This window comes from Erpetoichthys calabaricus, chromosome 16 (assembly GCF_900747795.2).
Source record: "Erpetoichthys calabaricus chromosome 16, fErpCal1.3, whole genome shotgun sequence".
NCBI lineage: Eukaryota > Metazoa > Chordata > Cladistia > Polypteriformes > Polypteridae > Erpetoichthys > Erpetoichthys calabaricus.
The window spans coordinates 68,847,685-68,991,863 of record NC_041409.2 but is presented as its reverse complement, the minus strand read 5'-3'; the positions used below and the strand labels follow the sequence as shown (position 1 = coordinate 68,991,863).

The 144,179-nt window shown below is 39.2% G+C and overlaps 1 protein-coding gene across 1 annotated transcript; it reads right to left on the bottom strand.

Moving 5' to 3' along the window:
* Positions 1 to 26,733: 26,733 nt before the first annotated feature.
* Positions 26,734 to 116,855, bottom strand: tmem260 (transmembrane protein 260). The gene is given in 21 exon segments (XM_051919746.1): positions 26,734 to 27,606; positions 28,005 to 28,095; positions 28,186 to 28,242; positions 29,166 to 29,342; positions 29,825 to 29,885; positions 29,888 to 29,965; positions 34,071 to 34,218; positions 34,220 to 34,241; positions 47,602 to 47,681; positions 47,683 to 47,775; positions 48,984 to 48,987; positions 49,030 to 49,063; positions 49,066 to 49,139; positions 56,483 to 56,569; positions 58,199 to 58,240; positions 59,253 to 59,443; positions 61,449 to 61,562; positions 61,785 to 61,962; positions 93,935 to 94,086; positions 96,473 to 96,504; positions 116,656 to 116,855. Coding segments are annotated over 21 exon segments (2,097 nt in total). The 5' UTR covers positions 116,771 to 116,855; the 3' UTR covers positions 26,734 to 27,339.
* Positions 116,856 to 144,179: the final 27,324 nt, after the last annotated feature.

The window sequence follows — 144,179 nt, the reverse complement described above, 5'->3', positions numbered from 1 at the left end:
AGGATAAAAGAAAGGAAGACATGACAGAAAAATCAGAGACGGTAATAATGAAGAAGAGGAAAAACAGAGGGTGCAGAAATAAACATTGAAGAGCACTCTGTATCTGATTCTCAAGTCCAATGGCAAGGGCTGGGGAGAGTGACTTCATGTTAAAGAATATGACCCCCTGTGTCACCGTTCAGCGCATTTCTCTAAGTTAAGGTGGCTTCTTCAGGTCTGGCCAAGGAGCTTACCTGCCTTTTAGGGCCGCTGCTGCTGCTGCTGCTGCTCTTCACAGTCTCCGTCTGGGAGCCTGCAGTGCCCCCTGGTGGCTTGTCTCTGAAATGAACTCCATGAAGTAACTGATTAAAGAAAAGCCAAACTAAATAGTTGGGAATCAGAGAAATACACCAATCCTAGGATATTATAAAACATATTAGCTTATATAATTTTAAAAAACAGGCATCTGGTGCTTTAATTTAAATTCTTTCTCATTAAACAGCACAATTAACAAAGTGCTGTTCATGTTTCCACTGACAACCAGCAGAGTTGTTTTAAACAGACGCAGCAAACATCGATCATTGAGCCTCTGAAGAAAGGAGGATTGCTTAAGCTTTGCTTTCTTTCTGCTAATTTGCATTTGTGTTACTTTAACCGTTCTTTAAGAATCACATAGCGCCGATGACGCTCAATGGTAGCAGAAAAGGCCGATGCAATGAGCCCCCTGGGCTGTTTTCAAGTATCATTTGCAAGTCATTTTGTGTGCCATTGTTTCACTGTTTTTATGCGCTGGAATCCCACAATGCACTTGCTATGGGCCAAGAAACACATTTGCATAACAAGCGGCTGAACTGGTATTGTCATCGAGGGAACAGGTAATCAGGAGAGCCTGAGCGATGTAAATGTGATCAGCGTAAGCCGCAAGGCTCAGCAGAGGCAGTTCTGGCCGGCGCCAATGAAACTGCAAACGCAAAAAACAGAAATGTGGCCCAAGTCCTGCTTGACACCATGCTGGCTCAGGCGGCTGCCCCCTCAACATCTTGTTTCCCGCTTTTCCTTCTTTTCTGTTTGGGTTTTCTTTTTTTTGGTATCATGCCATTTTCTGGACCAGATTTTTTTTTCTGTGTTTGCTTAGTTTGTATTTACTGTGATTTTTGGGTGACGAGTTCTATCCTAGCAGCCTCGGGCATTAGGCAGGAATTATGGATGAGATGGCAGCCATTTGCAGGGCACACTTACGAACACTAGGCCAATTTACAGCCCCTGGTTCATCTATAAAGCATGTCTTTGGGTCAGAATAGAAAAGGAAATGTATTAACGGGTCCAAAGTCCTGGCTCTGAATCTGGACCTGCTCACTCTTTGTGCCCCAGGTGAATTGGCAACTCCAAATTGACCTCAGGATGGATTGGCACCCTCTCAAAGACTGGCTACCTTCTTGTGCCCAGTGCTATTGACATTAAATAGTCAGGTTAGAAAATAGATGGATGCATACAAAGAGAGAAATAGTTGGGGGGCAGAGCCCACTGCCACTGGCATAGGCATGGGCTTCTGCTGGCCTTCAAATGGATAAATGAGTTAGAAAATGGATGGATGGATAGATGGGCAGGTTTAATTGGTTGGTTTGTCTCAGGCACTTTAAGTGCCAAAACAGACAAAAGCCCAATTTAAGGAAGGCCCGTAGTTGTGACCTACAAAAGTGATTGTGAGCAGGTGGCCACCACTAGAGGGCACTGTCACCGTTATCTGTCAGTGCCTTAGCTGTGACTTGCCAGAAGCACCTGTTGTGGAGAACTGTGGACCTGCCATGAAGTCACTCTTGGTCTCTGACTCAACTCAACAAGTGAGGGCAGCCATTGGTGACCCACTTACAACACAAAGCAGCCTGTCTGCATCTTTAAAGAAGGGCTGGAGCGCCAAGGTGCCATGAAAGCAGAACTCAAAGATTAAATGGTTCAACAGAGAATCTCCTGACCTCTCAAGGACTGCGGGAGAGGTTTTGAATTTAGCAGTGAAATGATAGTTTTAGACGGAAGGGATGCTATCAGGGAATTTTAGTGAAAAAAGATCAAGCCTGTGAATGCAAGACCCCATGGAGTACTCAGGATTTTCTTTCTTTTATTTGGGGTTACTTTCCACATGGTGGTAGTCTACAATTCCTCACAAATCTGGAGTTTGAAAGGATGGCTGTACTGAGTGATTATCATTCCACCATTTTTCATCAATAATCTTATAAATGACTCTGGATGGGACACACAGGTGATAAGGACCATGGGCCTCTGCACACAGTCACTCACCCAATCACAGATAGGCGATTCAAAAGCAGGTGGACAAAAACCAATAGATCCATCCTGGGAAGATTTACGGAATTATCAGGAATGTGTTGCATCAGTTGGATTGAGTGCATCTGTTTTCACCTTTGACTGTGTCTTATGTGTATCAAAAATGAGCCATTGCCCTAAAAACATGTGGCCAAGTGAAGATTCTGTGGTCAAAAACAGACCAGTGAGGAGAAAAGCAGCAGATAGACGCTGATGAGAGTCAGACAACTGATGACAAAGTATAAGAGCAGAAGCATAAAGGAATAGAGCAATGGACAAATGGTCATCCCCTGTCAAGAAGAAACCGCTCACCTGTTCAAATGCCACTTCTGTCAGGAAAACAAAAAGACAACACGGCACCCATCGGCTAACACAGGGTGAGACAAAATTATGTTAACATTTGAATGGTGGAAACAATTTATTTACAAAACATACTTCATATGTGCAAGATGATTTACAGGAATGTCTCAACCTGTCTGCCATCGAGCAACAGTACCATTTAAAGCCCGGACACACATTTAGCTGGGAATAGATGATACCACAGTCTGTAGTCTGTCCTTCAGGTCATTGATATCACAAACTTTCCTGTTATACACGCGCTCCTTCACCATACCCCATAACCAGAAATCACAGGTTGTCAAATCAGGGGAGTGTGGAGGCCATGACAATGGTCCACCACGACCTATCCATCGACCTGGAAAGGTGTGGTCGAGATAAAAATAATCCATTAGTGTTCACATAATTTTTACTCACCCTGTATATAAAGAGTGGAGCATTGAGAAGGCATCAGCCAGCGTGATGGATCCAAAACCAGCCTGCCTGTTTATGGGACGACCAGGAAATGGCAAAACCCCACAGGAGCCCATGGACTCACCCTGCCAGCTGTCCACAACTCGGGCTGGTGGTGTCGGTCTAATGGTGTAGTGTTTGTGACCAGCAGTGGAAGAATGACCCATGAGATGAACATCACTGCCAGTTTGGTGCATCCCTTCATAAAAACTGGGTGTTTACCTGTTGATTTTTAAAAGGACAATCATTCATGTCTAAAGTCTGGTAAAGAATAGCGAAGGTTCTAGGAACATGACAGCGACTTCAGCTGAAAGCAGCTACTTCCGTAGCCACCAGGTCTCTGTCCATTTTGAGCATCTGTTGTGTGAGATGAAACAAACTGAGCTCCAGCATAAGGCCTTCTGCAAATCCTGTGGGAAAGAAAAGCCTCAACATGGAGGTGCTGCACTTAGGACACCTTGTTGAGTCCAACTGGGCCTGAGTGTTTCAAATTTAAGGACCATCTTGTTATTAGATAAGCATACCTCAAAAAACAGGAACTTACTGAGAGATAGATAATCCTGAGCAGCAGCACAGGAAAGCTGGAGTCTATCCCAGCATGCATAGGGCAAAAGGCAGGAACAAACCTGTGCAGAACACCAGGGCGAGCACACACATATCTCAGTCCACCTAACCTGCTTAATTTGGGGATGTGGGAGGAATCCCGAGCACCAGGAGATAACGTGCTGGCCATGGGGAGAATGTGACAACTTCACACTGGGAACACCTGGGACTTGAACCTGGGCCTCCTTGTTGCAAGGCAGCAGCACTGAACCACCATGACACCCTTTTTAGAATACCCATATCATAAATGCTAGCAATAACTCATAAATAACTAACTCTAAAAGTGATGAAATATACATTTTGTCACACAACTCAATTATTTACATGGAGAGATGGAACAGAAGGAAAGAAAAAGATAAACTCGAGGATGATTCAAATCTGGAAAGAAATCAAACTTCCCATGTTCCTTGTTACATTTGGATGCCAGTATTATACCAGCACCCTTGCACCTTCACAACTTACCTGAACAGACTTGTCTGTGGATTGGTGGTCTGCCCAGGACGACTTTGGGCCGTGGCTTAAGAATGGTGGGCCTCAGATGTTTTCTGTAAATTTGCACTTTTGAGTGGGTGTGGCCCCCTAGTGGCTACAATAGTGGACTGCAGATTTCAAAGCTTCCAGCCTCAGACCTCAGTGTTGACCCATTGTGTGACACCAGCTGAGCCACTTCTCCTGCTAGTGGGATGGAAACACTGAAGGAACTGCCTTGTGATTGGAATGTTGTTTTTCTAGCAAATGAAATGTTAATATTTGATTTTTTTTACTAATTGACTGTTTTGTGTTGAGTGACCACTTTGCGTATAAAAGTGTTATTTCTATTATTTAATTCTGGAGCTGGAGAGGACTTTCCATCACTTGTTCACATGCGGAGTTTGGAATTCCTTTACCTTGCCCTTTGGTATTGAAGTCTCCTTTCAGCTGTTCCAGTCCATTGATTTTGCTGGTTGGTAGGTGGGCTCTCCTTGGCATCCGGTGATGTCTGAAGCCCTAGATCCCACCTGGCTTATCATCTGCCATGGATTCTTAGCATCTTCTGAAGGTGCCGCATCAACACATAAGAATGTCAGCTATTTCTGAAGCCACTTAAGCCAGTACAGAATGGAGGCCCATCCACAAGGCAGGAAACATCCCTGGATAGGATGCCAGTCCATCAAAGAGCAAACCCATCCACAGCCATGGAAGGTCACTAGAGTGAGTAACAGCATATCTTTGGTATGTTGTAGGAAATGCGGAGTGCACACGGAAAACCCAGAAAGAGAGAACATGCAAACCGAGTCTCCTGGGGAGCTGACCTCTGTGCCACCATACTGTCCACGTACATGAATAAACTGAATTAGCTGATGTTCAAATCCAAAGTAAGTTTTCAATCACAAGCATATTATACTTCTTTCTATATTTCCACATATTAGGGACACAAAGTGACTAGTGACTGAATGAGTCAGAGTGACCTAGAAGTCATGAAGGCAACAACAGAATATAATGTGATGAGGCTTCAGCAATGGAGCAGAAGACAACTGACGGGGGGTAGAGTTAAGGTCTGAACATTACGATTGATGGAGGCCTAGAGAGTCAGGACCACAGAGACAGTAAATCAACGGTACAGAGTCGAGCCCTGGACTTGTGACAAAGTGGGCATAACCACCGCAGCGGCCACCAAGGCTGGACAAGTACTCCTTTGGAAATGTTTGCCCAGGTCTAAGTAGTTCCTGGAATCTGACAAAAACAAAATGCTGTGTGATTAGATTGTATTCCACTTTTGGCTTCACATTAGAGACAACGGCCTAAAGCCTTGCATTCCGTCAGATATGAAACATACAGTAAGCCCCCACATCCTACCTGTCATGGTCACCACACCCGCTAAAAGGTCAGTGTATCCCTTTGAAGCCAGACTGCAGTCACAAGGCAAAAGTGGACCATGGACAGAGCGGCCCCCTGTTCACATCTCTTTTGTTGCTGAGCTACGGTTGCCAGATTAGAAAATTAGAAATACGGGACACTCTTAAAATCTCTCTCTATATTACTATATATATAAATTTAGGGATCCTACTCACAATAACTTTATCAGCAAACCCTTTTCACATGAAAAATATTGCACAATTTTCTCAGCATTGTGATTACTTGCATCTGTAGATCTGCCATAAAAAGAAGAGTTATTTATATGTTTAACAATCTCTGCAATAGTGTATGGAGACACAACATTTTTTATTATTGCAGCACATTGAGTCCTAGCACTTGAACATTTGCTTGCAATTTCAGAATCAGGATATACTGTTAGTAGTAGTATGTTCGTACAGTCATTTGAACTGAATGACTGATGATGACGGACAGTATGGATGGCCATTGCAACTTCTGCGGCTATTATTTTACTTTCTTCATTTGTGTTTTTCTTGATCAAGAAGTTTGTTATTTTACCAGCTTCTTTTGAAGTAGAGGCAATACAACGCTTGGGCTTTGCTGTTTCTATGTGTCACTTGATATCAGACTTCCTGCCATGTTCAATACTGAAAGTCCAATTACGTACACCATAGTTTGCTTCAAAACAGCTTCTGCCTTGTTTGATAAATGTCCATTCGCTGGAATATTCATCACAAAATTTACACTTACATTTTGGCATCTTGGGATGGATGGATTAGTTAGAAGAAAAAAAAGTGGGCCGTGGCGAGTAGTAACAGCACACTTTGTTGACAGTCACTGTATGTTGCAATGCTGATAGAGAACTGCAGAGCAGCGCGGCTGGAGTGCTAAACGGTAAGAGAAGAGTGTCGCTGTCCTCAGCCAACCACAGCAACTGAACAAGTTACAAACAGGCAGCAAACACGAGTTTCCTCGTTACATTTGGGTTATTTTCATCAAGAGACTCTGAGAAAAGAAAGTATAATTACTTATAAAAATACAACCAAGTACTGTAAAAAGGAAGTAAAAATATATTTTTATTACGAAATTTGAAAATGAACTAAATACGGGACAGTTGGGTGTCCCTGAAAGGTCCGTACGGGAAAGGGAACAGAATGATCAAATATGGGACATGTCCCGTATATAAGGGATGTCTGGCAACCCTATGCTGAGCGCCATGACTTGTGTGTTTGCTACATGGAGGCTGAATGATTTTGAATCATGTGAAGGTGAGACCGTCAGTTCTGCCAGAGAGGCACAGCCACTAGAATACAAATCCAGACGCATACTGCATGGGAGGCCCGCTGAGGGTCACTGGGACGCGCCAGCCACAGACGGTCAGACTGGGAAAAACCTGCCCCATGAAGCCCCTCGCTGAGGAGGATTAGCAGGCAAAAATCGAAGTTTGCCATCATAGTTTAATGCCGTGTCTTCTGCCTATTGTGCGCAGCTTAATTGTGTCAGTTAAAAAGCGAAACAATGATAATGGCAATCAAAATGATGAAAGCTAAAACCCTGTGTTATTCGCTGGGGGTGGGAGGGACAGGATTATCTAGAAGGGGTTAATTCCTTAGAATCTCGGGGGCACAGGGGTGACTGACCCAGGGGCTGGAGGCTTGGTTATCAGCAGCGCACGTCTGGCAGGGTCCTGGAGCTGGCCTCATTGATTTTCCAGCAACTCCTTGATCTGTGCACTTGCACACACACTCAGTGTAAGGAGAACACACCATGTGGCACTTTTATCCTTCTGGAGCTCCCCACTACCAGGAGTGCTCCATGACAAAATTTCCCACAAACATGCAAACTAAAAAGGTGCATTTGGCACTTTGAGGATCGGCAGCACCAAAAGCCTCTTAAAACGATGGAGTAACTAACAAGAACATCGCCATTCCTTGCTCCATTTTAAAGTCGGCTGGAGGTCAGCCACTCCCTGGACAAAGACATCTGAGTTTAAGCTGGTGCAAGCTTCCAGAATTCACCCTAAAGACAGAACAATCCTCACTAGTGCCCAACTTGAAGAGAACTGCCACTCCAATATGCCTGAGTTGTTCAGCCATCCATCATCATTACCTGCATTGTCCAATTAAGTGTCGCCAGGGACTAAAGCCAACCACATCTGGCATGAGGCAGAAACAAGCCATGGACACATAGACCAACCAATTCAGGGCCCAATTCTGGGCACATATGCCAACCAAATCAGAACACATACACCAAAGAAAGCAGGAACCAATCCTGGACCCACACTGGACACATACACCAACTGAACAAAGTGGGAACCAACCCTGAACAAATAAGCCAACCAAACCTGGGGCCCATCATGGGCTCATACACCAACCAAAGCAGGACACAGACATCAACCAAACCCTGAGTCAACCTCTGGACCTGGCAGTAACCAAAACAGGAACCAACCCTGGACACCTCCACCCACACCCACTCAAACAGCCAGTACGGAGTCATTCATTAGCCTGAAACTGGAGTGTTTAGCCACTTTTGTATGCACATTTTTGTCTCATTTGGGGTTTTTATATGTGAAGAGTTCATTTCTGACATTCGTTGTACTTTCATTTCTATTTTAAGTGTGCTGTTGTTTTGTCACTTGGCGCCATATTGACCACACATCATTGTGTCCCTGTGTCACTGTCCTGCTCCACTGACAGACTGAGGAGATCATTCTTCACCCATACTATGTGACTCTTCATTTCCACCTGGGGGGGGGGGGACGGGACATTAACATTATATAATCCCATTGCATCCGGCGCCGCCGTGAGTGGCAGCCTTTTCAGCAGCTCCGTGTATGACTGTATATGTATGTGTACTTTTCTACTTTTATTTTTCTATTTTTATTTATTGATCACTCCTACCACTTTATTTTATGTTGATTTTTTTCTGTGAATTTCCCATTGGGATTAATAAAGTATCTATCTATCTATCTATCTATCTATCTATCTATAAAGTCATTGTCTGTTATACCTGCATTGTTATTATTCTTTAATTTAATATTGTTTTTTGTATCAGTATGCTGCTGCTGGAGTATGTGAATTTCCCCTTGGGATTAATAACGTATCTATCTATCTATCTATCTATCTATCTATCTATCTATCTATCTATGTTGTCACAGGACCTTAATTTGTGACATCACTGGGACTTGTGGTATAAATATTCCAGGTTGGATATTCCTCGGTGGGCACGCGCCACGTTTTGTATTCACAATGATAGTTTGCTTCTTTTCCAAACAGGCCCAGTGTCAGGAATTCTTGTTTTGGTTCCTTGTGCTCATATTATAAATTTGTCCCAGCCCTTTGGTTTTGTTCACCATGATCTCTTTGTCTTCCAAGTTAAGAACTTTGCTTCTCCTAGGCTTGGTTTGCTAATCATCTCCTGTTTTATTTCCATCTCATAATATTTTGGAGGTATCTTATTAATAAAACGGGAATCTTTGGGGTGTAGGTGAAATCAAAGTATCTGCAGGAAAACTCCCAGGCAGACAGTGACCAGTGAGATTCAGAATCATCCAAGATATGCCCACTGTAATGTAGATTTAGGCCTTCCCACCACAATAAAATAAAGTGCTAAGAAAAAGTGTTTGCCCTCTTCCTCTGTTGTTGTACATTTGTGACATGAATGTTGTCTGGTCTGCAACTAAAATTTAAGATTTGAGAAAGAGCACTTGAAGGAATAAATAACACTATCTGTTTTATTTGTACAATTTATTGAAAGGACAAAGATGTCCCACTTCAGCACCGGGCCTTTACTGTTTGTGATATATTTGCGTAAGACGCTCCAGTGGGCTCTCCCATTTCATCACCCACTGTTTCAAGGTTCAAATTTTAAAACAGCTGCTTGTGGACCTTGACGTGACAATTTTCAACTGACACCCTGTGCCCGTATTCATCAAGTGTCTCAGAATTACTCCTAGGAATTACACTAAAAGTCTGGCTAGGATAACAATACGTCCCACCAGAGTATGACATGAGAAGTAGTTCTGAAGCGTCCTCCACCCACTCCCATCAAGGAGACAGGAGTCCATGGTCAAGGATGAATGACGTCACAATTAAATGACACCTCCAGCCACAAATTAATATTCCTGAATGTGTTTGGTCATTTTCTAATAAATTTGAGAAATATTTGGTTGTGGTATAGCCAAATCATTGTTGTTGCAAAGCTGTATTTTCTCGTAGTAATAGTAAGGCTTCACCACAAAGATATAATATTTAAAGTAATAGGAGGATAAGAAGAAGAAGAAAAAGAAGGAAAACATCATAAGAGGGGACGAGTCAGTTGTGGGTTGCGAGTTACTGTTGTATTTAATGATCGTGGATGGATTTTGAAGTGGGTTGTGGTGGGTCACTGAGGGTTGATTAAGCAATCAACATTTCTTTGAAGATCACCCATGATTCTCCAAGTGAGGATCAGTCATCAAGGAGCCCCTCAACGCACCATCAACAAAGAAGTCAACAAGGTATGGGTCTTGAAAATTCTAAAAAGAGCAAGATTGGGTCACAACAATACGTTTAGGGAATCCCTGAGGTAGGATATTGCGCTAAGCTGCACACATTTGTTTCCACTTCACAACAACGTCCAGAATGATTGTGTAATGAGCACCAACATGGAAAGACCAATATCCACACACCGAATGAGAGTTAAGCCCAATAACACACTTTATTTATATGTATGTAATAATAAACAATCCACAGATGTACTTTTAGAAGAATCACCTTTCCATTGTCATGACCATGAGAAATGCCTCGTAAAGTAACCGTAACACTGAAACTAGCCATGGCCATTCCAGTGTTCCTGATCGTCATCCAGACTCACATACTGTGTCACTCTCCAAGGTCTCCCCTTATCTTGTGCGAGGCTCCATTTCTCCAGTACCCCAGGAGTCTCTTCCTGCCTTCTTCCCAGGATTGTAAAGCGCAACACAAATATGTCTGGTGTTCGTAGAATGCAGAGCTCAGCATACCTGTGTGACATTTTGCTGTCAATCACCCATCCAGCCCCGCCTATCTTCAGGGTAGTATGCTGGCTCCTCCAGTACAGTCTGAATCCATAACCACCTGTGTGTTGATACTGGGATACCTCTTGCCATTCACAAATGTGTGCTCATCCTCACACGGGGCAAAAATCTTCTATGTACGCGTCGTCAGTCACGCCAACAACTCCAGGAAAATTAAGGATTTGCATGAATGTAGCGCTGCTTTAACTTGACCTCACATCGTGTATCGATGTTTTTTCATATTAGTTCACACAGTGTAAGGGCATTCAAAGTTTGGTCAGTGTGGTCAAAAAAGTAATGTTATTAACAGTATCTCCACGTAGATGGAGTGAACACGTGACATATGAAATTTGTTATTCTGTAAATATTATTCCATCTGTGTCAAATCGGTATCCTGTAACCAGGCGTTTACAAAACATTTAGTCTTTCCTTGGATGTGAGTGCCGATCTCTCCCTGAATGCCATCTTTTAGCACCTCCTAGCAAGTTAAGACACCTCATGAGATCTCCTAAATTCTGGTGAAGTTAGTAGTAGTTTCCTACAGTAGGAAAACTGATAAAATGCTTTTACTCAAACTCCAAAGTGAAGGACCAAACTTGCATCATTCTGATTTTTAAGCCAGCTTGGACCGTTGCCCTACTCTGAGACGCCTGATAAATATGGGCACTCATTTTGAGAAGGGGCGCCACTCAGGTTCAGTGGCTGGCTCTATTGCTTCACAGCTCTCACCCCCTTAATTTTGCAGAAGTTGAGTGGTTTTTGAGAGGTTTTGCCAGAAAACACCTGGATTTGAAGATGTCCGTTGCAATTGTGGAGTGCACTTTGAAATATTCTGGAATGAAAAACCCTGCTGGAGGGGCTCAGCTAATGCGGGAAACTTTACCAGAGGACCATCATGTGAACTTTGACTGATGAAGCTGGAATCAGCCTGGAACACTGAGACAGCGGACCGTCTGTTCTCATTGTCCAAGTGATGTTGTGGAATGTCTGGAAACAGTGCTGACAATGAAAGGTGATAAGTGAAATAAGGAGTGATCTTCAACTATCTCATCCACTGGTCAACATTCAAGCAGCCATCAGTAACACCGCCCGGGTTAAGCAGTTCATTGGAGATCATCTTAGGTTTTCCCAGGCAAAAATCAGCAGAGGGGAAAGATGCTTGTGAATGACTGCAGGAAAAGAAAGAAAGAAAGAAAGACTAGCCAAGGGGCAAAGAGATGCAAAATACAAACACAAAACAGCAACGATGGGAGACAACGAGAGTAGAGACTCAGAGCTGCTCACTGAAACCGAAAATGAAGGATGTTCTAGAGAACTGTCAAGCAGCGTCTTATATTGATCCTGTCTACATGAAGAAACCCTCCAATCCCCAGGAAAGAGCGGCAGGCCCAGATACCAAAGCTGTCTTTTCAGCCTCGCATCTCTTTCTATCAGAGCGGCACAGAAAGCGGAGGTGTTGCTTTCCTCTGGCGTTTCGGACACTATCTAATTATAAAAAGAGAAAAGGGAAAACAGAAGGGGTATTAACAGGCGCATGGATGAGACCAGCAAAGGCATTTTGTCTCTTTATTCCCATCCTAAGTCCTGGGCTTTGTTCCCAATCCGATTGGCCGATCCAGCCAGGCATGTAAATGAAACACATAAAGGAGTAGAATAAGCCTAGCAAGCCGCCACTCCTCCAGAATTCCTATTCTCTTTTCCCATCCCTGAGCACAACTCCAGCTTCATTTCTGATCATACCCATTGACTGCATCTCTTCAGCTTGCCTGTGCTACTTATCAGACGCGGGAACCGTGGCACACGGCCGTCACGGCAATTCCATGTGTCCAACAGACCAAAACTTGCTTTCCAAGCTCACTGCTGGCATGTAACTGAGCAAACCGCGCTGACGGCTGCCTGCAAGGCAAGGCCTGCTTTCATTTGTTAAACACGTACCCTTCAAATGCAGTTATATGGGGCTCTGGATGGGCTACGGGATAAGATGAGTGGCATCGCAGACTGGATATCAATAGTCCTTGCCCATTTATCAAAATGTTATCATTAACTGGATTAAAAAAGCCTGAAATTACGAGAAATCGTGTCAGATCATTTTGCACCTCTACAAGATGTGAACCGACTGCATTTACCCTGAACATGAAACCACCGACAGGTGAAGTGAATAACTTTGGTTATCTTGATACAATGGCACCTTGTAAGAGGTGCGATAGATCACGCAGCAAGGGAACAGTCAGTTCTTGAAGGGTTTGAAGCAGAAAAAACGAGAAAGCCTAAGGATCTGAGCGACTTTTGACAAGGGACAAAATCTGAAGGGTATACAACTGGGACAGAGCATCTCCAAAATGGGAGGTTTGTGGAGTGTTCCCAGAATGCAACAGTCAGTAGCTACCAAAACCGGCAGTTACTCACTTTACCTGTCGTTGGCTTTAATGTTGGGGCTGACCGGCGTGTACACCGATGAGCCAAAACATTATGAGCACCTGCCTACGATGCTGTTGCTCCTCTATGTGCCATCAAAAGAGCTCCAACCCACTGAGGCATGGACTCCACAAGGGTGTGCTGTGGTATCTGGCACCTGGACATACTGGAAATTAGTAGCAGATCCTCTAACTCCTATAAATTGCCAGGTGGAACTGCCATGAATCAGACTTCTTGATCCCACACATCCCAGAGGTGCACGATGGGGAATTTAGAGGACAGGACAACAATTTGAAACCATCATTCTCCTAAAACTATTCCCAAACAATTTGTACAATATGGCGGCACACAATATCCTACGGACAGCACGGTGGCGCAGTGATGGCGCAGCTGCCTCGCAGTTAGGAGACGTGGGTTCACTTCCCAGGTCCTCCCTGCGTGGAGTTTGCATGTTCTCCACTTGTCTGCGTGGGTTTCCTCCCACAGTCCAAAGACATGCAGGTTAGGTGCATTGGCGATTCTAAATTGTCACTAGTGCGTGTTTGGTGTGTGGGTGTGTGTGCCCTGCGGTGGGTTGGCGCCCTGCCCGGGGTTTGTTCCTATCTTGCATTGCGCCCTGTGTTGGCTGGGATTGGCTGACTGACTGACAATATCCTACTGAAAGGTGCCACTTCCATTTGGGAATATCCTCCATCGGCACAGTGCATCGCACACACACATACGTACCTGGCCATCAACACGACAAGAGAAAATGGAATTCATTGGAACAGATGACCTTCTTTCATTGATCCAAGGTCCAGTTCCAATGCTCATGTGTCTGTTGTAGTGACCTTCGACAGTTGACGGGTTGGGGGGGCCTGGTCACGGCTACTCAGTCCCATACGCTGCAGGGTTCGGCGCTCGCTTTGTGTTCTGATTCATTACTTGTAACTGTCATTAAAAGTTCCTGCAATTTGTGTCACAGTTGGCCTTCTCTAAGCTCATACAAAACAGACAGTCTTCGTTGAGCACTTACATCCATGAGTCCTGGCCACCCTACACTGTCAGCTGTTTGTGTCTTTTGTTTCCGCAGGTACTCACCATGGATGACCATGAGCACATTCCCAGTCATCTGGCATGACGATTCGTCCCTTATGAATGTCACCAGGTCTACACACCTGCCCATACCTCGTCAAGTACGACTACCTGATGTCAGCTTAGCACCTGATACATCCCACTGTTACGAGAGAGTCAATGTCATCAGCTACATATGGGAGCTGTCACAGTGGATTGACTCATCAGTATCTGCAGTATGACCAGACCTAAACTCAGTCATTACCAGCGCCCTGGAGATCAGGCAGTCATAACGGAGAGTCCAATCTTTGTGTAGAACTGGAAGATAAACTAAGGAATTGCAGAATTTAACAAACAGTTTAAAGGAGAAGGGAAGCCTGAACTCTTCAGTTTTAATCACAGGATTATTGGCCACTACAGTACTCCATTAATGTAGACCAGGGGTAGGCAGTGTTGGTCCTGGAGGGCCGCAGTGGCTGCAGGTTTTCAATTAGAACCCAGTTCTTGCCAAAATCAGACCTTATTTAATTTTATGGCTTGTGAGTCTGCAATGTTAGGTTCTTATATCATAGATTTTTTCCTTTCCAAGGATATCATCCAAATGATTTGAAGCCTAACACATATAATTTTCAGTCTGTCACATTTTTTTTTTTTGTGTTTTATTAAACCAAATAGTTCATGATGAATCCACGCAGGTTAGATGGAGAACTGCTGGCTCCTTTGTCTTTTGTGAATTTGCCCTTGGGATTAATAAAGTACCTATCTATCTATCTGCATCTTATCCATATTACTAACCGAGAATGCTAAACCGGATGATGGACGCAGGCACATCCGGCAATGGGCCGTAGCTGCAAAAAGACGTACTGCGCAGGCGCAAAAAGAGTCCGCGAGAGTCGGCTGAGGAGCCGAGAAAGGCGGACAAAAGAGGGCGAGAGAGGCGGATGAGGGGCCGCGAGAGGCGGACAAGACCACAGAAAAAAGGAGTGAGCACAGGAAAAATGGAGAAATGAGGAAACGCAGGCAAAGCACGAAACACATTGCACACGAGACTAGACCCAAAAAAAAAAAAAAAGAGGCTCGCGCACAACAGCAAGGCACCCCCCCCCCACAGGCACCGGACGGGACACACACCAAGAGGGGGATTCAACAAGCCCATGGAACACAAAAAAAAGAACACAAAACCACCCCACAGACCCTACAAGCAAGGGACGGGACACACACAAAGAGGGGGATTCAACAAGACACAGGAACACAAAAAGAAAGAAGACGCTCGCGCGACAACAATCCTCAACCCCCCCCCATCCCCCCCCCCCCCCGCCCCCCCCACACACACACACACACACACACACACACACACACATCCATAAGAAGTGACACCCAAAGCCACATATTCTAAAGTGAACATCAACACCTTCACACTAGACAGCATAGGTGTCAGCATTGGTGGATCTCCTTACAATAAAGCACTATTAACCGTTCAACTGCAGAAAAGGAAACATATTAACAGTGACTGCGATCCTCCTTATTACTTATCCATATTTCACATGCTGAGAAAGAAACAAGTCATGAATACACGGTCACGGGTACAAAACGAAAAGGAAAGGATAACAGGAACAAACACACGAACACGAAAGAAACAACAAAATAGACGGCTATGCAGCATAGGTGGATCTCATTACAATAAGGCACTATTAACCGTTCAACCGCAGAAAAGGCTCCATATTAACAGTGAGTGCAATACTCCTTATTACTTATCCATATTTCTAAAAGAAAAAATGACTCGACTCCAAAAACGCAAAGCTCAACTAAAGCTTCTAACTAACGATGTACCTAAAAGTAAAAACTTTATGAACTGCATTAGATCCTACAATAGTTCATTTAATATGCACAAATCTACATCCTAGATCCACATGACGCAAACTATCAATCAAAGTGCTGCATCGCAACAGGCACGGATTCAAAACGAAACACCTCCCGTCTCAGACATACGTTAATGGCAGCAAAGGCTACAACGGGCTTCTCACACAGCACAGGCAAATCGATTACAGCTCCAAAACAACACGTCCCAAATACTACACATGCAACAACGCGCCTCTCAAACGGCACAAGCAAAACATACACCAGGAAAATTCATTCGGATTAATGAATGTCATTTGCAATCATTGTCATTCAGTTCACTTCCCTGAAGAAACAACTGGCAATACAAGTACAGTAATACATTTACACGTTGTTGTCAAAAGGGTCAAATTAGACTGCCTTCTTTACATTCATATACTGAATATCTACAGAAGCTTATAACTGACGATGTACCTGAAAGTGAAATCTTTATCAACTACATTAGATCCTACAAATCGGAATCCACTATGAACATTAACGGTGGCACTGCACGTGACATCCGTCTTGAAAAAATGTTGTTTATTGATGAATGTTCAATGGCATGAACAAACGTTTATGAATAATAATATTCGATTTGGATGAAAGGTACTTTTATGAGGAGGAGATTTTAGACAGTGATTAGCTATTCTTCCAGATGCCATGCACTCAGCTATTGTTCAGTGCACCTTAAAATACGCAGACAATTGCATTGCTTTCAAAAGATACAGTTAGTAAAAAAGATACGATGTCCAGAACCAGATCATAACAATTGCTTATTACAACTGAGAGATGGTACACTCACCAATACAGATGGACTTCAGCCACATATTATTACAATTCCTCAAGCCTTTATCTGCGACGACTTAGTTACAGAGAGATTTGGAACAGCAATCTCATTAGACCAAATGCCCCTTTCAACACAACGCACTGTATTATGTCCAAAAAATATTAATGTGGAAAACATAAATACCCAAGTCATTCCATTACTTCCTGGAGAGACACAACTCTTTCTAAGCTCTGACAAACTTGACTCTGATCACAACAATAACCATCTTAAATGACCTTACAAGTTCTGAGCTGGAATTACCTTTTACACTTAAACGGCGTGTACAAAGAAATTTTCAAATAAACCTTTACACTGTGCCACACACTTTATTGTTTGCTTTCTATTTGCATCATCTACACCGTCGCACTATTCTATATCTCATTCATACATCACGCTCTTTGTCATTCCCAACACCAGGGGTTGGCGAGCGAAGCGAGCAGGGGGCGGAGCCCCCTAGTTGCTAATAAGGAGCCATTAAAACAGTGAGTGCAGCTCTAAGACTGAAACAAGCAATTAAAGCTGGGGAACCTTAGCAAGAGAGATGACTAAAATGTCACTTGAGCAATAAGTGCTTCATCAGCAATTAACGGACTTCTTATTAAGAAATTGCGCTGGAATGAAAATCTGAAGCCACCGTGGCCCTCCAGGACTGAGCTGCCCACCCTGATCTAAACCTTCTTCAGTTAGAACAACACCTGGAAAGTGTCACCAGCAAGTAGCCGTCAGGTGGCCCTTCACTTCACGCTCTCACACAAGAGAGGCTGGCTGTGAACCCGGGGAGTCCCGAGGTATTATTTAGCTTCTCTACTGAAGAGCTCCATCAGCTTTCTGTCTCCATGCAGGGTCCCTTCCTTCCTCATCCTCCGCTGTTCTCCCTGCTCCAGTTTCACACAGCACGACCGGAGTTTGGGACCCTCGGGTTACACCGCAGCCTTGCTGTAGCGCTCTGCTGAAGGAGGTGTCTTGTTGCACAGTACACTTGGAGTTACTGAGTACTATCACTAGGGAGCACACTAGTCAAATGCTGAGGGGGCTGACTTAGGGAGCAGCAGACTGCAAGTCCCCTTTTGACTGCCACACGAGCGTCCATTTGAGTGTCCTGCCACCCTCGTGTATCCAGTCACTGTAGACCAGCTAAATGTAGACTTGTGCTTGGTGTGTGGGTGTGCGCTTTGTTCCCAATCCGATTGGCCGATCCAGCCAGGCATGTAAATGAAACACATAAAGGAATAGAACAAGCCTAGCAAGCCGCCACTCCTCCAGAAGACTACAACATAGTAAAGCAGTCTTACTTTTAAAGTAAATTAGGTACCACTTATCATGAACAAATCCGTTATTAATGACATAGTTTACTAAACAAGACCAAGCATTTATATTTTTGTTCATTCATTTTCTGGCTTATTCAGTTCAGGGTCATGAGGAGCTGGTGTCCACCATGGCAGACCGCAACTGTGGATGGAACAACAGGCCATCCCAGGGCTACGTGGCCTGCAAGTCTCTGGAGCTGTGAGCTGCTGTGCCACCAGGCCTCATTAAAAACAAAAGAAAGAATAAAGTCATGTCTCATTAAAATAAAAACATTACTTTGAACAAACACTAATAAGGAATATAAAAGTGAAATACACCTGAAGGCTTGTGATTTACATTTGCATTGTATTGCATTTAACTCTGGGGAGACTGCACTGTACCTCCGTTTGTAACTGCAATGGGACGTCCTTGTTTTTTTTTTGGTATAAAAAGTAGAAACGTATGAATGATGAAATACGACTGTGGCCAGACTGAAGATGAACTCGACATATGCTTAAGTAGATTGGGTTTAATTATAGGAATGATTGAATTTGTTTAAGCAGTAATTTAGTCCTTTCAGGAAACCCTGATAAGCGAGCACATGCCAAGTGAGGTTTCCATCTTTTGACAGACGGACGTTTTTCCGAAAAGCCAACAGGGTGGCCGGGATCACCTTCAGCCCAAAGATTGGCCTTGTAAGGCGCCTACAGCAACAAAGTCGGGAAGCCTAACAAAATCAGCCCCAAGGAGATGGCTGGGACACAAACCTGATTCAACTCCTGAATGATGTGAAGACCACCAGTTAAACAAGTGCACAACGAGGAGCAAACCCTGGCTCAGTCCTGGAGAGCAAGAGGCACCACACGCCGCTGCGTTTGGCCAAACCGAAAGGCAGTAGAAACTGAGAATATTCAAACAAAAACAAGATTGTTCTGGGGGGAAAAAAAAAGCGTGTGTGGGACAGATCAAGTGCACGAGATATCTACAGATCTTAATCCTCTGCTGGAATTGAAGCTGTTGACAGAAGAAACAAACTGGACCCTGCTGAATTTGCTAGCGTGGGCCTCTGCACATGGATATGCGTGCACACACACCTGGCACAAACAGAAACTGCTTTTAAACAGTGAATGGCGCTCCTGTACCAGCTGAAAGCAGAGTGCCACCGGGGTCTTAGGAGTCCCACGGGTAGAGGTCAGCTTACCCCTTGTTTAATTAGAGGGTGCAGACATAGCTCAGGCCTGACCATCTTTCAGAAAGTGAAAAGCATGGACATCATTTATGAAGGAATTGGATCTGTGTTGGGGGGGCTGGAGACCCAAATGTACATCAGTTAATCTTTAAGGTGGAGGGCGCAAGACTTCACTTCACCGGATACCCTACTGCCACCAAGTAGACATTTCAGCCATACCTTGTAATTATTTAACTTAACAAATGAAGATAATACAAGGAGCATGAAGTAAAACACCCAGGTGCCACCAGAGTGCGCTGTGGTCACAAACTCCGCCTGCAGAAATATATTGGAATAGAATGAGAGGTTATTAATAAACAATCACCACCATCATGGGCTGGCCATGTTTAAGAGAAGCGAGCTAAGGGAGGAGGTTGGGAAAGTTCAGAGGATGGCCATGCAGGCCATTTAGAAAGGGCAGAGAAGGGCGTGTGTGCGTGTGTGTGAGCACTTTCATACTGTTAATGCTCTCATGTCTGTAAGAATTTAAAAATACGCCTTGAGGAAATAGGCCTTTAATATTTTTTCATATCATATACTGTGGTCACTAGAGGGTGCCAGAGAGCCCCAAACCCCAGGCACAACCACAAATCCCATTTAAAAAGCCAGTTTATTTTTACACCTACCTTCCACAAAGGTTCCAGCAGTGCAATAAACACAATTCTCTTCACATTCTCTCTTTCTTTTTCTCCTCCTCTTCACCTCCCAGGTGAGCTTTGTCCACTTCCACCCGACTCTGAGCTTCTTTTATCTCAGACCCACGGGTACTTCCCATGCTAGGGTATAGCCCGGTGGAAGTACTTCTGGGTCAAATGGAAGTCCCATAAAGTAGGGATGAGGAATCCCTGTAGCACCCCCTGGTGACCCCCACTGAGTCTAACCAGGCTGTTCAAGAGGACTACAATAATATCCAGTGAGCCTTGTGGGTATCTGCCCAGGAAGTTGCCTCCTATTGTGTCAGGGGAGCCCATAGTCTGGCCAGGTTCTCTCCTCATCTTTTCACTATACTGTCTAAGTTGGAACCAGGAACAAAATCCAGCCGGGATGCCAGTGCACCCACTGTCACATTGGCTTCTTCTGCCGGTCTTCTGGGTGAGACAGGATGATCTTCACCCTGTTTCTTGCAGCAGCATAGGGCTGGCCTCCCATCCAATTAAGGAACCACGCTTCATACCAGCCAGAATGCTCACCCATGTGTGTCGTCCATCACTATGTATTTATTACACACATAAAGCAGCTTTTACCTTAAGAAGGACCTGAAGCCCGATTACATGGTGGAGGTAGCCTGTACCTCCAAATCTTCAGTAATGTATGACCTGCATTTGCAAAGAAGACAGTTATTTGGGCTTTGCAATGTGCTTCTCTGTCAGCAGATGTCGCCTCAGTTCTTTTCTTGTCAACAATACTGTGTGCTTGTGTCGCTGTTCTTTTTATTTGAGCCACAGCGTACAGCTGTGAGAAGGAACCAAAGCCCAATTACATGGCCCCGGTAGCCCACACCTCTAATTTGTGAGTTCTGTTATTCGTATCACACAATTAGCTCTCAATTAAGACCAAGATCAAGACTCAGTAATTTGCAAGGTTTTGTATGACAGACAGAAAACTCCTTAGCATTTTATATATATTGATATATACATATACAGTATTGTATATAGTGTACAGTGGATTCATAAAGTGTTCACTTTCTGCCCAACATATTTTGTTGTAGATTTAACTTTAAATTAATAGATTTGCCATTTTTGCTCATCAATCTACACCCAATGACCCCATGATGACAAAGTGGAAATATGTTTTCATAAATGTTTGCAAATTTATTCAAAAAGTGAAATTTCTCATTCATATACTTAAGTATTTAAGTCTTATGCTGAGGAACTGCAAATTGTGGTCAGGTGCATCCCATTGGCTTTAATTCTCCTTGAGATGTGTCACACATCGTTTAGAACGGTACACATCCACGTATACAAGGCACCCTGAAACCATCGAAGGGTTAAGGACTACTTCACTCAAGAGCCCTCGGTTCAGTCTCCCGCACACGGCTGTGATTTTGGTTGATGTATGCCTCCATGTAATTAATGTTGCAAAGACAACCGTTGAGAGTAATGACTCCTTGTTTTCATGCTCATCCAAAGAGCCATGGTTGGATTGGTCACAGGAAAGCCATTATTTGCCACCCTTGGTCAGAATAAGCCGGTGGAGCTCAGATTTCTGCCAGTCATTTGGTTTAGCCTAATATATTTCAAAGGAGGACTTCTTACAAGGGGTAGTACTCTAATAATGGCCCATTTGACCACAATGCCACTGGCTGCATTTCTCATTTTCACTTCTTGTTGCCTTCTTCTTATCCTGAGGTTGTCTTTTTATCACGGGATCCCTCTGTGTTGCAACAAATATAAATGGAATGAGGGGCATAAAACAGCAGAAAGCAAAAACAGGTAGGATCAAAACCCCTAAAATAATTATAGACGCAGAAGTTGCATTTCACATTGTATCAGTTGTGTGAAAGCCACAAAATGAAAATGATGTGATGCTATGGAAGCAAAGGTCTCACAGGGCTCACACCAGAATCATTAACCCCCGTATCAAAAAATAAACACAGCAGCTAGTAGAAGGATCTCTTCCTGCAACAGGAACCTTGAAAATCTTTACTAAGCAACTCACCATTGAATAAGCTGCTGTCAACAAATTATTTTTATCTGTTTAAGTCACGTCACATTTAAGTATTTAGCCTAAGGTTATCTTTGCACTACAGTTAAAAGTAATAACATTTCAATTATTGGCTCATATTAAATTTTTTGTTTGCCTGTCCAAGTTAATTTTTGTAAGCAACCCAAGCCTGAAATGAATATGTAAAGACAGTTATCCTGAATGTGTGCAGAAAATGAATAAACACAAATGTGTCAGGCAGACGCAACCTAATAGATCACCATGAAGGGTAACAACATGGCTGGTGCACTAATTACTAAAATTGTTTTCAGCAGATCTTATCTATGAATGATAGGAGACAGATCAAAAATGAAAGTTCGAAGCTGTTGCGGTGAATATAGTTATCACTGCCACCTCTGTTCACAGAAAACAGTATACATGAGAGAAAGCAGGAATGGTGGAAGCAAAACTGGCAAGGTCTGATGAAAAACAGGGGCTTGGCACTTTCAGAATGGAGGATATTCAAGGGCTTATGTCTTTGTCTGTCTGAAAGACTTGCTTGGAAGAATATGCGCTCGAGGTGCGCCACCACCATCGAAAAGTGACCAAATTCTCAGACAATACAAAACCAAGCATTCTAACACAAATCATACCCAAACATCGTCTATGGGTACAATCTTTAGCAGCACATATAAAAGCGGTCTAAATCCAATCTGAAACGCTATGATTCATTCGTTTTTTTGCTGAGCACATTTCTCTAAATGAAGACAGTAGAACCGAGTCACTTTTAGCTGCAGTATAAAGGTTGCCTAATAAAGTACAAAAGTAACAGGATACTAGAAATACAAACCTGAAAAAGTGGCAATTGTCTGGAATTAAATAAAGGTAGAATGCATCAGGTTTACAGCCATAGGCCATCAAGGTTTAGATACATTTAGAAACAGAAAAATAAATACAAGAGTAAAATATTCAATGAGATGAGCACAACTAAATTTACTTCTTCACCATACTCTACTCACATGCTGTAAATATCACTATAACAAGAGCCTCCTTGTAGATAACATGCAGATGATGAGAAGCTGTAGGTGTATTGCAGAGTGCAAGCCAGTTTTACGATAACGTGACACAGACAGGATGGGATGTATCCTTGTACTTCCTTTTTGGTGTTCCCTGGATGACTGAGACCGTTTTCTTTAAATATTTTGTAGAAAAAGTGCAAGTTTAGTGGCTGGCCTGTGTTTTCATCTGGGTTGGTGCCCTTCAATGTGTACTGAGAAAAACGCATGTCTCCATTCTGACTCACAATGTTGTTTGATATAATAGTTATGGCAGACATTTATGCTAACTAGAATGTGAATTGACTTTTTTTGTGAGTCTTATGAATGCAAAGGACCTTTAGCACAAGCCATACATGTTATCACATAAAATGAATAACAGTATTCAAATTTACATGCACATCTTGCCTGTAAGAATAATCAGCACTTTTTGGAGTTCTAACTACAAGTATAGTCCCAGTACATTTTTTCTGTTTCACATGTAGAGCACAGTAACGTGTAGGAGGATTCACACCGACAGGAGCCTTATCCTGAAGGGCATTGCCAATGTGAATGCATTACTTCCCTGAAGACTTCACCCGAGGATACTGACAAGGAATTTTTGTTTAGACTGAACTGATGAACGGTCACTACTTCTGGTCCTACACAAACTACAACATGATTTTGAACATGATATGTGTCTTTTGTTTTCTATTTTTACCTCCACCAAAGTACAGTAACTGTACATTAGGTTCACTTTTGTAATATTCCTGTTGAATTGTAATTATTTATATCTTTATGAACTTTTAAAGACCTCTTTTGTCAAGTGCATTATGCACATTTTGAAGAACTGCATTCAGTGATACACCAGCCAGAAATGCAGCCGTTTGTAGGTTGGGCACTGCTGATGCATCTGCTTAATTTACGTTTGATTTAAAAAAAAAAAAAGGCATCGGTCAGCACTACTTTATTTTTCTTTCTTTAATGTTCTACATATAATAACGCTTGTAGGTTGACACAATTGTTATTACTGCTGACTTGTGGATTCAGCATTTGGGGTGAAAACTGGCCCCATGTGAATTTGGGTGGGGAATGTGTGAATGGGTCCTGCAATTGACTGGCACTCAGGCTGGATCCCAGGGAACCCTGAACTAGATTAAGCAAGTTTGGAAATATTACAATTGTGACCCTACATTAATAAACAAAAATGTTCAGTAAATCTGATGGCCTGCTTCAACATTGACTGTCAAAATCAGAGACCAATTCCAGTTCATAATTCCATTACCAATTATACTTGAAAAACAACCACAACAGCCTTCAATCAGGTAACAGTACGTATAGCACATCCACTTCGTTCTACTCCACTACGATGATGACAAGTTTTGTTTGTTTATCTGAGTCAGTTACAGTCACTCTTGCTATTGATAAGATTCAGGCAGGGAACATGGGGTTCTGGTTTCATCACCGCTGAGCTGTTATAGTACACTTCCTTCACTGATCATGACAACATGTGTACCTCCCAGAGTGGAGATTGCCTGGCACATGGCACTGATCCGAGATGTCTCTCTCTCTTTCTCTCTCTCTCTCTAAAAGGGTCTGTCTCTTCAATTTTATTATTCTTTTAATTCCTAGTAGAAGGGATTAGAGGGGAGTCAAAAACATCAAATCCATTAGTTTGAAATGTTTAAAAGGACGAGGAGCGAGATAGAGGCGACACTGAGAGCTGTTTAAGTGCAAACACGAAGCGAGTCATTTCCAGCCTGTACCAGCTTAACTCCCAGCCTGCTAATCTCCCCATTTCTGCCGAAATAAGGCACCCTGGAGTGCCGATTTCTGGGAAATTAAGCACTTTTTTGGCGCTATGTAAAGATCCAAATTCTGAGGTTTAGAGGATACTAGTGGGATGCCTGCTATGTGGACACACAACGGCTGACCTTGTCAAGAATGGATATCCAGGGCTCTCCGATAGTGATAACAGGAAGGAAAGACAGTAAAACAAATTGAGCCAAGAGACAAAAACAGAACATAAACTAGTACCAGTACCTTTAAAAGCCATAAATAATGCACCTTATGTTAAATAATCCATTCTCTGTTTCTTTAGGGTTTGCTCACTAGCATCTGCAATTTCAGCAACAGAGGTAACTAAAGAATATGAGATGGCTGAGAAGGGATTTTGATCTATTGGTCTTGGTCTATAAGGACTGATCACTTAAAGCTATAGAACTAAAATGACTGAAAATAACTAATACAGTGAACCCTCGTTTATCACGGTTAATCCGTTCCAGACTCTACCGCGATAAATGAATTTTTGCGAAGTAGGATTCTTTATTTATAAATCGAGTATTTTCGCAGTTAGAGTTTAGAAAACCTGTTTACGACCTTCTAAATACGTTTTTTAACATTATTAGAGCCCTCTGGACATGAAATAACACCCTTTAGTCACCATTACACTCATATTACCCAATATATAAGAGAAAATAAGACATATTAGATGTTACAAATATCATATTATTATTATTGTACTGTACATTTAATTACACACACACACACACAGTTCTTACACACAACCACTAACCTATGAAGGCACGAGCTCAGTAGGAGTGTCTTCAGGTTGTAAGCTGGAGCGCTGATCGCACCCTCAGAGGACACAGACGCCCCTGGGAAAACCCCTGAAACAGCTGACAGTCTACCTTCACATTGCTCCTTACCCTTCTTACTTGCGATATAACGCGCGATAAACCTCTCACGCGGTACTCCACTTACTTAAAAGTATTGTGCAGCGCCTCTCAGCTTTGGAATTGGTTGTTTTGTTTTTCTCTCTCTCTCTCAGACATTCTCTGCTCCTGGCGGAACTGTCATCTCTGACTTGTCATGGAGCACGTTTAAACTTTTGAAAAGAGACAAATGTTTGTTTGCAGTGCTTTGAATAACGTTCTTTTTTTTCTACAACCTCCTGTGTCTCTGTGCAAATCTGTGACCCAAGCGTGACAAGGTGGTGCAGTATCTTCAGCAGGTGCGTCGTTGTCTTCTTCCGCTGAAGGAGTGCTAGGAGTAGGCAGTGGGTGTCTGGGTGCGCGGCTGAAGAACATCTTGATAGGCAGTTGCTGGTGCTGTCTTTTCATATGCGTGAGGAGACTTTTGTAGGGTATTGCCATCTTTGATCATATCCAAGAGTTTCACCTTCTCCTGGATGGTAAGCATCTTCCTCCGGTGCTTAGTTTCATTGTCAGAAGGCTTAGAAAAAGCAGCACGTTTAGGAGCCATCGTGGGGCTTAGATAAAAGTTCTCAGAAAGCGCACGCGTAGTGACATAAGCATGTATGAGAAAAAAATCGCGATAGAGTGAAGCCGTGAAAGTCGAAGCGTGATATAGCGAGGGATCACTGTATATGAAAATCAGTATATAGCAATGTGTCAGTTTAAATTGTTAAAGGTTTAACAAATGGGATCAAGTTTGAATTTTACATACCACCAACACACATGTTGAGGGTGCTGTCTGTAAGTATATATACTTAAATATACAAAAATTAATACATTAAATATACAAAAATTAATACATCCACAAAAATAGATGTGATCAGGCATGGGTGTCATGATATTTTATACCTCTTCATTCTGAGACACCCTGCCATAAAAAGATAGGCAGTAGAAAAACAATGTAGCTCTACAAATAAGACTAGCCAAGGGTTTCATTATGGTGGTGACCATTTAAAAGAACAAAGAGACATGTTTACATACGTCTTGTGAACAAAACTTGCAATGACTATTAAAATGGAGCAGTTCTTCACTGGAGATTTGTTTTAATCAATTTATGATGAAAGATGCCTGAACAAAACACTTCCCATCATTCCAACTGATGATAAAACAATTATTAGCAATATAAACAGATGTTTTCTAGAAAATGAACTAAACATAAATGCCCCTTTGCCCTTTTTCTCTTAAAAGTTTCTTTGGATGCAAATATTAAGGCATATCCATGAAATTAGCACCTTCATTCCTAGAAATGAAATTAGCACCTTCAAAGAAATGGAGAAATACTGGACCAGGATGTCTATGTTTCCACTACATTCTGAGACAGAAAATCGGCATCCAATAAATGAAGAACTTTTATACACTTTTCCATTTTGTAAAGGTAAAAAAAAAGTCACAGCAAAAAATTAATGTCATAAGCTGTTGTAGCGCAACTCCCTCATAAAGTGAATCAATTGTTCAGATGACACCAGAATTAGAACCAAAGATGGTGGTCATTTTTAAAGTTTCACTAAAGCATAAGTCTTCCTGAAAAGCAGCAAGCAAACATGTTTAGCCCTGTTTGTTTTACCATAATTTTTAAAGTCTTCACCATGATAAAGAGTTCCTGTGCTAAATCATTAGAAACATTTGGAGCAAACATGGAACATCTATAAGGATTCTCTGTCCTTCTTTAGCTCATGAAGGCGTTCTCGCTCCTTCTTCAGATGATGGATAGCCTCAATTATAGCAGACCTCTGAGGATCCTCAGGCTCCCCTTTCAAATAAAGCCTAAAGTGGTGTATGCTTTCAGAAAGCAGATTCTCTGGGTCATGTGTCTTTGAACCTGTTCGTAAAAGTCTCTCACAAGCCAATGCCAGGTTCTTGTGCCAGTTTACTGGATGGTTCTTGAACATGCTTACAATTTCATGGTACAGCTATAAAAGACAGAGCAAAAAGTACATAATCTTCAACATCACATTGACTTCATGAATACCTCGTACCTATAAGAATGAACTATACACCTACAAGCTAGGAGGCATGGCTTTATTTTTCTTAGTATTAAAAATTTACAGGCTATATTTCAGCAAAGAATGTATTAAATAGAAAGAAACTACAAGTGAAACATGGAGCTCATGACTCCCAGTTTGTTGTTATGTCATTGTGGAAACACAACGGCTCTCAGTTTCTGGGATGAGTGAAACTTCAGTATCATATCTCTTAAGTAAGCACTATACTATCAACCTGTTTCAGCAAAATATTTTTTTTTATAGTTCTGGTTTTGTTTTTTTTTTCTTTTTTATTTGTTCCAATTTTAAAAGGAGGCTTCACTCACCATGTACGATAGTTCATAAAGCTGCTCCAGACTTTTGCCTTGCTTATTTTGTTTCTCAGCTAGGTCGAACAGGAAGAACGGCATTTTTATTCTGAAACAGTATAGCATACAGTTCAATAAATAGCTCAAAGTAATCAAAAAGTAAACACTTTAACAACTGAAACTTCAAGAGGGAGCTCACCTAGACTGCCACATCTCAGTGTTGACAACTTCTTCCCAGGATCCTGGTGGAAAAGTGCTACAGAGAAAAATGAGGTTTTACAATAAGAATCAGATCAAAGTCAGACTCCTAGAAAACCAAAAACATATATATACATTCATACATACATACACACATACATACATACATTATATATATATATATATGTATGTATATATAGATGTTTTATGTGTTTTACTACTGTGAAAAGAACATATTAGAAGGTATAATTTTGAGGATATACTGGTTGCCCAACCATGAGTTTTCAGAATCAAACTTTGTCTTTTTCCTGCAAACAATTTCATTTTGATAGGGTCACTTCATATTATAAGTACAAAAAATACTACTAGTTAAAATGAGAGTTAAAAAGAGTACTCCATAGGATTCTGGGGCTCAATTTCCTGAAAGACAGAAGGATTTTAGCAGTCTAGGGCCTCAGAGCAAAATCATTAATGCTCCGAACTGAGAATAACCAGTCAAACTAGATGGTTTAGTCATCTACTAAGAAGGTACCCTGGGCATATCCAATAAGTGGTGTACCAGATACTGCTTTCACTGAACAGCCCTGAGTAACTCTGCAAAAATGTTTTCTCTTTCACTCCAAGAATTAAGTCTGGAAATCTCTTAGAAGGAAATAAAAGGCCATTCCTCAGGATGTGGAAGTCGACTTTTCCAGAAACGAATGAGATGTTTGGGTAGAGAGTGGGAAAAGGAAAAGTATGTAATGATAAGAAGCCTTGTAAGTAAGCATCAGTTGGATTCCTATTTTCTGATTATATCATTTTAGCCTAAATATTGTTCTGACTCCAAATAGATATTTCACGATAGTGATCCAAAATGTGTTCTGCAGAACATGTCTTATTTTTTTGGTAAGCAGTCTTAATGTAAAATATTGTGACTGATTATCCTGTATAGTAATAAACAGAATACTTTATATAAAATGTATCATTTGTACTACACACCTGTTGTGAGGTGTGGTCCAGTTGTAGAGGTGACGAGTAAGCTGGGCCCACTTCCCTGGATCAAACTGAGCTGTGGAAGGTATGATTCTGTCACACACACCCCAGGGCACCAGCATGAAGTCTTTCTGCCAGGTCTGGTCCTCATCTGGCAGGCCAATGCAGATGAATATCCCTCTCCTAAAAAGTAAAACATACACAAATTGCCATTATCCAACGCTTGAAATAAAACACGTCTTTAATAATATAGAAACTATTAAAAAGTACAACTTGCTAAAACATCATAAAAACTGTCTATTTCTGTATAACACCACCAGAAAAAATAGTTGGACAAATATATTTGTGAGCACTCTGATAAGACCATTGATACGTTGTTCATTACAAGGTATTCTTGAGTTTTAAGAACTTGCATTTCTCTTGAAAACAATATTCTCCAGTATTTATAGCAGTTAAAAAAGGTTAAAGACCCGCAAAACTGCAACATTAACCCACTACTGTACCACCACACCCAATTTTTTAAAGTATTTAATTTTATCATGCACATATAATTCAGCTAATTGTAATGACAAGACACATCAGGTTAAATGGCGAGAGCTAATTACAGACATTACTAAAATCTTTAGGTCAATTAAATGGATAATGGGTAAATTGAAAATACTCACTGGATATTGGAGGAGAAGAAATTATGCAAGTTAAATGTTCTTTTTTGCTCAGTGGAAACCAAATCCATCTGCTTCCAGGAAAATGAACATCAGAAAGGTGTGGACCAAGCTTTGGAACATACCAGTCATAAGTCATCAGCTAAAACAACACAACCACAACATTGGTAAATCAAGCAGGGAAAATGGAAATCAAGATTTAAGTGCTCAAAGCAAAATAAACTACTCTACAGTGTACACATTAAAAAATACCCAAGAAATCGAAACCTTGAACTAGCAAAATGACATCAATAAAAAGTACATTAGAAAAGAAAAAAAAAAACTCAGACATCCTTAGAATGAAAGGTGGAAATTCTTAGAAGTCTGATTAGGTTATAAAAACAAGCAAACTATTTTGGGAATGCACCAATCTACTATTAAGACAAAGTCCTAAAGCTAAAAATGTTCCAATGTTTCTAGCAAACTGAAAATTTTGCAGTAAGCTGCCACTGCCAAAAATTATATAAATAATGAAAAAAACAACCATTTCCAACACGCATTTTGTAAGTCATACCATGAAAACTATGCACACATGACGGTGTTCTGGTTGCTAGGCAGATTACCACTGCACTCCTCTATACAATTAGCCTTTGAAATAAGCAATTAACAAGCAGTGAAATGATTCTTGCACTGGTGCTCTACCTTTCATGTTTTGATTTCTTTCTAGTCATTTAGTGCCTGGGCAGTGGTGACTAAAAATCAAAAATGAAATTTTTAAAAATAATGACAACACAGTATGTGTAGACATCATATATAAATAACAAAAATAAATTGATGAAATTAATTAATTTGTTAGTGCTTTTGTACAACCATACTTTAAAGTTAATGCTCACTGCCTACTTGAGGTGTTTTATAAGTCCACATAAACTCAATTTTATACAATAAACTATTTAAATATATCTATTGTCTTGTGCACTGTATGATTACAACTGCCCTGATAAACCAATCAAGCTATTTATTTATTACTGTGCAGACCCTCAAACCAAGAGATCTATTTAGCTGAAGAGCATGAATGTCTTTTGGACAACAAGAGAAAATAGAAATTCCTGCACATAAGCTTCACACCCAACAAAACTTATACTTTATTTTCCAAACCAGCCATATCCTTTATAGGATTGTGGATATACAAGCAGCAACAGGGTGAACCCACAGCAAAAAAAATAATATCCAATTTAATATATACTTTCCGTAAAGATTGTCAACAATTTTTCTTTTACTTTATATTGACTTGTTTTAGGCATTTAAATTACATTGTAACTGTGCTGAGACAGCTGCTCACAAATTTTGATTGTACAATTTTAAGTCGTAGGTGGCATACACAAGACCTCAGATTTAGAGAATGTTGCATGTTACTTGTTTTTTTTTTTTTTTTTTTTTAAACAGAATCCTGCTACAACTTTATTTCACTGTCTAATCTTGACATTTCCTCTACAACACCCACTAAACCATTGAGGATGAATTTGTTATACATGATGTGTGTTTGTAACAAGAAAGAAAAAAGACATTGTGACTTATTATTACAGCGTTTTATTAAACTGGCACATCTGCTTACTTCGCTTCCACTTTTCAACATGCAGTACAATTAGATGTCATGCCCGTTGGGTTCACAATATGCTACCACCAAGCATTAGTTTCATTAAAATAAGTTTGCAAAGCTGCTCACCTACAAAGAATTAATATCTTTTGAATATGCAGCTGCATTTAGCTCTGTTACTTAGTTTTGTGCATCATCTTAGCTACAATTTAAAAATACTATCCCTGATAAAAGTAAGCTACTTGTGCAATATGCCTCAGCAATGTCATATTTGATTTCTAATCTACATAAGCAACAAAATACTTTTTCAATGTGACAATTTGAAGTTGCAAGTTCACATTTCCCATTAAATATAAAAGTGTACCAGTATGCTATAATATGTAAAATGTGTTGTGTTATAATGCAACAGAATGGCTGTAATTTATTAGTTAATTTGTTCAGCTATCTATAAGGGTTATATTTAAATTCTTATGTCATTTTTATTTATTCAGAGAATCTTTTTTTTAATTGAAAACTCCTTTTTGCATTTATGAGTATTTATTATTAGTATATTTACTTGTTTATTATTAATATTTTTGAGAAATAACTGCTAAAGATCAATTTTCTGTGTTTCTTTAAGTACCTGGATTAGCAATCATTATAACCCTTAAGCAATTGATTTAAACATATGTCTGAATTACCCACAAAAATGTTTTGTAAGCACCAAAATATAATGGCAATTTGACCAAAACAGTGATATTTTATACAAATAATATTTAAAAAATGCAATGTATGAAAAATGAAGTTTACATATTATCAAACAGCATTGTATGCGTGTACATATACATCAAATTTCATGGTTTTTTTTTTAAATAACAAACAAAATCTAGTAAATTACGTGAGATAATCTGTTCATCGCAGACTAGAAAACCTCGATGCTAGTGTTACAAAATAACAAACATGACCAACCAATAAAGTGTAACTTAATAAATTAAGATAATTTGAATGTCATATCATCTCAATCGAAATGTGTTCTGTTAAAAACATATTGAAGACATCCCACAATTTACCAAATTACTCTTTTTGGGGCGCTTCGTTTCCTCATTTGAAGAACTGAACTCCCATGGCTCTCCTGTATTTTATACCATGTGTTGACAACTACCATGTGCAGAAGAAGTAGGTGAAAATATTTCTGAAACCCTTGCTCGATACAAAATGAATGCATTTAAAAGTTTACAATAAAAAACACCAATTGAGTTCTGAAGAGGCATTTTAAGCAGCACAGAAAAATGAAAGATGTGGAAGTGAGGATTAAAGATAGCTAAACATCAGCAAAGCTGAGCAAAGCACAGAGACATCAGTGAGCAACATATGCCTTTATCAAATCTATGCAAGATCTTTTTCTCCGGTAGTAAAGTATTCCTTTAATGTATGAAAAGTATGTCCGTTTTTTCCTTTCTAACGGTTCTACTGATCTTATAGTTCAAGGTATAACTTTATTAATGAAAGGAAAATATATTTGGCAAAATCTTAATTTCATATAACCCCTACATTTTCCACAAACATAAAAAAGATATGGTTATATTGTTTTATTTATTATGTCTTGCAATTACGTTGCATGAACTTTTGAATTTTAAATGTGTCTAATAAGAATACAGTGAAATGAATTTCATAGATGAGAACTGATTTAGTTTGTTCCTAGACCTTTATCGTCTTTGTTTTTAATTTTCATACAACAGTTAAGTGTTAATGAAAGACTTTCTTACAGAGCACATAATAAAACTAATTAAACTAAATGATAATATTTCAACTTACTTTGTCAAACCTATTTTTTCTTTACATGCCTTAGAAATATTTTAATGCAATACACTGGTAAACATTCTTTTCCAAAAAAAAAACACATTTTTACATATACAGGAATGTGAGGAAGGGGAAATGTATGGACGCTATAGTAAAGTGTACATGTAGTTGGGCAATACTTCAGAAGTATTTACAGTTGTACACTTTTGGTTTTAACAGGTCCCCATACACCTTAACATTTGCATCTTAAGTAAAAAGTTTACTAACAGAGTAATGTTAATTCCTGATTTAAATGATTAGGCTTTGAAATATTTAACCATCTGTGACTAAACTGACTAATACTGGGGTTTTGTAAAAAAAAAAAAAAAAAAAAAAAAAATGGTAATTTTTTTTTTTAACCAAACAGGACCAGTGACATGGAGAATGCAATGGGATAAATTAGAACTCTCGCCACTTGGTATAGCTGGTACAATGCAGAGGGCGTCTGGCATGGTTATGGAGGGGAGTATGTCTGGGATAGAAGAGTACATTGTTAAGCCTGACTGAGGTGCTGTGGGCCTACCTCAAAAAGAAAAAACACAGAGGAGGGAAGGTGCCAATTTGATAACCCCCGAGAAATACACACGTTAGCACTGTGGGGATTACTAGGGGGAAAAGTAATTCATTTGGAAATGCATTAAGGGAGACCTATGATGTCTGGTGTGTGTTCCTTGGGCAAGGGTACAAGTGATTATAGCATAGAGAGCTTGGTTTTTATGCATAACTCCCTGACCGTATGCATGAAGGAATCAACACCTTGTGTAATATAAAATGTTTCCAAATCTAGTTAATCAGTAGTCAACTGTTCCATTCTTCCAATTAATTAAATGCAAATGTGGGAAATTGTGCCCTCACCCTCCTGATCCACAAGAGCGAGGTCCGGTCTTACGCCCTCACAGTAGTGCAGGTAACGCATCGAGTTACCCGGTAAGTCTCCACGGGTAAGGATGATGGAACCATTTGGAATGGAGGCTAGAATATTTCGTGCAAAGCTGTCCACTATGAAAATTATCACTCTGGTCACAAAGCCTAAAAGAGAGAAGATGAGGCATATAAAGGCTTGTCTTCTCTTCTCACTTCAGCCAGGCTTTGCTTTTAAAACCGCACATCACCATCAAACAATACTGCATGATCTGTAAAGAGGTTTAACACTTCGGTCTCCATGTTCTTACAATTTTCTAGCAAGGACCATACTCATGCATCATCTGCAACTGCAGGCTTTATCTTCCATACAAAAATCACAATATGAAAGTTTTTTATTTAACAAATGGTGTATTCTGTCATCCACTTGAAAATAAAAACCACCAGTGAAACTAAGCCTTGTCACCATGCAATGATGTGAAAAATGAATGAACAAGCATTTTTTTTAATAGCACTATTTTATTATTACATTTTAAGTTATAGCAAGGTATTGAGTGTGTTTCACTGCATTCTTACTGTACAGTGCATTACCATTTCCCTAATTTGAATACATACCATTACAAATGCAAGCTGTGGTTAATGTGCATTTTAACCACCCAATAACAGAATTAAAAGTGTTTGGAGATGCAATATAGATTAGAAGAGGAGAGTTGCTTGTTGCACATTTTTTCCTTTTACATGATAATCCATTAATTTTCTAAATCACCTTCATTAAGTACAAGGGAGCTGTAAAACTAAATTACGCAGTGACATAAAATGTAATTATTTCCTTAGTTTAAGCAAAATTGCAATGATTTTGTTATAAAGAGCCATACATGTATTTGTGCTTCCTAAACATTTCCATAGACTCCTGACATTTCTATTCCACAAAAATTTACTGTAATTGGCCTTATAATCCTGTTGTAAAAGGAAGATGCTTCATTTCTGGCTAGTTACCTGTACAATCACATTTCTTGCTTTTTGCAAAGGCTTGCAAAAAAAACTGCAGCCTCATTTTGATGACCTTGTAGGTTGTGGTCTATGATTAGATTATGAATTTCATGAAGGGAAGCCATAAGCTTTCATATGTAACATTCTTGACACTGGCCTGTTAAATGAGGGGCATATACTTTTGTTGGTCCTACAAAAGGCCATTTTCTCACCATTGTAATAATAACTGTAACAATTACATACATACACATGTTTAATTCCTATTATAGCAAAATATTGAAGTAACAAAATTTTCAGAATAATAAACGTCCAGACAAACGTTCATAGAACATCATGTTAAATGAATCTCGTATTAACAAAATGTAAATCTCAGTATAATAAACATTTTTTCAGCTAAAAATGGCCATAAAAGATAATAATGTGATGAAGAGAGAGCTAGTCTGTTTGGTTGCAAAATTTCGAAGTCTTGGGCAGTCTAGGGCATGGGGCTTGACAAGCATGTAGGCACAACATCATACACATAGACAGTTTCTGAATCAGTGTTCCATCATGCATCCTTATCAGTAGTTGAGATGTGTGCAGATACAGTACTGGTTGAGCTTCACATTGCTTCTCAAGAGTTTTTTTTGAGATAAACAAAAACAGTGAGAAACAGCATCAGTTTAGCACTGAAATAAAAATTAATAATCCTGGAAAATAAAGAAAAATTACATTGCGAAAGCTTTTGGGAAATCGCGCTTTCATCTTCCATTTAACAACTCGTTTTCATTCTATATTTTCATACCTGTATTTTTATTAAAAACAAAAAAAAAGTTGCATCTAACGTCTCATTTTCATTCTGTGGTTCATACCTGTATTTCTATAAAAAAATACATCTAACGTTTCATTCTTATTCTATTCATCCATCCATCCATTTCCACACACCCGCTGAATCCGAACACAGAGTCACGGGGGTCCTGCTGGAGCCAATCCCAGCCAACACAGGGCACAAGGCAGGGAACCAATCCCGGGCAGGGTGCCAACCCACCGCAGTTCTTATTCTATATTCATACCTATATTTCTATTTAAAAAAAAATTGCACCTAACATCTTGTTTTTATTATGCATTCATACCTATATTTCTTTTTAAAAATAAATGATATCTAATGTCTCGTTTTGATTCTATGTTCATACCTGTATTTCTAATTAAAAAAGTTACATCTAACATCTCATTTTCAAATGAAATATGTTTTTGAAGATTAAGAAGGTGCTGTTTTTTTATATAGATAAGTCAAGCTTGGTTCACAGAGCTGCACAACATGCAGGGAAGGTAAGTCCAGGGTTTTCAAGGGAAATTCATGTATTTTATTACTGTATAGAGAAGACTGTACAGTCTTAAGACTTCATTCTAGAACACAAGCTGTTAGGAGGTTGTGGAATGGGCAAATCATCCTGCTTTAGCTCCCATCTTCAGATTAGAAGAAACTACTGTAGCTGATGTTATATACTATTTGAAATTGGAAAAAATCTAATTCCTCACTTAGAGGATCTGTTCAAACTTTTTTAAAACCTGCAGAGGAGCCTAATCAATAAACATTTTAGAATAAGTATTTAGTATTGGGGGAAAAGACTCCTTTCTCTCTTTACTACTCTTAACAGTTTTGCTCTGGTTGTTGGCCTTCCTCTCTTTCTTATGGGTGGGGTTGATTTGATTTCAGTTTTGTTAGGTTTGACTTGATTGTAGAATGTTATATGCCTTTATAAATTCAATTTAAAAAAAACCCACACCCCACCAGCTCGGAATCACCACTTTGGCAGACGTGGTCTGGAGAAGACAGATCAGAAGAGTATGAGGAAGAGCAGGTCAAACCCCAGTGTTAAATGTTAAACGTTGTGCTACAAGTATATTACATTGTAACCCTGATCCTGAGAGGACAGCCAATTGCTTTACCATTGGTTTACTGTTTACCAGACTTAGCAGAGCAGCTATGGAGCTGGTCCTTGCACCACTGCCATTGAAACACAGGTGAATGCCAGCAGCCCTGATCACAATAATACAGTATATGAATTTTCTCCATATTCATTATAATGAAATTTCCATTATGACAAAATATTTTTATGGTCCCATGATTTTTGTTATAACGGGATGCCATATACACACACACCAAGCACACTTGGAGCACTTCTGGGTGAACTATAAAAGGAGCCAGTGACCACCACTCAGCGGCCAGAGTTGGGTGGAGGAGGACAAGGTTGCCTGGGAGGAGTGGTGGTGCCAGAGAGGTGTGCTAGTACTTGTGTTTGTACTTGGGCTTGTACTTGTGTGCTTAGTACTTGGGACTCGTGTTGTGTCTGTGGGTATCGAGGAAGGCGTGGCCCACAGATGAAGAAAAATAAACAGTTTATTTATTTTACACGTGCCTCCCTTGTCCAATCTGTGTCGGGTTTGGGCTCTATATAGCGTCGTTCTTACATAAAGACATATATACATACATACAATATACTGTATATATACATATACACACATACACACAGAGTATATGTATTTTTTTAATTAGGTTTTTTTTTAAAGAAAACAACATTGGTTAAAATCATGCTGTAAAAAAGAAAAATCAAAAAAAAAATCAGAAAATTAAAAAAAAAACAGCAACAAAAAAGACAAAACCTGACAATTTAAACTGAGCAGAATATGAGGACTTCTACTACTCCCTAAATTTGTGAGTTATACTTTATGGTAAATGATTTTATCTCCAACTACATAATTTCTATTATTACGTTGTAAACTACCTGCTTGTGCATTTGTTGAACTAAAATCTTATTAGCTTTCTCTCTACCTTCATAATAATGCCATGATTTCAAAATGAGTTGTTCACTTTCTTTTATTATCAAGAGAATAAATTCTGATGGTAGAGCCCATCATTTCCTATAAGTGCCTCATTTGGAGATCTCACTTATTAACTTTGACACCTTTTTGGTCTCCAATTTATTTTTTATTGGAGAGACATGAAATAATCTGTCCTCTTAAAATGCCTTCAAACTTTCCCAAAATATTATGCGGAAACCTCTGAAGATGTGTGAGTCTCAATTTAAATCTTAGGCCATTATAATTTTGTTTTTGCTGACATTAGAAACTGATGTGAAAATATTTTGGAGACAATTTCTTATCATTCAAATTAAGTGCATAGATATTTATCAAAATACTTTAGATTTGAATAAATTACCCATCACCATTACACAGTAAACTTCAGGATCAGATACTATGTCTGATGCTATAAATGAGATATGACCTTATGTATTAAGAATACCACACTCTAATAATAAGAACAAAACAAAAAAAAAAAAAAAAAAAAAGTCTTTACCATGCTCAAGACACTTCTAACTTACTAACTAAGGATGACAAAAAAAAGACATACAATAAGAAATATTGTTCGGAATTGTTTAATTCTATTTAGTTTAAAATATGACTGCTTTTGTATTGAATCTAAGTACAAAAGAAAAACTAAAATACAATGCATGAGGTTAGTTTTGATTACTGGATTTGCATACACCAGAAACCTGCTTTCTTCCTTTTACCAGTGTTCTTCTTGCATATGCCAAAAAATTACTTAATTTGAAAGAACCAGGGCAAACTCATTTGGTAGAATAAAAAAATATACAGTAGTGAGTAACAGAGAGATAAATTTGAAATTACTACAGTATACTTCAGGCCTGTTTCATTTATTTAATTATACAGTACATAAAAACACTCTAGAGGCAGATAACAATGTCCTCAATAAGGTATGCCGTATTTATGTGAAATACCCTAAAAAGAGAAAATGTGGCTCATTAGTTGTGATTTGAAAGCTGGAGCATCAGAGATGACAGAGTTCCACAGAAAGTGCTTTTAAAACAAAAAAGTAAACAAGTATTTTGGACAGAGAGGAGAAGATCAGAAGCAAAAAATGTCAATTGTCACGAAAGATTAAAAGCCACAGCAAGGTATTCTTAGGGGCCAGCTCTCCCCAACCTTTTCTTGCCATACACGTCTAGAAACCATTTGATTTATGCTTTCAGCTCCTACAAAAGTAGTATCACATTTGAAGACAAAGAAGTTCTAATCTTTTGAACCACAAACTGAACCATATACTGTAACTGTGCATAAAGAAATAGAAAAAAAAAGCTTTTAAATCAGTGCATAAAACAAAAAAATATGCATTTAAATATTTATAAATGTAAATGTATAATTTATAATCTAATCTTGTAAAAGTGTTTCCCCGTGAAAGCTTTGATATCGAATGATGATACAGGGTTAGAGTATCTTGCGAAGCAGCCATCAAGCACCATGCAAAAATGACACAGATCAAAGGATTTGGGGGATTGGAGACCATCGTGAAGCAACAGGTTCCGGCGCGCCACTAAGAAATGAAACACAGTCGATGAGCCCTGTTCCCTGATAACACCTGCACTTCAGTTCAAAAACAGATGAGTCACAAAGTTAAACTTGCTGCACTACTGCCATGACCACTTACAGAAGAGATGGGCTGAGTTTAAGCAGCAAGTGCATCCATTTAGTCCCACCAAGGTAAAAATGTCAATCAAACCTTAAAATCAGTAATGATTCATGATCAGGGTTAGCACAGAAATCAATACTAGACCTCACCCTTCTCTATAGATCATTGCAAGGTCCAAAATTCCTATAGCTTGACAGAAAGGAACCCACGAGAATGAACATGTCTGCAGCCCATTCACAGGTGACAATTGCACAGCAATGCCCGAGTCTTTTCATATAAAAGAACAGGAGCACTAACTAATAAACTGACATAGAAATGATGGCACACTGAAAGACACTGATTATACCATGATAAAGTCAGAAAACGCACCTCACTCAGTTTTGATGAATCACGATGCAGCTTTTCTCCCCTGAAATGCCACTTCGCACCGCAGGTTGGGAACCCCAGTCTTTAGGCATTTTAGCAGAGTCTTGAGAAAGATAAAAATTCACGTAAGGGTGGAGTTACATGCTTCCTACTTTTATAAATAATGTTATTTAATTTTATTTAGAATTAATACTGAACTTTAGGGCTTTTTATCATGAAAAGTCTATTTGTGGGGTTTTGAATCATTATTTATTTATCTGAGCAAAGTTAAACTTTTTCTGTTAACATCTAATTGTTTTAAGCAACACACAGGGACTTGACACATGATCGCTGTCCTGTGTTTCAATGACGTTAGCAGAGCTCTCACTACAAATATGTCCACACCACCATGTAAGCTTCAACCCCTGGTGGATAAAATACCTCTAAAACAATGTTCTAGCATAGTTAGTTCGATTTCCAGTTAGTCACTTTCAGTTTTCGGATAGTCCTTGTGTTTGTCTTGCTATTTCTTATGATCAGAACAGTTTTGACATGTGTGTGTTTCCATTTGCTATTTGTGCATAATAAACATTAAAAATATTAGACAGGTTTATCCTTCAAGGTTTAAAGTCACAGAATTCCAAAGTTACAGTAGATGAAACCACTGGTCAACAAAAGAAAATGCATTAAGCTGGCAACAAACTGTAAACTTTCTGCACTATACAGAAAAAAGGAAAATTCTTATGGTTTGATTTTCAGTATTTCTAAAGGTAAAAGTAATATTAAACACAAGTAATGTAAAGACTCCTAAAAGTAATGTTAGATAGACACCTCAGTTTTTTCCAAAAAAAAAGAGTACTAAGTGCACTCTGCCTTTACACAAAATATACAAATGTAACATTTTTTCAGTAGAAATATTGTCCACAAGCAGCCAGCAATGTGCCAGTGCACTCTCCTTCTGGTCCGGCTTACTGTTATGGGCTAGTTAAACGGTATCACAAGGCTCCTGGCCTACCATCAAGGGATCTCTGCAAGGGATTAAGTTGTTAGTATGATTCAATCCCCCACTGGGCAGCCTCTGTTTAATCTGAATTGCAGCAGGGAGTCCACTCTCTTCGCACTGTAGAGATGAAGGCTTGTCATAAACATCTTTAGAGCTGAAGACAGATTCTTGTTATCATGGCTTGTCAGCATATAGTGATAGTTGCTGCCACCTCAAACAAACATAGTTCACAGCAGTAAAGAGCTCTTCAAAACATCAATGGAAAGAGAGATACATTCAGCAGTTTATCACAGTAAGCAGCTACCACAGGTTGTATTTGGAGATCTACTGCAGCTAAACAATGACATAGTTTGTCTGTTTGACCAGGATGCATTACTGCAATAAACTAAAAAACACACCTCAAATCAGTCCTATTTCAGGATCTTCCTGTTACTGGCCCCATCTGATAGCCAAAAATGCCACTTACTCGAGTAATTTGCAAGAACTGTTTGCTACGGAGACTGGATTTAGTAGTTTCCTGATTTGCTCAGTTACACTAAAGATATACTTCAGCACTGGATAAAAACTGGAATATGAGAGGGACATAATAGTATGGATGTAAAACAGAAATTATTATTTTCCAAATAATTTTTTTTTTTAGCATTTCCACCATCATACTTATTCTGTTTACTTAGTTACTTATAGTAGTTACTTAAATTTACATAGTCCATTAAATTATGAAAGGCATGTAAGCTTTATTTTTTTGCTCCTGATTCTACCTAATCTGAAATTGTCATCCAAACTGTACTTCACAGAATAAAATCAACTGGCTAATAAAGTTTTCTCCACTAGATGACTGCAATCCAAGGAAATATCATCGTATCAGTAATCTGGCTGTCAATTTAGTCCCACTTTAAACCTCCCTGTGCATCCCTAAGCAAGTTGCTTAATTGCCAATGCTCCAACTCTTACAGAAGATCACAACATACCATAGTTGTGTGTACTTATAAAGCACATTAGGATGACTTTAAAACAAGAAGACGATATATAAAATGAAGATTTTTGTTGCAGACTACAAAATATATTTAAAGCATCACTGAACACAAGCAATTCATTAGGAACTACATTTTATTCATGTCTAACCATACAGAAAGAAACAGAACCATGCCAATCCAAGTAGATAAAAGAATATTTGTATTTATTGTGTGAGGTATTACTATTTACATAAGAAATGTACTTATTATAAATTAAAATTAATAATTATACATTATTTCTAATAACAATATAAATACTGTCAAACCCATTTAATTAAATTCATAGTCACAGGGTGTTAGGGCTTATTTCATCAGCATCAGTCATAAAACAGAAACCAACCCTAAAGGTGGTGCCAGTCTGCCACATTGCCCTCTCATAATACACATATACATTTCTACTGGGTTTAATTTATAATCAGCAATTAATGTAATATATACATCTTTGGAATAGTGGAAAAAATCAAACATAGATATGGTACATGAACACTCGAAACTCCACATAGATAGCCAACCAAGCATAGAATCTGAAACCCAGAACTTCGAACCAGTGGTAACCACTGTACTATTACCTTTTTAATAATGATAAAATTAAAACAAGTTTTACTTTGAGTCCCTCAAAATGGCCATCATACTAAAGGAATAAACTCCTAATGTAGATTGCTTTCTCAGTTTTCAGTATTTATAGCATACGCAAGTTAGATGGATAAAATCACAAACATCCTGGCCATTCACAGTCCTGCTGCTAAGATACTATTGTATGTCTCACCAGTCCAACTGCTAAGATACTATTGTATGTCACAACAATGTGCTAAAAAATATTCAGTCCAAATGTCTCTTCAAAGAATTAAAGCTATCAAGGGTAATTTAAACATATCATTTAATCTCTAATGTGAACAATTAAAAATTAAATTAAGAATAAGTCACTGAAGCACATACGCAGGGTGGATGGAAGAATCCAAACAATTTACCTAAGCAGTTGTATAAAACTAACCCCCAAACCCACCCTTAATTGTTTACAAATTTGACTTTAAGGAACTTAAAATAAAATTTACAAAATACTTGCCATTTTCTCTCCTTTGGTGAGCTTCAGCGAGTATTGAGAACTAACAATAACTGTCTACGTGATATATCCAGAAGTGCTGTCATAAAGCATACAGCAGAGAGAATATCAGATTGAAGTATTCCTCTCCTGTCAGGCAGCTGAGCCGCCGAGAGCGTCCCCACTGTGACGATCTTATTTGACTTTCTAATAGCCGTCAGGCGGGCTGAATATGAAACTGACAGGCCTGGTCAGGTTGCCTACCTGATCAAAGGATGACTCTGATGTTCTTCTAAGTACCTTGTTAGTGTAATCTGTTTGCTCTGATCCACTTACCGTTAGCAATCATGCCAGTAAACAATTTAATTATTCCACAGCTCTGCTTTTATTTAAAAGCTCATGAAAGTGTTAGGTGAATACCTAGAAAAGAATTTTCTAATGTTTTTATTTAAATGCTTTTGATCTAATAATACAGAGCATTTTGTTCGTATTCCAGTACAGGAATAAGAGAAGGCCAAACAAAGTCATTGTAAGGAATATGGCTTACTTCAAGGCACTAGTTAATTATTTTTATTAATAATGTGGTGTCCATACTATTAAAGATTATTTATGGACTTCGGTCAAATTATAGATCTTTACCTCAGAAAAAAACAAAATAACAAAATGAAAAATGTTTAAGTAATCTGGAATTGGAAAAACAGAAACACTTTATACACAGTGCTTAGAATTGGACAGTAATAGCTAAAAATAAAAAATGTAAAGAATAAAATCATTCATTATTATTATCACACAAGCCAAAAGGCTTGCTTAAAGACAGACCATCAAAGAAAAATATTCATTTGCTTGATATCTTCTAGGCCAGCAGTTCTCAAACTGTGGGGCGCGCCCCCCGAAGTACAAAAAAGGGGGCGTGAATGTTGCCATATGTGGCGTAATTTCGCTATTGTAGGGAAATTTTAAACTTGTAGCAGTGTATTGGCAGCAAAAAATATAAGAATAAATTTTATTATGGTTGCAAAAAAAACGTTAGGGGGCGTGATTAAAACTGTTTTGAAAACTCGGGTGGCAAATACTTAAAGGTTGAGAAACGTTATTCTAGGCTATACCTGTGATTCCCAATACACTAAATGATCTTCTCTTCGGTTATCAATTCATTTTGGTTTGTTGATTAATTTTTAATACACAAGCAAATTCACATGAATAGGGTACTCAGAACTCGAGACAAAGTTCTTAATGCTGCTTCCTCGCAATAATGACCTAACACTTTCTTCAAACATTTTATCAATCCATCCATTTTCAAAATCTCCTTTATCCAACAAATGATTCACTGGGAAACTCTGACTATCCTAGAAGCAATTTGCACAAGCAATGAACAAGTCCCTTGACAAAACAATATACTAATTCATCATAGGACACACTTACGCAAACACTTGTATCTACCCAAACTAGACAAGTTCCAAAGTTGTCAGTACAGAGCTGTCAAATTAACAGCAGGCATTCAAACTATGTAAGGTGCCACAGGTAATAATTTATGTGCCACTAAAATCTATAAGCATAATTTTCTTTTTTCATTTTTTATTTCAGAAACAAATCAATTAATTTCCTTGCTGTTTTGTCTGTTAATTACACATGTGATCTGAGAGTCTTAAATGTAACTAAGACAGAAATTTTGAGTAGGTAGTGATTCTCATTAATTATGGTGTCAGAGAGTGGTGACATGTTGCATGTTGATTAGGATATCCGAGTAAGAATTTCACTGTACTCTATTCAGTACACATTACAATAATGACCCTATAAACCTATAATAACAAAACCTAATGAAATGAAAACAACAAGTTAGTACAATAGTATATTCAGACAGAGAAAATCAGAGTTCAGACCTCATACAACTACTTATAAAAAAATAAAATAATAAACTCTTTGCTTTTCAATAAAATAGTGTGTAAATAACCAAAACCAGATCTATATAAATATTCTAGCAACACACAGTGGCGCACACCCAAAAAAACAAGGTATTTTAACAAGATAAAAACTAAGCTGTAGGGAGCAATGAAGGTCAATTAATATTCAAGATGTCACTGTGGTCTATTGTGGTGTATTTAATAAGCTTTACATTCACACTGATAATATGTTCATGAAATATTATTCTTATTTATTTCTACTTATTATTGAGTTGGAGTTCTTGTTTTTAATATTTTGTATATTACAAAGTCTTGTGTTTTGCTTTTACTATTATAGCGATCAAGAAAGTTCTTTGTTTCCAGAGATTTCTAGCAAAAGGGGCAAAACTCCTAGTTAAATAGAGATTGGTTTCCACTAAAATAATACTTTTTTAAAGTTATAAAAAGTATAACATAGTCTGACACTTCAGGACCCAAAAACCACTGAACTAATCAAACCTGAGATTTTTGAACTGCAAACCTCTGTAACTTTCCACCCAGTTACTGCACATACAAATGATAATAGCCAGTGCACTAGGATAGAGAGGTCCAAAGCACTGCAACTGCACCCATCCTGTGGAATCCCAATGGGCTTTTTCCAACCGGAGTCTGATGTGGATTAAGTGCTGAAATGTTTAATACAAGCTAAATATAAAGTTATTTTGTGTCCATGGTTGGATTTTGTTATTTTGATGAGATTGTAGTTTTGAGGGACACAAAATTGGACAGAGAAGTGTGGGGTGGTTTATGTCTCTAGAAAACAGCTGAGGTTGTAAAAAGTTTAGTCAGACTAAATTGTGAGGAGTTTAAGGGAAATGAAAACAAAACAAGATATTTTACCAATAGCATACATATATTTTCTCACAGATGAATACCAATCTTTTTGAAAAAAAGTTAGTATTTATCTCTGATGACTAACTCTGAGACAGAGAATTATCAAAAGAGATACCTGTATTATGAAATCCTTAGAAACTAGAAGCCTGGCACAAAACAACAAACAGAAATATGGACCTTTAGGAAGGCATCTTCCTTTACACCTCATTTCCACTGCTCACCAATCCTAGTTCACAGTATTTACTCCCGAGTAAACTAACTGAAGAAAATTGAGATCTGAGACCAGTCTGTTTTCCAATTACTTTTTTTGGATGTTCTTACTGAAGAGTGCAAGTTGTCAAAATTTATTATTATTATTATTATTAAGATTACAAAGAAAACAAGTATAATTATTTTTTTGGGTTTATTGTATTTTATTTTCTTATTGTTAAGTGGAAACACTGGCTAGGTTTGAATCAGTAGATGTTTTTTCTAAAAATAAATATTATATATATATATATATATATATATTTTATCTCCAGGAGTGCAGGCGGTCCCGTCTGTTGCGTCAACAGGAGGGCCATGGAACCCTTGGAGGGGGTGCCGAACAGGCATGTTCCAGGGGTGCCAGTCGGAGGGGGGAGCGCTGCCAGTGCGCGGTACAAAGGGACGCCAGGGAAGGTGTCCAGGCAGCGGCTCTGCCCCCCATTGTTTCTGTGTGTTGCAGGACCGGACCCGGGACGAGCACTAGGACCTGCTTCGTTGGGAACTGCCCTCATCGGACGGACCGTCTGGCGGGTGTTGGGTGACATGAACGTGTCTGCCTGTCTATGTCCGAGCCAACCTCCATAATATATATAATTATGGCGGACAGCCGGGTCCCATACCCGGCAGGGACGCCCCTTCTGCATCTGTTCCGGGGGAGCAACCAGGGGCAGCTCAATACCTCCCCCGGGACGATTGGTGGCAGCCTCCCTGGCGGACAGTGATTCCCCAAACTGTCCGCATGGCTCCATGGGAGATGGAGTCCTCCACAGCCTGGTTGGGGTTCGGAATGGCCGCTAGGGGGAGCTGCATGAGTCAGCAGCCCAGCTGGATGTATCTTCAGCCCCACCCGGAAGGGCAATTAGGACCAGTTGGTAAAGCACCTGAACACTTCCGGGTGGGATATAAAAAGGGGCCAGCCACCACCACTCAAGGAGCCAGAGTTGGGAGGAAGGAGACGAAGCTTGAGGAGGAGTGGTCGTAAAGGAAGAGAAGAGTGTATTGTTGGTGTGTTGAGTGCTTAAGGGACTGTGTGTTGCCTGTGGGACACGGGGAAGACGTGTGCAAACAGGTGAAAATAAAATAAAAAGTCTTGTGTGTTTATATGTGCCTCTGTGTCGGGTCGGGTTGCCTATATAGCGCCTTTGTTACTTATATATATAGTATATATAATATAATATACTGTATGTTTATTGAGGCACTATTGCCTCATGAAAAGTAAAACGGAAAATTTTGCCCCAAGAAGAAACTATTTCAACAATACAAAAACCTGTTAAAAGAAACTTTATCCAATACGTACTTCAGCAAAAAATCAAACATGAAACATAAATAGGCAAGAAACAAGAAAAGCTGGTCTTCCTTTTGTACGAAATCCAAGTCAGTGAAACATAAAGCAATGGGTCCACCACTGCTGATAGATAGATAGATAGATAGATAGATAGATAGATAGATAGATAGATAGATAGATAGATAGATAGATAGATAGATAGATAGATAGATTGATAGATAGATAGATAGATAGATAGATAGATAGATAGATAGATAGATAGATAGATAGATAGATAATCATCCAAAGTAAAATAAACATTTCTCTAAAATGAAAATGATATTAGTAATTATTAGCCATAAAAGTTGCCTAGCCTCTTACTGTACCTGAAATTGATGTGAGCATGGTGAACAATGAAGCCAAGGGTGAAGATCCAGGCTACACCCTTCCAGGTTCTAATGTTGCCAAAGTGTTTTTTCCAGCTCCTTGCAAACAGAGGCTAAACCCAGCCCAGACAGAACACATAAAACTGCATCACTCTGCACCCAGAACCGTTCCACCTGAAAATACAAACAATTATGTCAGTGCTCAGGATTACTCATTTTAGTACAGAGCCACTGTGAAGGAAAGTAAGAAAAAGATCTGTTTACACAAAAAAAATAAGATCTTGATAAAAACGCTACTAGTTGCACTTGTTTACAACAGAAACATTGATGCCAGACATGTTTTGAATACATCTATTATTGTGATATGTGATCTATCTCAGCAGAAGAAAAATCTCTACTGAATCACACCTTCACAGTGTGCAAGCTTCCGGGGGGAGGATATATATATATTATAATTTGGTATTTGGTACACTGTATTAATCCCTGAGGGGAAACTGTCTTTTCAAATGACCTTCGGAGGTCAAAGTACAGGGTCAGCCATTATACAGCACCCCAGAACAATTTTCAGGCTAGGAGCCTTGCTCAAGGGCCCAACAGAGTAAGATACCTTATACTGTATATAAATCAATCTCCAAAAAGCAACATTTGCTATAAGTTGCTGCTGTACACACAAAGGTCAATGAATATGTAAACATAAAATGTTTATTGAAAATCCACCAAAGTAACTTTCTTTTTAATTAGTTTACTTTGATTTTTCCTTCATTTGCATATATGTCACAGCAGATTACTACAATATAAAGCAGTCTGAATGAATATATGCTTTTTTTAGCTAGTGTTTCCTGCGATGTTGTTACAATTAGGTGATCAACTACAGTCATAAACATGAATGGACAATTTAAAAAATGTCTCTTTAGCTCCAGTGAATGACAGCTTGCTTTTTGTTGTCTGGGGAGTGGGCAGAACCAGCATTCAGACACCACAGAGGGAACAACTTGAGGAACGACCACCAGCTGTGAAAAATACACTGTAACATACACATGTGTACATGCAGCAGTAGGAGCCAAATATAGGGAACAACATTTTTTTAAAATTAGTGCTCAGTTTTGAGGCATCAGACTCTAATCAAATCAATAATCCACGGTATGAGCTCATGTAGGTCCTGGGTATATAATTCAATAAACCATTAATTATTCTGACCAAGAAAGTTCACTGTTGCAACATACTGGAAGAGTAAAGAACTGCAATAAATGGAAAAGATGCATATACTAAGCCATTAAGCTTGTTCAGAATGGATATAAATGAGTTTACAGTGCAAATCCACTTAAGAATAACATTTGATCCAGACCTAACAGAGTTTAAACATGACTAATATTTACTTCTACAACACTCTAAAACTAAACTGGATGTAATATTTCTAATACTCACCACTGCAAGGAAAGGGGTCTGCTTATGTCTAGGTTGCTCTCCAGGCAAAAAACATGGAATACACAATGAACATTGAAGCTAGTATCCATGATACTAAGTAATAGCTGTATTTCCTAGATAAAAATAAAAAAAGAGAATAATCAAACTGTAAAACAGCACAAGCACTAAAGGAGGGCATTAGAGCCATAAATAAATGATTTTGAGATGTAACACTGATTATATTGGGAGGTGATGATGACAAGTACAGGACAGTAAAACTCATTCTGTAAGAATAAAAACACAACACAATTGTACACTAACAGTACATTATTAGTACTACAGGAAGCACATCAAAAGGACAAACAAGTAACAGACTATTAGTACTAAATGGGGCAAATGCATATGTAATGCAATGGAGAAAAATATTTTAGGGGATACTAGGACAGTTTAGATGACAGAGCAACAATACCCTGTGTTTTAAGACACAATCAATATCAGTGCTGGCTAGAGTATGACAGACTTATTAATATTTAATAAGTACAGATCAAAGCACTAAATTACAACTAACTCTATCTAAACAGCAATAACTTGTTATCAGTTCTCATCATATTATAGAATACAGTATATATAATATTCATCCATCCATTTTCTAAACTGTTCATCCACTTGCGAGACAGTGGGGTGACTGTGCCTAACTTGACAGGTTTAGCCACAAGGTAGGAATCAAACCTTGTTGAGGCACCACTCCACTACAAGGTACAGTTATACCCACACCCACTCTGGGTTGATTTGCAACTGCCAATTAACCTAATGTGTGCATCTTTGGGATGTGGAAAGAAAAACTACACAGACTCTAGAAGAATATCTTAAAATAATATTTACTTTTTTTAAAGTAGTGTCATTATAAAAGAACTAAGGTAGGAAATTTTATAAATAATTACTTAAATTAAGATAAAGGAACAAAATTTAAAGTGATAAGGGATCTCCTTGTTTTGACCAATGATCCATCTGGCTTCCCGGATTAGAACCAAAAAAAAAACATTCAGATAAATCATGACTTGAATTAATTGTAGCAAACTGACTCTGAACAATTCATTTATTGAAAATAAAACAAGTGGTCACAGGGGGCACTTCAGGACCAAGGTAAACCCAAAAATTAACATATTTGGTTGGCTAATCTAATAAATTTACTGGGGTGGGTGAGGGTCCCTGTTTAGACATTTTGGACAAGGAAAGGTTGTGGCTATGACAATAACAGTCAATACAGCTGGCATTTTTTCTCCTCATTCAGATATAAACTGATTGATGTCTTTTGACACCAGAATGAAGGAGGCTTCCACTCAGCACCTTACTGGGATCTGTAAGATTTTTAAATTGAATACTCTAGAAATAATAATAATAATAGCAGAGCTATAAAGTAAAAATGGTCTGTCACAAGTTGCACCTATGTATTTCTTATCTCATGCCTGCCTCCAAACAATTGATACCTCATATTATTCACAATCTCCAATCATACAAGCAGTCTCAATCTACAGTTTAAAAGTTAAGAAAATTACTCTAAATGGACAGTGATGTAATCAGCAAACAAATGACTTTAGTCTTGACAATGGAACATAACACCTTCAATAATTGTAGGTTTACTTGTTAATTATTAAAAATCTGTGCAGGACTCAAAACTAAAAAGTTAAATGGGTTAGCGACACATCTTGGGTAATGAACAATGTTTAAGCAGTTACCTACATCTACCTGGGTACCTGCAATTTTGTACGTTTACAATCGCAGCCAGCTCACATCTGCCTGCCGCCAGGTATTATTTAAAATGAGTAAATATTAGTCTTTTCTAAATCATTTGAATAACATTAAAGTTCAAGTAGTGCTGGACAGTGCTACATGAGTAGCACCACTTAACTGTTCTGCAGATGATTATGTGTAGGAAAAAATAAGGACTAACCACAGAGTTTTAAAAAAATCTGATTACTGTATTCAGCCTGACTCGACTGTGGCAATGATGTATGCTTGGGTTATGTCAAAGTGTATTTTAAGGATATCTGCAAAATTGACTTTCAGATTTTACAAAACAAAAAAATTTTACTTTCTTTATATTACATTGTGGTAAGATAGTAAAATGATTTATACCTATTGCTAGTTGGTATATCACAAATGTAATTTTCTTCTACACGTTGTTCATTACATGCACCTACCAAACCTCCAAAATATACTTAGCTTACACAAATGTCCTTGTGTAAAGTGCATACATAAAGAGACAGCACTACTTTTTCTCAAACTAAGTTATCGTTGCTTTATACATGCATTGTCACAAGCATTGCAGGGTCTCAGGGTTTCATACTATTTATGCCTTAGCTTTTCACTTTTTTGTCATTGTCAGCATTAAAATTTCTTTGGATTGCTACTACAGCTCCAGGTTGGAACACACATTAGATGCTTTTACCATGTTTACCTGAACATCTTAGGTTTGTGTCAGTGTGATAAACTGTTCGACAAGTGGCTTTTACTTACTTCTGAAGCCAAACCTTTATGCACTAAAGGGTTACTTGTTATAATCAGTAGACATTCCCAATCAATACTGTAAAGACAAAGCAGTCTGGCCAGTAATGCATGAGGACATTATGCCAAACTGATAAGGCATGCTCTGAGCAGCTTGGAATCATATACTGGTGAAACAGCATTTAATTGCTTTCACAAATATGTTAAGCTGCATTATTCAAGTGTTTGTCTACAACCAATCCAACAAAGGTATTCTGCTCTTTTAGTACTGCACATGCACAACGTTTCTACACATACAATTTTCTTATGTTTTTTTGCTGATGTTTCTTTCCCACCTTCGTTCCACAAACAACTAGCTAATGTACTCTTATCCCAGATCTCTTAAGAGATAGGTAATGCTTCAGAGAACTGAAAATGCACAAGGAAATGTCAAAGGAGTTGAATTGTCCAGTTTAAGCAAAAACAGATTAAGGGGTGACATGACAGAAGTATTTAACATTATGAAGTAAGTAAGCACAGTAGACACCAGGGGCCTCATGTATAAACGGTGCGTACGCATAAAAATGTTGCATACTCCCATTTCCAAGCTGAAATCGCGATGTATAAAACCTAAACTTGGCGTAAAACCACGCACATTTTCACACTAGCTAAAACTCTGGCATACGCAAGTTCTCTGCTCGGTTTTGCAAACAGGCAGCACCCAGCGTCAAAGCAGTGCTTTTCTTCCAGTGTGGTTTCCCTTTCTTTTTTCGATGCACATTCCTGACGCAGCTTTATAAATACACTGAAATTAACTGCATATTGTTTATTAGTTTAAGGCATCTGATTGTAATTAACCTGTAACAATATAATGGTACACGGTATGGCCAAACTATTCCACATACCATAGCTGCTTTAGCTTTGTTACACTCACTGAACCTTCTTCTTCTTCTTTCAGCTGCTCCCGTTAGGGGTTGCCACAGCGGATCATCTTTTTCCATATTACAGTAATCCCTCGCTATATCGCACTTCGCCTTTCGCGGCTTCACTCCATCGCGGATTTTATATGTAAGCATATTTAAATATATATCGCGGATTTTTTGCTGGTTCGCGGATTTCTGCGGACAATGGGTCTTTTAATTTCTGGTACATGCTTCCTCAGTTGGTTTGCCCAGTTAATTTCATACAAGGGACGCTATTGGCAGATGGCTGAGAAGCTACCCAACTTACTTTTCTCCTCTCTCTTGCGCTGACTTTCTCTGATCCTGACGTAGGGGGATTGAGCAGGGGGCTGTTTGCACACCTAGACGATACGGACGCTCGTCTAAAAATGCTGAAAGATTATCTTCACGTTGCTACCCTTCTGTGCAGCTGCTTCCTGAACGCGACATGCTGCACGGTGCTTCGCATACTTAAAAGCTCGAAGGGCACGTATTGATTTTTGATTGAAAAAACAAACTCTGTCTCTCTCTATCTCTCTCTCTTTCTCTGCTCCTGACGGAGGGGTGTGTGAGCTGCCACCTTCAACAGCTTTGTGCCGCGGTACTTCGCATACTTAAAAGCCAAACAGCCCTATTGATTTTGTTTGCTTTTCTCTATCTCTCTGACAGTCACTGCTCCTGACACGCACTCCTTTGAAGAGGAAGATATGTTTGCATTCTTTTAATTGTGAGACGGAACTGTCATCTCTGTCTTGTCATGGAGCACAGTTTAAACTTTTGAAAAGAGACAAATGTTTGTTTGCAGTGTTTGAATAACGTTCCTGTCTCTCTACAACCTCCTGTGTTTCTGCGCAAATCTGTGACCCAAGCATGACAATATAAAAATAACCATATAAACATATGGTTTCTACTTCGCGGATTTTCTTATTTCGCGGGTGGATCTGGAACGCAACCCCCGGCGATGGAGGAGGGATTACTGTACTCTCACTGCACCACTCGGAGTATTTATATCACTGTATCTGAGTGTGGAATCACAGCTCTAGTGCAGCTGATCAGAAACAGAATTATCGGTATACAGCATCAAACACACACTGCCTCAGCCATGCTGCCTATTTGAACTGCTCGCATACGGCAAATGCTTCAGACCCTTTTCCTGTACGGACCTCGCGGTTCAGTAACAGCTTCATCCCAAGAAATATAAACGCACTCAATCAGTACATTAAGTGCTCCTTGTAGAACTGTTTGTACTTATAAACACAATTCCTCACTGTAAACTTCTGATACAGTTATAATATTGCACAACCTGAGCCACTTTATAAAGCACGTATTTACATATGATAATGATATCTTTTTTAAGATGAAATGCAGCAAAATGTGTTTATTATATTATACAGATAAAACTTTAACTTCATTTAAATAACCTATAGTGTTATTAATTAAACATGTGAGGACACATTGTCGCAGCACTACCAAGGAGCTGGTGCACCGTTCACGGATTGTTCCTGCCTCGTGCTGTATTCTTGATGGGGCTTGCGCGACACTGGAATGATAGATGGATAGAATAATTAAACATGTACTAAGAAGATATTTCAATGTTCCGTAAAAATTTTGAAGAATCCGTGTTCTAAGCATACAGATGGCTTTACATCTATTACAGAGCTGATTGTGTGGCGATTGGGTATTTGGAGAAAGAAAAGGAGGGACAGGAATTGGGGGTTACTATGTTTGAAAGAGATAGTACTGCTGCAATACATTATTTCATCGAAGGTCGAGCACGGCGCAGCCAACATCTTGCGTGAGGCATGAACAATCACTGTGCCACCGTGTTCCCATGTTTTAATAATATGCTTTAACTCCTATCATCATGAAAATGATATCAAGTATACATCTCAGCATTTTAACTATTCAGAGAGCTGTAATATCACGAATGTAATGGATTCTGTGTCCTGTCGGAGGAAGAGAAAGCCTGTTTAAGAAGCATGTAGTGATTCACACAACATAGAGCACATAGAAGAACACATACAAAACAAAGCATTTAACGTGCTACATTAGTTACGATGGTATTTGAGAAACTAGTAAATTAATCGATTTAAAGATGAAGTTTATGATGTTCTACTTTAATGACAAAATAAACTATGTGATTAAAGTGGAAATTTCAAGATTAAAGTTGACATTTTGTGCTTTTTTCCCCACTGTGTGCCTATTTTTTTTCTCTGTACCCTAATAAGCTTTTATATGACACTCAGACAGTGGGCTACGACTCACCTTTTCACGGCGACTTTGATATCTGACAAGTTCTTTTTTATTTCGGGCACTGTGCGACTTTGTGAACTTGAGCTTTCGAGTTTCTCCGACACTCAATGTCACTTAATCAACTTCCTTTTCTTTTTATGCCACTGTTTAAACCAACAAATAGTACGTTTTCCCTTGCCTCCACTTGGTATTCACTGAAATTCTTCTATTCCGCCCTTGCTTTTGCCATTGCCTTTTCACAGAACACTGAGCTTAAGGGCTATTTATATTGATTTGCATATTCAAAGAAGCGTAATTCCGGGAGGAGTTGGGGCAGGACAGCAGGCGCGTGCACGTGCGTTACTTTTCACGCTGACAGGGATTTATGAAGCAGAAGAATGTGGAAGTTGGCGAACACACAGATTTATGCATGTGGATTTTTTTGTGTGTACGAACATTTCCGCTTTTGTCCTTATGCCATGTTTTAGTGTGAATTCTACGCATGGTGTTATGCATGAGGCCCCAGATTTTATTTAAAAATCTGTTCATCAGCAGGAACATAAGGGCAAAGATGTAAGTTGGTTAAGGGTAAATTAAACATAAATATTAGGAACTATTCCTCCACACTGAAGAATTCAGGCATATGGAAAAGTTGCTAAGTTGTGTAGATAAAAGCAACATTCTAGATACCTTTCAATCTCATCTCAAGCATAATATGAAAACATTACAGTAAGTGAACAGGAACAGGCAAATTATGTTGAGCTGGAGTAGGAACAGACAAATATGCTGAGCTGAATGACTATTCCCATAAAAAAGTTCATAAGCATATTCCCATGTACATTTGGTGAATTATTATGTAAAATTACAGCAGAAATATTTTAGGCATAGTTTGAAAAAAAGCAATAATTATATCATGACATAAAGCTTTTATCTACATTATGATAGCTCTCTAACACTCAAACAAAATCTCTTCACATAAACTTGCTTGCACATTTCCAAGCATGCTCTTCCACACAGCATCAGCAGCTTTCTGACACAGCAATATGCCTATGTCTGAAATATACAGCCATCGTCAGCCCCACCCCAAGGCCTTGCTTCAGGCAATCTCACGAGGAGATGAGATGAAAACGCTCCTAAACGGCTGTTAGACCCTTGAAAGGAAGCTGCTTTGATCCAGTCACTATCTGCGCATATTAAGCGTTCTGAATACATTTTTTTCAATAAGCAAGGGCAAGAGCTTTGGTGCCCCTGGAGATCATCCGCTTCAGTGGAGCTGCCTGCCCCCTGGCACTGCCTGCCTTTATCGGCACAGCCTCACAGACTCGCACAGCTTTAATGAATTAGCGGGCACTCTGATCCAAGTTCAAGCTCTCTAGAAAGGTTACAATTCATCAAATGAACACAATACATGAGAAAACTGTAGAGTATTATCTAGTTTGGCTGGGAAGTAACCAGAACTCTGCTGCTACAAAATGGTATGTGATGATTCTTTCTCAAATTTTATACGTTTCTGCAGTATGTTTAAAACTATGTCCCAAAATAGTGTTTATTTAGATGGTTTAAACTTAATGAATGGATTGTACAAGTGTAATATATTGGTTGGGTGTTGTCTATCCCTAGGAGTGCCAATCAGAATCCAAATGGGTAGCCTGACATGGCATTAGGTCTGCAATGAGTAAATACAAATATCTATTATACAGCAGCTCATTGCCTGTCATAACAAGGAAGTTGGACATAGAGAACAGTCAAAGGGCATTTTATGAAAAGTTTCGACAAAGCATATTTTTCCAGCAATTGTCTTACTTGGGTACACAACTTACCTCCTAAAGAAGGTCATAACCAATCCTGTTGCTGCCAGAATTAGAACTGGCAGAGAAAGGTCCTTCACACAGTGATTCCATTGGGCTCTGAAAGACGAGAGGGAAACCAGTAAGTAAAGCAACCAAAAATATGTATCAACCTAAGAATTACTTAAAACCGATTCATTATGTAATACTTATTATTACAGCAAATAAGAAATACATGGTATACCATACCAGACCAAATAGCTAATTTAAAAGGTCAGTAACAAGATGCAGAAGTTTAAACACTTCAGACAAATTACCATGAAACTATTCATCTGCTTTACAAATCAGTACTCCATCCTACCAAATTTAATTTACAAAGACATTTTTTCAGTGAGTCAGAATCCAATATGGTCCATCTACCAATTTACATAAACATTAAGGAGGGTTCAAGACTAACTCCAGATAAACACAGATTCAAAATTCTAATTACAAGTTCTATTGACTTCAATTCTTTAGAATCTACTTGTGTTGCACTGTTATGAGTTGGTATCCTTAAACTACACTCATGTTCCAAATACTGGTACAAGGAGCAAAAAAAAAAAAAAGTTAAATAAAAAATATTGACTAACCATAGAAAGTCACCAATTACAACATTAAAAGAACCAAAACGATGCATGCATATCAAACAAAAGACGAAATTTTCACTCTTTAACATTAAAGGGTACCTTTTCTGGAAGGCATGCGTGCATGCAAAAGCAACCATTAAAACTGAAACATTGTAAATATAGAGAAGAGGCTTCTCTTTCTGGAGCTCTCTCTTCTAGGCTTAACAAATATTTCCTGGAATTAAAAAGTTTTATAAAGAGCTGCTGCAATAAAAAAAACCTAAAATAGAAGCATCTATTGCCAAGCACCCCCCGTCTTAGTAAAAACACCTCAAAGCTTTAGTAAGGAGGAGAGTTGATTTATCAACCTGTGAGGGATTTCTCTCAATGCCTCCGGATATACAGGCTGGAATCACTGTCTGTGCCCACTTAACGCTTACAGCATCCATCTGTCAGCCAATGTACCTGATTCCTTATCTACCTGTCTGCCCGATTACATGCTGGTTCTTCAGTCTGCCATACCCTTCTGCATCTCTCTGGCCCTTTGAGGTTAAGTGAATGCTATTCATGGCAGTATGTGTGGCCCCCTTAGTGAGGCAATCTCAGAATTTCAGATGATGACATGCTGAATTAGGGATCCCGGTTTGCATTTCAACTCACAGTAGCAACACTGCAGTAAAACAGAAGTCACAGACATGTATTTGTTGTTGGCCTGGAGAAGCTGATCCAAGTAAAAAAAAACTTGAAGCTCTACTGCACCATACTGCTCAAACAAATGTAATTAAATGGAAATCTTTTTTGAGAACAAACTTAGTTACAAAATAGTATGAGTTGGTAACATAAACCCTGTCTTACATTAATAAATTTACTTCTTGGTTCTATAATACTTCCAGGTCATATATATTTCTGAAATTTTATACAATGATTAAAAACTGTCTGTTAAAACTACATTCACCTTTGCTTCTTGCTATGTCCAATTCTAATGCTCCACAAGCAGCTTGTATTTATCAGTACCTGCAATCATTTAAGAAGGTACTCTATTTGCGTTTTAACTCCTGAAATAAACCCATTAAACCCAGTGTGATATAAATGTGATCTTGAACACAGAGCATACTTGACCACAAAGGCAACAATGAAAACTCACAGAATCATTTTCATCATCTGTCCTTCTGTGTCTGTTTTTTGCCTATAAAGACAGAAAAAATATTTAAAAATTATTAAAAATTAAATAAAGTATTATTGTGACAAGACTTACCTAAGAGGTGTGGCTATATCACACAAAGTATTAACTTCTGAATCAACTACAAAGATAAAATCATATATGAACTGAACTCTCATAATCTAATGGTAAAACATACTAAAGCTCTTTGTGAAAATTTGTTACAGTGTATTATTTTCTGCCACACAAAAAATAATTTCAATAAAAATTAAATGGGATATTACAAAATGGGGGCAAAAACTGAAATGAATAAGCCTAAACACCAGTAGAACGATAAATCTAAGGTTAGATTTTACTAAAGGGTAAAAAAATTGCAAAATGCATATATTGCAAATATAGAAAATGGCAAAGATTATAAATTAGCTATTAGAAAAAGATTAAAAAATACATTTGAATTATTACCCTCTAAGCTGAGTGCAGGGCCTAATGCTTTATTGTGTGCCAATCAATACATCCCAAATTGCTCACAGGGGGTGGCTACAGAGTCAGGCATGAATCAATAGCTTCCAAACAACCCTGAGAGAGTAGTGTATCATTGTTAGATCCACCCTATCCAAGTGTGTGATACAGAGCTATACATGAATCAATACCAGCTAAACTGCTGTTAGTCGTCAGAGATTTGGGGTTAGGTGTAAAACTGTGTCAATAAATCATTTTGTTCAAATTAATCTCTTTCATTCATTACATCACTGCCATAAAAGACAAAGCTGTGGGTTTTCTCCACAGAGAAATGATCATTGTGTATTCTTGACCTCTTCAAATTAAAACAATGGCCAAAATAATGCACATACTACACCTAAATGGAAATGGACACTACATGACTAAACAATCCAAAGATTCCATTACTTCCTCTAAAAATTAAAGGAATTAAGACAGCTACAAAAAGCAACCAATGCTGACTTAAAAAAAGAATCTCTGTCCTATAGAAACAGTTCCATCAAGGTGAATCCACTGGTTCTAAATGAAGGAGAGGTGTTACAGCTCTCTTACCAAACTAAATGTTCCATATTCAGACCTCAGTAAATGTGTCATGAATCCAGGAAATGAGGTCTGGTCTCCCCAGCTCCAGCGGGCCCTGTTCATGAATGATGACACTGCCAAGTAAATATATGGGAAAAGTCCAGCTAGGAAACATAACCCAAGCTCAACCATAAGACCAAATGAAAGTTCCTGTGAAAAAAATAGCACAAATACTCTGCATTTAACAAAAAGCACAAGTTTTGGCTTCTATCTTCTATATTTTATGAGGCTAGCTGTATTACAAATTTCAGTTCATTTCAAACCGTTACTTACTATGACATAAACACTGTTATAACTTCATAAGAATTAAACAATTAAGCTGCAAAGATAAGCCATATTAAATATCAGACTCAATAATTACTACTATAAATTACTACTACTTTTTTTAGCAAATAATAATGTACAGTTAGGTCCATAAATATTTGGACAGAGACAACTTTTTTCTAATTTTGGTTCTGTACATTACCACAATGAATTTTTAAATGAAACAACTCAGATGCAGTTGAAGTGCAGACTTTCAGCTTTAATTCAGTGGGGTGAACAAAACGATTGCATAAAAATGTGAGGCAACTAAAGCATTTTTTAACACAATCCCTTCATTTCAGGGGCTCAAAAGTAATTGGACAATTGACTCAAAGGCTATTTCATGGACAGGTGTAGGCAAGCCCATCGTTATGTCATTATCAGTTAAGCAGATAAAAGGCCTGGAATTGATTTGAGGTGTGGTGCTTGCATGTGGAAGATTTTGCTGTGAACAGACAACATGCGGTCAAAGGAGCTCTCCATGCAGGTGAAAGAAGCCGTCCTTAAGCTGCGAAAACAGAAAAAACACATCCGAGAAATTGCTACAATATTACAAGTGACAAAATCTACAGTTTGGTACATCATGAGAAAGAAAGCAAGCACTGGTGAACTCAGCAGCGCAACAAGACCTGGACATCCACGGAAGACAACAGTGGTGGATGATCACAGAATCATTTTCATGGTGAAGAGAAACCCCTTCACAACAGCCAACCAAGTGAACAACACTCTCCAGGGGATAGGCGTATCGATATCCAAGTCTACCATAAAGAGAAGACTGCATGAAAGTTAAAACAGAGGGTGCACTGCAAGGTGCAAGCCATTCATAAGCCTCAAGAATAGAAAGGCTAGATTGGACTTTGCTAAAGAACATCTAAAAAAGCCAGCACAGTTCTGGAAAAATCATTCTTTGCACAGATGAAACCAAGATCAACCTCTACCAGAATGATGGCAAGAAAAAAGTATGGAGAAGGCGTGGAACAGCTCATCATCCAAAGCATACCACAGCATCTGTAAAACACAGTGGAGGCAGTGTGATGGCTTGGGCGTGCATGGCTGCCAGTGGCACTGGGACACTAGTGTTTATTGATGATGTGACACAGGACAGAAGCAGCCGAATTAATTCTGAGGTGTTCAGAGACATACTGTCTGCTCAAATCCAGCTAAATGCAGTCAAATTGATTGGGTGGCGTTTCATGATACAGATGGACAATGACCCAAAACATACAGCCAAAGCAACCCAGGAGTTTATTAAAGCAAAGAAGTGGAAAATCCTTGAATGGCCAAGTCAGTCACCTGATCTTAACCCAATTGAGCATGCATTTCACTTGTTGAAGACTAAACTTCAGACAGAAAGGACCACAAACAAACAGCAACTGAAAGCCACTGCAGTAAAGGCCTGGCAGAGCATTAAAAAGGAGGAAACCTAGCATCTGATGATGTCCATGAGTTCAAGACTTCAGGCTGTCATTGCCAGCAAAGGGTTTTCAACCAAGTATTAGAAATGAACATTTTATTTCCAGTTATTTAATTTGTCCAATTACGTTTGAGCCCCTGAAATGAAGGGATTGTGTTAAAAAAATGCTTTAGTTGCCCCACATTTTTATGCAATCGTTTTGTTCACCCCACTGAATTAAAGCTGAAAGTCTGCACTTCAACTGCATCTGAGTCGTTTCATTTAAAATTCATTGTGGTAATGTACAGAACCAAAATTAGAAAAAAGTTGTCTCTGTCCAAATATTTATGGACCTAACTGTATACTGTTAAAAATTTCCCATTGCATTATCTTACACAGAAACTAACGGCACAAAAAATATCAGAAGGCACAATAATCACAGAAAATGTCAACTCTCACCTTCATCATTAACAGCCTAATTAACACCCAGGGACAAATGACTATCACATAGATGACAATGGTATGTTGATTGCAGAGTGCTAGTCCACAGCAAAATGCACCTAGTCTGCAAAACTGAAAAGGTTAAAAGTACAAACAAGTCTTATTTGAACTGCAAAACTACAGAAAGCAAGGATATTCTAAATGATGAATTCACTCAGTCTAAAACCATTCTAAGAAACAAAATTATTAGCTAATTAAACAGAAAGCCAAGCCACAATGAAAAGATAACTGTAAATCATTATGTCACAGGAATCAAAAATATAAAACAGAGTATGTGTGAACTTGTTTCATTACCTTTGCTCTTTGTTCTTGTGAGTCTGCAGTGTGGAAACAGACAGTAAGAGAGAACAGCAGACCAATGAAGAGGTTGTTCAGAGAGAAAACCTCTGCCACCAAAGACCACTGCCAGACCAGGTGAGACATGGCAAAACTCCCTGCTACTAATATCCCACTTGGAGCAAAGTTTGTAAGCCTGAAACAGATAATATAGGAGGAAAATATTGACAGTTGTCACGTCCATACACCAAAACATTATGACCTTCTGGCACCAGTCTCCACCAGGCTTGAACATCTAATAGCAAATGAGATGATATGAATTTCCCTCAGCCAAAACTATGGCAGTACAAATCAGACAAGCATCAACCAAACAGTAGAATGTGCCAATGCCGGGAGAATATTCTAAAACAAACACAAATGAAATAAATAAAAGACATATTTATTATAATCTTATGAACAAAAACCCCTCAAATGCTAATGCAGTATGCTGTTCATTAACAAGTTAAAAAGAAAAAAGCATCAGTTTGCCAATGTTCTTAATAAAAAAGGAAAACAAATATCAGCTGAAAATGTAGCAGAAGTCTTCTAAAACACATCCATAATTTAAAAATATTTACAGTAGGCTTCATTTTTCAAGAATGAAGGTGATATGAAAAATAAATTATCAGAGAAGTGCATCAGTTAACTCCTCATACACTACAGTTATAGATTTCAACCTCATCCATACAACAGCAAGGCACTCACTTATCTACTATACATAAGCACTAATCTCTTTGTACTTCTTGCAAATGCAGCTTCTCCAAGAAGCAGCTGATGTACACACCCTCAAAGGGCAAGTAAATAATGAAAATTGACTACTCAATTGAGCCTAACTGTGCATGGTCACCATTGATGTCATCAATTATTGTATCAATGGAAGAATTCTTTGTAGCACCCTGGCTACATTTAGCTGCAATACGGCTGCTCTCTTGCGGTATAAGCTTCTATTTTTGCAATTTGTTTGACTCCTACTTATTCTCATTTTCATGTCAGCCTTTGCACCTGCAAAAACTGGATCACCAAAAACTGTTAATATGCTCTTCTGGCCTGCTTTGTAATACATATGTTATGTATGTTGCGCTCTATTTCTATTAAGGTGCAAAATTGATAACATAAAGAATGTGTTCTCAGGTCAGTGCTGATCTTTAAGTAAGTGTCAACTTTACACTAACTTGATATGTCAGTGCTGAAAGTGATAAAAAGCACCTAAAGTGATCAAACTTTACTTTCATTTTTACTCTTTGCTGGCTGCCAGGCCATTCTTCTTACAAAGCATTAAAGGGTTGACTAGGGTGACAAAGAAATGTTTTATATCAATTACAATGAATGTGCACAATATTTAGTTAAAGATGAGGTTGAACAGTCATTCATGAACAGTATATTCATACTTGTAATAAATGATACAACACAGCATGGTGGACTGTACAATCCTTTTATAGGAAAATTAAGTTCACAACCAATTTGTTTGCAGAAAATGTGCATATATGCTCCATAAAAAGGCGAGGTGAAGTAACAGAGAGCAATGTAACTAAAGGAAAACAGTAAACGGTAAAGAAAAACAGTAAATGGGCACAAGTAAGAAAATGAACACCGTAAAAAAAAAAAAAAAAAAACAAATGGAATAAAAAGCGAGTAGAGGCAGTAAGAGATCATTTAACCAAATCCCACTCCCATAAAGAAGACCTCATAAAAATAATATCAGGAACCCATTAGCAGCAGCCATGGGTACAGTCAGAAAAATTTGTGAATTTCCTCTTGGGATTAATAAAGTTTTTATCTATCTAAAATAAAAGTCCAACTCATTCACTGCTCAATCATTCTGTGATTAATTAAATACAGTAACATTCAATTTAATCTTACATAGTGTATGTCAGTTAACAACCTCCGACTGCTGCACAAAATTACAAAGTTGGTACAGTTAAAAAGTAAACCACAAAACAGAATAACTCACTAAAGCACAACACCAAACTCAACTAACAACATAAAAGTCTGCATATCTATATTTTTTGTTTTTTGAATATTTATAAAGCTATAAGGATGTAGTAATCAGCACAGCTGCCTGATAGAGACGGAGTTCTAGATTCAGAATCCTAAGACAAGGAACTACATATATTGGGAATGCATGTTTGACCATGTTTGCATTGGTTATCCTTTGGTTTCCTGTTTTGGCACACCATCCACAGCTGATTTCCATCTTATGCCAAATGTGGCTGGGTAAGAATAACCCTCAACTGGATAAACTAGCCAGCTGGCAGTGGAGAAATAAAAAAACAAAATTCCATCAAACATAAAATGCAGCGAAAATAAACATCTGTAGACTACGGTGATAGGAAAAAGCAGGTCAAAACTCCGTATGACCCTGACCATCTGTTTGCCCACCCTTTCTCTAAGCATTTTATAATATGTTACAGTGCAAGCAAATGTGAATTATTTTGGCAATATATACCAAAGTCTGATACTGGATGTGTCATAGGTGATGACACTTCAATTTCCACATCCTGTTCCAAGTTCAGAAGGAATTAATTAACCAAAATGGCAATGACACCAAGCACCAGAGGCCAAAAAAGAGAAAGACAAAGGGATAGGTCTGAAAGAGTAGGTTTACAGCCAAGCAAAAAGAGTGTATTGATTATCGAACAAACAAAAGAACATCTTCACCAATACTTTATCAAAATAATAGGTCTTTGGCCTTAATCTAAATCCTGAGACCAAATACTCTGTAAAGATCTTTTAGCTAAAGACTCTGCAATGTACAGTAGTCATATTCAGCCTCAGTTTTTTAAGTAGGCCTGCATTTTGTAATTTATGTGTACAGTCTGGAGTGCAGACATTATTAGGTTCTATAAAGTGGGACTAAGTCATTTACAACTTTAAAGTATATGTCAAAAAAGGATTATAAAATCAGATCTAAACTTAATTGGAAAGGACTGCAGTAAATTAGGAATTTTTGTTATATGGTCATACTTTCTAGTTCTAGCTATCTTTGAGTCATGTACTGAGTTAACTGCTAAGTAGTAGAAGTAACTAAGACGTTGCCTTAATTTTGCAATATTCCTAAGCTGGAGAAAGATGGTCTACATAACATGGAAATACGACTGAATAATAGACCACTTTCAAAAATTACATCTAAAAATCTAATGTAGATTCAGTCAAAATAAACTTCAGATCCTTTGAATTGAAAATTTTTAGTATTGTTTTACCCTTTTTCTAATTATGATAAAGTACAAATTTTTTTTTACTTCAAGATATAGGAGTTTTTCATTCATCCACAGTTTCACCTCACAAAGCCATTCAATTAAGACATAACTGAGAAAGTACCACAAGGGTTCTATTGATGAATAAAGCTTATTGTTGTCAACAAATGAATGAAGATGAATATTAGGTTTTATTTTCAGCATTTTATGTAAATATAAATGTTAATACAATGAGGACATATAGTCAGGTGTCTAAAAATAATTCTGAAGGGTATCTTATGAAACAAATTAAATAACATAAAAATATTTGGTAGCATTTTCTGCACTGATCATGCAAGAACAAATCTTGTGTAATATAATGCATCTTTAACCTGTTCAGATAGAAATGATTTATAATTGCAATGATAAAGAATTTAATATTATATGCAACAGCTTTTGACACTGTATAGTTCAACTTTGAAATATGCAGACTTCAGAAATTAGTTGGACAGTCAGATACTGTTCTTAGTTTGATTTATATCATAATTACCAAATCATTAATTAATATAACATGCTGGTAAGTGTGAATCATAGCAAAGACAGGTTTAGGGAGTATCCTTGATGGCTTGGCATCCTAACCATATTTGGATCGATGATACCTTGTAATTCACTAAAACAGGTCCAGACATTGGATGGATGGATGAATTGATGAATGATTGTAAAGTAGGACAAACTTTGACACACAGAAACTAGTTATTGGAAAAGCGAGTCTTAGTTTCTCCACCTAAAAGTGGGTGCTTCTAGACTTTTTAATATAAAAAAGAAGATTATGCTAAAAAATCAAATGCATTCACCTTTTGATCAATGCACCACCTGCACATAACAGAGTTTTGTGCAAATCCTGAATTGGTCACTTTGTGTGTGACATATTAGAAAATATTTATATTGCAGTCAAAAGTGAATACTGTAATAATTAGTACAGCGAAGTACATCATGAAGTGATGGCTGGCAGGGTGCTAGACACTTCCAAGTAGTTTCCAATTTGAGATGGCTCGCTAGGAAGAATCAGTGACACAAATTAGACTTCTACAGGTAAATGTTTCCATCCCTTCCCTAGCACCAAGTGCACAGTTAATCAATACTAATCAGCTATTTTTGGTGGTGAGTGGTGTTGTACAATACAGCAACAATACTGAATGGCAAGGGAAAAAAAGATCTAAATGAGTGATAAAAAGGATCAGGGACATATCAGTTAATTGTGATTAAACACAAATAAAAAAAATGAGAAAGAGATTCTCATTTAAAATAATCTTCCTCAATTTATGAGTTTCATTTAAGTTTCTTTACAGAACTGAAAAAAACTACATGGAATCTGTAGTGCACTAAAAACCAAGGAATAAAAAGCAAGCAAGAGAGCTGCTACTTACATGTGTGTATGTGTGTGTGCATATGAGAAAGTGCAAGTGAGACACGGAGTGTGAGAGAAAGGAAGACGGAGGTAAAAAAGCCCTATACCCAGCATGCTGGCTCTGAAATTTGAGCAGTCCTGACAATTAGAAAAGTCAGTCTGTATGGCCTCTCCGCTCTATTGTGTGAAGTGGCTTAGAGTCTTCATCGGCCTATCAGCTAACTGACAGGCAGGGAGCTGCGCTATTGAAAGCCGCAGATACAAGCTGCAGGCCAAACTGCTGGCAGGTCCCATATGACCTTACAATCCCCTGCTGGTGACAGCTTCAAGCTCCATAGCAAATTAGGCGCTCTCACATTACAATCGCAGAAGACAGATTCCATTAACGGTATCTGAAATTGAGTAGAGAGCAGAGCTGTTATCAGACCTGACTCATAAGCACCGCTATTAATCACACGCATGATACCATTTATACGTTTCAAGCTCTGTGCCTGCCGCTGTGATATTCTACCACAAAAGGCCTGATGAGACTTAGGAAAGGGGAACAATGGAGCTTTCTGGGAAAGCACAGTAAATCAGGAGAGAGAGAGAGAGAGAGAGAGAGAGAGAGAGAGGACTCTCTCTCTCGCTGACTTTGTCATCTTCTACTTCTGCTCATTCAGGAATGCACGGATGGGGGTTGGGAGGGGTTGAGATATGATAAATAGGGTTTCATGGTGGGTACATTTGACTTTTTGTATCTCCTTGTAGGATGGGAGACTGAATCTTAAGCTATCTTGACTAAGAAATCCTATCGGTATCCAACAACTTTCCTGAAGAGTGAGGGGAAAAAAAGACATCTATTAAACCTGAAGTGTCAAGGAATTTGACTGAAGCTGCCAGTGATAATGGAGAGTAGGTCAACAAAATAATATGAACTCCCAAGTACAACCTAAAAGAGCCACACCTCAGTTTACCTGAAATTTTGTCAAATAAAAATAAAAATTTACGGTTAGTACTTTAACTCAAATTTCAATATTTGTCAGTTACAGGTGTATTTGCAAATGAGGGTCTACAATCTTTTGTTAAAAACAAACAAAAAAAGCCTCAATGTTACAATTAATAAATCACAAGGAAAATGTTGTGAAAATGGGTACAGAGGGACAGTGCATGCAGTTCACAGGAATAATAAGATGGAAGATTTAAGCAGCTTTGAGAAAGGAATAGGAGCAATATGATGACATGACTGAATCAGGGTTTTCATGCATGACAATATCGTGTGTGTTAGTAAAACTAGCCACTAAAACATTCTATTCAAGTGTGGTACTGTGTTTAGACATTGATTATTGATTAAAATTGAACAACAGAAGTAGACAAAACTTAATGCTTAAGAGATACACTATTAGACAGTCAACTAAAAGCTGAATATAACATTGATGATGAAAGAAACATATGACAAATTCACAAGTTGGAATGCCTTGTCATGGATTGAGCATGACATCCAACAACCTTACTCACTCTACTCATGTCAGTTATAAATAGTAAAGTGTGTTCTTTATCCTAGTATATCCACAAACACTGAACACTAGAAGACTGCAAAAAAACATTGTCCAGTCTGAAGAATTATGGTTTCTGCTGATTCATTGTAATGGCAGGACCAGGGTATGGGGCAAACTTTATGGATACTTCCTGCACGAGGTGAATAATGCAATTTACTACAGTTATTGTCAGGTAATGGTATCAGAAGTGCTTTTATGTTATATATGGGGACCCCTGATAGGTCTAATGTTAATATTGAGAATTACATTATTTTGCTAAATTGGAAAAATATGCCCTATCATTACAGTGGCTTCAGTTTAATCCAATGGTCATCAGATATCAATCAAATTGAATCTGTAAAGAATGCCATTGGATACTATGCAACAATTAATGTCCAGTACCCCTCTGCCACACTTTCAGCGCATCTGTGAGTCCATGCCCTGCCAAATTCAGGCTGTTCTTAGTGAATATGGGAGGTGCACTGGCTATTAGGTAATTGTAACTCATAAAGTGCCAACTCAGTATGTAACGTCTGTCCGTTACTGAAGCCAATTAACCCAATTCAGGATCACAGAGACTGGAGTCTATCCAAAATGGAACACCAGTTTATCATATTGTACACTTACACATACACACCCACTTCCACTCATAAGGGGACAATTAGGAATTACCAACAAACCAAACATACATGACTTTGGGATGTGGAAGAAATACTAGAGAACCTGGGAAAAAAAACATGGAAGCTGCAAAATGGTAATGTCATGCCTATACTACCATGTTGTTGTTAAGTAATAAATGCTAAGCATAACTGCAACAAAAAAGGCAGTGAGGTATTGTTCTGCTTAGCTGTAAGGATGCTGCTGCCAACTGACAAATTTGTACAAATATACATTACATATATAAAAACAAAATAATAGATATTAAGAAATCAGATTAAGTATTAACTTAAACTGCATGACATATTTCAGTTATAGCTTGTATCAAAGACACTATTTAAACAACTAATGTTGACAAGAAAATACATCCTACGGTTGAGAGTACAGCATGGCTGGTGGAACCATAAATATAATTCACCTGGGTTCTAGTTATTAGATTACTATATTTACTTTAGATAAATGTTAGAGGAGCATATTTTAGAGACAACACCCCCTAGCCTGAGACACTTTGCTATAAAATACATTATGACAGAAAACAAACAGAATAAACTGATGAATTAGCCTTATATTTTTCCTCATCCATCACATTCCCACTTTTTCTTATCATTTGACAATGTGCCACTTATTTTGCTCTTAAGATTGGAGGTCTCATCTAAAACAAATCCAATTAAAATATCAAACCATACTTTAGATACACCAGTAAATATCATCTGAAAACAGTTCCATTACTATTTCCCAACATATATGGTAGCATTCATTAGTTTAACAAAAACAAACTATAATATATTATTTCAAATGTATGGCCAGGCTTTTTCAGTACATTTATACATTCATTATGTATCTTCTTAGATTTTTCACTTTTGGTTCTCCAGTTTTCTACTACTCCTTAAAAAGGTTTGGTTGACTGCTGACTCCAAATTAGCCCTGTATAATTAAGTGTGTGTTGTGCTGGACTGACAACCCATAAAGAGTTAATTCTTACCTTGCACCTGATGCTGCTAAAATAAACAGTTAACCTAATTTGGAATTAGAGGATTCAGAAAATAATATTTTAGCTGAGCCTTGAGAAATGATTTAAAAATTTTCAAGTGGAGAGGTTAAAAAAATTATGCTTTTATTTTTATTTTAATAATAAGGAGAAAAAAAGAGCAAAGATAATTATTCTCTGTTTCTGAAAATGGAATATAAGTATTTGATACTCTGGAGTATTTCAGGAAGAATTTAAAGAGAAGCTTGTAATGTTTTCCATGGAAAACAAATCCAGTATATATGTTTGTTCATTTATACAAAAATACTCCAAAGATTCAACATTGAACATATTTCTTATACAATTTGTATTATTCAGTCTTGGCCATCTGCAGATAAACTTATAAACTTATTAAAGAAAGAGGTCCTTCTATAATGAAAAAACTCAACCACCACAAAATAAGCACATAACAACTAAAACTAAAATTCAGCAAACACCTATGAATGAGGGTGGGACTGCTAATAAAGTCACAACATCTTAGCATGGCTGCATAACAAAAAATACAGTATGTATATGGCAGAAGACAGCATTATATAGTCTGAGGGCTCTGGGCAAAAAAGTGCCCAGGATCAGTGCAGTAATACATCTAGACTTCCTCATCAGCTTAGTGAAGCATTTTGCATCCCACAAACTGGAGTTACTCTGACAGCAGGCAACAGTGCAAACTGGTGCTCTGGCCACCATGGACTAATATACAACGTTAGGAGTTTGGTTCACATTAATGTGTTTGAAAAACTATGCCTGTACAAATGTTGTGTAAGAAGCTTTAATATGTATAGGTGGTGCGATGTAAATTTGTCTAAATTTAGCACAGAATGAAAACAAAAGAGACTGACATTTGGGGAACAATATTATTACCACCCTAATCTCGTGTTTTAACTGCAACACCTGCTGTTTAAACTTCACTTGCATATTGACTTTAACTCATTTACCACTAGAGGTCATACAAGGTGTTTTTTTAGTTTGTGTTATTCTTCCTAACTTCGGATCTAGTTTAGTAAGTTTATTTCTTTCAAAGAGGAGTACAGTATTTTAACTATTACTTAATATTAACACAAGCATTGCCTGTCACAATCTACAATGCATATATTCAAGAACAGTGCCTCAGAAGACAATGTACAGTAACAGCAAAGTAAAGATTTGTAGTTTATATAGTCAATTTCTTGATCTCTGCTAAAACTACTAAACATTGAAGTGATGTTCATGGAAGATTATATCCCTTCCAAAAGATCAGAAACATGGCTAACATTGAGAGGGATAAGATACAGTATATTCCATTCCTAGAGGAGCAGGCTACACTGTATAATTTTGTTATAAGGTCTAATTTCCCTCAGCACAGCCATTACCCATTTAATCAAGACACTCTATACTGTTTGTCATGTAAGAATGAACAGGGAGAAACCTCCACATTTCTTCTACATGAAGACAGGCATGCCTGGATTGCTAGTATCATGAACCCATAGCACTATACAAAGTCAGCATTCACCAACTGTCACAGGTATATAATTGTAATGATCTTTTAGCTATGGAACACTGAAAGTTAAATGTATAGTCTAACAAGTATGTGAAACCTTCCAATTTATGGTCAATGTTTATTAATATTGTCAATCCTATTTTTATAAACCTAAATATATTATTATACTCACACACACATACAGTGTTATCTTTAAGTTTTAATTTGTATATCTATATATACAAATAGAGTACTATGTATCTCTCAGTCTATCTATCTACAGTGTTTCTCAAATATATTACACCTATTTCACATACTAATGAAAGCTTTATCCACTGTTAGATACACATCTGGTAACTGCCAAAACCAAGTATGACATAGGAAGACAGCATTCAACATGTGATCATAGATTTTAACAATTTAACCTTATATGGGCAGTCAAATAACTGATTTGAAGTGTGACAGGGATCAGTATAGATAAAGCACAAAGCTTGACTTTCAAATGCTATTTCTAAAAAGGAACCATATTCTTGAACATTCAGGAGAAAAGAAAATAATTGGAATAGATTTAAATTAATTAAAACTAGCTAGTCTTCAGCCATAACTCGACTCTTAAAAACTGCCCCAAAGTAAAATTGTTTCAAAATACAGGCCACATCTTATAAATTTAGCAGTGTGAATGGACTGATTAAAGAGAAAAATTCCTTAGAACAGCAACCAACATTTCCAAAAGCAGTGAGGACATGTATATACCTATTTGAGGAAGTGCATCTTATATTGTTATCTGCAAAGAAAATGTTCCTTCACTTCATCACAGCAGGACTCCTTAGCTAAGCATAACATCTAAAAATAAAGACTTTATTATAGGCACCAACAAATAACTCTAAAGCAAAACTTTAAAAAACACTCATCAGCACATGAAGATTAAAAGAATAATATTCCTTAAAATTTCCCTTTAGTACGCAGTCAAGACCATCATGAAAAATTGAACCATGCAAACATAAACAATTCACATTTTATATAGTACATTTTTAGTAAACACTACCCAGAGGTGTTTAAACAATTCAGCTTATGTTACAGTTATTTAGATTTATTTTTTTATAATACAAGCAGGTGCATTGAATTGCTCATAGAGTCAGAGGCATTAACTTAATTAGAAGCCTTGTTATATGGAGTAAAATCATTTAGCAAGTATGCCACTTTCAACCTATAATATATATGCCACCAATAATTTCTTAAATTTGTTAGTCTGTCCCTAATAAATGAACGACTGGGCAAGGAGGAAACTGTCCCAAAATAAAACTAAAGTAGGAGGCAGAGCCTTTATCTATATGATACAACAACTCTACAAAAATCTATCAATCAATATTACAGAAGTCCCATTGTGCACAACATTTCAATTCAGACTGAAGACTTATTATTGTACAAAAACATAGTCTTATTAGACAGTTTAAGATATTTTGCATAGCTTCAATACTACCTTTTGATTAACTGTAGTAATTGGTTTTGATTTGCTTCTCGTTTTAGTATCTGTGGTTGTACTTACAAAGCTTTGGAAAGACTGCATTGTCATACATTAAGGATCATTTTCAGACATCTTCTCTCCAAATGAAAGTCATCATTTGAGTAAGAAATTAAATATTAAGAATGTAGCTGACCTAAAACAGCTGGAATATGGATTTAAAGATAAGCTTTATATATTTTTCCAGTCAAAATTATTTTTTCACAGACATGGTATTTATGCATTTGCCATGCAAAATTGTGTTCTAAAGTTAAGCATTTTCTATAACATTTAAAACATTCATAGATATTCCAGGCATTTTTGTTAAAGGAACCTTTTGGGGCATGAGTTCCATGTAAACAAAAGCTTAAAACAACCCTGTCTTTACTCCAAAAGTGCAAGATACTTACTTTCTGTTCTCAAATTGTAAGTGCAACCCTGTGTGTGCATGCAATGCATATACAATATGTATTTAAAAAAAAAAAACTCCCTTTCCCCAGCTGCTGTATAACAACACAACAACTTCTGGTAGCAGTTTAAGAAGAGATGTTAATATTTTTACACCAGATATATATGTATGTTTTTATCTATACTGGGTGATGTTTATTGGTTTATGTTTTAACATTTATAGTACATTTAGAGTTTATGTTACCCTTTTTTTCATACTGTATTTGTAACTACAGAACAGTATGCTGGGTTTGTATGTTTAAGTGCCCTTAGTAAGAATAAACAATTAAATTACCTAGGCAAGGATTTAGAAAAGAAGCTCCACACTGTATATTACAATGCAGTTAAAAAGTGCTGATATATATGAAAGCACAAGTAATCTATAATGCTTGATTTTCTACCATCTGAACAATATCAAATTAATCAGATAAACAAAAACATAAAATTTAACATAACAAAATGTTTAAATGAAAATGGTGCTAATTCACAGAAAACAACAAGTGTATTTTCACTTGAAAAAACACAGAAAAAAGTGTTATATATTTTTATTTGGTCATCTTAAATGAACATTTGTTTAAAAAGGACTGAATGAAGATACTGTTAATGAATTTATCCTGCCAAGAACATAACTGATTCTTCATTCTGTAGAAATAAAACTGTTCAGATAGATCATGAAGTAAATTACTTTTTCGGCTCTTCAGGGTTGGTTTTATCACTTCTTAAAGCAATTCAACCACAGATTTCGAATGGCTTTATGATTTCTCTAATGATGGCAAAGAAAACATCAGTGCCATTGAGACAAAAATGGAGTATTTTAATTTATTTCAACATGAAAAATCATGATGACCCAATACTGAGCTCTCATCCTTCCCACTGAATTAAAATGTGCTATGGAAAAAAGAAACAATTTCATTAAAAAGTGAATAATTAAAACAAAGCACTTCATCATTTTAGCTTAGGCTGAAAGCACGCGAAGCTGGATTAGGATTTGTGGCACATTAGAGAATCATGCAATATTGATTCCACACACTGTTTTCTAGCTTTTGATTATTGATTTACTCTTGTGACAACATTTCTTCAGTGAGATTTTCATTTGCTCTATTGATTTTTTGCAACCCTACTAGTGCCAGTATGCAGGGATATTTGACACAACCAATATCTATATCACAACTGGGTCAATAATAAGCAGACAGGCAAAACAAAGTGCAAAATTAAACTTTTTTGATGTAAATTGTTTCCACCCAGACCCCCCCCCCACCCCCCCACCCCCCCCCCACACAGAATTCAAGCACCTGCTAAGTATTTAACATGTCATGAACGAGTCGCTACTTAAAGAAACTCGGACTGTTAAGCTCTAATCTGACTGGAAAGACAGATGGATCTAGAAGAAAAGAGTTTATCTGTAGGACACTATGCTGGCACTGCAACAAAAAAACTTTTTACATTTAAACAGCATACTCCTGTATTCAGTATGTTTTACAGAGTGTAACTGGAAAGCAGTACTGCACGGCGAGACACTCATCAAGAACAAGACAGAGCCAGAAAGACTCCCTGGAGCAATAGAATGAATATTACAACAATTTTGCGGCTCATCTGTGAGGTAATGTAGTTAAGATGTTTTTGGGCAGCGTTTAATTAAAAATTTTCTGCTCTCTTGAGGTAAATGTGTTGAACTGAATTAAGGTAACTGATGAGCCCATTTATAGCCACCTCTACTCAAGACTGCCTTAGTCCTTCAGGCAGCACTGTGCTGACTGACATACAGCTTTGTCCTTTATTCATCCATTAATGAGAAGACGCCATGTTCATTAAGTAGTCTATCACACAGCATGGTGTATCCTAAGGCCAACTTTTGTCATGCTTCAGCTTTAAGGGCAAGTCCCTGCTTGAAATTGGACAGTGAGTGTTTGTTGTAAGAGACGCAGGGACAAAAAGTGTGTGTCATCAAAACTGGTATCCACGGATGCATACATGCACAGTAAATATTTAAAACCCAAGTTCACTTTATATGAACAAAAAAAATAAAATCTGTCTTAAGGTGCATTCATAATTCAATTAGGAAAAATATCAGTTATGGCAACAATGGATCAAGTTTAACTCATGTTAACACTGATTTTGCAGTTGATTGAACAATGGGGGCAATCTGACCAGACATCTTTGTCACATAATTATATGGCATTTTTAAACCAGAAAAAAAGGTATTTGCAGATAGTTCAATCAAAGAGGCACATCTGTCCTTATCAGAAAGGGCTTTAAAAATGACTGTGTAAGTCAACTTGAACTTCTGATATGGATTCCTTTTATCTAGCTTTATCTAATTGGTTTCTTTTTGTGCTCAGAAGTATGTTTTACATACGTTCTTTTACTAAAAAATGTATGAACTAAAAATGCCTAATTTAGTGTGACCGGAACAGAATCACCTACTAAACTGACACTGAGGCCTAAACTGAACAATCTTTTTGTATATGAAGATGTTTTGTCTTGCAAGTTGACTCTAAAGTTGCTCATTGTTAGGCATGAGACATATTGTAGAATATCTTCATGTCATGTTAGTTGCATCTGAACCCAAATCTATACAGAATATGCTTACTCTAGAGCAGAGCTTCTCAACATTTTGTCATGGCATACCACACATAAGAATTCTGAAGTACCACCAATTTATTTCAGTCTTAAATTATTAAGTACTGAACTGTTTTGAGATGCCACTGAATCAAAGGCAAAGGGTTCTATACATATATGTTCAATAGTAAAAGACAATAATCAATCTTCCTAGAGGGTTACTGGCTTTAAAAGGCTAAGGCTTTAAAATTTCAATGAAATCACAAATAATTCTAGAACAAAAATCTAAAGGGATCTACAGGCCTTTTACACCTTCATTAAAGTCTGCATTCAGAAGCCCACCAATAGAAAGGCACGGGCAAATGGGATCCATAGAAGACACCTGTAATCACTAATGAAAATATTATTGTTCATGCATATTGGCCAAGAATCATTTCACATACAGTGACAAAGGTGTATTATGTTAGACTGATTGGGAATTAGCAGTTATGTGTCATCTGCAAAAGAGGTCTGACAATTGAACTTTGATTTCTGAAGATGTCAGTCTGAAGTGTAGGTGCATTGGTTACTAAAAACACAATTATTTATTGCATCAAGAGGAGCCATTTCAAACATAATGTTAACACTTGTCAAACATACACAAATTGCACATGCATACAAAAACACAGGTTGCAGGTCAGAGGTCCTCGACAAGGAAAGGAAAAAACTTCATAGGAAACATACCAAATGCCATAAAGTATAGGCTCAAACAATTACCAAACTGAAATTAAAACAGTATCTTTGTGATCCATTCACAACAGAAATGGTATTTAATGAAGTTCACAAAATTGGAAATTATGATAGAGGTGATATTTGTAAACCACTTTTATCCAAGTCATGTGTATAAAAAATATAAAAAAGTAATGTGGTCTGATGAATATCCTTTCAGTTTATTTCCTAAATCTGGACAGATTTATGTTTGGAGATTCCAAAGGATGCCTAGCAGAGGTGATCCATAATGGAATGGTCAGCTATCTGGTTGGATATTTGCTCTGGAGGACATTAATAAGAGAAGATGCAGCCTGTGGTATCAACACTGTTCCCCATGATGTTTCCTGATGCCATGATGATAATTCTCCCATGCACACACCTAAAATTATTCAATAGTGGTTTCATGAACACTAGGATGTAAACAATACTGAAATTTTAAAGTAGATTCTGCAACAGTGAGCATGAAGTAGATCTGCACCGAACTGGAGGATTTCCATCTAGTACAATGGTGCAACATCACATTATACACAGTTCAGGACATGTATGATAGCACTACAAGAAGGGCTGAAGCTGTTATGCATTCAAAAGGATGACTTACAATCCTTATTAGGTGTTGATATGTTTTATTAAAATGCTGCTGACGTTTCTCTGCAATTCATTTTGTCTTGTGAAATAAGCTGTACAGAGATGACCAGAAGAGACTTGGATTTTATTTTGTACAATGCCAAAAAAGACTGTTATACTTGCACTTTGACATCTCTCTTTACAGGAACTCGCCAATTCCTGCTTCATTGCTCATACGGCTCTGACCACTCCTCTTTGTAAAAATAAGTGATCCACTAAACCTGTAATATTCTCTGCAAGGGCAAGCACAATTGAGTAAGTAGGGAAATAAAGTTATAAAAAAGTCACTAGAAAAGCACTGCATACTTCAAGCTGACTCTGCGTATCACTTAATTTTGAACGTCTGCTTATAGGAAAGGCATCATGAGAATCTAATGGTAAACAATTGAAAAATGCTCACAGCCAAACTTGCCAGTACAATACCTTACTTAACAAGTAACTTTGAGCAAGAGTGGACTCATGCATATGGCCAAGGAAAGGTGTTTATGCAATCATCATTGTAAGAGCCATTTGTTAATTAGTTACCTATATATTAGTGCATAGTCAATAGAAGGTTCTATTATTAAATTATTAAAATGGAATATTCAAATTATTTCTAGTCATTCTGACTACAGACTAGTTTAGCTTATGATCTACCACCTTGCAGTTGGTAAAGCATGGAGGGCAAACAGTTTCAAACCATACTGAAAGTATTGAGGTACTAAAGTGAAGCCTATGCAAGTTTGCCATTAAGAAGTAACAATGTTTAAGTATCGGTAGTAACTGAAGTTTAGCAAGAGAGACATTTTTTCCATTTTTGCTTTTACTGTGCAGGTGTAATAACTTTTTTTGAATTTATGTGATTTGTTCTTTTTCACTAAAACTTTTTTTTTAAATAAACTTTACTGGACTGAGAAATTTCTTTTGTTATGCATTTGACTCATGCTGGATCCAGCCTTGCCAACTCTGTAACAGGTTGACTTTGGGAACCTATTAAGGACACAGCTACAATAATTTTTCACTGATATCAAAGACATGGTCTAAACATGATTGGTTTTTATTATACATACAGTATTTGTTTTGTGAAGAATACAGGCGTACATACACGCATACCTAGATTTTACAATTTTCAGCTCATAATATTGCTTATTGTTTGGACTCTCTCCTGTTTGCTTATTGGCACAACTTATCTATAGAGGACTCCATATGTCCCTGTCCTTCATACAGTACTAGGAAACCTGGAAAGCATAAACTGCTATGGCAGATTCCTGTTTTATAGACTACAGCTAAGCATTTTAAACTGTTATACCATTAAAATTGTTCACCAAGCTCCCAAACCTGGGATTTACTGCCACCCTCTACAAATATATTCTGGACTTCCTAACTGAAAGACGCCAATACATGCGGATTAGCAGTGTAATAACCTCCATACTGATACTCAACAAAGACATCCAACAGTGTAGTGTGCGGAGTTCCCTGCTATACTCCCTGTGACTGTGTGGGCAAACACAGCTCCAACTATATAATTAAATCTACGGATGACACCACCATCTAGGGACTAATTATTAACACTGATGAGGCAACATTTGCATTCTGACACAGATTAACTGTGCAGCAGTCTCTAATGTCAAAGTAACCGAACAGGTCAAGACTTCAGGAAGCAGGATATAGACCCTCCTTTCTAGCTACACCTGCAAGCATCCTTATGACAGGATCAACAGCTTTAAATATCCTGAAGTTAGAATCACTGCTGATCTTGCACCTCTCCAGAATGCTCCACACCACTTATACTTTTTCAGCAGACTAATTAAAGCCCGAATGTTTCCATCAATGGTCACCAATCACTATGGGTACACAGTAGAATCCACTATCACTGGCAGCTTAACACCCAGGTATGGCGATTGCTCTGCTAAGAACTGTAAGTAACTACAAAAGGGTGGAGAAGGCAACACGGGATGTTACTGCCACACAGATGCCCTCTGTGCAGGACGTTTATAACAAAGGCTTCCTTAGAAAGGCAAACAGTAATGTTGAAAAATTCAGCCTGTGTATATTATCTAATGTTGCATTTAATGTATGTTGTTACACTCACTGCTTGTTGGGTCATACAACTACTACTGTTACAAATCTGTGGAAGACATGCAAGTAAATACCTAATTGTACATATGACAACAAACTTAAATATGTTTTGTCAGACATGAGGTTAGCCTAAATACATACGAAAAGCATACTGGTCTTGGTCTGCCAAGGTGCTTTTAATCTTCTACTTTATGCCATAATAAACCACTCTTAACCAGGAGCTAAAGTGAACAACCCACTCCAACACTACCCTGCAACTCTTGACATATTCAGATTACAGCTGCTCAGACTGCCTACCTGAGGCATATCTGTGATGGTTTAAGATAATCTACATTGGCATAAAACCTCTATTCCTCCTACATTAGTCTAAAACCGTAAGCACTGCTGACAGTAAGTGTCTAATCCAGCAAGTATTGTTGATACACACTAAATTATTTACTCAGAGGTCAATTTCACATACTTGATGGTTCAGCACACTCCTATGCCATTAAACTAATGCTTGTCTCTCATTATCAATGGAGCATTATCATAATGGTGATAATATAAAGTATAGTAAATACATATATATACATATACATATACATATATATATATATATATATATATATATATATATATATATATATATATATATATACACACACACACACACACACACACACACATATATATATATATTATATATTAATATATATGTGCACACACACAGACACCCACATGTATTTTATGCTTACTATGTGAATTTGACAGTGAAAACATAGATCAAATATCTAAAACCCATGTAAGCCTGTACTTAAAGGCTTAAAGGGTGTGAGTGTGAGTCCAGCCCATATATTTAAAAGGGGCAACCTGGCAATAAATGGTCTTTTAACTAGATTAAATGGAAAAAATCCATTTGTGGATTATGTGAGCAGTTGTCATCCAAAGCAACCTTGGTGCACGCCAATGTCTCACTGTATGTATTTATTGATCCAGTATTTCTAGGCAGAATCCCATGCAGGTTGGCCTGTTGTCAAGCTCCTCTAGCAAAGTGGTGTTCTTTTGAACCTCACAATTAGGAGTAAAATTAACCATACTTCCTATACTATGGGTTTAAGAGTCAAATCAGGAAAACAAGTGCACTAGACCCCAGATAAATGATGTAATAAAATATTCAATGAAGCTATAACAAACGACCAAGCATCAAAAGAATCTATCCTGCTTCAACAGTAATATGCAACTTAAAATTTAGTAGTCTAACGGGAGTGGACCATGGACCCTCAGTGCTTCATATTTATTCATTCAGATAAATTCAGGATAAGTCTCTCACTGTAAATGCAAAGAGAAATTATTAAACTTTTTACACTTGCTTTTCAGCCTAGCCATTGGCAGGCTAGTGTGTAAGGATCTCAAAACGACGACTAAGCTCTAAGCCACTCCTTATTTTACTTCACTTTTCATACGCAGCCAAGAGTTAACAACTACTGGCTTTAATGCTTGAAAGTAAAAAAGCATATAGTTTACCTTTTCATATAACATACTAAAAAGTAATGAACAAATTCAATGGAATCACCACAAATACATATTGATTAATACCATGTACCAAATGCCACATGCTGCCAAGTGATCTTCAGAATAACGAAACATTGCATTTTTTCCCAAGCCATAACTTACAGCTGCAGAGTAATGCTCTCTTGTGGCCAGCCACCAACATGTGGGAGACCCAACTACAAGATTTGGCTACTGTCACGACATGGGATGTCTCCCTCAGTTGGCACCTATGAAAGTAACTACACTGATCTTCACCTGCAGCCACATTCGATTGTAAAAATGTTGGAAGTGTTCTGCTGAGGAAATTCAAAGATGCCTGTGAGGCAGACAATAATCTGGATGAAAGCAGATTAGAATAATTTTTTAAAATTGGATGGATGAGACAAATTCAAAAAGAAATATATGGTTTCATGAACACTGCAGCATTTCAGCAGCTTTGAACAGCTCAATTCAAAAAGAAATAATGTGGCAGTCTATCATGTATAGCAAAAAGCTAAGTGGTTAAAAGAAAAAATAAATACAACTATCCATATCTAGAAAAAGAATGGCAGTTGTCAAAAGAGATCCCGTTCAAATATGTATGTATCCATAATAGATTTGAAATTATTTTTAAATAGTCAGCAATTGATGTGCAATTTAAAATGATATTAATGTCTCTTATGTATTGTACAGGCCATCAAGCATCAACATGTTGGGTTTCAAGGATATAACCGAATTTAACAGTAGGTTACTTCAGGCACGTCAAACTCATTACCATTGGTGGGCTGCTTCGACTGCCATACAGTGCATCCGGAAAGTATTCACAGCGCATCACTTTTTCCACATTTTGTTATGATACAGCCTTATTCCAAAATGGATTAAATTCATTTTTTTCTTCAGAATTCTACACACAACACCCCATAATGACAACGTGAAAAAAGTTTACTTGAGGTTTTTGCAAATTTATTAAAAATAAAAAAACTGAGAAAGCACATGTACATAAGTATTCACAGCCTTTGCCATGAAGCTCAAAATTGAGCTCAGGTGCATCCTGTTTCCCCTGATCATTCTTGAGATGTTTCTGCAGCTTAACTGGATTCCACCTGTGGTAAATTCAGTTGATTGGACATGATTTGGAAAGGCACACACCTGTCTATATAAGGTCCCACAGTTGACAGTTCATGTCAGAGCACAAACCAAGCATGAAGTCAAAGGAACTGTCTGTAGACCTCCGAGACAGGATTGTCTCAAGGCACAAATCTGGGGAAGGTTACAGAAAAATTTCTGCTGCTTTGAAGGTCCCAATGAGCACAGTGGCCTCCATCATCCGTAAGTGTAAGAAGTTCAAAACCACCAGGACTCTTCCTAGAGCTGACCGGCCATCTAAGCTGAGCGATCGGGGGAGAAGGGCCTTAGTCAGGGAGGTGACTAAGAACCCGATGGTCACTCTGTCAGAGCTCCAGAGGTCCTCTGTAGAGAGAGGAGAACCTTCCTGAAGGACAACCATCTCTGCAGCAATCCACCAATCAGGCCTGTATGGTAGAGAGGCCAGATGGAAGCCACTCCTTAGTAAAAGGCACATGGCAGTCCGCCTGGAGTTTGCCAAAAGGCACCTGAAGGACTCTCAGACTATGAGAAAGAAAATTCTCTGGTCTGACGAGACAAAGATTGAACTCACGTTTGGAGGAAACCAGGTACCGCTCATCACCAGGCCAATACCATCCCTACAGTGAAGCATGGTGGTGGCAGCATCATGCTGTGGCGATGTTTTTCAGTGGCAGGGACTGGGAGACTAGTCAGGATAAAGGGAAAGATGACTGCAGCAATGTACAGAGACATCCTGGATGAAAACCTGCTCCAGAGCGCTCTTGACCTCAGACTGGGGCGACGGTTCATCTTTCAGCAGGACAACGACCCTAAGCACACAGCCAAGATATCAAAGGAGTGGCTTCAGGACAACTCTGTGAATGTCCTTGAGTGGCCCAGCCAGAGCCCAGACTTGAATCCGATTGAACATCTCTGGAGAGATCTTAAAATGGCTGTGCACCGAAGCTTCCCATCCAACCTGATGGAGCTTGAGAGGTGCTGCAAAGAGGAATGGGCGAAACTGGCCAAGGATAGGTGTGCCAAGCTTGTGGCATCATATTCAAAAAGACTTGAGGCTGTAATTGCTGCCAAAGGTGCATCGACAAAGTATTGAGCAAAGGCTGTGAATACTTATGTACATGTGATTTCTCAGTTTTTTTATTTTTAATAAATTTGCAAAAACCTCAAGTAAACTTTTTTCATGTTGTCATTATGGGGTGTTGTGTGTAGAATTCTGAGGAAAAAAATGAATTTAATCCATTTTGGAATAAGGCTGTAACATAACAAAATGTGGAAAAAGTGATGCGCTGTGAATACTTTCCAGATGCACTGTACGTGCGTCAGTAGGCCACACTGTAACAAATACTATTATACAAAGTTACTGTAGCATTCTTTCCAATACTGAAAACTTTAAAAAAATGTAACACTTAAGTTTAAAGAAAAGCAATTTATTTCCATACAATCTCCGTACAACAGCGTACAATTAAGAGTCTTAGCCTCTTAGCTAGGTCCTTATATTATTATATTATATTCATTATATTATATTCATTGCTTATATAGGAGTCTTACAGTGTGAGATCTATTTCTTTTGTCCCGACACTTGGCATCTCTTGTTAGTAACCAGTTCGTCAATATCGGGCTTGAAATCTTGTACAGCTACAACTTTTATGAGGGATGAAAGGTGCTCGACGGTAAGTCTTGAGCGATGTGGGGTTTTGGTAGCTTTCATTAACGAAAACAATTGCTCATAAAGGTAAGTGCTTCCGAACATAGACAGTACTCTCGATGCCAACTTATGGATCTGCACATACGAGGGTGGCAGGTAAGCATACAAGCCTGGCACACCAACTTCGTTGTATTTTGCTTTCAGAATAGAATCTGACTGTAGTTCAATCAATTGCATTTAGATATTCTCAGGCGCATTCTCAACGTTGTAAGAGTATGGTGACGTAAACAGCGCAAAGTCCTGTTCGTGTGAACTTAAATTACGAAAACGCTCACTGAATTCATTGCTCAAAATCCTCCAAAAATCAAATTTTACTTTACTAAGTTTACTTCAAAGTTTATATTGTAAAATAGATTGATATGCAAAAAGCCCCCTGACCTACACTAATTTTACAAACTCAAAATCACAAAAATTTGTTAATAAACAACTCACCAACTTCTCGCGTGTCCACTTCAGATCTTCAGCTGTAGTCTGCACTAACTGTTCGTTACAATACTAGCACAAAATTACATAAAACTAGAGCAAAAAAAACGTGAAAATATGCGAGCAATTACTACACGTGATGGTCAGTTCTGCCCAGTGGCCAGTCTCAGCAGCCCAGCCAGTAGTGTAGCCTGCCAGGGGCGGCTCATGGTGGCCCTGGGCAGAGAAAGAATCGGTGGCCACTTCACCCGCCAATGTCAATATGGTATCTTATGCACGGCGGATGACCACGTCCGTTGCGGACACTGCATAGCTGCCTCATGCTCATAACACGATTCTATATGCGTGTGTCCGTAACTTGAAAACGAAGTGGCGGCCCATGATATTCTTATTACGGCAGAACGTTATAATACTACATATAGCTTACTGCTCCAACTCGAGCGACATTAGTAAATACAACGTACTAATTAACAAGAAACATAATGTTTTTCGGCCACATTGCCGTCAGCTGTGTCGTTATTCTCTCTTTCTGTTTTATATTCAATATATATTGGCATGGCAGCCCTGTGCAGGTGCACAGTTTGCACATGCCTAAGGCCGCCCCTGCTGCCAGGCTGCTGCAGCCTAGAATTTCAGTTGTGACGTTGCAGCTCATTAACATTGAACAAGGCTCGTGGGTATACTAACAGATGACGTTTCCGGTACCATAATGCCATGGGAAAACGCGCTTTTGTCAGAAGGCAGAAGTAAGAAAAGTCAATAAGTAACGGCGAAGATGCAGAATGATTCAATCACAAACGATAGTAATCATTTTGTACAAGTTTAGTGCTAACTAGGATCTATCATGCGGGCCACACAGATTTCTGTTGCGGGCCACGTGTTTGACATGCCTGGGTTACATGATGCATTATAGGTTACATTTACCTGCTATGGTAAAAACAAATAGTTTCTTTTTTCTCAATGGTTAGCAACCGCTCATTATGTTCAAGAAGCAAGAGCTTTAAAACAAAGCTTGTCTTCATAAAAATTGGTTTTATTCTCAATGTGTAAAGGAACTCCCCTAAACCAACAGGCTTGAAACTACCTTTAATATTTCTATAATGTATATAAATAAGCAATTTTAATGCACAACTATTATCTTTAAAATCTCAAATACTATGTGCATCTCCGTTTTGAATAATATGCTAAATGATTAATTAAACACATTTTACTTGGTTTTATTTAACTCTCCTGTTCAGTCAGTTATTAATAGATTACCAGACAATTCTTTGCTAAAAAGTATGAGCTAGCTGAAAGCATATACTAAAACATTAGCATCATTATCATTGTACAAGCTAAGAGCACCCATGCAGCAGAGCCTCCATTGACGTCGTGAAGATCACAGCATCATCAGCAAAGTCAGAATCAGTGAATCTTTCTTCAAAAACAGATGCCCCACAGCCGCTGGACCTCAAGACATTGCCTAACACCTAGTCTACGCAAGCATTGAACACAGTAGGAGCAAGAACACACCCCAGTCGAATCCCAGAATCAACAGGGAAAAATGTAGAGGTTTTGCCTCCACTCTGCAAGGCACTCACAGTACCAGTGTACAGGCCGGCGATGATATCCAGCAAACTTGAGGTGATCCCACAAAGTCTCAGGATGTCCTACAAGACAGCTCAATCAACTGAGTCGAACACTTTACAAAAATCGACAAAGGCTGCAAAGAAACTCTGCCGATATTCACGTTTGTGCTCCATGAAAACCCTCAGTGCCAGGATGCGGTCAATGTTAGACTTCTTAGGCGTAAAACCAAACTGTTCCAGTCACTGGTGGATCCTACTAAGGATGACCCTAGCAAGGGCCTTACCCAGCACCAAAAGCAGAGTTATCCCCCTGTAGTTGCCACAATCCAAGCGATCACCCTTCCCTTTCCAAATAGGTATAACAAGTCCCATTTTCTAGTCAGTTGGGATGATGTGCCAAATGGAAGCAAATATTGCTTGCTATGCCAGCAGAAAAGCCTTAACACCTGGAAAAGTTCACCCTGGATACCACAGATTCCTGCAGCCTTCCCAACCCTCAGCTGGTTCACCACCTGTGCAATCTCAGCGAGACTGAGTGGTTCACAGCTAATTGGAGGATAAGCCCCAAGAACCGAGGACCCAGAGATATGCAACATCCTAGCCAGAGGATCAGCTTTAAACAGCTGCTCAAAGTAGCCAGCCCAGTGGGTCACAACTGTAGTGTCATCCGTAAGGACTATTCCATCAGCAGCCCTGACTGTGACTTTCCGAGGAACACATTTCAGATGTACATAATGCTTTGATTCCTCTGTAATCAGGACGTGGGTCATTAGACCATAGATAGTGTTCACTTGCTCACAGATTCCTGTAACAAACACCTCCTTATCTGCCCTCAGAGCCCTCACAGCCATCCTTCTCAGTTCCCAGTACAGACTGGAGTTGCCATCAAGCTGTGCACTGTGACCCCTATTGATGATATCCAGAGTGTCCTGCAAGATGAAACACCTCCATCTGGGAACACTGGGAACACCAACATAACCCTCAGCAACCTTCAGGGTCTTGTCACAGAAGGTCTCCCACATCACATTAGGATCGGCAGTCGCACCCAAGTCCATAAGTTCCTCACACAAACTGCATATAAAGTCATCAGAAACAGCCTGATCTTGGAGTCTGTCCAGGTCCAGCCTCATTTTCATAGTAGGTGGTAGCCTACTGGACCTAAGCTGGCTCTTCAGAGTAGCAACAACAAGTCTGTGGTCAGAATTCAAAAACTGGGCACTTCTGTAGACCCAGCAGTTTTGTAAGAGCCTCCAGCGTCTGCCCATGAGGATGTGATCAATCTTCTTCCCCACACCACCAGTATTGGAGTACAGTAATCCCTCGCTACATCGCGCTTCAACTTTCGCTGCTTCACTCTATCGCGGATTTTATATGTAAGCATATCTAAATATATAACTCAGATTTCTCGCTTCTTCGCGGGTTTCTGCGGACAATGGGTCTTTTTACTTCTGGTACATGCTTCCTCAGTTGGTCTGCCCAGTTGATTTCATACAAGGGACGCTATTGGCGGATGACTGAGAAGCTACCTAATCAGAGCACACAGTTAAAGTTCCTGTGTGCTGATTGGCTCAGCGACGGAGTGCTGCATTAACCAGGAAGTCTCATCTCACTCATTCAGCATTAACGTGCTCCTGCTACTGCTTCAGGGGCCGTGTCCAAGCGCCAACAGAAGATGCAAATGATTGCAGAAAAGGTAAAAGTTTTGGATATGTTGAAGGAAGGGAACAGCTACACCGCTGCAGGACACCATTACGGCATGAGTCCACGATTCTTTTTATTTAAAAAGGAGGAAAAGCATACAATATCTACAGCCGCAGTGTACTTTAACCAGGGCGTAAAACAAGTTGCAAGTGGACTTGATAAGGCAGTAGTCTGGATGGAATCTGCTTTAGGGATTTGGATTGAAGACTGCAAGAAGAAGAACAACGGCGATGCTACACAATCGCCTGAAGAGGCTCCTTTAGAAGAGCTGTAACGCTCTCCTTTGTTGTGCAGTAAAATTAAATTCATCGTTATCGGACAAGTCGTCCTGTCATTGTTGGTGAGTAACCATAATTAATTATCTACGTACAGTACTTATTACATGTACATAGTTTAGTGAAACTGTGCACACATTTTACTGTATACAATTTTTCTTGCATTGTACGTATTTATTGCTGGTGGCCTGTCTGTCATAATGGCTGTAACATATGTGATATCGGAGACGCTCGATATCTTTAAAATAATATTTAGGTTTTACTGTATATAAACTGTGTTTACAGACATAATTTCAACGAATCTTACCTAATATCTAAGAGAATACAAAGGGTTTATGCTGTATAATTGTGCGGGAAATGTTTATAATAGTGTGGGACAGTTTATAAGGGCTTAAAATATATAAAAAGAACCATATGAACATATGGTTTCTACTTTGCGGATTTTCACCTTTCGCGGGGGGTTCTGGAACGCAACCCCCGCGATGGAGGAGGGATTCTTGTACCAAGTCCAACGATGCAGCTCAGGGTGCTGGAACCAGAATCCAGCAATCTGCAGCCTCTGACCTTTTGCAAAGTCAAGGAACATACAACCACTTTCACCATGGTCACCAGACCCATGGGGACTGACACAATCCTCATAACCAGCCCTGTCAGTGCCAATGGTTGCATTGAAGTCACCCATGACCAGAAGAGTGTCACGTCACGGGCAGGCACTAAGCGAAGTTGTGAATAAAATGTCTCCCTCACAGAAACATCCCTCACCGCGGTCGGAGCATACACTCAGACAACAGACAAGGCACCCAGAGAGTGCCGTAATCTGAGTCTCATAATGTGCTCGTTGAAAGGAGTAACATCGGACACCACTGGAAGGAGCCAATCCGCTACAGCAAACAGCTACTCCCCGAGTATGACAGCCATCAGAGCGACCAGACCAATAAACGGTGTACCCACCTACAGAGGTCTGGCCAGTCCCAGGTCTGCACACCTCAGAGAGCGCGGCCACTGTAATGCGGAATTTACAAGTCTCACCCAACAGCAGAGGAAGATGATCATCTTAATTGAGAGACAAGACAATCAAGATGCCTACCTGGATGGGCTGCCTCAAATTGGAAACAGAGTGCTGCCGTGCAGTGGGTGACATCACAGCACCACACCAGTTCTGATCCCCAACAGGCCTGACCCCATTGGCTCGCCAATGTTTTTGATTCTATCAGGGATGGGAGTTCACTATGCCCTTTTCATAATGTGAGCGCAGCAAAGCTATTCCTGCAGAGTGCAGAAAGAAGTCCTCTCAGAGCTTTGGGAAGTTTTTATTTATTTATTTACTTATTTTTTACAGTGGCTGCAGTGCCAATCCTGCCAGTAACCTCCATGATTTCCCTGCAAGAAGCAGTTACCCAGGACAGAAGCTTTAGAAAGCTTTAGATTCATCCAAAATTTTGATCTCCAGTTTTCAACAGATTTCAATGCTTTCAATGGGTCCCCTGATACCAAAAACATCGATATGTCAATGATGGGTGTGTGTGTGTGTGTCTGCGTGTCACAGTTTCTTGCGGACAGTCTAGAGCTAAAAATACTGGATAGAAAAATAACAAACTTGACACTTAAGCCAGTACAGTCTAGAGCTAAAAATACTGGATAGAAAAATAACAAACTTGACACTTAAGCCAGTTATGAGATGACAATATGCTGATTAGTTTTTGAGCCAAATTGTGCAAGGGAAAGAGGCACTCTAGAGAAAAACTCAAATACTATAATTCTGCAATTAACAATGAATTCTTCTCATCAACTGCTATCGTAATAACCTATTTTATGATCAGGAAGATCAGCATTAGAGCGGTAAATAATTACTGAAATGTTATAGAATAGTTGAGGTAACTTATATTATAATAGTTGAGGTTCCTAGGATGCAACGCCTATTGACACTCACGTCTGCATTTTTTAGTAAGCAACACATAACCAAAGGCTGCTGAGCCTTCATGTGTCTTGGAGACACCCATATGTTTTTTAGTACTGGTAACAGAGAGTCCCTACAGGGAGTACTGAGGAGTGATAGGCATGTAACATCCCTCTAACTTATTTATGTGGATGGGATCCTATGTGGAATACTAAAGAGTGACTGGTAGTTAGGCATCACTCATACGTAGTTGTGTGAATTAGATCTGTGTGCGTGTGTGCATCCGTGTATGTGTTAATCTTAATGTGCAAGAGTAGACCAACATACAGTTGTGCTTGAAAGTTTGTGAACCCTTTAGAATTTTCTAAATTTCTGCATAAATATGACCTAAAACATCATCAGATTTTCACTCAAGTCCTAAAAGTAGATAAAGAGAAACCAGTTAAACAAATGAGACAAAAATATTATACTTGGTCATTTATTTATTGAGGAAAATGATCGAATATTACATATTTGTGAGTGGCAAAAGTATGTGAACCTCTAGGATTAGCAGTTAGTTTGAAGGTGAAATTAGAGTCAGGTGTTTTCAATCAATGGGATGACAATCAGGTGTGAGTGGGCACCCTGTGTTATTTAAAGAACAGGGATCTATCAAAGTCTGCTCTTCACAACACGTTTGTGGAAGTGTATCATGGCACGAACAAAGGAGATTTCTGAGGACCTCAGAAAAAGAGTTGTTGAAGCTCATCAGGCTGGAAAAGGTTATAAAACCATCTCTAAAGAGTTTGGAATCCACCAATCCACAGTCAGACAGATTGTGTACAAATGGAGGAAATTCAAGACCATTGTTACCCTCCCCAGGAGCGGTTGACCAACAAAGATCACTCCAAGAGCAAGGCGTGTAATTGTCTGTGAGGTCACAAAGGACCCCAAGGTAACTTCTAAGCAACTGAAGGCCTCTCTCACATTGGCTAATGTTCATGTTCATGAGTCCACCATCAGAAGAACACTGAACAACAATGGTATGCATGGCAGGGTTGCAAGGAGAAAGCCACTGCTCTCCAAAAAAAACATTGCTGCTCATCTGCAGTTTGCTAAAGATCACGTGGACAAACCGGAAGGCTATTGGAAGAATGTTTTGTGGACAGATGAGACCAAAATAGAACTTTTTGGTTTAAATGAAAAGCGTTATGTTTGGAGAAAGGAAAACACTGCATTCCAGCATAAGAACCTTATCCCATCTGTGAAACATGGTGGTGGTAGTATCATGGTTTGGGCCTGTTTTGCTGCATCTGGGCCAGGACGGCTTGCCTTCATTGATGGAACAATGAATTCTGAATTATATCAGAGAATTCTAAAGGAAAATGTCAAGACATTTGTCCATGAACTGAATCTCAAGAGAAGGTGAGTCATGCAGCAAGACAATGACCCTAAGCACACAAATCGTTCTACCAAAGAATGGTTAAAGAAGAATAAAGTTAATGTTTTGGAATGGACAAGTTAAAGTCCTGACCTTAATCCAATCGAAATGTTGTGGAAGGACCTGAAGCGAGCAGTTAATGTGAGGAAACCCACCAACATCCCAGAGCTGAAGCTGTTCTGTACAGAGGAATGGCTAAAATTCCTCCAAGCCGGCGTACAGGACTGATCAACAGTTACCAGAAACGTTTAGTTGCAGTTATTGCTGCAAAGGGGGGTCACACCAGATACTGAAAGCAAAGGTTCACATACTTTTGCCACTCACAAATATGTAATATTCGATAATTTTCCTTAATAAATAAATGACGAAGTATAATATTTTTGTCTCATTTGTTTAACTGGTTTCTCTTTATCTACTTTTAGGACTTGAGTGAAAATCTGATGATGTTTTAGGTCATATTTATGCAGAAATATAAAAAATTCTACAGGGTTCACAAACTTTCAAGCACAACTGTAGTAACAAACTTGGTAAGTGTCACTCACCCCTCAAAAATACAAAAAGAATCACTTATGAATGCTTTGAAATCAATTGGTTTTTTTTTTTTTTGTCTGACACCTCCTGTCTCACTGGTATGAAAAAACAACCACATATTACCACTCAACACCTCTTGATGTCTAGTTATGCAAGATGCCAGGTTTTTTGGGGTTCCCACCTATTTTTGGCCCTCTAGATCTAAACAAACCTAATTTTTAGGCAATTTCCAGATTGTATTTTATACAAGAAATTACACCCTTATGATAAAGAGTAAAACAATAGGTGTCTTAAGTGAAAAGGATCAAAAGGACTTGAAGTTGTGCATATCAAATCAACAGATCCCAGGGGTTCACTCCCAAATGGGAAATGAGGGATCAAAGTTACTCCTTTATTTATACACACCTTCAAAAAAATATGGATTGATAATATAGGCATGTGGAGTGTCATTTTATACTATTTTTAGGTTTATGATATTTGATTCCTTACCAGTGATCCTGGTTCTTTAAGGGTGTACTCACTCTGGCAATTTGTTCCGCACCAGAGTATGTTTGTGAGCATGTAACCCTGAAAAGTCTAGTTTATTTGACTAGTGTGATCGCTGCATGCCAGTCCAACAGTACAGTGTACTGGCCTGCTTGGAAGAGGTGGTTCAAAATCTTTTCAGTTAAAAACAAGTTTTTATTCTCACCTCACACATGAACATGAATTGTAGTTGGCAAGAAAAACTGCAAATTCCTCCCTTAATATCGTCACCATAAAATCTTCTCGTACGTGCAGCATGATTAACAGCAAAACACTGCACTGCACACTCAACAAATTTGTAAGAAGGCAGAGCGTTATCCTGCCCTACGCAACTCCAAAACAAGCACAAAATAAGTAAAATCATGCATGCTGTCACTCTGTGTTCGATTTTGTTTTGGCTTTACACAAAATCGCATGATCATTACGAAAGCGTGCCCAGGCCCAGAACATTAAGTGCGGTGTGAGTGCAGGCCAGCAGGGAGTAAGGAGGGGGACAATCATGCTTGGGCACAGTACGAAACAAATGTGCCTAGTGTGAGTACACCCTTAGATCCCGTCACAGAAGGTTAAAAATGACAAATGTCAAACATAAGCATGTGGGGTATTGTTTTTTTGACAATTTGAATTAAGAATTAGGAATATGAGGTTATTTTTGATCCTTTACTAAGGATTCAGCCCCCTATCAGAGGGTGAAAAATGTCAAATTTCTATTACAACCAAAAATATTTAGACCTAAACATTTTAAATAGAATATTTTAATATTTCAAAGATTTTATGCAATTATTCTTGATTATTATATATCATTAAATAATTCTATCTCATGAATTTACTTCTAGCTCAGCATAACTGGTATTTTTCAGCATTATCTGCAATTTTTCCATCCATATCTCCACTGTGTGAGCTTGCTGTGTGATGATGTCAGGAGTATCTCTTAGCAGCACTGGGTGCAAAGTACAAGGTAGGTGAAGATGTAGGAGATGATGAAATAATAAAACACATTTAACTGAAAAAACAAAATATTACACAGCCCAGCACCGCTATTGTATATGGGTCCTAAAATTCATCAGTGCCTGGCAGAGCTGTGGCAAATTAAGTCATGTAAAACAGACTTCATTTTCCATTCTCTTTCCCTGAATAAAGCAATCCAGCAACATTCAAAGAGCTATGCATGATTTTAACAGCAAGCTTCCTCATTTCCCAGAACCAAATCAGTAATATATTTAACTATAAAATAAAGCTTATAATAAACAGCCCAATAAGAACAGGCTTTCTGTTTATAAAGTCTAAATTAAATAGAGTTGATGAGGGTATAAAAAGTATTTTTGCATGACCACTTTGATATCTGCAAGACCTACTGCATGAATGCACAAATCATTCTGAAACTTTGTGCACCAAATTTGAGAGGGCAAAGCACAATATTTCAGAGTGAAATGCTGTTCCATTATCTGTAAAGACAACTGTGGCACATTGGTGCTTTTCACCATTGCAGATATTAAATTTATTCGAACAATTTTACAGGTGATAGAAAGACCTGCCAAGAAACTAGAAGCTTCATGAAAAATTTCAAGAAAAATTGCGACTTTATAAACACATCTCATCTACAATATGGAAAAAAGCAATGTGTGTTTGGGGGAAATTAAAATTAAAAACACTAAAAATGAACTAACTGTCTCTTCTAATTCAGTCTAATTCAGTCATCAGTACAGGCAATGGTTGAAAGTAATGTATACTGGTAACAGTCAAGAATAAAGGGCAATTACAAAGAAAATAATGGAAAAAACTGAGTTAAATCATTAGCACATAACTTGGTTAAACACATATTTGTGCAATGCTCTGCACTCTACCAGCAGATGTTCCTGTTTAGTAGCAAGAGTTATTGAATGTACACAAGACTGTATCAATTCTTCGCCCATTTAATTTTACCAACTGAAAACATGTTTAAAAGACATACAAGCTCACTTTGAATTATCAAAGAGATTTTTTCAAAAAAGAACAATCAGTCATAAAAATCCTGGTGACTATACACCTAAAACTTGCACCAACACCTGTACTTAAATATCAGGAAACCACACAATAGTTTTAAGGAAATGATTAAGATATCTCAACATTTACTGCCAAAGTTAACAGAATTAATTCTGAAAAATCAGTATTTTATAAAATAAATAAGGGGGTGTACTCTACAAAGAACTTAAAATATGAATTGATTAAAAGTCATCTGCATGTCCCTAGTGTGATATAAATTTGAATTCTAAACTGGGGAAAAAGTAATAACTAAGTCTGACACTTTCACCTACCTGTAAGTTGCAAAGCACAGGGCAGCACTCGACATTGCACCCAGCAGGCTATTAAGCAAGTTGACACAATATGCTGGAGATTTCAAGAAAGTTAGTTTAGAAGCCAGGTAAGCAAGTAAAGTGAACAGAGGGTACCCTGGAGGGTGGGCCACCTGTAAAAGTTAAGTAAGATACTGTATTAATTTTAACCATGGTAATAGTGATCATTAAAGTGAAAATATCAATACACTATCAAACCTTCATGCTTAGCTTGCTTAAATTTAACAGACGAAAAATAATAAACTTTCTTTAAATACAGTAACTTTAACAATCCATTCTTTTCCATTTTCCCAACCCACTTATCCAGGGCAGGGACACAGGGCAGAACTTAATAATAAGCACTATAAATAAGTAAATGAAAACTATAAAAATATACTTAGAGTAAAACTATAGGCAACAACATATCACAAAATGGTAAGGTTGACAAAGATAATATTTATCGGCCCATTTTTATTAAACCAAATTATTACAATTTGAGGTTGTCAGGAGATTATAGTATGGCATCAGACACAAGACAGGAACCAATCAGGGCTGCAAATCCACAGAAAGGCAGGAAAACAGAACGATCAGTGTTTTAATTTTAATGGAGTTCTGGCACTCTCAAAATATTTTCAGCTGCAACCTAACTCTCTCTCTCTCTCACTCACTCACTCACTCACTAACACACACACACACACACACAAGCACAAGTCCTGTTGTGCTAACTCTCACAATCCAGTCAATGTCAATATCCTAAATCAGTAGTATTTACATTCACTCATGAGAGAACTCCATGGCTACAGGTTTTTATTTTAACCAATTTCACAATCTATTCATCATTATACGTTTTAATTGATCTCATTGTGTAATCATCTTGCCTACAAATATTTGTATAAAATTAATAATTTTTTTGTATTCTTTGACACATATTTAAATGCATACTTTTTGCCATTTTTTAAATGTAGCTATTTCTGTACCAGTGCAGATACAGTTGTAAAACAAAACTGAATACTAAAGAGGTACAATAATTCAAGCACCATTTTCACTTTCTTGAAGTGCAGAAAAATGAATATGGCACTGAAATAAATGCATCTCCACTGATCAATGCCCAGCACCAGCATTTGGATACAATAAAGTGTGCAAACCCAATAGAACAGGGTAAATTAAAAAGATAACAGCAAAGAAAACTTTAAGTGTTAAAGTTCTGGCAAAAATATGTTTCAGAATTTCTTATAACAAGATAAAAAAACGGTTGCTGACTAAACAATGGGATCAGTTAAAAGTGTGAATGATACACTGATTGTGAAACTGGTGGGAATAAAAACTTGCAGCCACATGGGTCACCTAGGACTGAACATGGGAAACACTGTTCTAAATTAATGTTTCATATGACAGCAGAATGTGTCCACCTGCCTTTAACTGTATATGAGTATACAGTGCTGGTTTACTCTTTAAATTAAAATTCAGTTACTTCATCATTATTCTTAAAATTCCACACTAAACATTCTGTTCAGCAAGTGTGTGTAGGATGCTAAATGTCATCATTGCTAGTGATGTCTGTGACAAAAAAAAAATGTTTATGCAGAGAGGACTGACACAGTCCAAGGAAATGAAATGTACACTGCCGGTTGACTGTTCACTTGAATACTTCACTAAAGAATTGTACATATGGGCACATTTACCTTTGTTGTTCTTCAGCTGTACTGGAGAAATGAAAGATAAACTTCTTCATGCAATTGACTTTTCTGAAATTTCATCAAGCGTGTCATAGCACACTACAACACGTATTTGCTGGTATTTAGTTTAATTTAATATGGTATATCATTTTTAAAAATAGATATACCAGCAGACATCAAGCAACACCAGGACTTATTCAGACATTTTATCAATCTCTCTCATAGTGGAAATGGACTAGAAATTGGTTTGCAAGACTACTACTCCTCCTCTTAAAGGCAGTAAGTACAGAAAGAGAAGAGTGTTAAATTCATCACATTTTAATCTATATCTGAAAAGCAAGCAACATTTGATAACTACAGTGAGATGTGAACACCAAGCAGATAAGCATAAAGGCTGGTGGGCCACACTGACTGCTTCCATAACTGTTGGATTACTGGCATAGTGACATAGACACAGTCTCCCTAAAAGGATCACAACGGCGTAATAAACTTTATTAAATAATAAAACTTATTAGAACTGTTAACCCGATTTAGTTCATTCTTCCCAGCTTATACACACAAAAAAGGCAGGCTATAATAAGCCTTATACCATACATAAGGCAAAGCCTACAAAAGCCGTAGCTTCACCATTGACTTTAATTGGATTTAAGAAACTGGTTGCAAATTATAGCATTCTGTACTTCTAAGTTGGTATAAAAAAAAAAAAAAAAAGTGTATAAAAAAAAAAAAAAAAACCTGTAGCCTCAAAGTAAATTAAGCATGGGCAAAAGCAGATTAATTAAACTTCCTTAATGCCTATAAGAGTTAATGAGCGAATTGATTAAACAATACGGCTAATACTTACCCCAAGCTCGCAGGCAGCAGTGATCAGCTCTCCTGTGGAAAAAAAGAAGAGCGAAATTAATGTAAACCCAATAATTACTATTAAGAGATGAGTCCCCTCCAAAGTTTTCCCAATCCAAATACTTGCACTGGGGTTTTGCATTAATTTGCCTGGATCAAAACCTGCAAATCTTCCCAGCGTGACATTTCCTAAGCGGCTCACATGCCGCCTTCATCTTGCCTTTCCTTGTTCCCCAGACCCCCGCTATTGTGGCCCTCCTGTATGCCTGCCTCCCAAAACTGCCAGATGAGACAGACCTTCCCTCCAGACCACAATGCAGCAGTACAGTTAGACCATAAGCACCAGACATAGACACTATGTGACACAAAGGCAAGACAACTGGGTTTGGCAAGAATTGATGTACCAGGAAAGTTCACAGTAAACTGGAAATCTGCAGATCCCGTGGGGCACTCAGCAGCTACTCCCCTGCTTAATGATTTTGACATATACCAACCTGGGACAACTGATAAAAATCTCAATTATAAAGAAAAGTCAACTGCACTGAAGGAGAGCTCACTTTAAATTAAGTGTTATCAATGTACAAATACTGTAGCTTATTTATGAAGTGAAATACATTCCCTGGCTTTAAAAGTGCATCAACTAAAATTAATCTTTGCTGCATTCCTCAGATAGATACTTCTAAACAATACAAAATGTACAATACCATTTACAGTCTAGTCCTCAAATCTGAGAAGTCCACATCCTTGAAACAGACACGAGAAGCTTGAAAATGGATGAATGAATGAATGAATGATGCAGATAAGATGAAATGTAATGAATAAATGATTAAGAAAATTGTTTGACTGAGATAAAATCTAAATCTTAATGTTTAAGGGTTTTTATGTAATTATAGCTTTAGTCTTTCTTTCAAACATCAATGGGAAAGAATGGAAAGAATACTTTGTTGTTTCTCCTATATTACCATTTTTGTTATAACAATCACAATTTTAAATAAGTCACATTAAATATCATAAACAACACCCTTAAATGGTGTATAATATTTCAAAATTACAACATAAGCAAACACACAATACAAATGAGTAAATCTAGGCCTCAAAACAGGCAAATTCATATTATGGTGGGACTTGAATGATAATGCTGCAGTAGTCAACAAGTCACTTTCACATTTTAACCTGATCTGCAGCCACCTTGAGTAGTTTTGGTGGCTTCACATACACACTGCTCGAAACATATGTAGTAATAATACATCTTATCACAGTTACTTTAATTCCATACAGTAGATAAAACACAATTAACATAGTAGATTGCTTAAATCAAGATAGCACTAAGAACTAGCCAGCCACACTAGTCTTTAACAAATGGAAGGGTTGTAAGGGTACCAAAATTTCAGACATCAATATGATACTAAGTATTGAAATTTGATACTATTTTCGATACCCAATGCAGTATATAACTCAATAAAAACAGATTTAAATAAATTGATATTTTGTACACATTCTAATCTTAACATTGTTGAAAACAAATAATAGAACTTTTAGTCATTAAATACAAATACAACAAGCAGTGCAATCATTTGTAAAAAGTATGAATTCAGTTCTGTAAGCAATAAAAAGTACTGAGGTTTAAATCCAGTCAACCTTTTTTTTTTTTTTTAAACATTGATGAAAAAAAATACTTAAGTAGTACAATAAAATGTTACAAATACAACTAACTTTTCAGTCTTTTGCAAACAGTATATATAAAAATATTAAAACATACATTAAATAAACATTCAAGTAAAAAAGAACATTAATGTGATCTTTTGTAAACAATAGTTAATAAAAGTAACATACAGACGACTAACACATTTCAAGGCTTTGTATAAATACAAACAGTGCACACTGCATTTTGTGATAAACTACAATGTCTTTGTAACTTTCAAATTTTTTGCAAGGAAGACTAGCACGTCAATGTCCTCTTCCATGAAGCCACTGCATTCTTTGTTGGGTTGCAAACAAGCACTGATGTACTAAATATACACTCTGAGCACACAGAGGAAGTAGCCTCACTGTTTATGTAGAAATTGGCAGGTTGGGATAACATAGGCAAAGTTTGAAAAAAGCAAAGTATAGCACGGTATGAGTAAAGGACATGCTGTGTTTCTGAAACATTATTATAGGGAATAACTTTAATAGGTGATGCTATATTTAAGCAATATTGTAGCTTATAGCATTGCCAATAATTAGGGAGTGAAAGGGGCAGCTGTCAGTTCATCAGACCAGCCTAGATCACTAAAGGATCATTTGTTCTAATTCAGAAGCATTTACTTTACGATCCATCCATCCATCCATTGTCTCCCGCTTATCCGAGGTCGGGTCGCGGGGGCAGCAGCTTGAGCAGAGATGCCCAGACTTCCCTCTCCCCGGCCACTTCTTCTAGCTCTTCCGGGAGAATCCCAAGGCGTTCCCAGGCCAGTCGAGAGACATAGTCCCTCCAGCGTGTCCTGGGTCTTCCCCGGGGCCTCCTCCCGGTTGGACGTGCCTGGAACACCTCACCAGGGAGGCGTCCAGGAGGCATCCTGATCAGATGCCCGAGCCACCTCATCTGACTCCTCTCGATGCGGAGGAGCAGCGGCTCTACTCTGAGCCCCTCCCGGATGACTGAGCTTCTCACCCTATCTTTAAGGGAAAGCCCAGACACCCTGCGGAGGAAACTCATTTCAGCCGCTTGTATTCGCGATCTCGTTCTTTTGGTCACTACCCATAGCTCATGACCATAGGTGAGGGTAGGAACATAGATCGACTGGTAAATTGAGAGCTTCGCCTTGCGGCTCAGCTCCTTTTTCACCACAACAGACCGATGCAACGCCCGCATTACTGCGGATGCCGCACCGATCCGCCTGTCGATCTCACGCTCCATTCTTCCCTCACTCGTGAACAAGACCCCGAGATACTTGAACTCCTCCACTTGGGGCAGGATCTCGCTACCAACCCTGAGAGGGCACTCCACCCTTTTCCGGTTGAGGACCATGGTCTCGGATTTGGAGGTGCTGATTCTCATCCCAGCCGCTTCACACTCGGCTGCGAACCGATCCAGAGAGAGCTGAAGATCACGGCCTGATGAAGCAAACAGGACAACATCATCTGCAAAAAGCAGTGACCCAATCCTGAGCCCACCAAACCGGACCCCCTCAACACCCTGGCTGCGCCTAGAAATTCTGTCCATAAAAGTTATGAACAGAATCGGTGACAAAGGGCAGCCCTGGCGGAGTCCAACTCTCACTGGAAACGGGTTCGACTTACTGCCGGCAATGCGGACCAAGCTCTGGCACTGATCGTACAGGGACTGAACAGCCCTTATCAGGGGGGCCGGTACCCCATACTCTCGGAGTACCCCCCACAGGATTCCCCGAGGGACACGGTCGAATGCCTTTTCTAAGTCCACAAAACACATGTAGACTGGTTGTGCAAACTCCCATGCACCCTCCAGGACCCTGCTAAGGGTATAGAGCTGGTCCACTGTTCAGCGACCAGGACGAAAACCACACTGTTCCTCCTGAATCCGAGGCTCGACTATCCGACGGACCCTCCTCTCCAGGACCCCTGAATAGACTTTTCCAGGGAGGCTGAGGAGTGTGATCCCTCTGTAGTTGGAACACACCCTCCGATCCCCCTTCTTAAAGAGGGGGACCACCACCCCGGTCTGCCAATCCAGAGGCACTGTCCCTGATGTCCATGCGATGCTGCAGAGGCGTGTCAGCCAAGACAGTCCTACAACATCCAGAGCCTTGAGGAACTCCGGGCGTATCTCATCCACCCCCGGGTCCCAGTCCCAGAGATGGGGGAGCCCACCTCTGAGTCCCCAGGCTCTGCTTCCTCATTGGAAGGCATGTTAATGGGATTGAGGAGGTCTTCGAAGTATTCCCCCCACCGACCCACAACGTCCCGAGTCGAGGTCAGCAGCGCACCATCCCCACCATATACAGTGTTGACACTGCACTGCTTCCCCTTCCTGAGACGCCGGATGGTGGACCAGAATCTCCTCGAAGCCGTCCGAAAGTCATTCTCCATGGCCTCCCCAAACTCCTCCCACGCCCGAGTTTTTGCCTCAGCAACCACCAAAGCCGCATTCCGCTTGGCTTGCCGGTACCTATCAGCTGCCTCCGGGGTCCCACAGGACAAAAGGGTCCCGTAGGACTCCTTCTTCAGCTTGACGGCATCCTTCACCGCCGGTGTCCACCAGCGGGTTCGGGGATTGCCGCCACAACAGGCACCGACCACCTTACGGCCACAGCTCCAGTCAGCTGCCTCAACAATAGAGGCACGGAACATGGCCCATTCGGACTCAATGTCCCCCACCTCCCTCGGGATGTGGTCGAAGTTCTGCCGGAGGTGGGAGTTGAAGCTACTTCTGACAGGGGGCTCTGCCAGACGTTCCCTGCAGACCCTCACAACACGTTTGGGCCTACCACGCCTGACCGGCATCCTCCCCCACCATCGAAGCCAACTCACCACCAGGTGGTGATCAGTTGACAGCTCCGCCCCTCTCTTCACCCGAGTGTCCAAGACATGTGGCCGCAAGTCCGACGACACGACCACAAAGTCGATCATCGAACTGAGGCCTAGGGTGTCCTGGTGCCAAGTGCACATATGAACACCCCTATGCTTGAACATGGTGTTCGTTATGGACAATCCGTGACGAGCACATAAGTCCAATAACAAAACACCGCTCGGGTTCAGATCAGGGGGGCCATTCCTCCCAATCACGCCCTTCCAGGTCTCACTGTCATTGCCCACGTGAGCATTGAAGTCTCCCAGCAGAACGAGGGAGTCCCCAGAAGGTATGCCCTCTAGCACCCCCTCCAGGGACTCCAAAAAGGGTGGGTACTCCGAACTGCTGTTCGGTGCATACGCACAAACAACAGTTAGGACCCGTCCCCCCACCCGAAGGCGAAGGGAGGCTACCCTCTCGTCCACCGGGGTAAACCCCAATGTACAGGCTCCAAGTTGGGGGGCAATAAGTATACCCACACCTGCTCGGCGCCTCTCACCGGGGGCAACTCCAGAGTGGTAGAGAGTCCAGCCCCTCTCAAGGAGATTGGTTCCAGAGTCCAAGCTGTGCGTCGAGGTGAGCCCGACTATATCTAGCCGGAACCTCTCAACTTCGCGCACTAGCTCAGGCTCCTTCCCCTTCAGAGAGGTGACATTCCACGTCCCAAGAGCCAGTTTCTGTAGCCGAGGATCGGACCGCCAAGGTCCCCGCCTTCGGCCACCACCCAACTCACACTGCACCCGACCTCCTTGGCCCCTCCCATAGGTGGTGAGCCCATGGGAAGTACTTTACGATCCTATCCAGATAAAATGCTATCAGCTTGTTCCAACATTTTGTATGCAGTCCCCTAAATTAATAATTTGAAACAATACTGCTTACATTTATCTAAGCAAAATATGCTTACTGCAGTTATAACTTAGAGCAGGGGTTCTTAACCTGAGGTCCGTGGACACCTAGGAGGTTCGTGAAGGTCGGATAAAAATTAACATTTATAATCACTATACAGCCTGGTATAGAGCTAGTTTTATATTCTTATTCAAGGCAAACAAGAACAACCTTCTCATTCAAATAAAGTAGATAACGAGAAAGAAGATGTAGTAGTAGTAGTTGTAGTAGTACAAGTAATGGTAGTGCTGTAGAAAACGTAGTAGTAATAGTAGATTTTTTTAATTTGCACTAGAGGATTGTACTTCATAATTATGAGTGGCCATTACTTTTTGCATAAAAAAAGTGTTTTTTGGATTGTTTACTTAAAAGTTTAATAATACTTTGTGTATGTCATATCTGTATGAGACAATAAAATCTCAATAAATAAAGTACATTATATTCATTGCATGCAAAGTTGTGTTTATGCGAGTATTTCTGTGGAAGGGGGTCCATAGCCTTCATCAGATTCTTAAAGGGGTCTGTGACTCAAAAAAGGTTAAGAACACTTACTTACAGGTTTAGTCACAATTTTGAATTACTGCATTTTTTGTTCTAATATAGCTTACTTACTTGCTTACATTCTTTAACATTAACTGCTTTAATCTTAAGATTTCCAGTAAACAATAAAATGGAACCATAAAGGTGGCTAACCTTGGGACTACTAACTTGATAGCACTTGATAGCACTGGCACATGTGTATCACTCATTTACTAAAATGCAGCTGTTTAAATGGGAGTATTACAAAGACTTAAAAAAACAACTTCAACACTGCTGATCACAAAACAATGTCGATTTTCTCAGAAAAGTAAATCATCATACAGTATTACAGTATACAGAAAGAACCTGAGAAATTTGACACCAGAAAAACAAATCTCTTCTGTTAAATAAAATTATCAGAAAGCATCAGCCTCACTTTGCAACATGTGCTAGAGAAAAATTAAACTTAAAAAAACAGTAGTAAATTTACAATGATTAACAAATTCATTGTTTGTTGGGAGGTTTTGGAGTACTTTACCATACATTATTCCTTGGTTGAAGGGACTTTGCCATCTCCAATGCAAAGTACTGATGTTACTTCTCAATTGCCAATTTATTAGCAAAAAGTAATTCAGTAAAACATAGATGTAATGAAATTCCCTCTATTCAGATAGGGAGAATATAACACAAAAAATGACCAGCTTTAAGTAACAGTTTACTTAATCTGCCTGTTAAAAGTATTTACTTCAATTAGTGAAATTTTTAGTGTGGTTACTGGATGGATAGATGAGCTCTCTTTTGTCCCACTTTTTAGATTAAGGCTCATGTTCAAGCTTACTGTCATACAGATAGGTCCATAAATATTTGGACAGAGACAACTTTTTTCTAATTTTGGTTCTGTACATTACCACAATGAATTTTAAATGAAACAACTCAGATGCAGTTGAAGTGAAGACTTTCAGCTTTAATTCAGTAGGGTGAACAAAATGATTGCATAAAAATGTGAGGCAACTAAAGCATTTTTTAACACAATCTCTTCATTTCAGGGCCTCAAAAGTAATTGGACAATTGACTCAAAGGCTATTTCATGGGCGGGTGTGGGCAAGTCCATCGTTATGTCATTATCAATTAAGCAGATAAAAGGCCTGGAGTTGATTTGAGGTATGGTGCTTGTATGTGGAAGATTTTGCTGTGAACAGACAACATGCGGTCAAAGGAGCTCTCCATGCAGGTGAAAGAAGCCATCCTTAAGCTGCGAAAACAGAAAAAACACATCCGAGAAATTGCTACAATATTACAAGTGGCAAAATCTACAGTATGGTACATCCTGAGAAAGAAAGCAAGCACTGATGAACTCAGCAACACAAAAAGACCTCGAAGTCCACGGAAGACAACAGTGGTGGATGATCGCAGAATCATTTCCATGGTGAAGAGAAACCCCTTCACAACAGCCAACCAAGTGAACAACACTCTCCAGGGGATAGGCGTATCGATATCCAAGTCTACCATAAAGAGAAGACTGCATGAAAGTAAATATAGAGGGTGCACTGCAAGGTGCAAGCCACTCATAAGCCTCAAGAATATAAAGGCTAGATTGGACTTTGCTAAAGAACATCTAAAAAAGCTAGCACAGTTCTGGAAAAACATTCTTTGGACAGATGAAACCAAGATCAACCTCTACCAGAATGATGGCAAGAAAAAAGTATGGAGAAGGCACAGAACAGCTCATTATCCAAAGCACCACATCATCTGTAAAACACGGTGGAGGCAGTGTGATGGCTTGGGCGTGCATGGCTGCCAGTGGCACTGGGACACTAGTGTTTATTGATGATGTGACACAGGACAGAAGCAGCCGAATTAATTCTGAGGTGTTCAGAGACATACTGTCTGCTCAAATCCAGCTAAATGCAGTCAAATTGATTGGGCGGCGTTTCATGATACAGATGGACAATGACCCAAAACATACAGCCAAAGCAACCCAGGAGTTTATTAAAACAAAGAAGTGGAAAATTCTTGAATGGCAAAGTCAGTCACCTGATCTTAACCCAACTGAGCATACATTTCACTTGTTGAAGACTAAACTTCGGACAGAAAGGCCCACAAACAAACAGCAACTGAAAGCCGCTGCAGTAAAGGCCTGGCAGAGCATTAAAAAGGAGGAAACCCAGCATCTGGTGATGTCCATGAGTTCAAGACTTCAGGCTGTCATTGCCAGCAAAGGGTTTTCAACCAAGTATTAGAAATGAACATTTTATTTCCAGTTATTTAATTTGTTCAATTACTTTAGAGCCCCTGAAATGAAAGGATTGTGTTAAAAAAATGTGTTTTGTTCACCCCACTGAATTAAAGCTGAAAGTCTGCACTTCAACTGCATCTGAGTTGTTTCATTTAAAATTCATTGTGGTAATGTACAGAACCAAAATTAGAAAAAAAGTTGTCTCTGTCCAAATATTTATGGACCTAACTGTATATACAGAGTATTATTACCATTTGCCCATAATTGAATTTATATATTCAACAACCTGAAGACATCTATCCATTGTTCCATACCTGCACAGTTTGCATATTTACAATACAAATTCAATGCTGGAATTAGTAAAGTCTGACCTCCAGTTGCATTTATGTAATGTTAATTTATATAAGTATAACATATTATGTAATTTTGTTTAGCTGTAATTTTACTATCACTAATAAATTTGAAATTGTCATTGACAGGTTTTCTTTTCTTTATACAGGTTCAGTTACTGGAACAGATGAAAATAATAATCACGTTTTCCAGGGTAAGTCATCTGCAATGAAATATAATTTTTTAGAGGTATGGCTTTAACAAACAAAAAAAGGCAGTTCTACGCATAATGTGGGAACCAACCCTGGATTAGGTACTAAGAATCGACAATAAATCTAACATGCAAATCCTTGGGATATGGAAGGGAAACCCGAGTACTCAAAAGATCATTCAGGTGTATTCTGAAAAACTTTAGGTGAGCACTTGTGCTCTTAATGCAGGCCATGATTTCATCTTGCTTTTCTGGCACAGACACCACTTCTGCCCAGTATTTTTCTGATGATAAAGTGAGGAAAACTTTCATTATCCAAAACAAAATATAAGCCAAAATAGAGAAGTTCTAAGTAGGCTTGGAAAATGACAATATCATACCTCTTGCATATAATACAATATCTGCTTACTAGCTTTTCATCACTTAACCTATTAAATGTATGTTGCACTGAATTTCTTGTGCCAGTAGTTTCTATCTGTGGATACCCAACACATTTAAGTTATTGAATCCTTTCAACACCTTACTGAGGTTGCAAAAGGACAAACAAAGTTACAGACCACAAACTTAAGTATCGAGTTTGTGAAACCCTTCAGAAAGAGCACGTAGGCTCATCTCACCCTCTCACTGATGTAGTAATGTGTAAAGAACTTTTGTATGGTTTTTGTTGTACTACAGTCATAACTATGATGCTGAAATATTCTTTCAATACAGGATACACACCATGAGATAACATTTTAAATAAATCCAGTTCTATAAGGTGTAGAAGAAGCATATTAACAGGATTAAAATGAAAAACTGTTTACAATTTTGTTTGCTTATTTTGCATTAATTCTATATTTGACTTTAAACATCTCACTACAACAACAACATTTATTTATATAGCACATTTTCATACAAAAAATGTACCTCAAAGTGCTTTACATAATGAAGAAAACTACTCAATGATTAGTACAGTATAACTGAATATTTATGTACTTTTCACAATAGCTATGACAAATAAGACTAATATTTATTTAGAAAACAAAGAGTGGTTGTCTGAGTTATGCACAGCACATATAAAAGCTGCTATATAGGCAACACTAAGACAACATTTTTTATCTTTAAAATTGTTTATTGTAATTTAATGGATGCATAATGTAACACAGCTCACTATGAACATTTCTTAGTACAGCACTACCAATGGTACTAAAATAAAATGACTGATATGTATACACGTGTATAAATATCTATTTTACACATATAAACATATTCATATTTATTTTCTCATTCACTGAGAAATAAAAATTTAAGTCAGCCAAAAAAGAAAGTCATCCAACAGAAGCAAATAATGTATTTCTTCCCTTGTGATGGAAACCTCATTAAAATGAGATCTCATTTATTTCAGTATGTCTCCACCAAGAGCAGCAGTGACAGTAAACTGAGCACATCTTTCTTTAGTTTTAGGCTTATTAACTTTCTGTCACTTCCTGAATCCAGGTTTTGAGACACAACTGTACTGTGCATGTTAACCACTAAACAATATATGTAACCATAGTGTAAGGATGACCAAGGGAAAAACAAAAATTACGAAACATATATATATATATATATATATATATAAAAACACAAAGTAAAACCTGTAGTTGGGCAACAGTATACCAGTCATCTCTTTCTACTCAGAGGAACAGCTGGTCCTCTTGCCCACTTGCCCACTATACATTTGTACAAGTACCAAGCAGCCATCATTTTTCCAAGACACTGACCCCCTGCACACACACACACACACCCACACACATACACACACACACACACACACACACACACTTACCCAATCCAAAATCTTTAAAGTCTTGGTAATTATTTAAAAGCAAATGTTTGTTGCATAACAGTATGTAGGGTGAAGCTAAACATGCATCTCATTTCTCTATTCAGAATCTGTTCCTTCCCTGTAGCCATCATTTTTCCAAGACAGGTAAAAGTGTCATGGAAAAAGAGATGAACTGGAAGTCTGATTCATTTCTTAACTAAAATGCTTTGCGTGTACAGAGAGCACACCGCCACACACCCACCCCCCATATTCAAGTGGATTTTACTCATGGGCTTCACTTTTTCCCCCATGTGCTATTTGGCCAAATGACATCTGTGAACAATTGAATATAAGTGTGAGCATGAGCATGTCCCACAGTGTGATGTAATATACATGGCGACAGCCAGCTTGGATCTTGTCTTGTATCCATTACCATGCAACATTATATTAGAAAAAAATTGATCATAAAATGGGTGAATTAATGCAATGACCAAAGCAGACTATGCACTTTAATTTTGTGCAGTATTAATTTGCAAAAACATGCTGTCCATAAACACTGAAACATCTTTCACTACTAATGCTCAATTACCTATAAGATTCCTATTCAACAATTACCTATTACCCATATGTTTTTGTAGGAATATTTTGTTTATAACTTCACCAATATTTAATGCCGCTCATCCTGAGGAGGGTCATAGCAGCACCATGCCAAGCTGGAAAAGCCAAAAATACCCTATCCTTAGCAATTGTCTTAAGATATAATTCCTCCATTGTGCCATGGGTCTGCTCCAGGCATTCTCCCAGTGAGGCATGATTGAACATATCCCATGGGAGGTGCCAAGGAGGCATTGTAAGTGAATGCCCAAAGAATCCCAACTGGCTCCTCTTGATCTGAAGAAGCCGTGTTTCAACTCTCAGGTTCTCACTATTTTATTGAGATCCTAACCATCTCAGGGAGGGTGAAGAGAGGGCAGCACTACACACACCTTTATTTTTATCTTTTGCACTTACAACCTCTTTCAGTCATAAGTCAAAGTTCATGACCATAGAGATGGGGGATGTAGACTGACTAGTAAATCAAATGTTTCATCCAAGGACTTAGGTCTGACCTCCAGCACAATGCCCAGAAAACTGTGGTCAATGCATTGACCTCTACCTTCTTGACCAAGAGGTCCTTCAAATTTCTACACTTGAGACAGCTGCTCACCACTTACAGTACACAAACAGAAATTGCTAGTCTTTTCAAAACAGCAGCTACAATCTCACACTTGGAGGTGTAATTCTCACCCCAAATGAACCACAAATCAAATCATTCCAGTGCACACCAACGTCTGAATATGCCCAGAAGACAACTGAGATGAGATACAGTATTACAATTTTAAAAAAAGACATTCACATTCATTACATGTGAGAGTTTATCTTGTAATCTATATATATAAAATTCTTTTCGCGTTTGAAACGGAAATTACATATGACCACGTGATATGGAAATTACGTATGAAACGGAAATCCCATAGAAGTGCGCCCCACATCACCCTCTCCCAGCCCTCCTGTCTGAACTACAGCGCTGAGCCGTCCGCCGCCAGGCACGTTCTGACAGAGAAGTTTTATTTATTCGTCCACGTGACTGTCGCGGAAACTGCCACATTGTAACTTTTTTTTAGTTGGCAGTACTAGTAGAAGAGATGAGGAAAACAGCTTTGCGTCTTTCTACTTTTTAACTGCGCCGAGCTGTAAATAATGTGAAGATGAGACCGCGTTTAGCGGTGAGGGGTAGTGAGAACAAAATGGACGCTGGGAAGCACGGAATGTCGGCCTGCTCCACCGAGTTTCGGGCAGCATCCATTCTTCTCGCACTGTTTGTGACACTTCAAGTCCCCAGTCAGCGCCATCAAAGCAGGACTCTGTTTGTAAATTGCTCTGCACGACTAATTACTGTCCCTTAAGGAAAGTTCGGTTCACTAAAACCCCACAACATTCAAGGTTGCTTTTGTGATTAATTATTTTAAGAAGTAAATCACAGGCATGTAGTGCAAGGTTGTGAGGCAGAAATTTGGACGATCACATACAAAATGTAATTTCTATACCACAGCGGTCGTGTAGCTCCTTTCACAAGGGATCTACTACTTACCTGTTATGTTATAGCGCCTTTAAAATGTAATTTACCCAAAACCACTCCAGTAGTGCTCAATGTATCTTTACTTCTTAAATGTTAATGTTTTACTGTTTAATAACTTATAGATTACATTTTATTTTTTTCCCTTGCAATCAGTGAGCTAATCCACCCCTTGCAATCACTGGGTAATCCACTAGTTTTATTTATATATTTCTTAAGTTACCCATCTTATGGCTTTGCTACACTTATCTACCAGTTTAATCTTTTTCTGTGAATATCTAAGCACACTTGTACATCTGTTTAAAAACTGCATTTTAAAATGGTTCTCACTCCTAAAGCTGGCCAGTTTGACTAGGGCTGATAGATCAAATAATGCTTTTCGAAACATAATTCAAATTTATTTAACAAAAGGTCTTATTTGAAGGCAAAATCTGACATTCGATTCAGGAGCTCTGCTGAACAGCCAATTGGATTTCATGTTTTTATTACTCGGTTTACTCAACAAACTCTCCCAAAACCCTAATTTTAATCATAGAGTAACCGGGCATATTGAATAACATCACATGATATATAATGCAGAGCGTCAACCTTCCCAATGGAGCAGAGCTCCGGAGGCCTGCAACTAGACTAGACTATATGGGTGGTGAGGAAAGAATGGTTGTTTGTTTGACACACACTAATTTTGGCATCCAGTTAGTCCAGATATGCGATGGCAAAGGTGCAGTACTTAACTGTTCTGTTTTTGTGCTTCACTTCCATGATCAGCCTTTTCGTAACTTTAAATGGTAACCTTGTTATCTTCAACAGTTAGGCCACTTCATAATTTATTTTTCCCATTGCTCTGTACTTGGATCTACAAGTTTACAGAGAGCAGTTTTTTTTTTTTTAAACGCTTCTCCTGCGCCTTATCATTTTACATTGGATTCTGTACTGTTCACTCTTATACCTGAGATCATGACTGTTGTTTAATAAGACCTTCTCATTAAAGTAAATGAAAAATTACAGTGCTAATTCTGATTCTTTTTTTATTACTATGCTTTAAAAGTCCAACTTTAAAGAGCCCCGTTAACCAACAGGCCATGTCTCACAATTCGACTATGTCTTATGTGGCTGATGGCTTGACAAATTAAGCTTAAAACAATGAGATGTAATTAAAGTTATTCAGGTCACCTTTAATAATTTAAAAAAATCTCACATCTGTTAAGGAGAACAAAAAGTACACAGATTGTGCGGGCCCTGACTTGGTACTGTGTGATCCCACAAATCACATAGGAGCTGCTTTTCCTGGTGAGTCCACAGGTGCTAACTCTTTATTCTGAATGACATAACATAAATGTTACCCTGCCTCTTCCTGTTGGACAACTCTAAAATAATTTTAAAAAGTCCATCATCGATATGACTACCTCTTGCCTGTACTTTAACTTTACTTGCTACTCTCACCCTGTCACATGAGACAAGACTTTGGCCATGAGATTTTTTTCAAGTCATGCCCTCCTCTCAACCATATTCAACCACACACACGGTCCCCACACCTCTCATTTGTGTGAATGCTTTTGACAGACACAGTTCCTGCTCTCTCATCTCTTATAAATTTTTACGTTTTCCTCACTTTAAGATACCATATAAAGAAGACTTATGTCCAAATCTTACTGAAGAATTTCATCCCGAAGGGTTATCAACCAAAGAAATGAGTACACGGGCAATCTTAGTACTGAAAAAATGATAAAGTCAAATGGATTAACGTGAAAATTGTTGATTGGTTATATGGCAAATTGCTTAAATGCGTATCAATAGACTGTGCTGAAACAGTTGGTGGTGATCATACAGAAGATGAAAACATCAACTTACAATATCCCGAAGAATATATCTACAACCATTAACACCATCTGGTCTTCCACCGCCCGAAATACTGTTGAAAGAAGGATGTATCCAAGAAAGGTAACATAGTACATCTTCCACAGATAACATTAGTTATACATACACATACATACATATATATGTACAGTATACATAAAGTGCCCTCCACTATTATTAGCACCCCTTATAAAAAATGAGTAAGAAGGGTTAGAAAAAAATCACTGTTTGTTGAAGAACCATCATCTTGCACTGTAAACATGAGAAACATCTGACTTTTAAGTTGAAACAAGTTCATTCAAAGAAAAACAAAGCCCTCTTCAAGAAATAAATATTTGTAACAAAAACAGATGTGCCACAATTGTTGGCACCCTTGGAAATTAATGTGAAACAATGTAACTGAAAAACGTTTCCCATTTAAATTGGACATTTTTAAGTTGATTGGAGTGTATAGGAACTATCCCGCTGAAATCAATAACTTCCTGATTAACTGGGATACAAATGTGAAGAGACACAAAACCAAATTTCTTTAGACAACCATCATCATGGCAAAGAAAAGAGAACACTCAGTGCAAATGAGGGAGAAGTGTGTTGCCCTTCATAACTCAGGGAATGGTTATAAAAAACAGCTCGCCTGAAAATGCCCATTTCTACAGTTAGGGCAATAATAAAAATTTGTCATCAACTACAACTGTACCACACTTGCCTGGAGAGGACCCGAGTTTATTTTACCCCTACTTACAGTGAGAAGGATGGTAAGAGAGGCAATAATATCTTCAAGGATCACTGTTGAGGAATTGCAAAAAAAATAAAATCCTGGGGTTATCAAGTTTCCAGAACCACCATCAGATTGCATCTCCATGCCAACAGATTATTTGGAAGGTATGCCAAAAAGAAGCCCTTTCTGTCAGTTATCCACAAACATAAGCGCCTGGAGTTTGTAAAACGTTACTACCACTTTGACTAGAACTGTGTTTTATGGTCCGATTAAACAAAAACTGAACTTTTTGGCAATAAACACACTAAGTGGGTTTGTTGTAAAAAGAAAGATGACTATAATGAAAGGAACCTTGTTTCAACTGTGAAATATGGTGGAGGTTTATTTCTTGATGAGGGCTTTGTTTTTCTTGGAATGAACTTGTTTAAATTAAAAGTCAGATGTTTCTCATTTTTCAGTGCAAGATGTCGATTCTTCAGCAAACAGTGATTTTATTCTAACCCTTCTTACTAATTTTTACAAGGGGTGCCAATAATAGTGGAGGGCACTGTATATCTGTTTGAAGTTATCCTAACTGGAACAGAAGGGCAGTTTTTAAGCATATTTCATAATTTAAATACTTGTATATTCTGAAACTTAAATGAGAAATTTGAAGAATAAATCTGATCAAAATTAGAGAACACTCTCTGATAGCTCCCAGTTATTGATGTCAATCTGGCTCCTGGTGCTAATTTCCTTAATTATCTGACAAGCCCTATTTATCTGGCAGTACTCCTAACTACTCTGCAAGATGGTGAACTGCTCTAAGGTGACTGAAACTCTGCAACAGCAGGATGTCCAGATGAAGGCCAAAGGGCTAACCCTTTAAGTCAATGCAAGAGAAGTTAGTCATTCCAAGTCTGTAATTTCTAAAATATTGCCATTTTACAATGACACCACATTATCATCCAAATAAGACAAATGCATGAGAGGACAGGATAAGGAAGAGACTCTCAATGGGGAATCGGTTCAGCACTGCAGTTGGAATTGCTTTGCCAGTTCCACGCTGAACAGCGTAAGGATCTGATGAGAGTAAGTTTAAATTATTTGGGTCCGAATGGAATCATTATGTTCTGCGTCAAACAATACTGAACCCAAAGAGCATAAAAAAATAGTCAGTTAAATTTGGAGGATGACGCGTTATGATTTGGGGGATGTTTACTGCAGTAGGAGTTGGGCTTCTTATAAAGTTACATGGCTGGGTCACTGCAAATGTTTATCAGAAACTACTTCAGCAACATATGGTTCCTTTCCTGTGAGCATCTCCCAATCAGCCCTCAACTTTCAATGCCCCCTGTCACACTGCAAAACAGGTAAAGCAGTTCCTTGAAGCTAACAACATTGAAATAATGAAATAGCCAGCCCAAAGTCCAGATCTATACACAATCGAGAATCTCTGAAAAATACATGGAAGCAAAGTTATGGCTAAGAAACCCACTATAGTTACCAAACTGTGGAAGAGACTGGAAGAAGAGTGGACCAAGATCAAACCACAGTAGTGTGAGAAACTTGTAAAGTCCTGCAGGAACATATGTGCTGAAGTCATTCAAAGCAAGGGCCTCTGCACTCCCTACTAATTATTGAAAGCTGTAACCCTCCAGAAATTTTACTTGTAACCTTTTTTTTGGCTACAATGTCTACTGTTCTCTAATTCTGATCACTTTTGTTTCCACAAAATAAAGGTTTTTGTTGAAGTGCCTTGATTATTTTATAAAATATGCTAGTAGAACAGTGATATACACGCAACTAATATTCCTCCAAATTTTGAGCAATGAAGATTAACAATATTTCAGAAAAAGCAAGTATTCATAAATTGCTCTCTAATTTTGAACTCCATTGTATATTTTTAAACAAAATATCTGATCATTATTTCAGCAATATTGATAAAGATGCACAAACTTTAAAAATAATATATAGAGAAATCACATTGTGCAATCATTACCACCACAGAAATCTACAGAAATGCAGCCTCCTTGTGCATGTTGAGCACATTCCCAGCTTTATCATTGCATCAAATGCATTAAATGAGAACCAAGGGCAAATGATTTGAACATCTTTAGAGAGCTATATCTTATATCAACATCACAAACCTGTGGTGTAGTCTGGAGTGTAGTCTGGAATTAGCAACTGAGGTGGGGCTACATCATGCCAAGATCAAAAATGCTCATGGAGGCTCTTAGAATAAGATACATTGCTGCCTATGAGTCTGGGGAGGGTTTTAAAGCCATTTCACAGGAGTCTGTAGTCAACCTTTCCTCTGTCCATGAGAACAACAACAAATGGGAGAAAATTTCGGAATACTGGCAATCCATTCTGGCCAGGTTGTCCCAACAAATACAGTCCAAAAGCCAACTACAAGATGCTGCAGGAACCCTTAAGAAACATCAATCAACCAAAAGGGCAACTGTTGTCTAAAGTGGGGTCAAAATGCATTAGCCAAAACCTAGGCTATTTGGGCACAACTGTTATGTTTTTGTATTGGAAACTTTTGGAGAAGACATGGAAATAGGAATGTCAATGTACTGAATACTCATAACAATAACCTTGACTTGTTTACTTCATATGAACACATGGAAAAAATATACAGTATATGCCATACAGAAAGTGCCACTGCTAAAGACTGAATTTTAGGACAATGAGCAGAACGATAGCAGCATGAACTAAGCATTGTGAAACCATGGAACAAAATGCTGTGGGCTTTTTTTTTTTAGCAGACATTCAGTATTCTTAAAGTCAAAGTTATTTTCATCCCAATCACGACATGTACTCATTTACCCTCAAAATTTGTGATATTTATCCAAAAAAAAACACATATATTCTGGCAGCGTAAAATGGTACTTTACTGGAAATTAAAGCAACAGTGAAAAAAATCTGTAAAACATACTGAATATGCCCACTTCCCAAGTATTGGTTCACAACTTGACATTTTACAAACATAGGACTTTAAAAATGTACAAATAAACAATACAACAAAACTGAAAGCAACCTGAGAGTTTTGAACTTGTTATGCTAAGCAGAATGTCTCACCTCGTAATGTCCACCAGACCAGGGCACTGTGCTAAGTGATCCACACGAAGGGTGTTCAATTATTCGTCTACCCAACTATGAAAATAAAATATGGTCAAACTTGCCTCATTACTTTTCAGTGTAATCCCTCTTGACTTCACACTTGGCCTGCCTACTCTGAAACAAAAGGATTCATCTTGGTCCTCCAGCTAACCCACTACCACCTGCTTGAAATCATTACCATTTGGAAAATCACTGTCCATGTAGGAATTTCTTCAAGTTTCAAAAGAGAAAATAATCAGTGGGCGCCGAGTCAGGACTGTACAGTGAATAAGTGAACTCTATGATAGCACATTCCCTGATAGCAGCTTTAAATGTTTGGGATTTGAAGTAACAACACACCTGCTGACACTTTCCCACAACATTTCAGTGTGATGGCCTCATGTAATTTTGTAATACATAATATTTTATGTAACTTTACCTGCATTATTATCAATCTTTAATTTAATATTGTTTATTGTATCAGTATGCTGCTGCTGGAGAATGTGAATTTCCCATTGGGATTAATAAAGTATCTATCTATCTATCTATCTATGTAATGACATTGTGGAATCCTATCTTTCTCCTGTAATGGATGACTTGTGTGGCATGAATTCCAACAGCAAAATACCCTTTGTATCCCAGAAACCTGTAACCATGATTTTTTTCAGCTGAATGCTCAAAACAAATTTCTTGGGAGTCAGGGACTCCTTCTGCTTCTACTGCATGGACTCCCAAGTGGTTTCAGAGTCATGGTGGTGATCCCACATTTCATCCCCAGCAATAATTCATGAGAAAAGTCAGGGGGATTTTCTCTAAGAAGATCCAAGTTCTTGTGACTTAATTCCTGGTGACATGCTTTCTGATCTGGTGTCAGAATTCAGGGAGCCCTTCAGAAACTGACCTTTGACATCATCTAATGAAAATGGATGACTATAGAAACTGTACCAGCTGAAATGCCTCATTCATAGGCTGTAACATTAACCTTACCACAATGATCTTCCGTAATCACGGCCTCCACTTTTTGGCACCATTTCTGTGAAGATGCCTCCACAGAATGCCCTATGTGGGGGTCATCTTCAATCAACCTCCGACGCCATTTAAATTGCTTGGCCCAAAACTTCACCTTACATCACCATACAGAGCATTCAACCACTCATGGATTTCCTTTGGCTTCTTCCTATCCTTTGTAAGGAATTAAATGACTGGAAGATGCTACCAACCTGTAGGTTTCTTCATAGATTTGTTTGCCATCTTCTTTCTTTAAGTGTTTGCTATGAAATGACCTCAGACTGCACGTATGGCAAGCCAAGCCATGTTTTGTTCTCCGCTGACAAGTTCAACAAATAAATAAATGGTACGGGGTAGACAAACTATTGAACACCTCTGGTAATCCAAAGCAGTACACCTCTATCCATCCTGGTTTAAAACCGATTACCCCTGGAGGACATTATCTATAGATCTGCCCTTGATTGCCTGCGAAACTTATCTTACGGGTTTCTAGATGGATTGGACATTTTATAACATAGCAAGAACGGGGAAGCTCCTTGTACAAGGCATTTAGACTTGGCCACTTAATCATATGTGCCCTAAGCTGTGATTCGTCACTCAAACCAGAACAGAAAAACAGAGAGATCTGAGACAAGTCACACCGCAACACTTCAAAAGTAAACACGTTAACTCCTTTTCTATCGATACAGTGAACTCTGTAATCCTTTAAAATCATACACCAGCCCGGCGTATGACTGGAGACGCAGGTACAGTTAACCCAACATACACGACTTCACAGCCAATGTGGTACTACACTGAAAAGTGACAATTGACGGTGCCCGCTGACTAGACGTTGGTCACACGCGGTCTTGAGGCCACTGAGCGGCTGGCCCCTTGAACCTCGTTCTGCCACAGTACTCGTACCTGAGTCTCCGCCCGGCACTGAACGCTGCGTACAGCGCAGGTAGAGGGCAGACACGCCGGCAAAACAGACGAGGGTGAGCTGCCACGCTTCACAGGAATCCTTCGGTTTGCCCATTATAAAGCGATTCCCACTGGTCTCATTTTAGCGACGCTGTAGTTCAGAACGCAGCATCGCCGCCTCGGCAACGCATCACAAACTTGCCCGCTTCCTGGTGCGACCATTTCACTACATTGATGACAGGAATGTTTACCACTATATCTTTAAAGTGACAAAACAACACATGCCGCAGAAAAACAATAATAATATCTGATGGCAATCATTTGAAAATTACATAAATATGAACACAGTTTAGTGACAATATTTCACTCAGTCACCCTCTTTTTGACTTCAGATTGGTACAGTCCTAAATTTGAAGGCAGGTCGATTTCTCCCGCTTGAAGACTCTTAGTCGGCTCACTGCTGGCATCTATTGATGGGTCCAAGGTAGTGCAGCGACTTTAACATTCTTGTTAACTCCTTTTGAAAATCCTGTTTCCTTTACAGGACTGGCGTCGGCCCGCCCCCCATCCCAATAATTCAGGACTGGTTTAGGTCAGTTGGAGAATGTTCTGTTTTGTTTGTGTGTGTTTTTAACCCGACCATTCTTTTCTAAACAATAATTTATGCTCGTGATATAGACTGCTGGTGTCGCCTGCAAACATTACAGAGCCTTATGTCTAATGAACGCTTAAGTACGTTCCCAACTACTTGGAAACTACAGGTACAGTACTATTCAGGTTAGGGGTTCACCACTTTGAACACTGATAAGGAAGGCTCCTTTGTGCAGTATGTTTTATATTCTCCTTGTGTGGATTTTCTTCTAGAGTTGCAGTTTCCATCCACATACCAACCGTAGTGCACTCGGTTTGCAGCTCTAAACGTGTGTGGGACTGTCCAGTGCATCTGAATGTTAAAACTAAATGTACAATTATAACAAAATAGTATTTTATATAATTTTCATCAGTAGTAGGAAGGGTAGTAGTATACAGTAGTACACCTAGTTGAACTGTAGACAATGATATGATGCATATATTGTGTGCTATGTAATGAGATGAGAGAGAGATGAGGTCACATGTCCATTGTATGGCGCTTAAATTCACCAAGAGACACTAAAATATCTCATATAAAACCAAGACATTCTAGGGATAACACTGCACACCTGCATTTTGACAGTTTTATCATGGAACATTTTTGGACTTTTTTTTATAGAAGAAGGCTTGGTTCCTGTGTTCTGTCTGTTAGCTATAGAGATATGCTCCATATTACCATCACTGCAGAAGAAGAATAGCTGTAGAGAATGGATGACTGCATCAGGGTTCACAGCACTACCTTCAGAAAAAAACTTACTATTCACTGAGTGGATATGGTTGACGCATCACAGCTCCAGGATGCTATAGTTGAACCCTGACCCGATCACTGTCTATGTAAGGTTAGCACTGGTTTCCCTGGGCACTCCAGTCTTCCTCCATCATCTTTTAGATTTACATGTTTGATTGACAGGTGACTTTGACTTGGCTCCATGTGTGCCTTGTAATAAACTGGCATTCTGTCTCCTATCTTGCACGCAGTTCTTCTGTGACTGGCACCATGCAGGCACCACACAATGCTGACTGAAGAGGTGGGTCAAAAAATGGATTGATCAGTTTAATGAATAGAAATACTGAATATTTGGATGGCTAGGCTGTGTTGTACTTTATTGTGCTTGTTGTAATGTTCATTCAAATAAACGTTAAATGAATCAGTATCTCCTTTGAGAAATCATGGGATCTTTAGAATACTAATGTTGAATCCTTCCATTTTCTGTACCCATGACTTCCTAGACAACCTAATGCATACATTTTATTGTTTCTATGTAACTTACCAACATTTTGGATATGCTACTTGCCAGGGGACCTACTACAAACTGAGAAATTTAAATGGCACGGAGAGGTCACAAGGCTACCCACTGAGCTGCTATAGTCATCAACAAGAACAACAACATCATTTATTTCTGTAGCACATTTTCATAAAAAGGACATATAGTACCTCAAAATGTTTACAAGATGACAAAGAAAAAAAAAAACAAGGAAAACAAATCAGAAATAGATTTAAAAAAATAATTAACACATCACATGCCAAAAATATAAAATAACAATAAATTAGTATGTAATTACTTAACATATATATATGCAAGAAATAAAAATTTTATTTTTCAGATCTCTAAAGATTTGATTTCAAGTCTCTAAATAGAAGTTTGGTGATATGGTCAGCTGGCCAGGCATAACAGAATTAAAAAAAAAATAAAAAAAAACCTTCAGATAAGCTGGAGAAAAACAAAATCTGCTGGGGTTCCAAGGCCAAAAGACCACCAATCTCCCAATGGGCATTCTATGGTCCATGAGTGTGTCCCAATTGCAGGACACTCATGCCAAGTATCACTCTACATCATTCTCTGCTTGTCCAGCCTCCCACTTTAGACACACATGGCCTGAGGCTATCTTGGAGTTATCAGCTGTAGATGGCACACTTGTTTATACAGAGACACTTTAGTGTTAGCCTAACATTCTCATCTATGGAATATGGTGGAAAACCAACAACCACATGGGCAAAACTCGCAATCTCCATAAAGACAATGTCTATCTGTGTTATGAACCCAAAACTGCAAAGTTGTGTGATTGCAGCACTATTTCTGGAAACACCCAACAACTTCAAACATTAGTGTTCGGCTAATACTGAACTAACACTCTGTCCAACAGTAATCACAAATTATATTATGAAACTAAGCTATAAAAACAGCAAAAAAGTAATAAAGAACTATCAAAAATTGTGGTATTCAATGTGGCAACCTCTGCCAATTTATTACATCATTATTCTTAGGAATGTGCCCTGTTTGTTTAAAAAGATGGAAAATCTCCTTCCAAACGCAATTGGAAAAGAGGATGTCCAATGATATTTATTATCTGCCAAAAGTACAGAAGAAGCTGAGAGCAGAACGCAGACTGCTGTGTTCAAGGTGCAAATACTGTAACTCAGGCTCCACACTTGCAAGACACCAGGGGATGTCTCCATCTAGTGGTTAAAAGCTATACCTACAATTAAAAGTAGTTTGAGCAATCAAATTAAAGTACGGTCATCTTTCCTGGGAAGTATTTGCAATCCCGCAAGGCAGTAGTTGTCCTTTGCACTTTAACGCTATTCACAAGCACAGATGCAAGCAACTGAATGGGGGTTTACGGGTTGTGAAAAACACACGTTTGACTTGACATACAGTACAACTCACAAGACACAAGGTTACGAAATTCAAACATCGCGACGGATCTACGCCACTCCCCGTCTGAAATCAATGAGTGGCCGATCGGCCCAAATCACGCGGGGTGGCTTTGCAGGCAGAGGCAAAGGAGCACGCGTGGTCGTCTGTGTGCGTGGATTGTCGCCCACACGTAATCTGAATCAGGTTTGAAAACAGCCTTGGATAGGACTCTAATCCTTAGGAATGGTCTTTCTTTGTTTCTTTCTAGATAGATAGATAGATAGATAGATAGATAGATAGATAGATAGATAGATAGATAGATAGATAGATAGATAGATAGATAGATAGATATTGTAACCTTCCAGTGCTGTTATTGGGTGATTGACCTTTTCACAATGGACTGTGAGCTGAAGACAAGACTCATGACCAACAGATCCCATGAAGTTTTAGTTTTGTGTTTATGACGTACGCTTAGTATTCTTGAAGTAACTATTTAACAATCTTTTTGCAAAAAAGCACAATTTAATCATACGACCGAATAATTGATGTGTCTGTTATACGATACAAGTATCATGAGATTTTTTTTCTCTTTTGTCCCATAAACGTTTTCCACATTGGTTATCGTTGTATAGCATTGTTTACTACTGACTTTTATTTTATTAACTTGTTTTCCCTCCATTTTAAAGCATCAGATTTTTTTCTCAGCACCTGCTATAAAATATATGGGGTAACGAACATATAAAGAAAATATAATTTTTAGGTTGAGTATTCATTTAAGAAAAATCTTTGTGCCAATAAGTGAAAGACTGAGATGCAGTTCACATTGGGTACAAGACGTTTTACGCAAGTGGATGCCAAGTACAAATTGTTGGCCACTGTGGGTCGGTATCACCACTGGCTCATTGCTCCTGTAGGGGGCAGTATTGTTCAATCAATATTCAATACGGCGCTGTGGTCCGTGTAGGTAATGAGCTTTACACTCGTATACAAAACCATCCATCCATCCATTATCCAACCCGCTATATCTTAACTGTAGGGTCACGGGGGTCTGCTGGAGCCAATCCCAGCCAACACAGGGCACAAGGCAGGAAACAAATCCCGGGTAGGGCGCCAACCCACCACAGGGCGCGCACACACATACCCACACACACAGTACAACTAGGGACAATTTAGAATCACCAATGCACCTAACCTGCATGTCTTTGGACTGTGGGAGGAAACCGGAGTACCCGGCAGATACGGGGAGAACATGCTAACTCCACACAGGGAGGACCCGGGAAGCAAACCCGGGTCTCATAACTGTGAGGCAGCAGTTCTACCCACTGCACCACCGTGCTGCCAGTATACAAAACCTGCTTATGTAATATTGTACTTTCATATGAAGTATATGCAGTATATATAGTTTCTACTTAATTTACTGTTACATTGTTTTTCCTTTTAATATTTGATATGTTATATAGTTTTGCTTTTTGCTTTCACTATTATGCTCAGTTTGTAAAATAGTATTTCTTGGACTAACACTGACAGTTTTTATGTTCCCAGAGATTTTTAGAAAAATTGGCTAAGCTCCTGGTTAAATACTGATTGGTTTATTGTATCATAATAATATTATCTTAAAGTTATTTAAAAAAAAACAATTTACCTCCCTAACACCTGCAGAGTTCCTCAGTGCTGAACCCTGGATATGCTGTAGCATTACAACCACTGTCCTGGGACTGTTGAATTACAGTCTCTGTAACTTTCCACCCTCCAAACCTCCACCAGTTTGGACAGCACCAGGAGAAGATAACGGCTAGGGCTGTGAAAGTGTGTCAGCTAACTGTTGCCTTCATCTCTCAACTTTGAGTTTTTCCTGGCAGATCCTCATGTAGATTGTATGCTGAATTATTCTTTAATACAAGCTCAGAAGAAGCTTATTATTTGTGTTGTGATTGTTGTTTGTTGCCATTGTGGTTTTTGTGGTAGAACTGTAAGCAGAGCTAGCTTTTTACTGTAGACTTCTGCGGGTTCAAATTCCTGCCCAGGGAGTCTGTATGTTCTAATTATATTTTCCTAGAATATTTTCAAGTACTCCAGTATGTCTTTAGGTTTGGTTGTTTGGGTAATTTTAAATTGGTGCCATATGGGCAAGTGCATGTGCTACGCAATGGCCTGGTGTCATGAACTTGGGGTTCCTAAGCACAAAATGTCCCAAAAATACAAATCCAAGGTGGTCAAAAAAAGAGCATACTGTCAAAAATCAAGTAAGTTCACCAGAAAACACAGTAACATCACAAGAGAAACTCATTAATCCCAGCATATTCAATGAACTGCAAAGGACTGATGGTTTTCTCAGCCTTTATTGGGTTGCGGGCAGCCCCTTGACAGTGATTAGCAGATGGCCTGGCCTCCTGGAGAACTACCCACAAGACACATGGAACGTAACAGAAGATACATAGACACTAAATAGTATACAGCAAATGTGTTTAAATAAAACATATAGTAATTCAAAAACAAACTTGTAAAAGCTTGACACCTGCCATCCAGTCCAGGGCTGGGCCCTACCTTTGTGTGCAAAAATGGTGCCTTATTATTATAAGTTTAGATTTGACTAATACAGTAGCTTTATCTAAGGTGACCTACAGAGTAAAGATGCTAATAAACATATAAATGTGTCAACTTAATAGAACATTCCACACTCTCAGAATCCAGTTCTGTACATTTTCAAACATAATGATAATCTGATACTCAGTAGGTAAAGAAGAACAATGTGATTACAAAATTGACCGTGCCATCACTGCAATTGCTTCTGTCCAATAACTCCTTTACATCAAAAATGGATACAAAACTTACAGAGCATTGTGGCAGATGTTAATGGGAGTGCTGTGTCCATCTACCATTTCTTGTGCTTTCAACTCGGTGACCCCCCCAACCCTCTAAATGTCACTGTACCAACAAGATCCCTCTGAGAGCTCAGACTCTAGTAATTTAGTGGCTCTTAATGCAGACAGTGCAGTCTTTGAATTTAGGCCAAAAGTGGTACTGCCCCCCATCTTCCAGCAGATGGTGGTGTTGTGCAAAAATCAAGTAATTAGTTATCTCACCTCAGTAATTTAACTTCTTAAAATGTTTATAGCAAACCCAACATAATCATTATAATCACGTTTTTCCATGTTCCCATGATATTCTCATGTTTCGCTTTGCAGTATGTAAAATTTTGTTTCTGCCTGGTGCTGTTGGTCTATTAGTGGGTTGCTTGGACAGATCTTTGCTCTGTCAGTGTGTGTTTTCAGCTCCACCTTGGGGTTTGAGGGCTAAAGTCCTTTACATAATCCATTGGTCACCATTTAAAGAGTGCATGGATTTAAACATCGAATGAATTACTTACTGTATGTATAATATGATTTAGCACTAAACTAAGAAGAAATTATGTAAAGGCAATTCCTTAAGCAAACAGATCCAAATGCTATAGAACAGAAACAAATAGCAATATCTAAAATGAAAATACAGCATAACTCACACTTTCAATGAAACTCACTCAATGAACCACACAGAACTTGCCTTTATAGGCTGGGGAGTGGTTCTGTGGCAGTGATGCAAGAGGTGGTCCTGCCTCTTGGAGTTCCACCCACAGAACACAAACAATATAATGACGTTTAAAGAAACACTACATAAATAATTCTAAACATAGCAAAAACAGTAACACATTAAATATAGCGACTACTTGATGAGCAAACAGAATAATATCGACAGAAATAATCAAAATAAATAACCCATACTGAAAGATTAGCAAAAAAAACAAAGGAAAAGAATATAAACATAAGCCGGACACTAACCCAAGCTAAAACATAACAGCTGCGTTCCCTGCCTACAGATTCGCATCAGCGGCTCCACCTCACTCCGCTCACTTGGGGTCAGAGGCAACATTATCTCCCATTACTTTCCCCAACTCCATGAGCCGATCCAAACCAGGATCATCCCCAAGATGGCCAGGCCAATGGATTAAAACAGTAGAGAGCATCTTGTGGTGCTGGTCTTTAAGTACTTGATCCTCTCCCTCTCCCTCATTCTCACACACACACACACACACACACACACACACAGATACTTTGTACAGATTCTCAGGATGGACCCACTATGAGCTATAGCTCAGCTGGACTTGCTAGGGTACATATAAACCTTTCACTTGGGCATTCTGCTGACTGGCCAATAGCCCCTGTGCTCATTTGATTTTGCTTACTGCCCTCATTCTTCTTTACAGTCTGTGAACTATTTAACACATCTACAATGTCTTTGTATTGTTCAAGGCACTATATAAAGTAAAAAGAAGCACAGAAGAGGAAATATTTGCCAGCTGCATTTTAGGACGACTGACTCCCCCTCTACATACCAAAGAATGTGAGTCCTTCATACACATACCCAAGTTAATACATGCCACACTACTTCACATATTAAATGTCCATTTTCTGTCATGGTTTCTAATCACTGATGCCCAGAAGCGGAGGCGCCATTGTAGGAAGTGCGTGTCTGAGGCTGGTAAAGGGGAGGCGGGGGTGGGGAGGTAAGCATTGCTTTTAGTCAGCCCCTCTTAATCCCAGCACCCTTCGCCCATTTCTAATCAGTCTTAAAGCATCCATCGGCTCCCCCTTCCCCGACCCCATCTCCTCTCGTTCAGCTGTGATGTCATCACTAATCCAAAAGGCCCGTTTATCTGTGCGGCTGCTGAGCGAGAGATAGAGATTCATGCTTTGCCACGGAGGGGGATGGGGGGGCGGGAGGCAAGACAAAGCTCGGGAAGTCCCGCACCGTGGAGACATTTTAACAAGAACACGGCTTTAACTTTCCCTGGTTCGTGTTTTTTTAAATCCTGATTAGTGAGCAAGTGGAAGGATAGGCTGGAGAGAAGGGAGGTGATGCTTTCAGAGAGTTGGACTTCTGTCACTGCAAAGAAAAAAACTGAGATAATATGTAAAGGAATAACAGCATCCATTAAGCAGCCTGCTCTCGCTATTTGCCAAACACTACGGGCCTCCCCTACTTCTGCATAACAATTGCGGCACACCATTCAGGGGGGACAAGAAACTGGACAGGTTACACTGGCCACTCACAATATTGTCCTCATGGTAGTGAGGACAAATGGGAAAGGAAAGTATCAGCTCAGAGAGAGATCTCCAACAATGTGAAAAGAGGCAGTCCAAGAAGAAGGAAGATGTTCTACATGAAGTGATGGCCATGCTGATAGAACTCCTCAGGCCTCTGTATGTAACTGTCTGTGACCGGGCAGATTCTTTTGAGTACATGTGATGACCCCATTACAACTTCTTTTATTTTCACAGAAACCACCAGACTCCCTCCGCAGGGTTCATGTAATCGGGCAGGTAGAGTTGATTCAAGGACTAGAGACTCTATAATCTGACAGGCACCATGAGACTCCCCTCTCGTTATTGGTGGGCAGACATAACTGACAGCACTAGACTGCATCATGGCTCTGGTATATAAGTAGACAAACATCTTTGAGACCAATGGGCTCCCTCATTAGACACCCTATAACTGAATAGACATCAAGAGACACCTCATAAAATCCTCTAAAGGGGTGCAGACAGGTTCCCTGAAATGTAACTATCACTAGATCCCATTATTGTGGGTTCTCTGTCATCAAGACTCCTCATAACTGAGTAGAGGTCATTGTCTGCATTGGACCCCCTCAGTATGTTCCGTCAGCATTTGTAAAATGAGACAGACTTGGCCACTCTGGTCCCTGTACCCTGCCAGACACCTGTGACACCACAGGACCCCTGTAACTGGTGTAATATCACTGTCTTTGTGTAGAAATTCACTCAGAAGTGTTGAACCTTGAGGACAATTCTGCAATTTTTTGGTAATTAATACACACTCACAAAAAGCAATAGGAGAAATCCCCATTACCCCTCCACCCCAAGGATGGGACGGCCTACAAACTGCAAACATTGTGCTTTTGATGTGAAACATCAGGCTTCCAGCCTCCTCGTAGCCTCCAGTGACAGAATATTATACACAATAAAGGGTTTTCAATGGTGGTAGACTCATTTACTGGGGCCCTTATTGATGGACACATAGAGGGAGAGAGAGAGGTTAAGAGCAAGCACTAATGCAGCGCATTGCCGTACCCACCACATGACAAACTAACTCAGGTTCCCAGATTAGGACCCGAGTACAGCCATGCAGTGGGTGACACCTCAGCACCGCACTAGTTCAGATGGAATGGAACCAATGTGAGGTTTTTTTATGGTGGCTGGAGATGGACACATAGCCCTGACACAATTTGGCTCAGTCTAAATGGCCTTGCAACTGGGCGACACTACTTACTACACTGGACACTTTCATCCCTGGCACTCCTACAGTTGTGCAGACACCACCAGACTACATGATTATGGTTCCTGATAATGAGCAGGCACCAGTGGACATGATTTACTATATTGAACTCGTTCATTGTAGCCCCTGTAACTTTTCAAAGATCATGGGTACTCCTGCACTCCTTCACCCAGATGCCTGTAACTGGGCAAATACCACCAGCACTGCTGGACTTTATCAATAAGACTCCCATAACATGACAAGACATGACTCCATAATTACGGCTCTTGTAATTAGGCAGACACACCTGACACAACTGAATCCTTCAGTGTGAGCCCTGTAATTGGACAGGCAATGAAGATGGGGTGATTCCTGATTTGGGGCTTCTTTAAGAGGACAGACACTGCTGGTCTCCCTCACTCAGACCCACTGTAACTGGGCAGATATTATCACTACATTGGACTCAAAAATTATAATTCCAAAGCCTTTATAAATGCCACTGACAGACACTTTCACAACTTCTGGGCCACAGTGACTGGGCAGATATCACAGAACTCCTCCACCATGGACTCGGTAACTAGGTTGATATCTCTGATGGCGTTATACTCCCTCACTGGGATCCTTTAGAAATGGTAGACACTACTGGACCCCCACCAATGGACACAGTGACCCATGAAGACATTGGTGTATACAGTAAAATCCTTCACTGGCAGTCCTGTAATTGGGCAGGGACTAATAGAATCCTCACAAGGTTCTCTATAACTTGACAGACATGTGTAGGCACAACTGGAATGTCTTAAATAGACCCCTGTAATTGAATAAAAGTTCATGACTACAGTGGCCTCCCTCACTGCTGAGCTTGTAATTGGACATGCATTACCGACTGCAGCATTCTAGACAAACACCTCTGCCACCAATGGAATCATCACCAAGATTCACCGTACCTGGGCAAACATTGATGACTACTGTTGGGAGCATGCGCTGATGTGAAGTCCTGTAAATGCACAGATGCCCATAGCACCAGTGGACTTCCTGTGAAGTGGACTGGACTCCACTTCCAGATCCAGGATCTCCGCTTTTCCTGCACTCTCCGCCATATGACAGGCAGAAATTTTAATCTGCCCTCAAATTCAGCAGAAAATCCATGAAAAGCTCATCTAAAGCCAAAATTGCAGGGATAAATTCCAGCCCCAAATTCAATGTCATTGTGACATTTAGTCCACTGTCAGTCCCCCATGCACCATATGCACTGACCAGGAGCAGCCATCTACAATAAATACTCACATTTTCCATTGATCAGCATGAGCAGGACTGCCAGACACTTGAATGTACTACAGGTCACTCTGGGCATAAAGCAGGAGACCTCTCTGGTTGAAACGAGGACCCAGCGCAGTAGGTCTACACACACAAAAAGAAACACATTTACGCACACTCAGAAACAATTACAAGAAGGCTCTAGTTACACTCAAACACAAATGTATAACAAGTGAGTATTGTTTATAATGATATACACAATGTGAGGCATGTGCGCTGGCTCTGTCGAGGTGCAGAGTACCACCCCACTACAAGAGGGGGAACTGACACTATCACTGTCTTCTTTCATGATCCCACAATTCTGACAAGCAGTCCCAGGATGACACCTAGCACCTGCCTTCAGCCCTGAGATGGCTCCGCCTCTTCCAGTCTGGATACAATAAAAATGGGCTGCCCAGAGGATGGCGGCTCATTCTGGAACCAAATGGCAAAGGTGACTGAGCTTCCTTTTACACAGCATGTTGTTTACTCTCTCAAGTTGGCTGTAGTGGCTGTTATTTCACTATTGCTTGTGAGCACAAAACCTCTAAACATAATTTTTGTTTATTTTTCTGTGGCCGAACCACCAATGATTAATTGGGGCAGCCTAGCTGGTGCCCAAACTATTCTTGTGGTCTCACTTACAGTCAGACCACCAGTCACAACATATAAAGGAACAGAGCCTCCCAGATACAAGAACATACAAATACGCACAAACATGAAGGCTGAAGATCTCGTACGTGTGAACACAAATGCATTCTTAGGCTTCTGTAACAGACCAGACATCACTGACAATGCCAGACTCCTTCACCTAAAGCCTTGCAGTTTGCAGACACTACAGGACTGCATCACTATGGCTCCCGAACATGGGCAGATATTAGTGGTGCTACTTGGTTCCTTCACCACATTCCGCGTGCAAAAGACAGACTTTACTGACCAAAATGGACCTTCACTGGGGTCCCTGTAACTTGATACTGCTGGACTCCTTCACCCAGACTCCTGCAATTGGGCAAATGCGACTGATGCTGCTGGGCTTTACCAATAAGATGACTGTGATAGGCTGGCATGACATATTAATTCACTTCTAGGTGGTTTTTACGTTTTAAAACAACCATTCTCTGAAAGAAACAAGCACCCAGCACAGGTGCACACACATACAAAGAGAAATACATATACACACACTCAGTATGAAAGGGTACATATGAAAGGCAGGACTGGCAGTGTAGCGTAGTGTTTTAAGGCTTTTCATTTCAAACCCTGAGATTGTGGGTTCAAATCCCACTACTGACACTGTGTGACCATGAGTAAGTCACTCGACCTACTGAAACTCAAAAGAAATGTAACCAATTGTATCATAAATGTTGTAAGTCACCTTGGATAAAGGTGGCAACCAAATAAGTAAATGTAGACATACTTTACCAAAAAACTCTAGCAAGACACATATACAACTATAAACAAATTAAAAAATATGCACATACAAATTAATTCAAAAATATGCACCCCAAAAAATTAAAATCATAGACTGCAGGCAGACACACACGTAGACCACAAAACACAATGGGGAGGTTCAGATCTGACAACCGCAAGTCCACAGATCCACTCATTACACGTACAAGCAGCATTTCAACACGGGCCCTAAGGAGGCATGGAGCGGTGATGTACACAACCCTCATTGCTTATCTAGTCTCTCCTCACATTTTAAGAATAAGGAAACAGGTCTTCTGTACAATACTGGCATCCCGTCTGAGGATGGTTCTTTCCTTGCACAAACCACCAGAAGGATAGGTTGAGACTACTCTCTGAATTTCTCTGAATTCACTGTCGTAATCTTCTTTATTTATTTATCTGGTTTGTACAATGCTATATACTGTATACCCTGCCGTTCTTTCTTATATTCTGTAAATGCCTTGAGCATGGGAAAGGTGCTATATAAATAAAATGTATTATTAGTATTATTACTAGGTGGAGTGGTGACTCTGAGGCTAGGGATCTGCACTGGCAATCGGAAGGTTGCCGGTTCAAATCCCGTAAATGCCAATAGGGACTCTGCTCTGTTGGGCCCTTAACCTGCAATTGCTGAGTGCTTTGAGTAGTGAGAAAAGCGCTATATGAATGCAAAGAATTATTATTATTACATAGATCCTATCGTTTATCAATGACATGGGCTATCATGACACATCACTATAACCAATACTCACAAATATTCATTTAGATAATCCATGGTTCCAGAATGATCCGCCATCCTCTGGGCAGCCCATTTTTTCTCCCAACATTTGGTTGCTTCTTTAGAGTGATCAAGTTTTTGACAATTTCTGCTTCAATATACTCTTTGATACCCAGTTGGCTCTTGCACTTCCATTTTAAATGCCTGGCCCCCTGTCTTGGACCCTAAGCTGTCAGAATAGATGCTGGTTTTGATTGTAATAACAAGTACCTGACCATTTAATTGCTGTCGCACCACTTAACTCATCCTTCATTAGTTCTGTAGATGATGTAAGGAACACTTTTAAATGAGGTAATGACCACAAGGCAGCTGATCTGGATGGAACTTCAAAGCATACCTGACGTCTTCAGTGACATCTATAATATATCACTGAGAGAATTTAGCCCTGGGCCTAAGAAAACAGAAGTGAACTGTCTGAATAACTACAGGCTGGTGGCACTCACTCCAGTCCTGATGAGGTGCTTTGAGAGATTAGTGATAGGACAAATGAAACAGAACATTCCAGATAATGATCGCCTCCCGTGTGCATATTGCCACAAACAACCCACAGAGGATGCCATATCCCATGTCCTTCATACCATCCTGGCACATTTGGATATTAACAACAATAAAATGCTAGAGTCTTGTTTATAAACTACAACTCAACATTTAACACTGTTGTACCATCAAAGCTAACCAATAAAATCCTCAGTTTAGGACTTGGTGACATCCTCTGTAACTGGATATTGGATTTCCTAATCAACAGACCTCAGCATGTGTGGAGTTGCAGCATCACATCCTCCATGCTGACCCTCAGCACATGTACTTCACACAGTATTGTGCTGAGCCTCTGCTGTACCCTTCATTCAGTTCTGATCCTGTGGCCAGGCAAAGCTCCATCTCCGTCATTAAATTTGCTGATGACCAATAATGATGAGAGGGCTTATAGAGACGAGGTCTGTCTGTTGACTGAATGACAATAGAACGACAATCTCACCCTTAATGTTAGCAGAACCAAAGAGTTGGTTGTAGACTTCAGGAAGCAGAATGCAGACTACATTTCTGTCTGTATCTGAGGGGATACTGCTAAAAGAGTAAGCAGCTTTAAATTTCTCATGTGACTATCACTGATGAACTGAAGAGGTTCTCAGCAAAAGGCTCACCAGACTCTCTACATCCTCAGATCTCTGAGAGCAGCTTGTGTTTCTCCATGTGTTCTCAGATACTTAGATGTACATTATTCCATCATCACTGGGTGCATCACATTCTGTAATGGAAACTACTTGGCTCAAGACTATAGAGCAGTGTGAAAGATGGGGAAAGCGGCACAAAATATTACAGGCATCCAGATGCCTTCTGTTCAAGACAGGACACATACAACTCAAAATGCCAAAGAAAGGCAAACAGTATCATTAGAAACCTCAGCCATCCTGCTTCGATGCTTTTCTCACGCCTTCCTTCTGGCAAACTGTACAGGCCAGTGGTACTCACACCTGTATATTCAGGTACAGTTTTACTTAGAAGAAAAAAGACAGCTTTCTGATCCCACAAACAAGAAAACAAGGTGGCTTGAATCAGCATTTAAGTAACATCCCCACAAAAAAAAAATAGCAAAGAATTGCAGCTCTGTCCTCCTTGAACACCTGGGGCCTCATATATGAACAGTGCATACGCACAAAACTGTATGCCCGTTTCCTCTCACACTTAGAAATGTATAAAAACTAAGCTTGGTGTAAAGCCACGCACATTTTAACGGTAGCCCCCTACTTTGCATACAGTTTGGTCCATAAATATTTGGACAGAGACAACTTTTTTCTCATTTTGGTTCTGTACATTACCACAATGAATTTTAAATGAAACAACTCAGTTGCAGTTGAAGTGCAGACTTTCAGCTTTAATTCAGTGGGGTGAACAAAACGATTGCATAAAAATGTGAGGCAATTAAAGCATTTTTTGAACACAATCCCTTCATTTCAGGGGCTCAAAAGTAATTGGACAATTGACTCAAAGGCTATTTCATGGGCAGGTGTGAGCAAGTCCATCGTTATGTCATTATCAATTAAGCAGATAAAAAACCTGGAGTTGATTTGAGGTGTGGTGCTTGCATGTGGAAGATTTTGCTGTGAACAGACAACATGCGGTGAAAGGAGCTCTCCATGCAGGTGAAAGAAGCCATCCTTAAGCTGCGAAAAGAGAAAAAACCCATCCGAGAAATTGCTACAATATTACAAGTGGCAGAATGTACAGTTTGGTACATCCTGAGAAAGAAAGCAAGCACTGGTGAACTCAGCAACGCAAAAAGACATGGACGTCCACAGAAGACAACAGTGGTGGATGATCGCAGAATCATTTCCATGGTGAAGAGAAACCCCTTCACAACAGCCAACCAAGTGAACAACACTCTCCAGGGGGTAGGCGTATCGATATCCAAGTCTACCATAAAGAGAAGACTGCATGAAAGTAAATACAGAGGGTGCACTGCAAGGTGCAAGCCACTCATAAGCCTCAAGAATAGAAAGGCTAGATTGGACTTTGCTAAAGAACATCTAAAAAAGTAAGCACAGTTCTGGAAAGACATTCTTTGGAGAGATGAAACCAAGATCAACCTCTAACAGAATGATGGCAAGAAAAAAGTATGGAGAAGGTGTGGAACAGCTCATTATCCAAAGCATACCACATCATCTGTAAAACACGGTGGAGGCAGTGTGATGGCTTGGGCGTGCATGGCTGCCAGTGGCACTGGGACACTAGTGTTTAAATCCAGCTAAATGCAGTCAAATTGATTGGGTGGCGTTTCATGATACAGATGGACAATGACCCAAAACATTCAGCCAAAGCAACCCAGGAGTTTATTAAAGCAAAGAAGTGGAAAATTCTTGAATGGCCAAGTCAGTCACCTGATCTTAACCCAATTGAGCATGCATTTCACTTGTTGAAGACTAAACTTCGGACAGAAAGGCCCACAAACAAACAGCAACTGAAAGCCGCTACAGTAAAGGCCTGGCAGAGCATTAAAAAGGAGGAAACTCAGCATCTGGTGATGTCCATGAGTTCAAGACTTCAGGCTGTCATTGCCAGCAAAGGGTTTTCAACCAAGTATTAGAAATTAACATTTTATTTCCAGTTATTTAATTTGTCCAATTACTTTTGAGCCCCTGAAATGAAGGGATTGTGTTAAAAAATGCTTTAGTTGCCTCAAATTTTGATGCAATCGTTTTGTTCACCCCACTGAATTAAAGCTGTAGGTCTGAACTTCAACTGCATCTGAGTTGTTTCATTTAAAATTCATTGTGGTAATGTACAGAACCAAAATTAGAAAAAAGTTGTCTCTGTCCAAATATTTATGGACCTAACTGTACATACGTTCCTGCTCAGTTTTGCAAACTGGCAGTACCCAGCGTCAAAGCAGTGCTACCGTTTCTGTATCATTTACCTTTTCGTATTCACAACAATGAGGTGGGATTTATCAAATACACCAAAATTAACTGAATATTTACAAATTTAATTCACTTGATTGTAATCATTCTGTAACAATACAATAGTGCATGGATAGACCAAACTATTCCAGTTACCATAGCTGCTTTAGCATTGATAGAAGACATCGCAAATGTAAGAATAAGAAGACAGCGCGCATTTATAGATGATGATGATGACTGGCTTCTAAGTCTATTTTGATTCCCAAGAGCTATCCTTTTGGAGCTGTGTGCTGAACTGGCGCCAGCTTTACAAAGGCAGACTTTGAGGAATTTGTGCTCTACCTGCTCCTTTGCAAGTTCTCTCCACTCTCAGGTTTTTAGCCACAGGAGCTTTTCAACATGAAATTGCTGACCAATCGGGTATTTCACAAACATCACCAAGTTGTGCCATGCCAGCTGTATAGGATGGTATTATCCGCTTGTCATCCAGATACATAAGATTTCCTTACACTGTGTTTGAACTGCGAAACATCAAAGCATAATTTGCAACAACGTTCAGTTTTCCAAATGTAATCGCAGCTGTCACCTGCACGCACATTGCTATTGCAACGGCACTGGACAATCACCAAAAGAATGAGCTGGCATTACATCATATATAGTTGGAGTTGCAGGTGCTTTTTCCAAGTAGTGTGGCAAAAGGCAAGCAGTTCTTTTAAAGATAGTGAGTCACCTCAAATAGCCATGTAAAGAGCAGAGAATCGATTCATTGAGGCACTAGGTGCCATCGCTACACTATAAAGGCACCTTCTGAGAATGAATTTGCTTATGTAAATAGAAAGCATTTCCACTCTATTAATGTGCTGCTCTATAGTGCACAGAAAGTGTGTCGCAGCGTGCAAAGCATGTACCTGAAGAAATGCACAATTATGAACCTGACCCTGACCCACCAAATGATCAGGTAAGTCAGACAGTGTTACAACTTCGGTTGAATGTAATTAGCAGAATGTAAAAACAATAATCAGATGCAGTGTTTATTTTTTAACCAATTCATTTAAATTGTGGTCAATATCACATAGTACAGCCCTTACTGTATATTCCTTAGTTCATTGGCCACATCTTTTACAGCATCCACTATTGCATTTTGTGACAACAGAACAGTCCATCAGCACAGAGCCAGATGGCCTCCAAGTGGTTTCCAAGACAGAGATGTGTGTGTGCAGCCAGTGTCCGAATATGGGCTCGGCACAGCAGCACCATCATGTCATTGGCACAGGGGTCAGCTTTTGTAATATTGTCTGAAACAGAATAAACAGACAAAGGACTGCGACTCGCCTTTCTTCTTTTTTATTTTGTGCACTGTGCAACTTTCTGAACTTGAACTTTCGAGTGTTTCTGCCACACTTTTGTTGCTTATATCACTGCATAAGTGAACAAATAGCACATTTTTCCTTGCCTCCACTTTGTATTTGCTGAAATTCTTCTCTTTTTCATGTACCTTTGCCATTGTCTTTTAACCAAACACTGAAGGGGCTATTTATATTGATTTGTATATTAAAATATGCGGAATTCTGGGGTAGTCGGGGTGGGGCGGCAGGCACATGCATGCGCGTTACATTTCACACTGACCGGGATTTATGGAGCTGAAGGGTGTGGAAGTTGGCTCACGCACGGTTTTGTGCGTCTGGATTTTTTTGTGCATACGCACATATCTGCCTTTGTCCATATGCCATGTTTTAGTGTAAATTTGACTGACGCTGTTATATTTGACACCTCAGGTCAGTATCTGACGCCACCTTCCGAGAGTGGCTCTGTTTTTTATGACATTGGTCTTAGAAGTTGCATAGCCTTCTCCTTACACTGTGGGCGGGGCTAGGCATCCTCCTTGAGCAGCATTTTGGTGTTACATGGGTAAGAGAAGATACTGTTAGCAGCAGCGCCCCCTCTTGTCCCGGAGTGAAACTGCTTACCTCATTAGGGCCCAGAAAATGGTCCCCAAGTGCATATGCATGATATATATAATTACAGTATATAATAATTGATAATAAATATTGTATGTAAGTGTATACAGTATAACGCTATATGTTACATGCTATGTATCCTTGTGTGTCTTTTGTTGGTATTTTTTATTGTCAGCTAATTCTTAGGAGACATGCAAGTCATGATTTCATTGTACTGAATGCACATGACAAGAAACCTGACTTGACATGATGTCTCCCTGGCTCTAATGGATGGAATCAGTAAAGTTACTTTTATGTTATAAATGATACAGTATATCTTCACCTTAAAAACTGCTTGACATAAACTCTGTAACTTTGCTGATTGAGTCAGAAAAATGAAACCCAACCCAATTCATTTCCCACAAAATATAATTTCATGCCAGCTGACCCTGCAGAAGACCAACCTCATGGGAGCCCGACATTAGTGCATATTGCTGCATGTGTGCATGCACGGTGTGTGTGCGTGTGTGTGCGTGTGTGTGTTTAGGTGTTTGTGTATGTGTGTGTGTATGTGTGCGTGTGTGTCTGTGTGTATGCGTGTGTGTGTGTGTGTGTGATGAGGTGCCTCATGAAGCCCTCACCCCACTTTGCAAGCAGCAAAATCAAACTGCTATCCAGTGGAACTAAATTAACTTATTTAATGCAAAAAAGTCAATTCAGATTTTAATTTGCTAGGGGATGCAGACATACTGTACATGAAGACCACGTGATATAGGAATAAGCTGTTGTGCTAACTGTAAAATGTTCATTTTTTAATATCAAGTTATTTTACAATATATGAAAGCTCATGAAGCAGGTTGTGCTTAACATGCAGCATGTTATAATAATCACAGTTAGCATGTGGAGGTCAGCACATCCACTCACTTGTGAGTCCGGTGAAGGATCAGGCATGGTCAGCAGTCCAGAGCAGGGCAGGCTCATGCTGATCCGGTTGAGTGCGACAGATTTCAATAACATGTACGTTGGCAGGAGTTGTGGGAGAAAGCCTAGGTGTGGAGAACTTGTAAACCCCATCCAGGCAATAAAAAGCCAGGAAGCCCCCTGAGCTGTGAGGGTTGAGCTGTAACATCTGCACCCACACATAGTAATGAGCACCAAAGCGGCAAAGACAGAGACCACACAGAATGACCAGTTCAACCCTTAAACTGGGGGGGTCAAACTCAGATCTTGGGGGGCCTCAGTGACTACAGGTTTTCTTAAATAGTAACTAGATGCTGCTGCTATCAGAACATCCCACTTTTGCCTCCATTGTAATTGGTTTGATTTTAGGATTCAGAACTCTTAAAAGGTTTTAAAGTGAGTCAACAGATGACCAGCTACCTCATGCGTCTCCACCTCAATTCATGGAGGACCGCCATTTTCCTTCTAACTAATATCTTACTTAGAAGTCGATCCTTGCTTCTCATGAATGACATTGAAGACCATTTCATTATCAGCTGTGAATCTGCAGCCACAGTGGCCTCCAGAATCTGAGTTTGACACCCCTTCATTAACAGAACGGGCATAGCTATTGTTTTGGTGAGACAAGACAATGACATAAATCTAGCATGTATAAGCAAAATGGTATCTTCAAAAAGACATTTACTCACCTACACACAGGGTAACTCGGAGCTCACGGTCAACCTGCAAATGTGTGACAAACTGCACGCAGCCTTCTCTGCTTGGGGTTGTTGTCTTACTGAAAAGCAAGTCTTGGTCCAAGGTGTAGGATTCTTGCAGGCCACATCAGGTTTTCCTCCAGGATTTCTCTAGTTTGGTACATTCATTTTCCCCTTCACAATTACAAGCCTTCCACGGCCTGCTGCACAGAAGCATCCTCACAGCCTGTTGCTACCACCATTATGTTTTGTCAGTGGTGGGGTTTTGATAATGAGCCAAGTTTGGCTTACAATCTCTTCTATCTTCCTTCTCTTTTGCTACTATCAACACTATGGTGACTTTCTTTCAGCAGGCCGAGACAGGCGCATGTCACTCCCCTTTCAAGGTCATTGCATTGGCTCCCTGTAGGGGTTCATATTAAGTTCAAATCGTTGATGCTTGAGTACAGAGTAGTCAATGGGTCAAGTGGAGACACTTGTGAGATCCTCTGCTCCTTCTCACCCACTCAGGTCTGCTGACCCAGTCCAGACTATTTTCATGTGTAGCTCCTAGCTGGTGGAAAGAGCTGCCCACCTCCATTTCAACTGCTGATTCCCTGTGGTTAAGAAGCATTTGAAGTTTCTTTTGTCTGGTGAATTTCTGTCCAAATGATAACAGCTTTGATAGTTCTTGTAACCACTGTAGTGTAACTAGCATGTATGTTGTTCTGAGCTCTTCACTTGTGATGATTAATTTTGTAAGCTTGTCCTGTAACAACTCCTCCCAAACAGTCTCTCAGACTGACATATTCCTGATTATTTTCACCTCTTTTGTAAGCTGCTTTCGATAAAAGCATCTGTTAAGTAAGTAAATGCAAATGTCTGATGGGCAAAAAGCCCAAGTTTGGTCTCATCAACCACAGAACATCCTTCCAGCTGACTTCTGACATTCCCATGTGACTTCTGGGAAACTCCATTTGAGCTGTCCTGTGCATTTGTTCCCATTACCACTCTCCTCTAAAGCTGTGACTGGTGAAGCACTCAGGAAACAGTTGTTGTCGGCACAGTCTCTTCAATCTCATTGGCTGTAGCTTGTAACTCCTTCAGAGTTATCAGAGGTCTCTTGGTGGTCTCCCTCACAAGTTGTCTTCCTCTTCTTGCATGAGTGCCCCGTTTCTGTGGATTTCCTGCTCTAGTTAGATTTCCATCTGTACCACATGATTTCCATTTCTTAATGGCTGATTTGACTGGACTCCAAAGGATACTCCGTGACTTGCTGATTTTTGTGTCTTCATCCCTTGACTTGTGTTTTCCACAGAGTGGCCTGCAGTGTTCCCTTTGTCTTCGTTGTGTAGGATAGGCCCCTTCCATATGCAGGTGTATTTACACTACAATCGAGACCCCCTTGACTCCATTGAACTAATTCTAGGACTTCTAAAACCAATGGATTGCTGTAGTGATCATTTGGTTGCGTTTTATTAAAAGGAGTAAAATATAAATTTGGTCAATTATTTTGTGTTTTATATTTGTAATTGATTTAAACCACATTGAGGAGAGATCTGTTCTCACTTTGACGTTAAAAAGTAATTTTCTGTTGATGAGTGCCAAAAAGCCAAATTAAATCCTCTATGGTCAATGTTGTATAACAGTAGAATGTGAAAACTTCCAAAGGGGTGAATACTTTTATAAGTACTGTAGACCACTACCCCGTCACAATGAGCACGATGTGCACGTCCGAGTGAGAGGATGCGATACGTTACAACAGGGATCACTAAGAGTTCCATCATGGTCCTAGCTGGACACAAGTCTCATATCTTATTGTGTAGTGTGAACCCACTTAGTACTTTGCACTGCTATTACAGTAAGCTGGTTGATCCATCAGAACGTTTCTTTCTATCTGCCTCTCGGGACGTCCTGGGGACAGAGAAGTGATCTACAATCAAAGTGGCTTCAGTTTCCTAATATTTTACATCTTGTGGCCATTTCTAATAAAGCTGCTGATATATTTATTAACAGAAAGTGAGCGCAGTTAAGCTGTATCAGAAGGACTCATAAGATTAGGCCAGAAAATGAAGAAGACAGACATCCCTTTACTGGGCTTTACTGGGAGTCACTGGCTTCCTTTAATAGCTATGGTGGCATTTCTTCTATAAAATAGTATTTGCCAATTTTATTTTATGGCTTCACTCTCAGGTGTATGTAAGTAATGGGTTTCTACTTTTTTTATGATTGCTTTGTAACTCGGCACTCCTGGGGGCAAAACCCACACAAATGTGCTACCTACCATTCACTAATTGAGCATTAAAGAGACTGAGCCTGACAAGTAGAGGAGACGCAGGAGCGAAGCGACCTCCTCCTGCACCCCGTGCCAGAGCAATCAGTTCACTCACTCACACTGATCAAGATTTAATTAACACAACACTCGGCAATTACTCCATAATTAAAGTAATTTGGCCCCTCATTGTGTTGAGACGTCAAAGCAAAGCTGCTGAAGCAGAGAGGGAGACAGAGAAGGGGGGTGTGATGATACAGAGACGGGGCAGAGGAGAAGAAATGAAGACATAACAGAGAAGAAAACTGGATACACAGAAGCAACGGGAATAGATGACAAACAAGAGGGAAGAAAGGGAAGGGCGGACAAAGAGACGGAGATGGCTTAGGATAATCAACAGACTAAAAGGGGCAGTGCAGACTCAACTCACCGCTCTTGAAAAAGGTCTGAATCCTTCTGTGTGGAGTTTGTTCTTTCCCTGTAAGCAGTCCAAGTTTTTCTGACAATCCAAAGAGCTGCCATTACACTGATGGCCCCCTTGCACTGACACATCGGATTGTGTACCTTGTATTGTGCCTTGCCTACTACTCTTGAGGCAGTCTGGAGTTTGCATTAGGATTTGAGGCCTTGAACCAGCTTAAGAAGACATGTTTGGCCTCTAGGACACTAGCGTCCCTGAGAAACCCTTAAGGAGACAGGTCTTTAAAAGAGCTTTGGGGCTGCTTTTCTTTCTTAAATGGGCCATATAGTCTCTTCTTGGCCACACTTTAATCATATGCTTCCCTCTACTGTCTTGAAGGTGTTGGGCCAGCTTGCTGAGAGTCCTCCATAGATTCACCTTCTTTCTGGTGTCCTCACTTCCAGGATACCTCTCGTGGTGTCCAGACATAGCTCCCCTTCATGGCTCCTTTCTGTCCACAGAGGTGTACTCTTGATCAGGCAGGTCCTTGTTTGAGTACTTCTCTGCCCAGTGACATTTTGGCAGCTGTCACACCCTGGCAGTCCAACATCTCCCACAACGTCTTAAAAATGTATGTTGCAAGCTGATCAGTGCCCCTAAATCTGCTCAGTATTTGCCGACATGCACCTTGTGATGGACTGAGCACCCCATCCAGGGCTTGTTCCTGTTTTGCATGAAAACTGGCTTCTCAGAAAATGGATGGAATTTAGGTTTATCAATTTACAAACTTTCTGCAAGAAAGTCACATCAATTGTAAACCTGTTTAGATCAGTTCAGGGTCACAGGGAACAAAATATCAGAAGGTGAGTAAGTAATGCAAACCTGCAAGGAGAAATTGAAATAAATGTGAAGAACAGTTGGAAAAAGAAGGAGGGCTGGGAATAAATGACCATGCAGAAAGAAAGAAAGAAAGAAAGAAAGAAAGAAAGAAAGAAAGAAAGAAAGAAAGAAAGAAAGAAAGAAAGAAAGAAAGAAAGAAAGAAAGAAAGAAAGAAAGGTGCAGCATCTTCATAGAACATAAGATACTGAAGATGTTCATAAAGACGAAATAAAGGACAATAAAAACAGGAATATTAGGAAAATGGAAATGTAGAAATAGAGCGGTATGGAACCCTGTGCTGGGAAAAGAGAGACAAATATACCACCCCCCTGGGCCTTGGAATGCCAGGCTGCAGTGGACTGATGAACCCTGTGCTTGGCCTGTTTATCGATAGATTTCACTACCAATAAGATGGCACCAGTGGTGATCAGCAAGGCAATGCTGGAATCCTGCCAGTATAAAGACGGGCATGAAGGTCTTGGTAGCAGATCCTGCATACACCTTGACTAAAGGATTTGGGTTGTAGTATTCCTAGCAGCCTGTAGGAGACAACATTCTCTGGTGGTTACAGTAATCTGGGAGCAACACGTGATCCTGAATGCAACTTTCCAACTGAGTTTACAGTATATGTCTGTGCCCACCTGGTAGGAGAATGGTGTGGAGGAGAGAATCCAGAAGAGGCTGTTTTGTAAGCAGTGAAAGGGTAGGTTGCTATGAAGTTCTTGTTTTCTGTTTCTGGTTGGCATGATGGTGCATGTGATTTTTCAGCATCCACATCATGAAAACACTCAACTACATATGAAGATCTCTCCTGCATACAAATCAGACAGCCAACATAAAGGCTGCTTGAGTTACATCCTTCCATGGATGTCTGCTAACTGCTCCTACTCAGCACAAACCTCACCTGAACTGCTTCTTCAAAATAGCTTTAGCTCACCTCAGCATGCTTCACTCCTTCTCTAGATCTTGGCCCCTGTAGACTTCTCCCACCAACTACTCTCGCCAGCCTTGGAGTCATTCCCAAACATATTTAGCAGTTTGAATCTCATCAGTGCACAGGGTGTCTACATTTCTGCCTACTGAGTATTGCTCAAGTCTAACCATTCCACTTCTCCCAGTTCCACCTCCATCACTGGACCCTCAATGGTCTTCCTATTTAAAGTATGGACACATTTTATTGAATTTCAAATGCTACTGGCAGATTTGTGATGGAGCTGCAGTGTAGTGAACTCAAGACCCCTTGACTGGCTCAGTTGCACTGGTTTCCTGTATTATATTGTGTTGTCTTCAAAGCCATCATTTTATTAATCTGGCAGTGCTCCAGTTTACTGCTTGCTGTTTTCTGCCTCATAGTAATGACACAGACACTGAAGATCGTCTGACAACAGTGTCCTTTTCTGTTTTCCAATGTGGACAGCACTTACTGAACTTGGTGGCTCCTGCTTTCTGGAGGTCTCTTTCTAAGTCCTCTCAATAAATTCTAACGATAGTCAAATCACTTTCCATTTTTCTCTGATGTTTTAATTGGTTTCTGTACGTGATATGAATGTTTGTGTCCTGTGACAGACTGGCATCTTCTCCTGGGTTGGTTCCTACTTCACGGCAATGCTGCCAAGGCAGCTTGTGACTTGGCAGTTTGACCAAGCAGTCTTGGGACATGACTAATTCATTAAATAATAACTAATAATATTAAAGGATTAATCATTTGCAGATATAACTAATGCTTTGGACTTGCAGTCAAATAGTCCAACAGCTTTCCAGAAGTCTTGCCAAACTATCAAACCACCACCTCTATAAACCATACAGAAAGATCATTAAAGAACTAAGCTGCCCTCCACATTTCAAAACAAACTCACGCCCCATCATTTATCCTCCCATCCATCCACTCTCTTATCAGGATCATCCATATCAGGATCAGCCAACTGTTGATGAAATATCAGTGCAATCACAGCAATAAAGGAGGCTTACGTGCATCTGAGAGGGACACAAAACAGAAAAAAGAAATATGGTACTCCCAACATCAGGATGCAGATATAAACTGCACTTGCAATGTGGCCATGGGTTCAAGCAAAGACCTGCGGCTCATGCTGAGCTCTCGGTGGATCACCGCCTGTTCTGCATAATGCCTAAAGCCGATGTCACATTACGCGACTTCTAGTCAGACTTGCTGACCGCAGATGCTACTCTCATCACCAAACCATGTCCATTTGAACCAACTGTGTGATTACCTTCCAGCCAGTGACATGTTGTCTTATGGAGCCAGTGATGCACAAAGAATTAACAGGTACACAAGTTCAAATGCAATCTCTGCCTCTTTTTTTCCATTCTATAGTGTTTATAAAAAATGAGACATCAGACAGACGAGCTTCTCTTCTGTTTATGTGAGGTCCAAAACACCCACATTCTTTAGGCCTCATCAGTACATTCTATGCCTTGTACTTCAGGTTGAGCATCCATTGGCCATCAGTTCCTGTCAACACACAGTTGTCCCTACAACTAAAGACAAATCAAACCAGTTTGATTTTACTGGGAAGAGTCACTAGGTATGTCAGACTAGGCGACTGCCCTTAATGGGAGCGAGTCACCAACTGCCTACGATTGCTTAGACTACATAAATAAAGGCTACAACTGAAAATCACTGGAAAATTTGTCTAATGCAATATGGCCTGTACGTCACAAGGATGCCAGTTCAACGCCTCCACTAACTCAAGTTATTGAGCCTGCCAGTGCTCTTACAATCTGAAAGTGAAGTATCAAGTGAACATATGATGATGCTACACTCTGTTCAATACCTTGTTATGGGAAAATGGAGAATGAAAGACCTCCAAAAGAATTGGCCCTATCAACATGGCAGAACAGGGTTATTGTCTAAAAGCTTATCTCACTCAACAGCTCCTTAGTTAAACTCAGCCTCCTACTTTTAGGTTATGGAGTCTGTCCAGGGTTTCTGCCTCCTTGCCCTCATTTAATTTCACCAAAGGCATCCTATGTACACCATCAAGCTGTGCTCCATCCGTCCCTGGAATGCCCTTTATGAACTCGAATAGGTTGAGACCCTCAGACAGACTAAAAGAGTGTGCCCATGCAGAAAGTGTGACATGCCATGGCACAACCTTTGTGGCCTGTTTTCCGCAGTGCTGAACAAAACGAAAACAAGACATAAAAGTGTTGGGGTGGGGGGCGGTGGGCAATAATACTTATTTTCAAGTTCCTGGATGTAAAAAGTAGCCGCATCAATTATCACAGAAAAATAAAAGCGATTGCAAGTGAAAGATGAGTTCAATTTAACGCCAAGTGTGAAATCAAATTTAATATTTAATATTCATAGTGCTCGGCGCGGAGCGTGTTAGTTTAACCGCAGTAAAAATGATCAATTAGACCATGAAAGCTATTATAAACCGAGCGGGCCCTACTGCTGCTGCGGCAAAGCGGAGAGACGAGAGCAGGGAATTAAGACACTTCTAGACCCGCGCTCGATCTTAACCACTCCCCCCCAAAACCCCCTGCCCCCCGCCCCTCTGTCGTTCTCTCTCTCTGCGCTTGTCGGCGGAGGCGCGTTTCATTTTGGACCAAGAAGCGCGGACCTCTGACTGGAACATTTCAAGCTGAAGTAGAAAAGGCGAACTTCAGTAACGAGTGGAGATAATTAATGAGACATTTTCAGCGGCAAACAGTGACTAATTGTACAAGATAGATGGAGCCCGGAATTAATAACACGCGTCGAGCGCGCGCCGCGATCCCCTACCAGTTTAATTTGCCGGGAGATTAAAATTACTGCCAAGTTGACTAAATTAAAACGGGACATGCACACGGTTGTTGTGCGTTTTCCCCTCGTCTTTTTATTTTGGTTTATTATCTCTTATTTACAGACTGTGATCTGCATATCATTTTCCTCAGAAACTTGTAGT